This window comes from Lithobates pipiens, unplaced genomic scaffold (assembly GCF_037356315.1).
Source record: "Lithobates pipiens isolate NorthernLeopardFrog02 unplaced genomic scaffold, aLitPip1_a1.2 Scaffold_27, whole genome shotgun sequence".
Lineage (NCBI taxonomy): Eukaryota > Metazoa > Chordata > Amphibia > Anura > Ranidae > Lithobates > Lithobates pipiens.
Window position 1 is genome coordinate 168,472,216 of NW_027507788.1, and position 144,179 is coordinate 168,616,394.

The 144,179-nt window shown below is 44.6% G+C and overlaps 1 protein-coding gene and 1 long non-coding RNA gene across 2 annotated transcripts; one reads left to right on the forward strand and one right to left on the reverse strand.

Moving 5' to 3' along the window:
* Positions 1–2,267: 2,267 nt before the first annotated feature.
* ADAMTS8 (ADAM metallopeptidase with thrombospondin type 1 motif 8) lies at positions 2,268–60,754 on the forward strand. Its single transcript, XM_077457872.1, has 9 exons — positions 2,268–3,525; positions 18,410–18,646; positions 20,839–20,971; positions 26,399–26,566; positions 34,609–34,907; positions 38,761–38,944; positions 39,724–39,896; positions 45,028–45,203; positions 51,499–60,754. Exons 1-9 carry the CDS (start codon positions 2,752–2,754, stop codon positions 52,232–52,234), a joined length of 2,880 nt encoding a protein of 959 aa, XP_077313998.1. The 5' UTR covers positions 2,268–2,751; the 3' UTR covers positions 52,235–60,754.
* Positions 44,791–46,831, reverse strand: LOC143934334 (uncharacterized). Its single transcript, XR_013263248.1, has 2 exons — positions 46,661–46,831; positions 44,791–45,246 (listed from the first exon to the last, which is right to left on the reverse strand). It is a non-coding gene; the product is annotated as an uncharacterized LOC143934334 (long non-coding RNA).
* Positions 60,755–144,179: the final 83,425 nt, after the last annotated feature.

Sequence of the window (144,179 nt, forward strand, 5' to 3'; positions counted from 1 at the left end):
TCAGCAGCTGCAGTATTTGTAGCTGCTGGCTTTAAAAAAAAAAAAAAAAACGCGGAGTCCCGGCGAACTCCCGCTTTAAGCCCCATTCCCCTTGTGCTAAAATGTTAATGCACATTTTTTTGCACTTAAAATGGATAGCAATGAAACAAAAAAAAAATACCAGTTTTTTTTTAAGTAGTTGACCATGGCATGTGAAGCCAGCCTAATGTTAAAATCTTGTGACCACCAACAGAAGATAAGGCTGAGTGAATATTGCAGGTTGTTCTGAGATTCTGCAGAGCACCTTGAAAGCAGTGCTGGGAAAGGTCTTTTAGCACCCAAGGTGAAAAGGGTCAAAGTGTGAGTCCCCCATTCCCCCCACCCTCACTTACACTATATTGTCAAAAGTATTGGGACCATAAAAGAAAATGCAGTGCTCAAGTGTACAATCAATTAGTACAAAAATGTTTAACCATTATGCCGCGTACACACGAGCGGAATGTCCGACAGAAAAAATCAGACGGAAGCTTTTCATAATATATTCCGATCGTGTGTATGCCTCATCTGACTTTTTTTATGAACATTCTGACGGACCTAGAAATAGAACATGTTTTAAATATTTCCGACGGAACCAATTGCTATCGGGAAAACCACTCATCTGTATGCTGATCCGAAGGACCAAAAATTACGCATGCTTTGAAGCAAGTACGAGACGGAAGCTATTGGTTGCTGTCTATTGAACTTCCTTTTTCTAGTCCCGTTGTACGTGTTGTACGTCACCGCGTTCTTAACTATCGGACTTTGGTGTGATCGCATGTACGCAAGACAGTTTCAGAGGAACTCCGTCGGAACCTTTGGAGTTTATTCCAACGGGGAAACCAGTCGTGTGTAGTACGCGGCATTAGTGTTATGTGAAAAGGATTGTTATCCCTGTAAAAAGGAAAAACAAATGTCCAGTCCACCAACGTAAGGAGACAAATATTTTAAAAAGTCTTAAGATATAAGAACACAAAATCCTCATAAACCTTGATGTATGTAGAAAATCAGCTGATTCCATCACTGGAACCACACTAAGAACACGATGAAGAAGGGGTGTTTACAGAAAGGTATAGGAGTGTGTCTATGGAAATGTTTGACCTTTCTTCCAGAAACATATTTGTGAGACCAGGCTCCTTGGGTGCTAAAAGTCACATGGGTGTAAAGGCAGGCATCCCAATACTGTTGACAATATAGTGTATGTGCTGTAAACTACTTCAGCAAAGGTCTCAGGTCCTGCCTTTTTTGCCTTTTTTGCAGACTTTGCATTCTCTTGCTGAAGCATCCAAGGCAGCTGCCTCTTCTGCCTACCCCTCGGTCCAGCGCTGCTTGGACCTGTGAATAGCCACTACAATTAACAAATAGGCAAAACCTGTAAAGCTAGTATAGTATAGTATAGAAAGTCGTGTGTGTATATTCACATCATTCTCTGCCTTCAAGGAGCTCACAATCTTAGGCTGATGTACACTAACAGGCAGCATGAACTGGCTGAATTACGGTGTCCCCTGTGTGTTCAACAGAAGCAGATCTTGCTGGTAAACCATCATTAGATCAGCACTTACGACCAACGGCTGCAGCACTGGTTAGTGTATCCTGAAGGGGGGGAGCCCCCACTGTCAGAATGCAATAACGTGGGGGGGGGGGGAATCCCTGAAACACATTGCTTATGAACATTCAAGAACTTTATGACCTACTGGTCAAATTTGAAAAAACTCCCAGAGCCCCCGCCAATTTCGACAGGAGACAGTTACCTACCAGTATGTATTTAGAGTTTGAGAGTAAACCCACGCAAGCACAGGGGGAACATGCAAACAGCAGACAGTGTCCTGGCTGGGATTGGAGTCGAAGACTACAGGAAGACATGATAAATACAAAATTCAGCAGTGATTGCAAGAGATCCCTGTCATGGCCAAGATGTAAGAAGTCAAGCACAAAGATGTCAAAGAAAATCATTGGGGGGGGGTTAATTCTTCAACCCCAAACTGGTATTGTTTTTGCAGCTGATATTGGAGTGGCCCTTTAATTAAAGCAATCCTGCAAAAGTGTGGGAGGATGTAGCCAGCAAAGTAATCCTGATAAGTGCAAGGTGCCAACTTAATCTTGCTCCAACAGGCCAGGGAAAGGGTTAAATCACTCAATGATCCTTTTTTTGTATTCATGCCTCTCCTCCTTCTCCTGTACAAGGAGGCGAGGAGGGAGGGACAAGAGTAACTAAAGATCAAAAATAAACCTCTCGGGGGGTGGAGGGAGCTGTGTGTGTATATATACTGGGATCTTTCCCAACCAGCTCTGGTGCTTCAACTATTTCTGGGAATAGAAGGAGAGCAAAGGGGGCTGAAAGATCCCACACAGACAATCACACACCTCTACTGCTGCTGCTGCTGCTCACGGGAAGAGAACCTGTCATCCATCACTTTCCTTCATTCCACCTTGGGACACATCTTTCTGGATGACACCTCCAAATGACCTCACCTGACGTTGCCGGTCACACTGTCACACTTCAGTTGCGTTGAATTGACTATTCTGCAAAAAAAAAGTTCCAGTAAATGATTAACACATGTGGAACTTTTAGAGGGAAACTGGCACATTTTCAGCTTGTGTAGAGTCCAGTTACATCATCATTTATTTATTGCATAATACCCAAGTAATGGCATTTTTTGTTTTGCAGTTAGCCGACTAAATAGGAGCTGCTACACACACCTGTTCACTTATTATACCATTTAGAAAAGTAGCACAATGGCTCCAAGACACCTCTGGGGCTCTTGGATGGTGCTTTGGTTAATGGGTACCCAAGCTTTCCCTAGGGGAGAGGTGACGGTGCCAGAATTATCTCCAGGTGTGGATGGGAAGGTGACACTAAGGCTAGTTGCTCTGGGTGGAGTGATGGAATTTCAGCTGTTCCCTGACCATGCTTTCCTGGCACCTGGGGTCCATATCACACACTTGGGCAGGGACGGTGCTGGTGAGGAGGACACTGCTGGACTGAGAAACTGTTTTTACTCCAGCCAGAAGCAACTGGCAGCTTTTAGCCTATGCAGAGGAGTTCGGGGGGTTTTCCATAATGGTGAAGACAGGTATGTGGTCCAGCCTCTACAGAGGCTGGAAGGGTGGGGGGCATTAGGTCAGCACATTGTATTCAAAGTGGGCAAGGCTGAGAATGTGGGCAGCAGGGCTGGAGAGAACAAAGAAGAAATGATCAGTCAAAGCAGGGAAGATAAAGACTATATCAGAGGACATAGGGAACAAACAGCAGGGATGTTAGGGAAGAAGAGGAAGACTAAAGATGTCAAATGGGGCAGACCTGGCTCTTCATCCACTGACTGGAGAAACTCCATACAAGAGGTGAAGAAACATTTGGTTCTTGACAGGAGCATCTCTGAAAGACCCATTAGCCATGCTGGCACCACTCCTCGAAACCGCCAGAGGAGGTTTGTGTCGTCTGAGCGTTTCGTGGAAATTCTTCTTGTGGCAGACACATCAATGGTCCAGTTCTACGGGGAAGACCTACAGGTAAAATGTAAAATTTGTTATGCCTCACTACTTTTATTTGAGTCCCCTGTTTGGATGCTTTCTGTAGCTTACAGATGCTGAAAATAGTTTCAGAGATTGTTAATGTGTGTTAAACATAACAGTGATCTTCTCTTATATGCTCCCTTTTAATCTGTTAAATATGGCATTAAAAGCATTTGGTTATATCTGTTCCATAATTGCAAAAAAAAAAAAAAAAAAAAAAAACAATAACACCCGTTGATCTTGCTATAAATATAGTGAACTTACTGTGCTCTCAGCTGCACTCTTATCAGATACATTGTTCCCAGCAATCACTGAGAACTAAAGAACCCCCCCCCCCCCCTCTTATTTTATGAAGTAGAGGAGAGAAGGAGGTGTTCTGTAGTACTGTCCTAGGGTGACAATGCTACTCCTCTATAGACAGAGTATGGTAATCAATAATTGTCACCCTGAGACAAGAAGGGGGAGATTTACTAAAATCGGTGCACACAGAATCTGGTGCAGCTGTGCATAGCAACCAATCGGCTTCCAGGTTTTATTGTCAAAACTGAAAAGTTGTTCCTGGGTTTCGATACACTGTAATAAAAATCTGGACTTGAGACTCATGGTAAGACGTCAGTCACATAGAAAAGGTCTGCAGCAGGGAACGGCACTGCCATATACAAACTCAGCATGTTGGATGAGCGCTCAGCTCTGCAGGTGCATGAAGGTTTATTAATCTATGGGGGGGGGGGGGGATTATATATTGTCCAGAGTGGGCAGATTCCTTATTTTATTTTTCTGTTGGTGATGAAATCCCAACCTCACTCATTTTTGGCAGCAGTTTTGCTTCCACTCCCACTCTGCAAATTGTATCCTAAAATGCAGCAGAAGTTTTGCAGACTTGAAAACTCGAACTCTCTAGCTTCTCAGTTTTGGGTAGGATGACCAAGAAGGCAGGGAAAATCTAAAACAGGGATACAGACAGCAGTAAAAAACTGACAGATGTTTTAGGCTTCCGTTACTCCGCTTATAAAAAACTTTTTTATTTCTGTCTGTGTTACTGTTCTAACCCCCCCCCCCCCATCCAAAACTTAAGAACAAAGTTTTGGCTAGACTTATGCCCCGTACACATGGTCGGATTTTCAGACAGAAAATGTTCGATGGGAGCCTTTTGTCAGAAATTCCGAGCGTGTGTAGGCTCCATCGGACAGTTTCCATTGGAATTTCCGTCACACAAAATTTGAGATCTGGTTCTCACATTTTCTGAAAACAAAATCCGTTTGCGCACATTCCGATTGTGTGTACACAATTCCGATGCACAAAGTGCTGCACATGCTCGGAATCAAGCAGAAGAGCAGCACTGGCTATTGAATTTCATTTTTCTTGGCTCGTCGTACGTGTTGTACGTCACCGCGTTCTTGACGTTCGGAATTTCTGACCACCTTTGTGTGACCGTCTGTATGCAAGACGAGTTTGACCCAACATCCGTCAGAAAACATGGGATTTTGTTGTCGGAAAGTCCGATCATGTGTATACAGCATAACACTTTAAGGAACCAGAGATAACTAGAGAAAAAACCTTGTTGGCTTCTTTGGGTTAATGAACATTTGTGGAGTGTTTGGTTTAAACATCTAAGCAGTGTACATTTCTGTAGACAACTGAAATTCTGAGAAAATTATTACCGGTAATCTCAGGGCTGAACACGACGGATGCAAGTCCCTTATCTGCAAGCAGAGAGTTCAAAGCAATGGAAAAAAAATAGGGATAATTTTAAATTTCAGAGGAAACAAAAGTGTTTATTCCACATAGCAACAATCCTCTGCTATTTTTTTGTAAAGTATGTTGAAAATATGACATCTGCATTCTAATTGGATGCTGCAAGCAACATTGGTGCTTTCCTACCTTCTATTATCTGATATCTGGAATAGGGATAAGACAGTCCAGGTGAATCAAGAGGTATGGGGGTAGCTGTGTACGGTGTGCTGCTGTCCAATGTAGGGAGGCTTTTCCCACATTGATCCCATTCCCAGAAACATGAATGACCAGTACTACCAAAATGACGCATTATGCTGATACATGAAATGTGGGTAGAAAAAAACGAAATACATAATTGGAAGGGTTGTCACCAGCAGCCAATTCGCTGTTCCTTTTTTTTTGTAAATTGAAACAAAAGTCTGATGGTTGCTATGGGCAACAACTCCATCGTTGAGCTCATCTTCCTTCCTCCAGGCTTCATGAGTCAGATCCATAGTGAGTAGCACATTACACTGGCAGGAGATCAACAGACACAACACGCACCCACTCACAAGAATCACAATTAGAATATAATTTATTTATTTATGGTACTTATATAGCGCAGTCAATTTTAGGCAGTGCTTTACATATACATTGTACATTGACATCAGTCCCTACCCTCAATGAGCTTACAACCTAAGGTCCCTCCCTAACACACATTCATACATATACTAGGGCCAATTTAGACAGGATCTAATTAACCTACCAGCATGTCTTTAGAGTGTGGGAGGAAACCAGAGTACCCGGAGGAAACCCATGCAGGCACAGGGAGAACATGCAAACTCCAGGTAGATGGTCGGGATTTGAACCAGTGCCCCTTTTTGCTGCTAGGTGAAAGTGCTAAACACTACACCACTACAATATAGAGTTTATCAGGGTAAGGACTAGGCTGGGGAGAATTTTTTACTCCCTGTGATTGTACTATTGACATAGACGTGCGCACAGGGTGTGCCGGTTATGGCCGGGCTCACCCTAATCAGCCCGTGCGGTGCTGATTACCCCTGCTTCCCATCTCCCCCTTGCAGTGCTAACAGATTCCCTCCTCTCCTCTCAGGAGTGGGGAAGGGGCTGGTAAATATATAATTAACCAGCCTTCCTTTTCTGAATGAACACAGTGAGTGATCTATACTGATCGCTCCTGTCTCCATTCTTAACTGAAGCATGGTACTATGTTTGCTGCAGACTACAGAGAAAGGGACTGGGGAATCTATGTACTTAGTTTCTTTCTCTGTCTCAAAAGTGAGACATTGGGGATCTGTTTAGACCCTTGATATTTCACCAAAGCCCCATAATTTCTGCTGGAGGAGGGGTACAGGGTAAGGTGAGAAACTGAAAATAGAGGACTGAAAAAAAAGCCCCATAATTTGGCTTGTACAAAATTAATAAACAATAGTATTGTAAAAAATTTAAAAATAATAAAAAAATTAAAAAAAAAACAACTAACACCGATCTTTGCTCTACTGACACTGTCCACTCCTCTGCTGATATACGCACATATGTGTTTGTGCTCTGGGGTGTACACATCCGTGACTATGGAGATATCTTGTGCCATTGTTCTTTACCATTCAGACATTGATCTGAGCGGGACCTGCAGTCAGTGACCCATGGTGAGCATTACGTAGCTACCTGTTCCCTATTGTAATTACAGCGTGTAGCAGAGAAAAGGTTCCTCTCTGGCACTAAAATATTGTGTGACCCAAAACCCCAAGAAGGCTGATACTAGACCATATGAAAAGGTGTATCATAATAAACGATGTCCTTTACAAATACTGTATACACTTTGCATTATACATCTTTAGCCCATTATGAAAGAGTCTCTTGTTTGTGTTTGACCAACACGCCAAAATTTCCCATATATATATATATATATATATATATATATATATATATATATATATATATATATATATATATACACTGCTTATTACATACAGTTTGTACTAATACTATACTATATAGTTTGCATACAGTTTGTTCTAATACTATACTATACTAACATGGACAATGCATGGTTGTGTTGTATTGATGTGAAGGTGGATGGCTGCTACTTATCACATTGTGCCTGAATCTCCACTGCCTTCACAGACTGAAACCTCTTGGATATAAAGCAATGCTGAGGATCAAATGCCTCCATCTGGAAATGTGTACCTTTTACTAGAACCAGAGGTTTCTCATCAGTAATATACAGTAGAAGGATGCAAGCTTTATATCTCCCACTCATTAACTCATACTGCAAAAATTTAAATTTTCTAATGCAGCCTTTCTCAAGTAGGGTTCCTCCACAGATTGCTAGGGGTTCCTTGAGCAATGAGCAATTTGTGCCTGCTAGATCAATAACGACTGACATTTAAGATCTTTTTAGCTATCTGTAAGGGTTTCATACTGAGTAAGTGACTTTCTTCCCACTGATCACCAGTGTATTGTGCCCTTGCCCTATCGGTCAGCAATTTAAGAGCATCATTCTTCCACTGATCGCCAATCTAAGGGGGGCCCTTCTCCACTGACCCCCAGAGTAGGAGAGGATTTCACTGACCACCTATGTAAGGGGCACTCTATTGACCAGCAATGTAAGCATTTCTCCACTTACAACCAATGGGAGCAAACACTACCATTTTCATTGTCTGCATTTTTTATCTGGTCATTATTATTATCTGTTTCTTTTCATTTTTATTAAGGAACATAATGTTGTTCTATAGCTCAGAACTATGTATAAGATATGCTAAGTACGCCACATTTATTATCTTTTTACTTATTCTTTTATCTACATCTTACTGTTAACGCTAATGTTTCCTGAGCTGTTGATATAAAAATTATAAGAAGCGGTTCCCTGAGACCTGAAAATTCGTTTAAGGGGTTCCTTGTGGTTAACATGGTTAAAAAAAAAAGGCTACCCTAAAGTCTAGCTTGTTTCATTCTAACTGTTGCCTGACCATCTGCAGCTTTGTGGCAATTGGCATCTGCCTGTGTTCTGGCTGCAGAGCAATCTATAGGGAAGGATTTCGGACACCTGTAACACATTGCGCAGCAGCCTGACAGTGGGGGAAACATTAGTTGCTTGTAACTCCCTCGGGCTTGCCAGGGCTTGTGCTGTTTTCATTTCTTGTGGTTAGAGCAGATAGTCTGTGGTTGATGATGCGTCTCAAATGGCAGTTAGGAAGGAAACAACACTTCCTTATTTTTACAGAAGGTTAATCCCTTACCATATGAGCAGTGTGGACGCAGCTATGTCATTTAAAGCACCTCATGCACACACCTATGTGCATGCTTGCCTCTGTCCTGCCTATTTTAATCAATATGAAAAAGATTGCAGCTATATACATCAAGTTTTATTTAATATTTAAATCCTATGAAAATCCAACCCGATGTTACTTTTTGCTTTATTGGCCACCCGCCCATTTTTATTCCACAATTCAAACAACTTTTTATTGAAATATCAAATGAAAAAAAAAATATTTATGAAAACCTATTCCATTAAGATTGTATCAGAAATTACAAAGGAAGGAAGGAAAAATCCTGGACGGCCACACACTGCTGAAGGCATCTTTATTGAAAGATTAAAATCCAAAAACAGTCATATTTTAGGCATAGAAGACAGGGAAGAACAGCTAACGCATTTCACATCACAAACAGATGCTTAGTCATAGCTGAATAAACAAAGTCTGATCTTATGCATATATGGAGCTAATGAAAAATAGACAGCCAATCAAATACAAAGCAATGTTGGAAGAAACCTCCACATAAAATCAGACCTTTTTAAAGCCCAAAATGAATTGCACCTGAAGGGGAGAAGCAAAGAGCTAATTAATACAATGAATTCACAATTCACAATGAATTCAAATAAATTAATAAAAAAAAAAAAAATATATATATATATATATATATATATATATACATACATACATATATATATATATATACACATATATATATATTTTTATAAAAGCTAAATGCAACTTCCCCACGTGGTGCAATCAAAGGCTAAAAAAAAACCCGGAAATAATAAAGAAAAATGTATAATAGACTATAATACAAATACAGGTACAGATGTAAAAAGTCACAGAACGACTATAAACAAAATCAAAGTAATCATCATAAGGACCTGCAAAATATTTGATATCAATCGTTATCGTTTGGAATATTATCTTATCTTATATGATTGTAAATGAAAATCATGACAGATTTGACTAATGATGATAACATTTAGCAGTCATAATGAATGGAAGGGTTGCGTAAGGGAAAGTCAAGCTTTGGAGATAAGACCTAGATGATGCTGGATGTTCTCTGGCCAGGAAATTAGGAAGTTTTTATTGGGCTTGCTGCAACTTCTAAAGAACATTATGAGAAGCTCACAGTGTGCAGTGAAATCAGAGTAAGCTATTTCAGTATTGGAGAGGAGCATGTACAATGGTACAAGACTGAAGGGAAGGCTGGAGTTCAGCTTTAAGGCTAAGCTTGTTAAAATGAATCAGAATAACACCTCTAGATATTTATTACCTCTGAAATGTCAGAAATGCACTCAGATTTGTAAAGGGACAGGTTCACTTTAATGTAACCAAGGACAGTGATTCCTGTCCCTTGTAGATCTGAAGCCTGTGAGGCTATATGTTGGCTAAGGCATGACCTTCTGATAGACTACTTGTCTCTTATTAGGGAGGGGGATCATTCTTGTTTCCCCAAATGTTAATGTTAAACAGACAGTACATTAAAGGGAGTTCCACCCAAAAATGGACCTTCTGCTTTAAGTGCAGGTGACCCCCCTGGCATGCCACATTTGGCATGCAATTTTTTTAGGGGAAGGGCAGGTACCCTGTTTTTACAGGCACCCAGCTCCCACTCCCTCCCCTGGCTCTGCGGCGTCGGAAGGAAGTTCACCTTTCCCCCCTCCCTCCCTGCAATCTTCTAGAAAATTTCACAGGTCCCAGAAGATTGCCCGGCCATTCACAGGGCGGCTCACGCATGGGCAATGCGCGTCCGGATGTGAAGACACAGCCGGGCGCCCAAAGTTAGAATGCCGGCGCCTCGGAAGGAAGGAGAGAGGAGCAGGGCTTTGTGCAACCACATTGCTGGACCCTGGGACAGGTAAGTGTCTGATTATTAAAAGTCAGCAGCTACACTTTTTGTAGCTGCTGACTTTTAAATGGGTGGAACTCCGCTTTAAGGATAGAAAATTATATGGATATGGATCATGGAAGAGAATTTCTATTTCCTTTCATTTGTTATTATTATTATTATAAATATTATTATAATATTAAAGCATATCTATGGTAAAAATAACATCTTATATTCATTTCCACATTGTAATACATTTTTTTCTAGCCTACTACTATTAGGATTTGTTCACACTTGACTAAATTTGTAACGCTTAACAAACTCTCCTATAGCGTTAGTATGGGGGTTAAACTGCCATTTTACAAGCGGTAATGACGACTTACAAATGCTCCTCAAATGCCCTATGAGCAGTTTTGAAGTGTTTGGTGAGCGTTAAACCACTCCACAAATGCTTATTCTATTACAGGAGATAAACAAATCTTAAAAAAGCATTTGCAATGCGTTACAAAAGACTTGAATGACTTCAAACACCTCCTGACTTGACATGAGGCTTCAATTTTGAAGGGACGCCATGCTAACGCTTCATGTTTTCATAGTGTGAACAGCACAATGTGCTGTCCATTGTATTATTTGCATAGGCATTTGAGGGGCGTTTCCCAAATGCCTGTTTTTAATGCCATTGTGATCTTAGCTTTCTGAATGATCTTGAAAATGGTAAACTTACTTTGTGAAGACCCCCACACATTTATATCCTTGAATTCCGTGACACGTATTCACTATGCCCTGTGAGTAAGCACCACTATGTGACACATTTTACAGATCCTGCCCTCTGAACCACAGCAGTGCTGAGAGACAGAGCCGGAATAGGAATCACATTTTGCAGGCAGCAAGGTACCATGGGACATGTAGTTCTTATATATGGAACGTAAACAGCAGAGCAGAAGCTGAAGAGCATGCAGTGATTCCAGGAAGTTGTGGAAAGATATGATCTGCAGACAGGCAGAACTCACAACAGAAAAGGAGATTTTTCATGCAAACTTATATTGGATAGTCAATAATAACTATTGTTTGTATTGCATTGCTGATGTTATACAATAAAAGTTAATGCTATGAACATAGATTTTCTTTAAGTACCAGACAAGATTGGTTGCTGTGGCAGCAATGTTATCTGTGTTCCTGTTATGAATCCAGTACTTGCTCCCTGCAGCTAGGGTTGCCACCTTTTCTTCAAATCAAACCCAAACACTTTAGCGGCACATAGCAATTTAGCATTTTTTTTATAGTATAAACTATACATATATCTTGCTATTAAATAACATTTCTAGTCACATGGCGTTAATAACAAGAGCCCCCCTTTGCAGCAGAGTTCCCTTTCACTGTAAGGGGGAACTCCACAGACTCTGATGTAAAGGAGAACTCTGGGGACTCTAAGGGATGCTCTGAGAACCCTGATTTAAGGGGTCGGGGGAACATTGAGCACTCTGATGTATGGAGAGGGCTCTGCTGTAAGAGGGAACACTGCGGCTTCTGGTGTAAAGAGGAAATCTGATGTAAGGGGTGCTCTGAGAACCCTGATTTACCTTAGTGTACTCACTAAGAAGCAAGAGGGATAAGGGGGGAAACTTCAGTCACAGACAGGGATGGATGGTGAGCTCACTCACCCCTTGGCAGTCAGCACCTCTCATTCAGATGTATTTGAGGCTGCTAGACTTCCAATTTCTGGCCCCCACGTTCCTTTTCTGAGACACAGGACTGGGGATTGGAGTGTGGGCAGACACAGAGGGGTAGGGGTGGGAGAAAGAGGTGCAGTTCGAGCCCTGTCTCCTCTCCCGTCTGTGTGGTTTTGGGGGGGGGGGGTGCACATTGTTAGTGCTGACTTTGGGCAGTGTGAAAGACAGTGTAACAGACACCTCTAGCTTAGCTAACTGCAGCCAGCAAACCTGCTGGGAAGCCATAGTCCAGTCTGAATAATGTGTCCGGGTTTCAGGCAGTCTGAAACCCGGACACATGATTCCAAACCCGAACTGTCCGGGTGAATCCCGGACAGGTGGCAACCCTACCTGCAGCACCGAGGGCATTGACAGCTCCTAGCATCTAGACACCTTGTGGAGTGACCCCACTAGCACACCAGTCTTGGAGAGATATATTCCCCTAAGCCAGTGATGGTGAACCTCGGCACCCCAGATGTTTTGGAACTACATTTCCCATGATGCTTATGCACTCTGGAGTGTAGTGGAGCATCATGGGAAATGTAGTTCCAAAACATCTGGGGTGCCAAGGTTTGCCATCACTGCCCTAAGCCTTATGAAAAAACACCAATATGATCTGTCTTTATTATGTAGTCCTAGAATTCTAATCTAAAATAGGTATGAAATCATGTCCCCAGTTGAACTGTATATTACTGTTTGGTATCCATCTTTGTTTCATACATCTGCTTTTTTTTTTTTTAATGTAGTCCAATGGCTTCCGATAATCTACAGACTTAAGCCTCATACACACGATTGGATTTTCCGACGGGAAATCTGTGATGACAGGCTGTTGGTGTAAAATCCAACCATTTTTACGCTCCATTGGACAATTGTTGTCGGATTTTCCGCAGACAAATGTTGGATGGCAGGCTATAAAATTTTCTGCAGACAAATGTCTGTTGTCAGATTTTCCAAGCGTGTGTATACAAGTCCCTCGGACAAAAGTCCAAAGTACAAACACGCATGCTCGGAAGCAAGGACAAGCTGGAAGCGGTCGGTCTTGTAAATTGGTGTCCCTTGTCAATTTGACATTGTATTTTTTAAAATGTAACTGCCTACTCCAGGGGGCTGGCCACCTGTAATGGACCACGCTGAAGTTAGAAGCCGATTGGCTACCATGCACACCTACACCAGATTCTGAGTTCTCCAGTTTTAGCAATTCTCCCCATGTGTCTCCCAGTGCACACCAGCAGTAGTGTGATCAGTGCAGCTCTCTGGTGTGAAAAAGCCCTTATATTTCTAGAGGTGGAAAACATTATAAAGCTAAAAGGAATGAATAGATTTCATGTAGGTGAATAAGGGATATCAACAGCTGGACACCTGGGAGATGTGTAGATAACAGTCATTACTAGTATTACATTGATGTACAATAGTAGAGGTTTTCAAGCTGTACGGGAGAGCTCCGCCACCAGTGCAGATTTTGCTGTGAAACTTTCCATCCCATTGCTGTGTCCTGTGTAATATAAATACAAGTAATGTGTAATTAACATCATAGCACTATGTGGCCTCTAAAAAAAAGATTTGTCATCGTAGATCACTCCACAAAATTGGCGTTCAAAAGTGTTCTTTAATCCCAGGACAAAGACTCCAGTGAACTGTTCCGACATCCTTTATGCCCTTCCAACCCCTACCTGGGCGACTATAGTTTCAGAGTCAGACCGTTCCCAGACAAAGTGCTCCGACCACCCCACAACGTCTCTTTCTTTCTACAAGACCCTCCCTCTCTCTTCCTATTACAGCTCTGTGGGAATTTCTATAGAAAAGCCAGCGGGTGGCAAGATGGGTCACAGCTTCCTGTTAGTTAACTCTCATAGTGCTGTGTTGGATTTAGGATAATAATTACTTTAATATAGCTGAAAGGGGTCACTTACCTGCAGGGGAGGACTGGACAGGGGGTTTGGAGAGCATTTGCAGTATAATTAATATGTCAAACACTGGGAACTTTTTTGGGGGAGTACTATCAATAATGAAAGCCTTATTACAACTAATACCTAAATTAGAGATATACTTCCCACCTTAAACTATAAAATGAATACAGTATACAGTATGTTTGGATGGTGGCCCTGATCAAATTTCTTTGTGAGTCTGAGACTTTCTTCTTACTCTGCGGAATACCGAAAGCTGAAAATTAAGTCAGTGGTGGAAGAGTGCAAAACTTTAAAATGTGTTGCCATCAGTAGTTGTGTGCCTGTTCACACCTCCATGTTTTGTGGCAATTTTGGTCCCCAAAGCAGGAAAAAATTGCTGCTGTTTTATACTTTCTAAGTCATGCTCAAGGTCATTATGCGGATCCATTCAGTTGCGTTCAAAATGAATGGCACTGAAACACACTGCACTGTGCTTGGTGCACAAATATGTTTGCAGTAATCCAAGCTTTTTACCACACATTACCACATTAATGCTGTGGTGTAAACAAGCCCTAAAGGAAAGGGAATGATTAAGAACATTTGTGATGATGGCATGGTGTTTTATTTAGCAGTCCATATTATTTTCCAGAGCAGCAGTCAATGTTTGTTTTTAGTATTTCATCGTTAACAATTCATCCATTACATACAATAATCTTTTTTTATCATGTATACTGTATGTAAAAAGGTGTGTTACAATAAAATATGGTCTTTAAGATAACCCCCACCTTTCACGATGGTAGCCAGTTCCCAGTCTGCCCCTGCGCACACAATGTGCCACATCATGGTCCATTACAGGTGGCCAGCCCAGACATTTCCATTAATGTGGAAAATTAAAACAGTTTTGATAACAGAAGTAAAATCTGATTACAGGAACTTGGTAAGGAGTGTCGTGCTTTTCCATTGAGGTCATTATTCAGAGGATGGCTGGCAATCATTCAGAGTCCAGCTATTCCGGGAGAGATTACACCAATTATCGCGCTGTGAGCGTAATAGCCCGGCCATAGCGATAAGACAAGGACAAAACACAGCATTTTCACACATATGTCAGACAGAATCTCATCATTCTGCAACTAGGTGGGACATGAGAAGACTAGAATTATAATTCTTTGATGCACCATACAGACATTCACTTGTCTTTCTTTCATATATTGGATCACATTAACACTGACTTTTCCAATTACTGATTTACCCGAGGGCAGTTCAGAACTCCACCCATGGGCATTAGTCCGGCCGTACATATGACACTGACTCATTCTGAAGTACTGCGGAAGACGCACCCTGATTGAAGGATAACTTTGTAAGAGGAATGTGCAGGTTGGACCAATTATACGTTTTCCATTGTTTCATGTGGTCCTTGAAAGTGTCAGCCTTTTGGTGGATGCAGAAGTGCTAAATTCACCCTTTGTCCCCCCCCCCCACATTTATTTATTTTTAATCTTAATAGTTATCTTTTTTTGCAGGGAGCTTTAGTCCAGTTTCATGACATCATGGGTCCTCTAGTGGGCAGTCCTGAATGATGAAAACACATTATGTGGTGCTATTCCCTGCAGCATTCCCCTATAAGCTTAGGGCAGCTTGATGACATACCTCCAGAGGATCGTTTCTTGATGCCCTGCACTTACAGGAATTGGGTTGAATGGATGGGTGTCATTCACCCCGATAGAAAATTGGTGTTGGATCCCAGAGCCATAGTAAGCCAGCAGGCTCAAAAGGGCATAAATAGATTTCAAATAAAATGCAGTAGATGAAATAAAACCACCTGAAAGACCCTCATCTTTTGGAAACTCTAGCAGTGACATCTCTGTACTTGCATTCAACGGTCTCCACACCTCCTTTGGTCATTACCAAGCATCCCACACTCACTGATACATCTTATTACTATACAGAGGGTAACAGGAGGAGTGAGAACACCACATGGGAGTCAAGGAACACAATGAGGAATTACGGCAGGTAGATATCTGTGCTGGAGTTCTCAAAGGCATAAAACGCCACAGGGTGACTCAGCAAGTTCCACCCTTTTGGGAAGACTAAACTTTTAAAGGGTTGCAAAATATAACAGTCTACAATCTGAAGTAAAACACAAACAACCTACGAAGTATAGGAAAGAATGAAATAGTTTGGATGTAGGTCAACAATTTTGGCCATCTCATTTGCTTTTGTCTAGACATCTGATTGGAACAAAGTGTGATTATTTCACTGTAATTCTGAGTCATTTTAAGAAACCATGACAACCAGTAAAAATACACTGAGCATAACAGTTACTGTTAATATCTTGAGATGTTTTTGCTCTAACACATTTACTAACGTGTGTACCACAGCTGTGGCCATGATTAGTTAGCTTACTATCTGCATTTTATATAATTTGCAGCAATAAAGGGATACACCCAGAGCACAGGTCATCAATGATAAATGGAATAATATTTTTATCCCTGGGTAAACTTTCTGCAGTAATATTGTTCCTGCGTGTGATGGCTCGGAAAGCATCACTTTTGAAGAACAAATCTTAGAAATGAATCACAGTCCTACTATTCCTTATAACTGTCATAAATTAGCTCAGCGTGTGCAGAGCAATTCCAGATACACCCAGCCTGGGTCCAATAATATATATTTTCAGCTTATATATTTTATATATAATATATTATAATGTAATATATAATATTTCATATAATATATATATATATATATATATATATTTCAGCTAGCTTTATTTTTTATTTTTAAAGTTAGTCAAACATACTTATATCTAAAATATGTTAAAAAAAATCATTGGTACCGGGGGGAAAGTTCACCTGCAGCATCTTACAAACCCCATTCCAGCAGTTCTAATGAATGTCAGGAAAATACCTCGGCATTTATATATATGTATATTTGCATCAAAACTAAAGAAGTTGCTTAGATAATTTGAGAAATATCCAGCTGAATGTGACTAACTACAACCAGATATACCTGGATAAATAAGAACTTTCATGCCGCATACACATGATCGAAATTCTCGTCGGAAAAAGCTCTGATGGTTTTCCCGATGGAATTTCCGCTCAAGCTGTCTTGCCTACACAGGGTCACACCAAATTACGATTGTTTAGAACACGGTGACGTACAACACGTAAGACGGGACTAGACAAAGGAAGTTCAATAGCCAGTAGCCAATAGCTTCCGTCTCGTAGTTGAATCTGAGCATGCGTGATTTTTAGGCGTGTCGGAATTGCATACACACGATCGGAATTTCCGATAGAAAGTTTTTCCGTCGGGAAAATTGAGAACATGCTATCAATTTTTGGCTGGTGGAAATTCGGACAGTTAAATTCCGATGGAGCATACACACTGTCGCATTTTCCTATGAATAGCTCTCATCTGTCTTTTTCTGGCCGGAATTCTGATCGTGTGTACGTGGCATCACAGACAGTCCTGCAGAACTCTTGCATGACATTCATAGAGAGTGATGTTCATTATTTTGGACACCACATGAAGAAAGCTGAAAATATAGTACGGTAACTTGATTTTACTAAATATAAGCGGCATCTCTGATAAAAAAGAGACCTGAGGCAATCCTGCTATTACATCTCTGTAAGATATGGGTGATTCTTTGCAAAAAAGGTCTGACCTCATCAGTTTCATACATAGGGTGTTACACCGTTATATGGGCCTCCCTCAAAATCATTGAGGGGTTTCCAGTGAAGGGTACTGCCGCGGCATACAAAGACATTTTCACTTCCAACCTTGTGGTAATGGTTTTGGGAACTCCCATTACTGTTCCAGTATGACCGCCCCCTCTGCACAAAGCCACCTCCATAATTACATGGTTTTGCTGGTTTGGTGAGGAAGAGCTAAAGTGGTATGCATAGAACCCTGACCTCAAACAAAAAAACACCTTTGAAATCAGTGCCTAATAATGAGCGAATATTAATATCAGGCCTCACAAATACTCTTTTGGCTAAATTGGCAGCGTTTTTTACGTACATAAATCAACATTTTGTGGAACTACTTCCTTTAAAAGTGAAGGTAGTTATAGCTACAAAGGTGGGTTACCTCCAAATAGTTTGTGAATGGAAGCCCGATAAACTCATATAGGTGTGATGGTCAGGTGTTCACAAGTGCATGAACCAAAAATAACATCCAATCAGAATCTCTCTTTCATTTTCTCCTTTTAAAAGGAGAGAATCTTCTGGCCAACAAGGAGTTCCTTAAAGCTCACTGTATATGAATGTTTATTATTAGATAAACATAACTGTGTTTCCCATGTCTGACTTATGAAATGAGGGTTCTTTGGCTAAAATAATACTAAGCATCACATGGTGAAGGCTGAGCTGTTTTATTTTATGTATAGATGTCATCTATCTGCACTGTACTTGCATCTGTAAATGACAATGATAAACCAAACTGCAATAAATGAATGTTCCTTTCTAGCTCCATCTCCTGACATTGATGTCTGTGGCCTCTCGCATCTACAAGCACCCCAGCCTGAGGAACTCTGTGAACTTAGTTGTAGTAAACGTTCTGGTAGTGGATGGAGATTCGGGTCCAGAAGTGTCTGACAATGGTGGTCTGACATTACGGAATTTCTGCAGGTGGCAGCAGAAGTATAATCCATCGAGTGATCGCCATCCAGAGCACTACGATACCGCCATTCTCATTACGCGGCAGGTATGTGACCCTTAGCAATGACACTTCCTAAATATTGAGCTTCCAATATACAACACGTCAGGCTCAGAATATCACTTACATCTATTCCCAAACTGACTGCTGTAGTCTAGCCACAGACTCAGGAATATGATACGCTGTACAGGAAAACCTCACAGGCAAAGCATTTCACTTCTAGCCTGCACTGCTAATCTGGGATTCCACACAGATTATTATTTTATTCATTATTATTGTTTAGCTAGAGAGATGTATCTATGTTAGACTCAAGTAAAATATTCTGCCTGTTTTGTGCACACTATCAGCTTGCTATATTCACCTGATTCACCTAGAGTCCATTCACACAGGGGCAACACGACTTCCAGCGTGACTTTGGGAGGCAACTTGGACACGACTTGAGTATGAATCACAGCGCGACTTGGGGCAACCAAGGCAACTTGAAGTTGCCTCCAGGACAGGGGACTTTGCCAGTGGCCAATCACATAATAATCAGATCTATGGGAGGGAGGGGTTTGCCTAGAAAACTATTTTTAATTCCTGGAAAGTTGCTTCAGTTAAGACAGGGGATCCGACTTGGAGACAACTTCCATTGAAATCAATGGGTACAAGTCGCCTATTAGTCAGATTGAAGTAGTAGAGGAACCTTTTCTGAAGTCGGAGCGAGTTCAGTAGTGTGCATTAAGACGGCTCTCATTCACTTACATTGAATTTATCATGTCGCACGACTTGAGGCGACTAGGGGCAGCTTCAAGTCGGATCCAAAGTCGCCCCTGTGTAAATTTTTGTCTTGGCAAAGTTAACCTATGTTTAAAGTGTAACTACACCCTTGCTGCAGTCACCCACATAATGTAGGGCCTCTAGCCCTTCTCCCCCGCTAGTCTTATTCCTGTTACAATCTGATTGTACAACCTCCATTGGAGCGACCAATAAACCAATACCAGTACAGCCTCGTACACACGATGAGAATATAGGAGGAATGATAGTCCATTTTTTATTTTTTATTTTTTTGCATGCTAGTCTAATATTGAAAATTAAGAGGTTACTAAAGTTACGAAAAATCTCATATGACAGAGTACAACTTCGGAAGTGATGTAATGTCTTATATTGTATTGTAATGTATTCTTTTATTTCCAAGCATGCGTGCTCTTGGTCTTCTGATTTTTTTGGATGAATACTGTACTGATTAAATGAAAATCGTTAGTTCTGGTATTGCACGAGAAAAATGTACGTGTTTGTCCCTTTGGATAATTTTGCATGAACTGTCGTCATTGGCTCTCGTAATATCGATCAGATTATTGTACAGTTGCTTCAAAATCTGTATTTTGTGTCAGATTTTTTGATTGTGTGTATTAGGCATGATGGTCTGTCTGATTTGGATATAAATTGACTTGTCTGCGCCCCTGCAAATGCTCTATACTCTCATTTATTGCTATGAATAGTTAGACCAGGATACCCCTCTTAATTACAATGTGTTTACACTGAAGGTAGGTCAGCAAACAGCCCAGATGGACCCGTAATAAACAGTGTAAAGGATACCAAAGTGAGACAAATCCTGCACGCTTCAATAATATACATTTTCCAAGAAAATATTTAAAAAGCTGCTGGGCACAGACTGTGTGTACCCCCTATTATAGTATGGGGTCCTCAGTGCTTGTGAAATACAGAAATAACAAGTGCCACTCTCTAAATATAAATCACAATACACTCAAGTGCAAAAATTAATGAAAATAATGTGTGCTAAACAATTACTTTCATCTAGTGTAAAGGCCCTTGTTAAATTGTTGGTCACTGTAGTGACCACTCACACTGTCATTCATTGGCAGGAAGAGTTCCCTCTGTACAATGGTTATTATTGGCAGGGAGTAAACCCCTTAACTGACAGAAGATTAGCAGTTTCAGTGGTTATTTACATCAAAGGTGACAGGAGTAATGTCTGTTCCTGGGTGTGTCAAGCAAAGAGACCCAGGGCACATGTCCCAGTTGCCTGGACCTAACATTGCCCACATGGTGACCACGTTTTTTAGACTTCTTAGGATTCAAGACCCCTGAGGAATCTTGAGTACATTTTTTTCTCATAGATTGCAAGTACTTTTTTTTTTTACTTTTTTTATCCCATTATTAATATACTGAGTTATATTTACTGTGAATTTAATTTAATGAGATTTTACTGTAAAGATCACTGTTCAATTTTTTGTCAGGACTTTTGTGGACATGAGAGCTGTGACACGCTGGGAGTAGCTGACATCGGGACGGTGTGTGACCCCAGCAAGAGTTGTTCTGTGATTGAAGATGACGGACTACAGGCGGCCTACACCCTGGCCCATGAACTTGGTAAATGTCCTTTTCTACCATTCAATCACTGGTCTCACCTGGAAGATTAGCTATCAGGTCTAATGAGACTCAACAGATTTTTCATTTCAACACTTTCCTAAAATTGTAGCTTTTGTTACGACTTTGGGGCTTATCTTTCTCTAAAATGCAGTGTGAAGCATGTGAACCAGTAATATTTCTGGTATTTGCTAATAAGGTAAAAAAATAGCTGAGGCTCAGGTGTCTTCTGTAACAAATACTTGGGGCCTTGGAGATAAAATCTGCAGTTGCCAGCATAAAATAATGAAGAAGCCCCTTCTTTGCTATTGAAAGAAAGTAAATAAAACTAGAGAAAACCCACACATGCAAACTCCATGCAGAAAGTGTCCCAGGGTGGGCAGCAAACCCCTGGATGCTGAAGACTAGAGCATTGCACATTATTTGGTTAGCACAATCCAATGTTGTACAACGGAGACAGCACTACCAAATTACAATATACCAGGTGCTTTAAATCAGAGTCAATGGCATGGTATTTTGGACAGCTATTTTATCTAATGCCGAGTACACATAACCGTTTTTTATGTCAGAATAAACTCTGACGGTTTTTTTCCGACGGAGTTCTGATGGAGTTCCACTGAAACGGACTTGCCTACACACGATCACACCAAAGTCCGATCGTTTAGAACGTGGTGACGTACAACACATATGACGGGACTAGAAAAAGGAAGTTCAATAGCCAGTAGCCAATAGCTGCCCTTGCGTTGTTTTTGGTCTGTCGGAACAGCATACAGACGAATGGTTTTCCCGATAGAAATTGATTCCGTCGGAAAGATTTAAAACATGTTCTATTTCTAGGTCCGTCAGAATTTTTGAAAAAAAAAAAAAAGTCAGCTGAAGCCCACACACGATTGGAATATCTGATGAAATGATTATGTCTGACTTCCGGAAAGTCCGTCCGTATGTACACGGGATAAGAGAAAATCCCAAAACATGGACTGTTGGGGGTATTTGAGGACAGGGCTGAGAACCACTGTCCTCCACTATCCAAAAGTGAGAAAAAGTTTTGACTTCAGATACACTTTAAATATTTTTTATATGTCATTCAACCACATTAAAAACCTATTAAAATACATGTCATTACATTTGTTGCCAGATACCATACAGCTAAATGTCTTTACCATTCTGGATAAAATCTACAATTCTTGTAAAAATGTAAAAAGTATGCCTGGAATTTATACAAGACACATTGCCGACATGATATGACCGAGCTCTACCAAGTGTTTCTGCAGGAAAGGAACTGTTCTGCTCCTTTCTGTAATTCAGTAAAAGCACACTATTTAACCCTGTTCTGCTAGCCATACACTCACGGTAAATGTGAAAGCTAGGAGGTGGACCGCCTTTGCTTTGTGCTATAAACACGCTGGATATTGAGAAAAAAGAAATCTATCTGCACTACAGGATAAATGCTGCAAAGATTTATTAGGTGATCTGATGCAAAGCAGACCACCTGATCAATACCCTTTAATGCATTTCACCCATAATTAACTTATTCATAGAGTTGAGGTGATCTGCCTTGCATGGGATTGCTTTAAGATACTGGTGACTTTTATCCCGTAGCATGACTACTTATCTTTTACTTCCTTTTTTTTTGGAGAATAAACCACTTGCTGAGTTGGCACCCATGGATGCAAAGGTGCAAGCATGATATCTGTAGCAGAACATCTTTTTTTATATTATGGGGGCACACTCAATCGCTCAGCAGCTCCTAATCACATAGCAATGATCAGATGTTGTTATAATCACTGTGCCAATCATTACAGTGATAGCATCACTATAACTGATTACCTAGGCAAGCTGATATGTTGTAGTTCTGGGTCCCTTCTCAGTGCTCCCCAAGTTTGGTGTCCCTGTCACTTATGGTTTGGGAGCAGTGCCATGTCAAGCTGACTAGAATTGCCATAGACGCCAATGAGCACTGAAATCTGAAAATTGGTCTGGCCAGGAAGGGGGTGAAAGTAGCCTGTATTAAAGTGGTTAAGGGAAACCCTATGACAGAATTAAGAAAAGCCATACTAGGCCCTTTGCGTCTGGTATAGATTTTAAGGGTAACTCCACGACAAAATGTAAAACCCCCCAAAAAAAGGCATGGAGTCCCCCCCCAAAATCCTTACCAGGCCCTTTGGGTCTGGTATCGATTTTAATGTGAACTCCAGGGCAAATTTTTTTTTTTAAATGGCATGGGGTCCCCCCCAAAATCCATACCAAGCCCTTATCCGAGCACACAGCCAGGCAGGCCAGGAATAGTGGGTGAACGAGCACCCCCCCCTCCTGAACCATACCAGGCCGCTTGCCCTCAACATGTTGTTGGGGACAGGGGCTTCTTCCCAACAACCCTGAGCTTATTGCAACATGGAATCCCTTTTTAACAAGGGGGCCCCAAGATCCCGCCCCCCCCTATGTGAATGTAGGATGTACCCGATACCCATTCACCAAACAAAGTGTCGAAAAGTAATAACCACAGGAAACAGTTTTGTTTTTGTTTTAAAACTTTTTTTTTTAATTGATACATGTCCCCCAGGGCAGTACACAGGTCCCCATACACTTTTTATGGCAATAACTTGCATATAGGCCTTTAAAATGATTTTTCATGTCCGTGTCCCATAGACTTTAATAGGGTTCGCATGTTCGCTAGAACTTTTTCACTGTTTGAGATGTTCTGGTGCGAACCGAACATAGGAGTGTTCGGCCCATACCTACCTGGGACTCATATCTTCTCTCCATTCCAGGGATGCAGACTGCTTGTCTCATTGGCATTCGAAAATTCATTGTGTGTCAGATGCTTGTTATCCCTGTGTTGATTGGTGGTTCCATCCTCTGACCCCTACATCACCACAGGATACAGTAGTGATGTGGGAGTTGAGAGAGGGAACTGAAATGCACAGCAAGGGACTTGCGCTCGGCACCTTTAAATGCCAAAGAGACTGACGTTCACAGCAGTGCTGGAACAGGGACACAATAAGAGACCTAGGCCACCTAAGAGGTGAGTATACTACCTCATTTATTGCAGGGACCTGCTGTTTTGATTAGTATAGAAACCTGTCAGGATCTTTTTATTTCATATTTAAAAAGGAGCCCCTTTATAACAGTTGGTCTGATTTTATTTCACTGCACTTTGCCCTATTTCAACATGAAATTATTGCTCCATTTTGTAAGTTTGATATGCTGAGCTATAAAAAGAAATAAGGGCGAAAAGTGAAGAGCAGAAAAATGGCTGCATTATAATTAATGGAAAGGTTCTACCTATAAAAGTGATTCATATTCCAGTTCCTGTCCAGTGAAAAGAATGGACAGCACTGTGTTTAAGGTGACATAAACTACCAATTTTAAAATTTCAGTGAAATACCAAACTGTAACCCATTAAAAAAAATGACTGTGTCATTTTTAAATTTGGCAGAATATGCAGATATGAGCAGAGAGATTGCCCAGAGCTGCTTTATAATTATAGGGTATTTTTGGAATATGTCCTAAGCTATTTTTCCCAGAAAAAAATACCAGCAAGATATGAGTGATGCCATTCTACAACTTGCAGTGAAGCTCCATCTTATGCTGCGTACACACGATCAGAATTCTCATCGGAAAAAGCTCTGATGGTTTTCCCGACGGAATTCCGACGGAATTCGGCTCAAGCTGTCTTGCCTACACGCGGTCACATCAAATTCCGATCATTTATAACGCGGTGACGTACAACACATACGACGTGACTAGAAAAAGGAAGTTCAATAGCCAGTAGCCAATAGCTTCTGTCTCGTAGTTGAATATGAGCATGTGTGATTTTTGGCGTGTTGGAATTGCATACACACGATCGGAATTACCGATAGAAAGTTTTTCCGTTGGGAAAATTGAGAACATGCTATCAATTTTTGGCTGGCAGAAATTCGGACAGCTAAATTCCAATGGAGCATACACACGGTCGCATTTTCAGATGAAAAGCTCTCATCTGTCTTTTTCTGTCCGGAATTCTGATCGTGTGCACACGGCATTAGGGTGCTATAGCAACAAAAATATAATATATTGCAGCTTGCCAGTTCTATGATGTGGTGACTGCATTTCCTTTTTTTATCAGGTTGTATTTTCTCAAAAGTATAACTGAAGGCAAAACATTTTTTTTAAATTTTGCACAGAGTGGGGAAGTCAGTTTTTTTGTGAAGGACATGTTGGGCTGCCCGCTCAGAGTTGCAGACAAGAGTACACATAACAATATTGAGGAGGAGAGAGCTGGGAGGAGGTGCAAGCTGTACACAGGGCTTAACACGGGATTTCTCTCTGATCAGACTGTACAGGGCTTGATTATAAACCCCTATCTCATCCCCACACTGCTCCTGTCCTGGCAGCAAAAATTATGGAGTAGAGGCCAGAACATAATCAAACCCTGCAAAGTCTGATCTGAGTATGTTCTGTGTTATCTCCAGTATACAGACAGGTGGGAGAGGAGCTGGACTGGAGAGTATATAGAGCACAGCCCACACCTCCTCCAGCTTTCTCCTCCTCTTTGTGTGTCGCTACTCCTGTTTATGAGAGGGATGCAGTAGGATAAGAGGTTTTGTGATAGGAGGGGGATTTGGATGAGGGAGGAGGAACAGAATTTGTGCTAGGAGGAACGATTTAGGAGAGAGGGAGTTGGAGGGATTAATAATCTACAGACCATTTAATTCTGCCCTACGAACTACATTTAGGGTGTGCAGTGCAGTAATATGTGCAAAAATTCCGTGTTTTTCCACACCGCACAAAAATTCCCTGCCATTTGAGCAAGTGGCATTAATTCATAATGGAGCCCCCATGCATCTAGCAAATATGCGTATGTTGGCACCCGCTAAAACGCATGGTTCCGCAGTAACATGTGTTTTGGTGCAGTGCATTTAAAAAAAAATCCTGCCAGCACCTCTTTTGTATGTTACACGTACATACAGCAGCCCATCAAAAAATGTGATGCATGGGAACGTACAAAAAAGCGAGCACGCTCAGACACACCCCCTGGTGTGAACGAGCCCCCCAGGATTGTACGCAATTTTAAAGGGTGCCCTGACTGAAGAAAGGTTGAAAAACACTGCTCTACAGAGAACAGTGAGCAAGTCACATCACTCTCTGTACCAGAGGAGCTTACACTCTAATGTCCCCACCACAGTATCATTATACATTCATTATATATTTATACCACAGTATCGTTTTACATTTATATAGCTCTGACAGTTTCCAAACTGCTGTACAGAGAGCACTGATCCATTCGCATGAATCTCTGTATCCGAGAAGCTTACACTCCTACTTTGTTGGCAAGATAATTACAATATTACCATTACATGTGGTTTTATTTCCTAAAGTGTAACTTTAAAGCCTGTGATAGAATATCATTTCAGATGATTTACAGCTCTGATAAATCACTTCTCTCTCCAGCTCATGTCCTCAGTATTCCGCATGACAACTCCAACAATTGCAGGAAGGTTTTTGGCGATCAGGACAGACACCACTTGATGGCTCCCCTCTTTCTGCAGCTAAACAAGTCCATGCCATGGTCACCATGCAGTGCCATGCACCTTACAGATTTCTTTGAGAGCGGCCATGGTAAGAAGTGACGGAAGAAAGACGATTATCTGCTGTGGTAAAATAGGGAAGATCCTTATACATTCTTCTAATGAAAATCTCTACTTTAAAGTTGATTTTAAAGTTGATTTCACCAATCTATAAGCCTTTCAGAGGAAGCATCTGATTTGGGAAAGTCTAAAGCTAGGCACACCTCCTAATTGTATAAGATATACATGTTGCATATGCCACATCCACTATTAATACTAGCACAAAAAACACAGACCATTCATTTCATGCATCCAGGTTTAGACACTTACATTGATCGACATAAAAAAAATTGGGGGGGAAAAATACACTTTTTGGAATTTTAATGCAAAAAAACACAATACATAACCCATTTTTTTATAAAATATAAAATATGATGTTATGGCAAGTAAATAGATACCAAACATGTCACGCTTTAAAAATGTGCACGCCCACGCAACAGCAACAAACCTACATTTTACTATGCCTAGGCCACGCTTTAAAAGCCTTTATAATTTACCACTTTAGATTTACAGAGGAAATCTAGTGCTTAGATTACTGCCCATCACCTGACATTCGCGGCCATACCTCACATGTGTTGGGCAATTGCTGTTTGCGTATGTGCAGGACAAACACATTGGTTCACCCTTGCATGCTAGTGCGGGGGAGGGGGGCAGTTTTTTTTTATTATTATAAATTCATTTTATTTTTACACTGCTGCTTGATTTTTTTTTTTATCACTTTTATCGCTGTCACTAGAAACGTAAACATACCTTGTGACAGCAATAGGCACGTAACAGGTACTCTTTATGGAGGGATCTGGGGTCAAAAAGACCCGCAAATCCCCCCCCCCCCCGCACTAAAAAGCATTCAAAAACACAGAGATCAGTATTTTGTAATGCATCTCGTTATTTGAAAATGGTGATGAAAACATCCGGGTAAGCCAGAAGTCATGTCATGTCATTGTTTCCGTGTTAGAATTATGGACAGGCTATCCAAGCCGATCCCGGCTATGTTGGGCTGTCTGGACAGCCGGCGGAAGTGCCGGCTGGTCTCTCGGATCTCCTGGTAGGACAGGAAAGCCTGAGAGTGCTGCGGAAAGGGGAGTGAGGGAGGGATGTCACTTCCCACTGCTTGTAATAGCAATCAAGCAGCTAGTTAGACAGTACAGCTGGTCCTTCTGCTCAGTAGGTGCCTAGGCCCCCTTTTGAACTGATGGGGCCCAGTGCGTCTGTGACAATATGACTGTTTGCTCTGGAAAACACAAACACTTTTTGCTACTTGTCTGTTTGTATAAGACAGATCTTGAAAGGATAAAACTTCTATATAACACTGGTTAAACCATACACCAGCATACATTGGTCCTTCTGATACAGACGTGCAAAGTTTTAGAAGAGGGTTGTAGTCGTCTTCTGCAAGATTTAAACTACACAATTCTTGGGCAGCTGCCAGCAAGATTTGGAATTTGCAGGTAATTTATGAGACAGTAATGTTAGAGTAGAATGTTCCGCAAACCTGTCCTTCATGAGTGACAGCGAAAGAAAAAGCTACAGAAAAGAATTTTGTGTTCCTCTGTCAGATCATCCAACACGCCGTAATGTTATATGGCTTCACGCCTGTGTACAGAGGTGAAAGACAGTGGTGTATAGAGATGGAAGACTATTAATGCATAGCTCCCAACTGTCCCTGACTTCAAGGGACTGTCCCTGATTTGGAACAAAGTCCCTCTGTCCCTCTTTCCTCCTCATTTGTCACATATTTTGGGACATTTTTGAACCTTTCAAAAAGTTCCCAGTGCTAAATCTTTCATCCAATTTCTAAATTGCTGCATTTGTAAATGTTAAAAGCCAATGTAAAGGAATAATAAATTTAAGGGGGTGTGGCAAGGGGTGTGTCCTATGCCTACATACTTTTGCTAATAGGTGTCCTTCGTTCCCATCTCAAAAAGTTGGGAGGTTTGTTAATAGGATGTTATCCTGTGTTACACTAGTTAACCACACACCATAAAATCTGATTAAGGAACAATCAGCCCCCAAAATATCACAAAGGTAAGACACGGGACCACAGAGGGTACAGCATGAGACAGGAGGTCAGGGGTCAGCTCTAGCGATGCCCACACACTAGTTTTGGCTGAAAACCAATTTATCTTTTTCCCCATACAAAAAATATGCTAACACAGACCCAGACCAAACCTAGGTATCCTTTTGGTTGCTAAAAGCATCATACTAAAATACAAAAAAAAACAGAGAATTCCATTGTAGATGTGCAATGCTTGGACCCCTCCTCCTAATAATAAGCTTACATGAACTGTGCACCAACAATTAAACTCCTGTTTTTCGGTATTTTACTATTTTGCTGGAAGTCAATTCATATATGAGTAAAACCCAATAAAGCAGATGAATACGTTCCAGCACCATATACTTCAGTGCAGCACAACATCTGTGTGTCCTGGAGGGCTTAAATGTACATGTGCTAGCAAGGTCCTTTGGTGCAAACAACACCGCAGTATACTGTTTAATGTGGTGTGGTAACATACATAAATGCACATTTTATCGCATGTCACCACAATGCACAAGTTTGAATAGAATACAGGGACTACTATTCACACGTATGTATTCTTAAAGAACAAAACAATGGACAAAATGCCATGATATGCTGTAGGAACTCGCGAGAGAAGAGGAATGAATTGCTTGTAAAATCCACAGTCAGACTAAAGCAGGCACGGTGACATCAGGATCATAACATTATCACATAAATCAAAGCACTGACTGCTGCCAACAGTACATAGTATAGATAATGTGGTTCCAGGGGCACGCTCTGATGAAGGGCCTGTGGCCCTTGAACTGCATTAGCCTATTATTATTATTTTTATTATACACGTTTTATATAGCGCCAACAGTTTACGCAGAGATTTACAATGTATAGGGGAGGGGACAACACAATTACAGTACAGTTCAATACAAAAGGTACAGGAGGGCCTTGCTCGTAGAGATTACATTCTAAAGGGAGGGGGTGGTGGTACAAATGGTAATAGTTGCAGAGAATGATTGGATGGGGGTGGCTATTAGTCACACTATTATACCATTGGCTTTGGTCACTTTTGATTTATGTAAAGATATTATAACCTTGGCCTGATTATGCCTGTTTTAGCTTGACTGTGAATTTTACAAGCAATTTGTTCTTTTACTCTTGTGAGTACCTTTTTATGAGTATTTTATAATTAACAAGTACATATTTTTATGAGGACATTTAGTCCATTTTTTTGTTCTCCATTTATAGCAGACCTCCCTTTCTGTGATGTGAGCTGCCTATTCTCTGTAAGGTTTGGACACTAAATGATGGTCTAGTCTGGTTACATTTGCAAAGCCTCTAGCAGCTGTTGCTAGCGCTGTGGAAATAATTTTTTTTGTTTTGTTTTTCTGTATTCATTCATGCAGCATGAAAATACATTTCAAGTAGAAATACATTTTTTTTTTTTGTGGGATTGGTTCACATCCATGTGCTGCAGTTTGACATAAAAGGGACATTTAATGGGATCATTCACACCTACATGTGTGCACTATCACACATACTGCGATAAACACCAATCAGCCCTATTGTCTCTTCTCTTATATGGCAAGTAATGCATTGCTCTGTGTCTGCATTTCTCCAGTGCCAGAGTGAGAAGTATAGATCATACAGTGTCTATATGGTGTAAGGAGTAGATTGGGATCATATGGTGTAAGCAGGAGACTGGGTCGAACGACATCCGCGTGGTGTGAGGAGATATTTTTGGGTGGACAGTGTCTGTTTGATATGAGAGGGAGATTAGGGTCTATAGTGTCTGTATGGTGTAGAAAAAGTTTGGGGTGTACAATGTTTGTATAGTGTGAGGAGGAGATTGGGGTGTATGATGTCTGTATGGTACGAGGAAGAGATTGGGGTGTATGGTGTCTGTATGGTGTAAGGATAAGATTGGAGTGTACATTGTTTGTATATTATGAGGAGGAGATTGGGATGTATGGTGTCTGTATAGTGTGAAGAAAAGATTGGGCTGTATGGTGTCTGTATGATGTGAGGAGGAGATTGGGATGTATGGTGTCTGTATAGTGTGAAGAAAAGATTGGGGTGTATGGTGTCTGTATGATGTGAGGAGGAGAGTGGGGTGTACAGTGTCTGTATGGTGTAAAAAAGAGATTGTGGTGTACAGTGTTTGTATAGTGTGAGGAGGAGATTGGGGTGTATGGTGTCTGTATGGTGCGAGGAAGAGATTGGGGTTTTGGTGTCTCTGAAGTGTAAGGAAGAGATTGGGGTATACATTGTTTGTATATTGTGAGAAAGAGATTGGGGTGTATGGTGTCTGTATGATGTGAGAAAGAGATTGGGGTGTATGGTGTCTGTATGATGTGAGGAGGAGATTGGGATGTATGGTGTCTGTATGGTGTGAGAAAGAGATTGGGGTGTATGGTGTCTGTATGATGTGAGGAGGAGATTTGGATGTATGGTGTCTGTATGATGTGAGGAGGAGATTGGGGTGTATGGTGTCTGTATGGTGTAAAAAAGAAATTGGGGTGTACAGTGTTTGTATAGTGCGAGGAGGAGATTGAAGTGTATGGTGTCTGTATGGTGTCTGTATGGTGTAAGGAAGAGATTGGGGTGTACATTGTATGTTGTGAGGAGGAGATTGGGATGTATGGTGTCTGTATGGTGTGAGGAGGACATTGGGGTGTATGGTGTCTGTATGATGTGAGGAGATTGGGGTGTATGCTGTCTGTATGATGTGAGGAGGAGATTGGGGTGTACAGTGTCTGTATGGAATGAGGAGGAGATTGGGTCTTATGCCCCGTACACACGAGCGGACTTTTCGACATCCAAACTCCGACGGACTGAGTCCGGCGGACTATCCGATCGTGTGTGGGCTGCAACGGACTTTAGCGAAGCTAAAGTCTGACGGACTTTAGAAATGAAGCATGCTTTAAATTTTCCCGACGGAACTCCGCCGGACCCGGTCCCCTTTGAAAAATCCGCTCGTGTGTGTGCTACTCCGACGGACTAAAACCGACGCTAGGGCAGCTATTGGCTACTGTCTATGAACTTCCTACGTCGAATCCAGTCGTACGTCATCACGTTCGACTCCGTCGGAGTTTGGTGTGATGGTGTGTGGTCAAGTCCGTTCGGTCGAAAAGTCCGCCAGAACTCCGTCGGAACTCCAGCGGAACTCCGGCGGAACTCCTTTGGAGGTCTGTCAGACTTAATTCCTCTCGTGTGTACGGGGCATTATGGTATCTGTATGGAATAGGGAGGATATTGAAGTATATGGTGTCTGTATGGAATGAATTAGGAAATTGGATTATCTGGTGTCTGTATGGAATGAATTAGGAGATTGGATTATCTGGTGTCTGTATGGAATGAATTAGGAGATTGGATTATCTGGTGTCTGTATGGAATAAGGAGCATATCGAGGTATATGGTGCCTGCATGTAGTAAGGAGGAGATTAAGGTATTACAATGTCTTTATGGTATTGACACCACAAAAGTCACCTTTCTCAAGTTTCCTTCGATTTATATTCGAGTTGTTGATTTAGATAAGGTGCAGGTGGTTTCTGTTTCCAGCAGAGGTGTTTAATGAATGCATTGGGGCTTTGTGCAAGAACAGAAATTGGACCCCACATCAGAATCACTCTTATATCAGGAGTCTCCCCTTACATCAGAGCCTCCCCTACACCAGCCTTCTCTTATATCAGAGTTCTCTGTACATTAGAGTGCTCCCTTATATCAGAGTCACATCTTACATCAGGGTCCCCCCTTACATAAGCCTCCCCTCACCTCAGAGTCCCATCTTACATCAGATTCCCCTATAACATGAGAAGTCTCCCCTTACATCAGTCTGCTCCTACATCAGGAATCTCCCCTTACACCAGAGTTCCCTCTTATATCAGGAGTCTCCTCCTACATCAGGAGTCTCCTCCTACATCAGAGTCCACTACACCACATGTTCACTAGGGAAAAACGGTCCCTCAATGCTAGGTAATAAGCATCTTTCTGTATCAGTTCACATAAAAAAAATCCCCCGTGCAAACTCTCAGATACATTGTGTAAAACGTACTGTATTGCACAATATTCTCATCTGTGGATGGTCAATTATAGAGTCACACAGTACTCTCCCCTATTAACATTCCTATTGGTGAAGTCACGATATTAAGCGTCTGCTGGTTTCTTGCACTCTTTAAAGAATGACATATTGATCTTATTCCAAATAAGATCATCTCCTGCTTAGTTCCCCCATCTACTGAACCTTATGCCCTAATTTCAGACTCATAAAAGTGTCTCAAAGGTAAATTTCACAGCTGTAATCAATTCATTATCAATTGCAAAATCTTCAGTAAATGCCAACATTCTACTATATAGATAAACCAGGTGCAATTCTTTGGATATAAAGAGTTTCAAAACAAAAGGAAGAGATCTCTAGCTCTCAATAAGGCTGGATTCACACCTATGTTTTAGTGCTTTTTGCAGATTTGCACTACAGTCCATTCAACATTGTTTCCTATGGAACAGGTTCTGTTGTGCAAATCTGCAAAATGCAAAAAGCACTAAAAATGCATAGGTGTGAATCCAGCCTAAAGGACTTTCCCCTACATTTAGTCCTTGTAACAATGGTCACCAAACCAAACAGAGAGAGTGAATCTTCCTGGGGTGACACAGCAATAAATACCTGATGGGGGGCCTTTTCCCACTGCTTCCAAAGCATAAAAAAGAAAATTGGCTTTAGACACTGTACAATTTCATAGTTAGTTAGGTTGAATAAAGACACCAGTCCATCCAGTTCAACCTGAGTGAGGCCGCGTACACACGGGTGGATTGTCTGCCCAACTAAGTTCGGCAGGCAATCCGACAGACAGTCCGTTCAAAATTTGCATGAACGGACTTGACCACACACGATGAGCAGACAGTCCGCTGAAAGCGTGCGTGATGACGTGTACAGCACGTACGACGGGACTAGAAAAACGACGTCCTATACACTGCAATGCAACCTTCGGCCGTGTAAACCCTTTCTGAGCATGCGCCATACTTGGTCCATCCAACTTGCCTACACACGAGCGGACTGTCCGCTGAAACCAAGTTTGGACGGACAAAACCAAGTTTGAACGGACTGTCTTACGGAAATTCCGTAACCCTTTGTTCGTCAGACTGTCCGCTGAAGCCCACACACGAGCGGATTGTCCGCTGAAACACTGTTCAGCGGACTAAGTTGGACAGACAATCCGCCCGTGTGTACGCGGCCTTAGTGTCTACAATTGTCCCTATCCCTGTACATTGCACACTCACATCGGTCCCTACCCTCAAGGAGCCCACAATCCAAGGTCCCCATTCATATACTAAGGCCAATTTTGGACAGAAGCCAATTAACCTACCTGCATGTCTTTGGATTGTGGGAGGAAACTGGAGTACCCGGAGGAAACCCATGCAGGCACAGAGAGAACATGCAAACTCCAGGCAGGTAGTGTCATGGTTGGGATTTGAACCAGTGACCCTTCTTACTGCTAGGTGAAAGTGCTAACCACTACACTACTGTGCTGCCCAAATTTAAAACTGAACTAAAGTTCCCTATACCAATCCCCCCTCTAGGAATGTGGCTACTGCAAGCTCTCATGCAGGTGCCATCATCTTTGCTTGGTCCTCTTCCAGGTTCAGTGTCTTCAGCCTTCTTGATTGACCATCATGTGATGATGTAACTCCTCATGAATGGGTGTTACATCATCTCAGGACCAAGGCACGTTGAGATTGTATATGCATCAGGCACATAATTTGTCTTCTACACAAAGTTCCACTTTAAAAAAATTATCCCAGGAGCAGATTTAAAGGTAGGATAAACTGCAAATTTAAAGCCCCAGAAACTGACAAAATGTTTCTTTATTGTAAATTGTATGAAAATTCGAACTACTGAATTCTAAAATTCTGGTACAGCTGCAATGTTTCCTGAAACAATTACTGCTGACCTTTTCCATAGAGATGATCTTTAATATTGAATAAAAACAGAGAAGGAAGAGGTGACTAACATGTATTTTCATCGGCAGGGGACTGTTTGTTGGATGCACCAGGCAGGATTCTGGACCTTCCCCAGGATCTTCCCGGAACATCAGCTAAATACGATTTGGACAATCAGTGTCGCCAGGTTTTTGGAAAAGAGTTCTGCCACTGTCCTAATACCAGGCCAGAAGATATCTGTGCCCAGCTCTGGTGTAAAATCCAAGAGGATCAAGCTTGCCATACCAAAAATGGCAGCCTGCCCTGGGCTGATGGGACGCCTTGTGAGGACGGCCGCGTATGCTGGGAGGGAGTCTGTCAAGAAGAAGAGGATGTTCTTAAACCAAAGGTAATTTCAAAACTGTAACCCTGGCAGTTGTTACACCTTCCAATTCATGAAACATTGCATGCAACTCCTATCATTGCCACATGATCATGAGCAATTCTATGATGTAATGAAATTATATACTTGATCACATAGTGGTCACTACACTGCAGCCAGGACCTTCTAAAATGAAATACGATGACTCAGCTTAGACTTGCATTCTGTTCTGTAGAGGCACATTAATGGGAAATGGCTAACATCTCAAAACTAAACATTAGAGCTAAACACTGGAAAATCCTCTACACTTTACTCATGATGAATCATTTCTCAGAGGAAATTGCATTCAGTAACGGCAATATAGTAATATCACAGCCAGAATGAATAATAAAATGAATAATAAAAACATTTTTTTCAATAATGTTTGAGCATGTTATAACTTCATTAATGAATAGGCCAGCCATAAATTATGTAGCTAAAGTTGCAATTCCAACTATCCTACCTAATATAAAATGGTAGTGTTCCTTTCTTTTTCTTGTTATAAAATTTTAGAATTTTATATATTCAAGTGTCAGTTCTATTACACTTAAAAAAAAAAAAAAAAAAAAAAGCTGCACATAGTTTAAGTTTTTCTCTTATTTTTGTTATGACTCCTAAGTAGATGTACACTCAAAAACTAGAATTGCATACTAGTTCACTTTTTAACCACCTCCCGCCCGCCCTATAGCCAAATGACGGCCGTAGAGCAGGCGGGTACCTTCGACTGGTCGTCCCTGGACGTCCTTGTGTTTACTTCCGCAATGCGCGCCGCCGGGGGGCGCGCATCGCGGAAGTTTTGTGAACGGCCAATCAAAGCGGCCGTTCACAGCGCGATCGCAGCTGCCAATGGGAGATGATCTCAAATGTAAACATATGAGATCATCTCCCATTGCCGTGTCTCTCCCTCCTCACACAGAGACAGCGTGTGAGGAGAGAGAGGATCCATCTGTCCCAGTGCCATCTGTCAGCCCCAGTGCCATCTGTCAGCCCCAGTGCCAGTGCCATCTGTCAGCCCAGTGCCATCTGCCAGTAGTGCCAGTGCCGCCAGTGCCACCTGCCAGCGCCAGTGCCACCTGCCAGTGCCAGTGCCAGCGCCAGTGCCACCTGCCAGCGCCATCAGTCAGCCCCAGTGCCATCAGCCCCAGTGCCGTCAGCCCCAGTGCCGCCAGTGCCACCTGCCAGTGCCAGTGCCACCTGCCAGCACCAGTGCCACCTGCCAGCGCCAGTGCCATCCGTCAGCCCCAGTGCCGCCAGTGCCGTTAGCCCCAGTGCCGCCAGTGCCGCCAGTGCCACCTGCCAGCACCAGTGCCACCTGCCAGCGCCAGTGCCATCCGTCAGCCCCAGTGCCGTCAGCCCCAGTGCCGCCAGTGCCAGTGCCGTCAGTGCCACGTGCCACCTGCCAGTGCCACCTGCCAGCACCAGTGCCACCTGCCAGCGCCAGTGCCATCCGTCAGCCCCAGTGCCGTCAGCCCCAGTGCCGTCAGCCCCAGTGCCAGTGCCACCTGCCAGTGCCACCTGCCAGTGCCATCTGCCAGCCGCAGTGCCATCTGCCAGCCCCATTTGCCAGCGCAATTAGCCAGAGCAAATAGCCAGCACCATCTGCCAGTGCCAGTGCCATCTGCCAGTGCCAGCCCCAGTGCCATCTGTGAGCGACATCTGCCAGCGACATCTGCCAGCGACATCTGTCAGCCCCATCTGTCAGCCCCATCTGTCAGCCCCATCTGCCTTCAGTGCCATCTGCCTCCAGTGCCATTTGTCAGTGCCACGTGTCGTCAGTGCCACGTGTTGTCAGTGCCACGTGGGGTCACTTTGTGGGCATTTCCATTGTCCTGGTGCTCCAGGGCCTTCAAAACTGTAATAGGTGGTTGAGAAATAAGATGTGTAATTTATGCTCCTAGAACGCCTGATGGTGCTATTTCAATATTGGGCCTCTGTATGTGGCCAGGCTGTGTAAAAGTCTCACACATTTGGTATCGTTATACTCAGGAGGAGTAGTAGAATGTATTTTGGGGTGTCATTTTTGCTATATACATGCTATGTGTTGGAAATATCTTATAAATGGACAACTTTGCGTAAAAAAAATGCGTTTTCATTTTTTTTACACATTTTCCCAAAACTTCTGGAAAAAAAATGAACCATTCAAACGACTCAATATGCCTCATAGATTATACGTTGGGGTGTTAGCTTTCCAAAATGGGGTCACTTTGTGGGCATTTCCATTGTCCTGGTGCTCCAGGGCCTTCAAAACTGTAATAGGTGGTTGAGAAATGAAATGTGTAATTTATGCTCCTAGAACGCCTGATGGTGCTATTTCAATATTGGGCCTCTGTATGTGGCCAGGCTGTGTAAAAGTCTCACACATTTGGTATCGTAATACTCAGAAGGAGTAGCAGAACGTATTTTGGGGTGTCATTTGTGGTATACACATGCCATGTGAGAGAAATAACCTATTACATTGAAAATTTTGTGAGAAAAAAAAAAAAAAATCTTCATTTTGCAAAGAATTGTGGGAAAAAGATGACAACATCAAAAAGCTCACCATGCATCTTAGTAAATACCTTGGAATGTCTACTTTCAAAAAAGGGATCATTTGGGGGGTATTTGTACTTTCCTGACTTGTTCGGGTCGCAAGAAATGACATAAGCCACCAGTAGATCAGGTGTGATCAATTTTTTATGATTCGCACCACAGCTTGTAGACTCTCTAACTTTCACAAAGACCAAATAATATCCACTAATTTGGGTTATTTTACCAAAGATATGTAGCAGTATAAATTGTGGCCAAAATTTATGAAAAAAAATTATAATTTGCAAAATTTTATCACAGAAACAAAGAAATATGCGTTTTTTTTCAAAATTAAAAAAATGAGTAATTGTCATTCAAAGTGTGAGAGCACCAAAAGCTGAAAATTGGTCTGGTCAGGAAGGGTGTTTAAATGCCGAGTAAGCAAGTGGTTAAAAAAACTTTTTTCACTCTGCAGGGCTTCAGGGACAGACCAGAAGCTGTCCAAGAAGCCCTAGAGCAGGGATATGCAATTAACGGACCTCCAGCTGTTGCAGAACTACAATTCCCATGAGGTATAGCAAGACTCTGACAGCCACAAGCATGACAGTCAGAGGCAGGATGGGACTTGTAGTTTTGCAACAGCTGGAGGTCCGCTAATTGCATATCCCTGCCCTAGAGGATGAAGGGGGAGAGGTTCAGGGATTTGAAATCTCCAGACTGCTACACTGGCTGCATGGGCACTGACAGCGCATCACCTGTGGGAGGTAAGTACAGTGAAGACCGGGGAGGTGAGGAGGGTCTAGGATATTAGTTCACCTTTTAATTTTTAATTTTTTTTGAAAAAGTGAACTCTTTAATTTTCAACATTTAGCATTCTCCAGGCACTCTTTCAATAAAATTATCTCCAGTGCTCCTGCCATGGAGGTCTACGTTCAGGCACTTTCTGTTATAGGGTGACAATGTCACTGTCTCCTATTTCCAGTCCTGTCTTATTAACCTGTTGCATAAGCCCCTGGTGGAGGCTACAAGCAGCTGTGCCAACAAACATGGTCCCGGCATGGTTACAATTGGAAAGCCTTTCCAGGGCAATGATGTACTCCAGCAACGCTGGAGCGAGTGTATGTAGACAGGAGGCAGTTGGACCAAAAATTATTTAAGCCGAATACCCAAGAGCATCAAACAAGGGACCTCTAAGACTAGGCTTGGTGCACAAATTTTAGGGTTGATCGTTGTATGTAATCATTTAAGTATAAGATTACAATGGTGTATAATTTTCAAACAATGTAAATTGTGCTTGAAATCAACTACCAATCCTTGTGTGATTTTTGTCTCCTAGGTTCCTGTGGATGGAAATTGGGGGACTTGGGGTCCCTGGGGCGAATGCTCACGGAGCTGTGGAGGAGGTGTACGTTTTTCCTATCGAGAATGTAACAATCCAGAACCTGAGAATGGTGGCAAATACTGCCAAGGCCAGAGAGCCATCTATGAATCATGCAACACCCAGGAGTGCCCCTTGCAAGGTAGGTATATTTCCATCGACCAGCTTTCTCCTGACTCAATACCCTGAAGCACAGCTAAATCCTAAACTGGTCTGTTTATATCCTGTCATAGACTGTACCTAGCTGGTGTGTGGTTTTTTTAATTCCTCAACAGTTACTTTTTTTTTGACTGTAGAAGTCCTCTTCTGGTCTCTGTGCCCACACAGTACCTGCAGATACATCTCCAATGATGTCAAAATCCCACTATGCCATGAGCTCCTTGTGGACCCCAAGCTGTTTTGGAACACTGGTATCAGCTTGTAGTCCAGAGGGCGTGCCAAACCTAGGGTGATAAAATTGTTCCTGTTTAGGTAGCAGTTCAAGGTGTTGTCGCCTCTAGGACTGGAAACTGAAAACTGGCAGGATCACCAGGTAAAAAAGTAAGAAAATTTTAAAAAGAAGAGGCAATAGTTCTGTGGCTGGAACAATGTTTACTACTATCTTATTAATTTTAGTTATACTCTTGTTTGGTGTACAATAGAAGTTCTCCATACAGTATGACTGTATCCCTGGAAAGTCCAGGAAAAGATACTACTGGAAATAATTTACCATATAAAAGTGTAGGCAAGCCAGGACCAGCATGGCTTTCCAAGCATTTAGAGTGTATCATCTAAGATCACAAGGTACAGAGTGTACGGTACAAAGTGATTTCACACTGCTGGCAGACACATTCACCTCTTCCTGCACATACCTGCATGGGTTTCAGTCCCAGTCTGGTTTTTCCTGGATTCTCTTCACCTATGTTATGTTGTGTTTTGCAGAGAAGAGTTTCCGGGAGGTGCAGTGTGAGAAGTACAATGCCTATAACTACACAGACAGACAAGGAAACCTCATTGAGTGGATTCCTAAGTACTCAGGTGTCTCCCCCCGGGACCGATGCAAGCTCATGTGTAGGGCACGTGGGGGCAGCGAATTCAACGTTTTCCAACCTAAGGTGAGATTTTGTGAACTGCACTATCATAAAGTGGGTCCGTTCTTTTCTCTTACAAACTACTAATAACTGAATGATTACATGATTCAAACCCACCATCACCTTTTTATTTTCCTCTTTTCCCTGATACCTGGCTTACAAACATGGTCATCTGTCCACAAATGATATTTGGAGAGTTAAAGTGTATCAAAAGGCAAAACATTTTTTTTAGTATTGGACGGAGTAGGAACGGGCTTGAATCTCTGTCAGCTTTTTATTGGTGTCTATATCCCTGCTGTGGAGATTTGCTTTCTCAACCAATGTTACCAGGACTGAAAGTGATGGAAATATTTAATGGCACAGTTGTCACCAGAACAGGAATAAAGGAGAAGTCTTCCAATGAGGACACCTGTTCTGGTGATAAATATCTAGAAGATTTCCCTCAGATTGGAAAGATTTCCTCTTTCTGTTGTCTACAGGACAGGAAGTGAAGGAAAGTGTCTCCAATGACAAAGATGGCAAAAAACCCAACAGGGCTTCTACCCCTTCCCTACTCTCCAGAATGAAAAAGATTTTGGTTCAGATATACTTTAAAGTCCAGTTCTACCCTAAGGGGTTCAAATGCCGCATACACATGACTGGCCTTTTTTAGACGGACTTGGTCAGGCGGACAATCCAACGGACTTTGCAGCTGAGGTCTGCCGGACTTTCAAACGAACGGACTTGCCCACACGATCACTCCAAAAGTCTGGTGGATTCGAATGTGATGATGTAGAATAAGGAAGTTCAAATACAGTAGCCAATAGCTGCCCTAGCGTCGGTTTTAGTCTATCAGACTAGCACACAGACGAAAGGATTGTCAGCTAGGAAGCCGAGTCCGGTGGACAGATTTGAAGGAAGTTTTATTTCTAGGTCCGCCGGACTTTGGGGAAGAAAAAGTCCGCTGGAGCCCACACACGATCAAATTGTCCGCCGGATTCAGTCCGCCGGACCAAGTCCGTAGAAAAGTCCGGTTGTGTGTATGTGGCATTAGGCTCCAGGGTTCTAACTTTCTTTCTTTTTCTATTGAATAAAGTAGAGAGGGATGGTGTCATCAATAGGGAGGGGGTAAAGCCCTAAGGAATGATTCTATTGTAAGGGTTATTACTGCTGCCATTAGGTATATTTGCTCTTGCTTCCTGCCCTCAAAACTAAAAGAAATGAAGTGATTGTAAATCTGTCCAATGGTGACAAAGTAACAGAAACATTTTTCCTATAGTAGAGTGGTGAAGGGTTGACACCACTTCCAGATTTTTATTTCTGTGTGTGCCTCTCTGTCTTCGTAACAACAACATTATACTTAGGCCGCGTACACACAGGCGGACTGTTCGCCCAACTTTGTCCGCTGAACAGTGTTTCAGCGGACAGTCTGCTCGTGTGTGGGCTTCAGCGGACAGTTTCAGCGGACAGTCTGACGAACAAAGTTTTTCGGAATTTCCGTAAGACTGTCCGCTGAAACTTGGTTTGAGCGGACAGTCCGCTCGTGTGTAGGCTTGTTCGACAAACTAAGTCTCGCGCATGCTCAGAAAGAATTTACACGGCGAAGGTTGCATTGCAGTGTATTGGACGTCGAATTTCTCGTCCCGTCGTACGCGCCGTTCACGTCATCGCGCAAGTTTTCAGCGGACTGTTCGTTCGTCGTGTGTGGTCAAGTCCGTTCATGCTAATTTTGAACGGACTGTTTGTCAAACTGTTTGACGAACCTAGTTGGGCGGACAGTCCGCCCGTGTGTACGCGGCCTTAGGGTTTTTGTCTGCATCAGACAAAAAAAAGGAGGTTATTATCTGCATTCTGCATCTTTTATCAAAATAATCCCTAGTGATCCTGCTACAAAGGACCTTATACAGGCACTACCAGTTAGGAGGTGATAGCTGTCTCACAACTGTGCTCTTGTGTTGTCTCCCTACGGTCACATATGAGCTTGCAATGGAGACATCGAGTGGCCATTTCAACGTGCATGCTGTCATTATCAGGAACCATGCCAGGGCAATGATGTGCAGTCAACGCTGGAGCAAGACCATGTAAACATGAAGTGTCTGAAAGAGGATGGAGGACATCAGCTGCACTGAAATAAGAAAAAAGGTAAACACAAAAACTTTAAAGCTGGGTTCACATTTCTACGCTGCAAGAACGCACACAATACCACAATGTGCAAAATCACAAGTGGTCCACTTTAGGGTGCGGCAGTGCCCTTTATTGTTAATGGTGCCCCGATGCACCTTGCCAACAGACGTGCTTTGTAGCAAACCCCAAGGCATAGTAATGCACTACTGTGATTTGAAGTGCGCTACATTCCAAAAAAAAAAGAAACGTTTGCAGCTTTATGGTGCTTTAGGCAGCCCATTCATATAAGGCTTCATGCACACGAGACGCAGATGCAAACTCTGCTGGACACATGTTTTTAAAAGCTGAAACCGGTGATTAGAAACACCCGTTTTGCCGTGATTTTTACAGCGATTTAGTGACGTTTTACCGCATTTGCGTCTAGAAGTGTTTAGTTAAGCTAACATCATAGACCCTCCCCAGCTCAAAAAACAGTATTATTAACTATTTCAGCAATTTTGTGAGACCAGAGTGAGTAGCAGCAGTTGTGAGAGCAGCAGTGTACTTGTATTTATCTTGTCACTAGCCACGGCACCTGCCACAAGTTGTGGATTGTCCACTTGGCACGTGACATGCCACATCACCTGCCACATCACTTGCCACGTCACCTGCCACAAGTTGTGGATTGTCCACTTGCCACGTCACCTGCCACAATTTGTGGATTGTCCACTTGCCACGTCACTTGCCACGTCACCTGCCACAAGTTGTGGATTGTCAACTTGCCACGTCACCTGCCACAAGTTGTGGATTGTCAACTTGCCACGTCACCTGCCACAAGTTGTGGATTGTCCACTTGCCATGTCACCTGCCAGGTCACTTGCCACGTCACCTGCCACAAGTTGTGGATTGTCCACTTGCCACGTCACTTGCCACTTCACCTGCTACGTCACTTGCCACAAGTTGTGGATTGTCCACTTGCCACGTCACTTGCCACCTGCCATGTCACTTGCAACAAGTTGTGGATTGTCCACTTGCAATTGCAATTGTTTAACATTTTTTAATGTTTTTTCATCATTTGCAATCATTTTTGAGATTTTTAATGTAAAAAAAATAGGTCACCTTTAAAAACGCTTATAAATGAAAACGTGGCAAAATGCATTAGCAGCGTTTTGTCCCACATTTTACCGAGTTTTGGGTCTGAAAGGTGGAAACTTTTGCGTCTGAACCCATTTTTTTGCTTTTGGAAAAACGAGGTTAAACGCAACTGCATAAAAATGGCAAAAAACGAGACTGTGTACATGGACACATAGGATAACATTGAATGAGTTCAGGGGCAGTTGAAAAAAGTGTCCAACTGCCTCTGAACACGCGTTTAACAGCGGCTCATGTGCATGAAGCCTAAATATGCTGCTCTGACACAATTGGGTTGATTTACTAATAGAATGTGCACTTTGCAAGAGCAGTTTCTCCAGAACTTAGTAAATGAGGGAAAGGTCTGCTGACTTCCATTATCCAATCATGTGCAAGCAAAATTTATTGATTTATTTTCCTTGCATGTGATTGGTTATTCGTTGCAAAGTAAAGCTTCATCTCATTAATTAAGCTCTGGTGCAACTACACTTACAAAGTGCACAGTCTATTTGCCTTCAGTAAATCAACCCAGAGTCCTGTTAAAGTGCAAAACAACTCACATCAACGCACTTGTGTTAATGCACCCAGCCCAAGGGTCTGTTCACACTTGTCAGTTTCCCTGAAGAATTTTAGCAGCATGAAAAAAGTAGTTTTTTCCTGTTCACTGCAGTTTAGTGTGCAGAGTAAAAAGATAACTAATTAATAGTGTTTGTTTTTTAACTTCACAATTGGGACTTTGGACTTTGGAAAGTGGTTTGATACAGAGGATACAACTACAGTTTTTATTTCAGGCTGAGTGCCATTTTTTAAATATTACCTTACAGAAAATTATTTTACAATCAATTAAATGCTAAATTTCAGACCCCATGCAGGTGTAGTATGGTGGCTGCAAAACAGTCAGAGCTCAGCAATTTTCTACCCTAACATCTGGAAAACATTTACACAGCTCTCACATTAAAACTCTGCTGAATGTCAAGCTCAGAATGTCTTATTCAGTTATCCAGATTACTGCACATAGCCGTCTATTACATCAGCCTAGATGTGTGTATGTGTTAGGAAAAGCTCACTATACAGACTGTTGGAATCGTCCCAACCTGAATGTAACTGCCAGTTATTAAGTGCATATAGGTTAGACAGTGCTAAAGCCAAAACTTTGTTTTTTTTATCATTTGGAAGGAGAAAGGGAGGATTATAACCCGTATCAGTATTTTTATTGCCATCTGTCCCCTATTGAGGAGATTTTTGTTCACTTCCTGTCCCCATAGCCACAACAGGAAGTGAGACCAAATCTCTCCAAAGTGAAGGAAGTACCTGGTTGTACCAGGGTCACCAGAACTAGTGTTCCTATTGCAATATTTTCTCTTTATTCCTTTTCTGTCAACCAAAACTGTGGGACTTTCTTTCACTTTAATTGATAATGGTAAACAGGACAAATAGAGATGGTGAATCTCCCTAAAAGGGGCACAGACAGCAATAAAAAGCTAACAGGTACTCGATTTCCTCTCCACTCTCAGTATCTATTGTATCTATTGAACCAGCTGATGTCGTCCGTCATTCAGTACATGTGTGCGGGGCTTTTCACTCTGTAGAGCTCAGTGAGGAGAGCTCTGAGGCTCTCTTGGTGTCAGGGAAAATTGTTAGAAGTGATTCATGCTGATAGCACAGGAATGAAGCATCAGACAGAAATGACACTTAGCGCTCTTAATTGAGGCAAGCACATTCTATTGAGGGATATGCTTTGACCATATTTCATGTCAGAGGTTTACAACCACTTTAATTCTGCTTTAACACAGCAAGCTGTAGAAGACTAAAAATCTGAGCCAAATCTTCCTTTTGTCCTGCCAGGAACTCTATCTGTACACAGTGTACACTACAGATGAAATATACACAGACTGCTCATCTGCCTGTTTATAAGCTTCATGACCATCTCCTTCTCTGCTAGGTGATAGATGGCACCCTGTGTGGTCCAGAAAGCCTATCGGTCTGCGTACAGGGTCAATGCATTAAAGCCGGGTGTGATCATGTATTGCATTCCTCGAAGAAGCTGGACAAATGTGCAGTGTGTGGAGGGGATGGATCGAGCTGCAGGAAAATATCTGGATCGCTCAACAAGTCCAAGTAAGAACTTCTGGGTGGGATCTGCATGGAGGGTCAGGAATTGCTGTGAATTCATACAAAATAGAAACATATCAAGTCATTTTGCCATGCTAAAACACAGATATTCTTTAGCCGTATCAATTTCTGAATCTGATTTATTAACAGGACGAGTACGGGGACATATATTGTATTCTGGTAGCGGAATTACATTATCTATCAACTATCTATTATCTACTATCTATCAGTCCATCCCCACATGCCAGGGTGCTAGGAGTAACCCTAGACCTTGAACTCTCCTTTCAGGCCCACATCCAATCTCTGTCCAAATCATGCCGTCATGCAACATTTCCAGAATACGCCCCTTTTTAACCAATGACATCACCAAACTTCTTATTCTCTCCCTGGTTATCTCTCGCTTCAACTACTATAACTCCCTTCTCATTGGATTACCTTTACATAGACCATCCCCCCTTCTGTTCATAATGAATGCTGCTGCAAGACTCATCCACCTTACCAGCCATTAGGTGTCCTCCACCCCTCTCTGCCAATCCCTCCAGTGGCTTCCACTCACCCAACGAATAAAATTCAAAGTACTAACAATAATTTACAAAGCTGTCCATAACTCTTCCCCCAGCTACATCACTGACATAGTCCCAAAATACCAACCAAGCCTCTCTCTTTGGTTCTCCCAAGACCTCCTGCTCTCTAGCTCCCTTGTCACCTCCTCCCATGCCCGCCTCCAGGATTTCTCCAGAGCTTCTCCCATCCTTTGAAACTCCCTACCCCAACCTGTCCGACTGTCCCCTAATCTATCCATCTTTAGACGATCCCTGAAAACCCTTCTCTTTAAAGAAGCCTACCTTGCTTCTAACTAATACACTGTTTTGCTTCCTCCATCAGCTCATCAAACACAGCTATTACCTTTTGTACCAATTGACCCTCCCTCTTAGATTGTAAGCTCTAACGAGCAGGGCCTTCTCATTCCTTTTGTGCCAAATTGTATTGTAACTGTAATGTCTGCCTTCATTTTGTTAAGCATTTCGCAAACTATATTAATTCTGTATAATAATAATAATAAAAATAACAATATATTTAATAATATATTACTGAATGCAAAGTTTCATTAATATATGTCTTTAATATCTTCCTGGAGCTTTAAAGGTTGTGTAACATTGTTTCTATAGCAGTTACATAGATTCTTCCATCAATTTTAACATCTGTGTAGCAAATGAAATTATAAAGGTGAACACTGCTTGTTTTGCAACAAGGCACCACATGTTAAAACTGCAGGAGGGGAAAGTGCCTAAGGAGCACATGACAACCGTTCAGATACTCATATCATGTTTACAGTGTCAGGATGTTAATTAGAATTGTACTCCAGGCACAGAAACTTTAACTAAAATATATTCCTCAATAGGCACAAAAGATATAAATACACTCTTGTGTTCCCCAGATTCCTTTGCAAACCCAATTATTACCTTGTAAAAGAAGCGGTGAAATCATTACTGTGCTGTACATAGTCTGTGCAAAGTGCAAAAGGGGGCAGAGACAAGACCAGCAATCCCACACAAGGAGAGAGGGCATCAATCACTAGTCTTTATTACCGGAAGCTCCTGCACAAAGACAAACTTTCAGGCTGGATTACTGCACAGATCTGGAAGAAATACACAAAGTGTGCCATGAATAATGTGAGAATATATACACCTCTTATATTTAGGTAATGTGTGTGCTAGGTGTTAGTGTAGATTTTTAGTGTAGGTAAATTTATTTTAGCTCAGGGCTAAGTCTGAGCTGTGAATCTGGGTCAGGGTTAGTGAGTCATGGCTGATTGTCTCATCCTAGCAGCCTCTCAGGTGCCTCCCCCTGTTTTTTGGGACATTGGAGGATGTCCTGGACATAGTGAGTGGAGACTAGGAGGATTGGCTTGGAATATTTATGAGGACTTCCGCCAATCCCCAATAAAGGGCTGGCAGGCCACCTCATAAATAGACATGAGTCATGCCAGAAGAGGCAGCTGGGTGGAGGATGGAGCTTTAAGGAGGCTGTTGGTGGCCCTTAAGGGTGACCCCTAGTCTGGGGAGGGGTGGCCTCAAGCCAGGGTTTGGGGGCTTGGCTGGATCCTACCAAATACGCATGGAGGAAGCCTTCCTGGAGGCATGAGAACAAGGACAGAAGACAGCAGGAACAGGTCAGCACTAGGGGCCTCAGGTTCCTGCCTGTAATGGGCCAACGCTTAAAATATGACTGAGAGCCTGTCAGATCATCTCAGTGATCCAGTTGAGTTCTGGAGGAAGAGGTGGAACTGTATATAGAGACTGTATATAGGAAGAGTTGTCCTGAAGTTCGTTGTTAAAGTCAATGGGCATCCCATAACCTCCCACCCCTATGCAAGTTATTACCCTCAGTAAATAACAAACACAAAGTCACAGACTGTTCTCTGACTCTGGAGTGCTCGTGAAGATTCTGTGTGCTTTGCTGTCTAGGGTGGGGATTCTGTTTCATCTGCGGTCCTTAACAACTTCAGCCCCGGAGGATTTTACCCCCTTCCTTACCAGAGCACTTTTTGCAATTCTGAATTTCGTCGCTTTAACTGACAATTGCGCAGTCATGCGACATTGCACCCAAACAAAATTGACGTCCTTTTTTTTCCACAAATAGAGCTTTATTTTAGTGGTATTTAGTGGTAAAATAAATACCTCTGCAGTATTTATGTTTTGCGCTATAAACAAAAGAAGAGTGACACTTTTGGAAAAAACACAGTCTTTTTTACTTTTTGCTATAATAAATATCCCATTTAAAAAAAAAAAACATATTTTTGGTAAAAAAATCTCAATAATCATACATTGATTGTTTGTGCAAAAGTTATAGCATCTACAAAATAGGGGATAGATTTATGGCATTTTTTTTTTTTTTTACTAGTAATGGCAGTGATCTGTGATTTTTTTCGTGACTGCGACATTATGGTGGACACATCGGACACTTTTGACACATTTTTGGGACCATTCACATTTACACAGCGATCGGTGCTATAAAATTGCACTGATCACTGTGTGTAATGTGACTGACTGGGAAGGGTTTAACACTAGGAGGCACTGCAGGGGTTAATTATGTTCCCTGGGAGTGATTCTAACTGTGGGGGGAGGGGAGGGGACTCACAAGGGGAGGAGACCGATCGGTGCTTCTCTGTACTGAGAACACACCATCGGCCTCCTCTCCACTGACAGGACGTGGATCTGTGTGTTTACATACACAGATCCACAGTCCTGCTGTGTTCCCGAGCAATCGCGGGTGCCCGGCGGACATCGTGGCCACCGGGCACGTGCACCAGGTCCCGAGCAACGCCGCGCGCGAGCCCCCTAGACGGCCGGGAATGGATAGGAGATCCCATCTGCGGTGTCATATTACAATACGCCGGTGCTGAAGTGGTTAAAGTGCTTGTAAACCCGGGTAACAAAAAAAAACCTTGCAAGCCAAAGGCATTACGAATTACTTACCTGAGAACGAAGCCCCTGCAGCCATCCTTGTCTCCCCCTCCAGCCGGTGACATCTCTCGCAGAGGTTACTTCCGGGTATCGCGGCTCCAACCAATCACAGCGTCACTCCCTCATGCACGCGGGAGCCACCGGGAACACGTACGGGCCATTGCTTCAGTTGGCTTAAGTGCGCATGTGCCAATGACATCGGCACATGCAAATACAGGGATGTCTCCTAAACCATGCAGGTTTAGGAGATATCCAGTGCAGCTATAAGTAAGCCTAATTATAGGCTTGCCTATAGTTTAAAGTGGTTGTAAAGGGTTTACAAACAATTTAAGGGGGGTGCGCTACACTGGAATTCAGCTATTAGCACACCAGTCACTGGCTGTCATGGACTACTTTATATCATAGATACAGCTGAATGCTTCCATCTTGTCTCAGATCTTTTTCTCATTGTTGTGGGGCTCCTGTACAGTCATTTTTTGCCATCATCTCAATAATTATTCTGGAGAGAAATCTCTTCTGAACTTTGCTTAGGAGAAGTTATTTGTAACTTGTACATCCATTCTAATTTCCACTATCTGCTTAATGTATCCTTCATAGCACTTTAGAATTATGTTAGAATTTTAGTGAAATAGAGAATTAAATAATTGCTGTTTTTTTTTGTGTTTAACACACAACAATTCAGGCTAGGTGTACAAGGGTGTCTTGGGATTTTAAGGACCTTAGCAACACTCTGCATGGTGATACATTAGGTGGTACATTTTGTACAGTGACAAGCTCTAATATGCTGGAGGCATTCTGTGTTCCTGAATGAGGAATTGTCAGTTTTTCCTTAGCCTGCTAACTTCTGGTCCAACAGAATGACCAGTTCTACAAAAGCCTACATAAACCTGCTATATACTCACTGATATAATATGTAGACTTAATGACCAAGAAAGATATTGATGCACTCACATCTGCAAGCTATTTCCTTCTCTTGGTTTCACTTAAATTGACAGCAGAATGTAGGAGCAGGGTTCAGACGCTGCATATAACATATTATGAGTTAAAGCTGCGTCTCTACCCAGTATAAGCCTCATTAGATGCAAGTATGATACTTCTAGAAGAGCATAACCTCTCATCTGCAGCTTTTCCAAGAACGCCCAAGCCCCCCCAGACTTGAATTACAGACATTAGCAGTGTTGGAGATCTCAGTGTTAATCCAGTTATATATATTTACCAATAAATATTTAATCATAGATTTTATCAGTTCAAAAAAAAAATCTTAAACTTAAGAATTGATAATTAAACACAACAAAATTTTGGTATTTGGTGACATGTGATTGGATTTTCTGCCTCGACAAATTATAATTCAATTGAAAATCACTATTTTGCATTCTATCATTAAAAATTATTGTTTATTGGTATTAGGCATGTGGTCAGTGTAAAGATTGCACTAAATACTCAGGTTTCCCAGTGCCTGTGCTGCCTAACTCTGCTCTGATCACTAGAACTGTACTGGGGTGAGGAGATCTTTAGTAGTGGGGGGAGTCTGATCTAGGGAGATTTTGGCTCGAGGCGAAAGGTAATATATGTTGTACCATCTCTACTGATTTGTGTGTTATGCATTACGGACCCCAACCCCTGCATTCTGTGCATTACACACTCCTGCCCCTGTTATGCCACGTACACACAACTGGTTTTTCCGTCAGAATAAACTCTAATGCCGTGTACACACGATCGGAATTCTCATTGGAAAAAGCTCTGATGGTTTTCCCAACGGAATTCCGACGGAATTCGGCTCAAGCTGTCTTTCCTACACACAGTCACATCAAATTCTGATCATTTATAACGTGGTGACGTACAACACATGACGTGACTAGAAAAAGGAAGTTCAATAGTCAGTAGCCAATAGCTTCTGTCTCGTAGTTGAATCTGAGCATGCGTGATTTTTGGCGTGTCGGAATTGCATACACACGATCGGAATTACAGATAGAAAGTTTTTCCATCGGGAAAATTGAGAACATGCTATCAATTTTTGGCTGGCGGAAATTTGGACAGCTAAATTCCGATGGAGCATACACACGGTCGCATTTTCCGATGAAAAGCTCTCATCGGTCTTTTTCTGGCCGGAATTCCGACGTGGCATAACATTTTTTCCGAAGGAAATCCGCTGAAACTTGCCTACACACGATCACACCAAAGTCCGATTGTTTAGAATGTGGTGACGTACAACACATACGACGGGACTAGAAAAAGGCAGGTCAATAGTCAGTAGCCAATAGCTGCCCTTGCGTCATTTTTGGTCTGTCAGAACAGCATATAGACAAGCGGTTTTCCCGATAGGAATTGATTCCGTCGGAAAGATTTAAAACATGTTCTATTTCTAGATCCGTCAGAATTTTCGAAAAAAAAAAAGTCAGCTGAAGCCCACACACAATCGGAATATCCGATGAAATAATTCCGTCTGACTTTTTCTGCCGGAAAGTCAGACCGTGTGTACACGGCATCAGACTCTTGCTTGTGGCATAGTAATTAAAGAATATGTTTCTAGGTACCAGGACAGTGCCAAATGTTACCATGTACACAGCAAGTAGACTTGAGTTTTATGCCCCTTCCATTGATAGCTTAATTTTGCCATACACATAATTTTCTTGAAAGCAGCCTAATTATTTTTTCCAAAGCTCCCAAGATTGAACTACCCCAAAGAAAACAAATATCAATGGCCCTGGTATTGAGGGTAAAAAATTGCAATAGGGTCACGTTAAGGCTGTTGTAGTAGTAAACAGTACTGTGATAGGCATACATAGAGACCATTGTCTGGAATGTATTAATAAATACTTCTTATCTTGACCCAGGTATGGATATTCAGATATTGTCACCATTCCAGCTGGAGCCACAAATATTGACGTGAAGCAGCGCAGTCACCGTGGCATCGTATATGATGGGATCTACCTGGCAATCAAGAGAGCTGATGGGAGCTATCTTCTGAATGGGGATTTATTAGTTTCCTCAATTGAACAGGATGTCCATTTAAGAGGAACAGTTTTATTATACAGTGGATCCAACACCACCCTAGAGAGGCTTCAGAGCTTCCATCCTCTCCCTGAGCCTCTGACAATACAAATCCTTCGAGTAGCTAGTGAGAACGTCCCACCCAAAATCAAATACACATTTTTTGTGCCTAAGAACTTGCCGTATGGACGACAAAAAGCCAAGGATAAGGTATCTCATCACTCACTCAGACCTCTACTAACTGCTCAGTGGTTTTTTGGAGACTGGTCTCCATGCTCCAAGAGTTGTGGTTCTGGGTGGAAGAGAAGAACAGTGGAATGTCGAAACATGGATGGAGGGGCCTCAGATCAATGTCCACAAGAGCTCAGACCTGAGGACATTCGGGCTTGTGGGGACTTACCCTGCCCCATGTGGAGAGCAAACGGCTGGTCACATTGCTCTCAAAGCTGCGGAGAAGGAATGAGGATGCAGAGGATATCCTGCGTGGACTATACAGGAAAAGAGACAGAAGATGATAAATGTGACCCAAAGAAACTTCCTGCAGCGTCTGTGACTCCTTGTAAACTAGAGGAATGCTGAGGACCTTTCAGGGTGGATAAAATCCTGGCAGCTACAAACATTAGCCCCATTGCTGCTGGTAGAGATGGATGACTTGGATCAATCGAGATAAAAGACTTTGATGTGTGATCTAAAGCTGTGCTCTTTGTGAAACTGTAATACAGGGTCTGCCAGCAGCAATGAGAGCAACTGTGCACTATATGACAAGAGCGGATATTGCTCTGCCTTAAAGACTAACTACAGAACGGAGACGCGTTTCGTGTTTCAGGATAGAAATCTACCTCACTAGAGAATATGTAACCTTTTGTATCAGCTCCATGTTCTATGTCTTTCAACACCTTTTCCAGGAAAGCTCAGAAGAGTTAGCTATTGCTCTTCATGTACTTTCTTCTGCAAGAAGGTCATACTTTGTGTTGTAGCATGTTGAAACCATGTTGCATAATTATTTCAGTGTACTTTTCCTCCAGGCTAGTGCCATAGAAGGGAAATGTGTTTTGTAAACTTGCTGTTTCATCATACACCATGAACTTTCATATAAGCATTTATTTATCCCAAACATGTTGGGCATTGTTTGAGTTATGGAATAGTACCAGAATGGATGTAAATGCTGTTTTCTGGTTATACACATATACTCTATGGCCAAATGTATGTGGATGCCCTTCCAAATGAGTTCAGGATACATTTTGCACAATTTTGTGCTTTTAGCCTTGTGACAACAGATTTGGAAGGCATTTAACCTTGAGACAACAGTTTGGAGGAAAGCATTTTTCTGTTCCAGCATAACTGTGCCCCCATGCACACGGTTTCACTAGTTTGGTGTGAAGGAACTTCAGTGATCTGCACAGAGCCTGATCTCAACCCTACTGGACAGCTTTGGGGTGAACTAGAATGCAGATTGTGAGCCAAGTCTTCACATCCAACATCAGTACCTGACTTCACAAATGCACGTTTTGATGGATGGGCACAATTTCCTCCATACACACTATAAAATCTCGTGAAATGACTTCTCAGAAGACTGGGGAATGTTTATTCTGCAAAGGGGCAATCTCTTTATACATGTCCAGGATTTTGGGAAGTGCTGCCCAACAAGATAATAAACAGTGGATGTTATGGTTGGGGTACATGGACTTTTGGCCATATAGTGTATTTCTGGGCAAACCTAAATAATGCCTATATACAGACTGCAGCAACAACGGCATTAAAAAAAAACATCCATGCAACACATAAAGTTTGACAGTAAAATGCTTATGCTGTACAGGATGCTTTGCCACTTGCTAACACCAAAAGTTCTACTAAAGGTGCCATTGTCATTTTATATAATCAACAAATCCTAAATCTTTTGCTTCTCGCATTGCTTCTGGTAACATTGCAGTCTCCTTGTTTCTGTGCTGTACAGCCTCTCTCTGATGCCCCATTATGTGTGTGTCTGCACTGAGCTAAAAGAGAGGATGGTGCTGGAACCAGGGACCATACTATATTGTTACCAGCACAGTTCAAAGGATATGGATATCAGAAAATATAGAACCATAGCACAAAGAAGTTGGGAAGTAACATATCTGGTTTTGCTACTTGGCTCACTTTTAGAATTTCCAGAAAATCTCATTATGTCAGTCTTGATATGATAAGCTTCAAATCATTCAAATTTCTTTGCATTAAAGCTTAACTCCAGGAATGCTATCACTTTAAGCTGCCCCAGGCCCACCTTAAAGTGGAACTTCAGGTCATAAATAAAAATGGACAAACAGGCAGGATTTTTAATGCAGAAGAGACACGCTTTGTCGCTTCTGCATTAAAATGACCTATGCGCCTGTCCACCCCTGCTGAAGCCGATTGAACTCATGCATGGGAGAGATGTGACTTCCGCCCAGCCAATGAAAGTGTCTGGCATTCGATACCCAGAATCCTGATGCTCGAAGATGTCAGTGGCCAGAGGGGAGCTTCAGGACATTGCATCACTGGAGCCAAGGTTCCACTTTAAGCTGTCCCAAACTATTAACTTTACTAATACATGCGGCCACTAGCAACACTGTATAAACCATATGAAGCATGAGGTACCTAGTAGTGTTCAGTTTTTAGCAGCTGAACATGGACTTCCCATCCTGTTCCCGCAACAAAATCAAGTTGGGCTGAACACTGCTCAGCCATTCACAGGAAGCCTTGTATTTTATTAATGAAAACAAGGCTTCTGAATGTCTGGGGTGGAGATAGGGACATCATCTGCCCACCTCTCTACCTCAGAGGAAACCTTGTATTCATAAAAATACTTTCTTTGAATGGCTGAGCACTGCTCAGCCCACCTCAGTTTTGTTCCAGAAAAGGGACAGAAAGTCATAATTCTTCTGCCCGAACACAGTGCCATATATTATATGTATCCGATGCTACATATAGTTTATACAGCGCCAGCAGCGGCTACATATATTAGTAAAGAAAATAGTTATATTTAAAGTGATTGCAAAGCTGGAGTTAAGTATCCTGTTCACAAGCGCTAGGCCGCGTACACACGGGCGGATTGTCTGCCCAACTAAGTTCGTCAGACAATCCGACAGACAGTCCGTCCAACATTTGAATGAACGGACTTGACCACACACGATGAACAGACAGTCCGCTGAAAGCTTGCGCGATGATGTGTACAGCACGTACGACGGGACTAGAAAAACGACGTCCAATACACTGCAATGCAACCTTCGGCCGTGTAAATCCTTTCTGAGCATGCGCCATACTTAGTCCATCCAACTTGCCTACACACGAGCGGACTGTCCGCTGAAACCAAGTTTGGACGGACAAAACCAAGTTTGGACGGACAAAATTACGGAAATTCCGAAAGACTTAGTCCATCAGACTGTCCGCTGAAAAAGTCAGCTGAAGCCCACACACGAGCGGATTGTCCGCTGAAACACGGTTCAGCGGACTAAGTTGGGCAGACAATCCGCCCGTGTGTACGCGGCCTTAGACAACCAACATGCCAGTAAACGACAGTGCTTTGTAGTCTTAGTTTGCTTTCAATAGTTGTCCTACTAATAGCAAGTTAAATTCATAAATTATTATATGATAATGATTAAGTTTAACTTTCTATTAGCTGTACAACTCTGACTGCAAAAAAATACTAACTAGTGCATAAAACAGGTGTACCTCCAATGCATGCACTTCAGGCCTCAGATCAGCCTAGTAAGCTGTCAATTACAGCCAATGGCAGCAGGTGCCAGGAGAAACGGCATTGTGTGCTATGGGTTGCCGATGCCTGCTCTATACCTTCTGTATCTTCTGGCAGACCAAGGGTGGGGAAAATTTAGGTTTCTGCTAGCTGGGGGGTAAGAAAAATAGATGTTTTCTTATGAGTTGCAAGGCCAAGCCACAAACCTCCACCTGTTCATGTTATTATTTGATATTCCTGCAAGCCATTTTATTGTTAAATGGTCCATGTGGGATGTTTGCCTGTGACTCCTGAGGCCAGCAGAGAGAAGACAAGAGCAGCTGCTTCATATACAAAACGACTGTTTCTTGTTGAAGCTGTTTTTTTCTCTCTTCATTCTTACTCAATCTGTAGCCTCTCCTAAGAGCTCTTCCAATTCCCTGGCATTTATATCCACTGATATTTATTGTGACTTTTAAGCAGGTCAAATTCAAGGAAAACAGCATCATAGAAATAACAGCTTGGCAAGAATTTTTATCATTATTCATCTGCAATCTGGCACGAAAAAGATGACAACAAAATTGATTTCTGCCCCCAGCTCCTGGATTATATGTGGTATTTCCAATACTTTTGCCACATTGAATATAGGACTGTTTTAGCTGGCTGAGAGTACAGATCACTTGAATGGGCCCCAGCCATTTTTGTAAAAAAAGAAAAGGGGGGGGGATTTAATCTTTACTTTTACATTGCATCTCATGAGGATGCCTGACTAACATATGGAATTTTGGGAAACATCACAATCAATAGACCTAAAAAAAAATTGCATTGTTTTAGATACGTGAACAGGACTGAAAATAGCTAAGGTTTAATTATTTATACTGGACATTTTTTTTTATGTTTTGGGCAACATCACAACCATTAGACCTAAAGACTTTGGCATCATTGTAGCTTTATGAGCAGGACTGAGAATAGATAATATTCAAATATAATACTAGATATATTTTAAAATATGACCAAGCATATTTAAAGTGCATCTGAAGCCACATCTTTTTTTTCTGTTTGAGTTTTGGATAGTGAATAAGGATTAGAACATTTTACTGCTGTTGGAGACTGTTGAAGAAAATCCTTCACAAAGGTTGTCCCAAAGAAACAGGAAATAAGGGGGATCTCTCCAACAGCAACACAGACAAAAGTAGACATGCTTTTTTTTTTTAGCTTAAATGGGGGAAATAATAGAACATCTTTCAGAATTTTATTGTGGTCTGTTTTCCCTGTTGCAGATTTTGCAAGGTGTTTTGTAAATGGACGAAGGGAGATCCTATCATTCATCCACCCTATCTTTACACTCGTCTAGTTACAGAATGCCTTGCATTCTGTAACTAGATAAGGGGAGATGAAAAGAAGGGGGGTGAATGATGACTAATCTGGCATCACCAAAGAGTTAATTTTTATAATAACTGGCAGCCAGAAGGACATATGGACTACTTAATTACAGGTAAGTTATTTGTTGGGTGCTGTATCTCCAAAAAGTTTAGTGTTTTTTTTTTTGTATTGGAGGTTAGCTTTAAGGTCACACAAGTAGCTCAAACTAAAAAAATATATAATTAAAAGGGATCTCTTGGCCTTATGGAGCACCAGAGGTCTTTTGCCCCCCTACACACGGTCGATAATTCAGACGGAAAAGGTCCGATCGGATCATATTGTCAGAAAATCGAATTGTGTGACTTTTTCCAATCGTTTGTAGAAAATTCCGATCGGACAAAGTGCCACGCATGCTCAGATCAAAGTACGAGAGAAAAGCTATTGGCTACTAGCCTGAACGTAGTCCCGTCGGAATGAACGAATGTCATCACTTTCCGAACTAGTGGATTTTCCGACAACTTTGTCCAACCGTGTGTATGCAACACCAGCTTCGGAATAAATCCGTCTGAAAAAATCAGACAAATTTTGTGGTCGGAATGTCCGACCGTGTGTACGGGGGCTTTGAAGTATGAGCTTTTTTACAGTCTCACAACACTCTGTTACTTGCAGGGTGCCCTCTCCTGGTGGGCCAATTCATATTTGCCCCCTTTTTAACACTGGGTGGATCATGTCTTACCCTGGAGACACCACTGATAATGTGTTCACCCGCGAGCCTTATCGGTATGTTGGTCTGATAGATGGTCAATCCACTAAGGGTGCCCTGAGCAGAAGCAGTGCTTTCTTTTCATATTTCTCATAATGTGTTTACTTTCCACAGGAGAACATTGGGCAGACAATTTGATTGGCGGCAGATGGCTTCTCAGCGCAGCTCCCTTACAGTACCTCACATTTAAAGGCTGCTGTTGTGAATTTACTGGGAACACTAAAATAGATTTGTTGTGCAAGAATCTTGATCTCTTCTTTGCCAAGTATGCGTTACAGTTACAGTGTGACCCTTGCTGTGCTGTATCGTAAGACATATCACTTTGTCACAAATCAAATTGTTTGCTCTTTAAAAAAAACAGATGACACAATTTGCTTTGAATAATGTTGTAATTAATTGTATCTAGAGTACAAAGGAAGCATTTTCCTTCAGGAAGACGGTTTGTGCCGTATACAGCTTATGCATTTATCATTATAAGAATTTAAAAAAAATTGAATTAATCTATAGAATGGGGCATTAAGTATGGCACCCCAGTGTCCTTGTGCTTTAGCTGACAGCATTTTAGGTCCTACACTACCTTTACAGATACAACAGATCTTTCTTCTGGTGCAATGGTTAATATTAGATAAGTGTTCTTGGGGTGGTTCCTCTGTTCCTATGGACAACAGCTGTAAAACATGTGGCACTTCTGTGCAAATTTCCAAACAGGCTGCCAAATATGGGAATACACGTGTAAGGCGGTGTGGCCAGAGCAGATGTACTGACACTAGGGGTCAGGCTATAGGAATTGCTCATTACAAAGCCTTCACATTCAGGCACCTTATAAATGGGTGTTGTTTTTCCCCAATTTCCAGTAAACCCTTATCAGATGGCTCTAGTGTTTTCCAGACACCCACTTAGATTTTCTAGTGTCAGAAAGGCACTGGGATTTTTTTTTTCAGGCATCTTTAACATGAAAATAACATGCAAATCAGTAACTACTATACATTCACTTCTAAGGGAAGGACAATCAGAGGTGATGACAGGGAGCCTTTGTCTCAGGGGGTAAACAAAGCCAACTAGCCTAGGTACAGGTTTCTGCATTCTGAAGAATGTATAGCTTGCAAACTGTGCCATGGTGCCTCATTGACTGCTGAGCACAATTTCTTTTGTGGCTGTCAACATCTGGTCACATGACACCTCAAAGGCAGAATGGAAATGGTGCTGGATGACTTTCCCCTGCCAGGTGCTGTAAAAGCAAGTCTAAACGAAATGCAGATAGCTTTACAACACCCACCGTGTGTCACCGACTTTGGATCCTGCTCTAATAGTTTACTGAATAGTGAAGAATCAAAACTTGGGGCCACCAGCCAAACAAATCTTATCCAATCTATTCTCCACAGTCCATTACTGCTGGATCTTCAGTTATACATTTTACAGAAAAAGAAGAGAGGGGACAGCTGTGAAAAAAAATGTAAATATTTTACTAAAAGATAAAAGTCTTAAAATGCACTTAAAGGACAAGTTTGGGGTCATTAAAAAAACAACATACTCATCAGTGTGAAGCCCCAGAACTGAGTGATCACATGACCGCTGATCACTCAGTTCGCTCTGAGCAGAGAGCGGTGACTGTGTTGTTGGACTTCGCTGATCCGCTGATTCTGGGTCACAGGAGAACTCAAGTGCACTTTTGTGACCCACAAGAGAAGTATGACCAAAAAACCTTTGGCCATACTTCTCTTTTAACAGTTACCAGAAACTCACATTTGTGGAAAAGAGGTGATATATTGCCTCTTCAACATGAAGTTGATGGGAAGGGAACGCTGCAACTAATTTAATAAGCCTAGGATAGACACAACTTAGACACTTCCACCTATTGCTTGTGAGTCCTAGGCCAGCCATTAACGACGACCAGTGCTTAGTGTACTCACTGGAATGTAGAAATTTACACCAATAACTTATTCAAAAACTCTATGTAAAAACCTGTGTATACCCAGCCACAATCTGTTATTATAATAGCTCTACATCCTCCTTTATATCTACCGAAACTATGTAGTAAATGCTCTACATCAGTGGTCATCAACTTCTGTCCTCAGGGCCCACTAACAGGCCAGATTTTATGTATTATCTCGGGGAGATGCAGACTAGAATACTGCAATCTCTGAGCAGCAAATGATATCACATGTGATGTATTTCAGTTATCTTGCAAACCTGGCCTGTTAGTGGGCCCTCAGGACAGGGTTGATGACCGCTGCTCTACATAAACAATCAAACTCATTTGTAATCAGTCAGGATGGCACACCATGACAAAGTTATTGGTAGGTCTAAAGGAAATTGTACAATCAGATTGCACGGTGAATGACCAGCCTAAAAGGAGATGTACAGCCAAAGCTTGTTCTGCTGTACTTCTATGGATTACAGGAGTGCATTTTCTTCTGCACTCCTATGACCAGTTTTCAGCTGACAGCGGGCTTAAGCCCGCTGTCGGCTGCTGTTACAGAGCCGGTCCAGGTTGGGAAAGATTGCGACCATATGGTCGGGATCCACCCAGGAGCCTGCACAGGCACCTGGCTCAGCCTCTCAGTGACCTGCAGAGAGCCTGAGACAGCAGCCCCGCCCCCTCCACAGCACACTGCTTCAGTGATCGCAGAGCAGATAGCTGGTGACTGACAGCCAGAAGCTTTCTGCTCACAGAGAACTGAGCAATCAGCAGTGCATGATCACTCAGCTCTCACTAGAGTGCAGGCAGGGGAACGATGCTGCATCCACATGGTAGGTAAAATTTCTAAAAAAAAACAACCCAAACTTTGTGTGACATTCCTCTGAAATGTTTCTGAGATATTTGGCTTCTCAGCTATGAAGAAAGCCAGGAAATTTCCAAATGCTAAGCAGATATTAAGTGTACTGATGACAGGTGCCCATATTTTTATGACAAAGAAAACGTGAGCAGCCCATTTTCTGCAGTAGTAGATGTGTGATGACGACTTTCAACTTGTTGGAGCAAATTTGTTCTAGAAAAGCTAAGGAGGCAGCTCAGGGAAAACTTGAGCTCTACCAATAAAGTATTTGGATCTGATAATCAGCTCTGCATCAAAGATGCAGTTTTATCTGCCAATAAATGTGATACATCTTAATCCCACTGGCTGCCTTTCTTCTGATAGTAAAGTCTGAGTTACTCAGTGGTCACCACTGAATGATGAGGTGATATAGAAGTCTAGAATGTATTCATCCTCCAAGTGTCTGTAACAATGCTATTTGTTTTAGATAATGTAACATATTTCAATAAAACTCTAATTTTGTAGAAAAATCTATGGCTGCTGCAGCATGTTCATTTTTATCACTTAACCACTTCTGCTCTAGAACAATTTTTTTATTTTTTTTCACACATGTACAATCTTTGGCTGTAAAGTTACTTAAAATCTCCAGAACATTATACAGTATCTCACAAAAGTGAGTACACCCCTCACATTTTTGTAAATATTTTATTATATCGTATTCTTTGTTGCCAGTGGTTTAGACATTAATGGCTGTGTGTTGAGTTATTTTGAGGGGACAGAAAATGTACACTGTTATACAAGCTGTACACTCACTACTTTACATTATACTGTACAATGTAAACAACTCACTTAGTTTACATTGTAGCAAAGTGTAATTTCTTCAGTGTTGTCACATGAAAAGATACAATAAAATATTTACAAAAATGCGAGGGGGTGTACTCACTTTTGTGAGATACTGTATATACAGTTGTGCTCAAAAGTTTGCATACCCTGACCCTTGTGAAATGTTGGCTTTAATATTGAAAATATGACTGATCATGCAAAAAAACTTTTATTAAAAGAGGATTTTCAACCAAAAATGGAACTTCCACTGATCGGATTCGTACCCCCCCCCCCCCGGTGTCACATTTGGCACCTTTCAGGGGTAGGGGGGAGCAGATCCCTGTCTAATCGAGGTATTTTCTCCCACTTCCGGGCATAGATCACTGCAGACTGCATGGTGATCTACACCATGTCTGGCCCTTCTTCCATCCGCCCCCCCCCCCCCCCCCCACTGTCTTCTGGGAGACACACAGGTCCCAGAAGATAGCAGGGATCAGTGAGGACGTACAGCAGGGAACCAGGCTGTGAAGCCGCAAGGCTTCACTTTCTAATTCCCTTACCGATGATGGCGGCACCTCCACCCGAGAGCCGAGGGACAGATCGGCTTCGGGTGAGGACATCGCCCTGGACAGGTAAGTGTCCATATTTCAAAAGTCAGCAGCTGCAGTATTTGTAGCTGCTGATTTAAAAAAAAAAATTGGCGGAACTCAGCTTTAAGGATAGCAATAAAATGAAGCCATTTATTATTATATTGTTTTTTGGATCCTTTTTAAATCATAATGATAACAGAAATCACCAAAATGGCCCAGATGAAAATTTTACATACCCTGGAATGTTTGGCCTTGGTACAGACACAGAAGGTGGTACACACAGGTTAAAAGGGCAATTAAAGGTTAATTTCCCACATTTGTGGTTTTTTTAAATTTAGTGTCTGTGTAGAAATAGTCAATGAGTTTGTTAGGTCTCACATGAATGCACTAGGTAGGCTAGACACTGAGCCATGAGGAGGTAGAAAAGAACAGTCAAAAGACCTATGTAACAAGGTAATGAAACTTTACAAAAATGGAAAAGGCTATGAAGAAATATCCAAAGCCTTGAATATGCCAGTCAGTACTGTTCAATCAGTTAATAAGAAGTGGAAAATTTGGGGATCTCTTGATACCAAGCCAAGATCAGTTAGATCGAGAAAGATTCCAGCCACAACTGTCACAGGAACTGTTTGAGATAGAAAGAAAACCCCATAGGGGAAACACAGGCTGCTCTGGAACAGTTTTTAACACTGCAGCCCCTGTTTATTTTATGATAATTACAAAAAAAAAGTTTAGTGATTTTAAACTTTCATGGCCCTGATACTCACTCTGACCAGCCACTCCCTCTCAGGGGAGGATGCCATTTGTATAGATGAGTAGGCTTTCCAGAGCTTGAGGGAGAAACTTTTAGCTATTTTTTGGGGGTGTTTCAATCCCCCTTCTGACCATAGCCTGATGCAAAAAGCAGGGGTACTACCAGAAGAAATTGCATCCACTGCTTGAGCAATAGTCCACAGCCACAGCCGCTGCTATTAATGCTCAGCCTGATGCAAATAGTAAATGTGTCAAATAGGAAATGCCTGTATAACCCAAACGGCTTTCATGTTCTTTTTTGCTCTTATGTCTCTCTGACAATTTTGCAGCCAGCATAAATGGAATTATTATTTTTTTTTAAAAACATACTCCCGTGTTGGAGAACTCCAACGCCGCGCTAAGCCCCATCCCCACTGTCGCATTGTGTCCCCCTCCTTTCTTTTTAGAAAAAAAGAGTTTTCCCACGCAAGCACGGGACTCCAATCCGACGGGATGGCATGGAGGAGACCTGGAAGCCGCCGCCGTGTAGGGAGAGTGAAAGAAAATCGCTTTTAGTTCTCCCTTATACTTAGCCTCTTGAAGAAGTGAAGAGTTCAGCTCAGGTGGGGGTGTCTGAAGGAAGCAAAACACCCCAAACTTACCGGAGGTCTGCCTGCTAGCTGGAGGAAAAAAGTCTGCTGCTTCTGTGACACAGTGTAGTCTCTGAGCAAAGCATGAGAAGGTACGTGCTCCATTGAGCCCCCAGTGGTGCCACTTCGGCATGACAACATTTACTTTAAAGGAGACATTTCATAGAAAATTTAAAAATTCCTTATAAAAACTCCACTAACCTTTCCCACCGCAGGGTTTTCTGTGATAAAACAAACAGATCCAATCTTCACCCTTCACGGTGGGTTCCGTTAACAAACCTTCAGGAACCGGGGACCCTCGGGGAACCCACAATCCTGGACCAGTAAAAAGCACCCCGCCAGTAAAACTTTATGGACTTAATACCAAAAGTACTGGATCCCGGGGTCCAGCTCTCTAAAAAGAGAAGCGTTACAGGCAAAACCTTGTTTCTTCGGATACAAAGCCCGGGTACCATTGAATTCGGCCTAAAAGACACTTTGAATGGATCCGGCTACATTATTATTATTATTATTAATAATAATAATAATAATGATTTATATAATGCCAACAGTTTACGCAGTGCTTTACAATGTATAGGGCTACATAGCTAGCCCCAGCAAGTATTGCTCCATAGGAGCTCAGCACAGCACATCTTCACTCGTGACCAACACCTTAGACACTGGCAAAAAAACTGAGATACTCCCAGTAGTGGGAGGGGTTATATAGAGAGGCAACTTCCTGTTTAGGGTGTGCCAGTGTTCAGCACCTGAAGGTGGAGTATAACCCACATAGTAATTACTATGGCTCTGTGTCCCGTGATGTACGATTAAAGAAATGTAGTTCCACAACAGCTGGAGGGCCCCAGGTTGCCTACCCCTGCTGTAGATAGAACACTACATTAGCTCCAAGCATATCTCCCCCCAGAGGCCAGGCATACTGCCTACAAGTCATTAAAGTAGCACTCTCTGTGGATATGGTATGTTTCTACTTTCCCTGACACATGAATTCCATAGCATTTGAGCTATGAATTGTGAGCATGTTCTAGACTCCACCAGCCCTCTCATGTCACCCTGGACACTGTGTTCTTTAGTTCCCACTCTCTTTTTACACCCACAGGAAAGCTACTGAAGTACTGTTCTGGTTAGCCTTGCATAACGTGACTACTGACCAGGTCACTAGACCAGCCTTTTTCAACCAGGGTGCCTCAAGGATTCTTCAGGGGTGCCTTGGCGAAATGGCTAAAAATGTATCAAACATTGTGTGCAAGCCAATAGGTGGATGAAACCCGCCTTTTAGTTACACAAAGCCACAGGTTTTCATTATGCAGCATTACGACTTTCTAGACACTGGCATCCTAACAACCCATGATGTCATCAGTTGATAAGGAGAATGTTTGTTTCTTTGTTTGACCCTCCTCTTCCTCTCTGCCTCAGCACCGGAGTCACTTTAGCTTACTGGTGGAGAGAAATTGAGGGAGAAGAGAAACAATGGAGAACTAGTCAGTACCAGTGTGCAAAAGTGTATTTGCTTTGGAAGAAAAAATCAGCTTTCACGTTGGGTGTCCTTCAAGTGGATGTTGCTGCTTTGTGTAAAACTATTAGTATAGTGTTTTACATTTTAGAATGGGATGCCTCAAGACTCTCCATAAATTTAAAGGGTGCCTTGACTGAAAAAAGGTTGAGAAACACTGATCTAGACAAACCCTGTACTATAGCAGGCTCCAAAATCATAGTTGCCAAAATGTAAAAACATTTTTTAGGAACACCTTTTTTTCCGTGTCCAGAAAGCCACCGTAGACGGAGAATATACTTTAATTATGGGTGGGGTGTTCATTTAATTTGGCTGTGGTTCTACGAGAAGTATATAATTAATGTATTGATTTATTTGTTGTATATATATATATATATATATACACACACAACAAATATAGATGCTGTGTATATATATATATATATATATATATATATATATATATATATATATATATATATATACAGCATCTCACAAAAGTGAGTACACCCCTCACATTTTTGTAAATATTTTCTTCTATCTTTTCATGTGACGACACATGAAGTTACACTTTGCTACAGTGTAAAGTAGTAAGTGTGCAGCTTGTATAACAGTATAAATTTGCTGTCCCCTCAAAATAACTGAACACACAGCCATTAATGTCTAAACCGCTGGCAACAAAAGTGAGTACATGTCATGGGACTTGTTTATGTTACAAGTTCTCAGCTGTGAATGGGGAGCAGGTGTGTTGAATTTGGTGTTATCGCTCTCACTCTTTCATACTGGTCACGGGAAGTTCAACATGGCACACTCTGAAAAAAAGAATTGTTGCTCTACATAAAGTGCTTTAACAGGACATGTTCCACTCATAACAGGCCTCACCATGGTCCACCAAAGAAGTTGAGTGCACATGCTCAGCATCATATCCAGCGCTTTCTTTGGGAAATAGAGGTATGAGTGCTGCCGCATTGCTGCAAAGCTTGAAGGGGTGGGGGTCAGCATGTCACCCTTCACAGATCAAATTGGTCTGCATGGCTGTCATCACAGCAGGAAGCCTCTTCTAAAGATGATGCACGAGAAAGTCTGCAAACAGTTTGCTGAAGACAAGCAGACTAAGGACATGGATTACTGGAACCATGTCCTGTGGTCTGATGAGACCATGATAAACTTATTTGGTTCAGATGGTGTTCAGAAGCGTGTGTGATGGCAACCAGGTGAGGAGTACAAAGACATGTGCCTACAGTCAAGCACGGTGGTGGTCTGGGGCTGCATGAGTGCTGCCGGCACTGGGGAGCTACAGTTCATTGAGGGAACCATGAATGCCAACATGAACTGTGACATACTGAAGCAGAGCATGAACACCTTCCTTTGGAGACTGGGCTGCAGTCCAGTATTCCAACATGATAACGACCCCAAACACACCTTCAAGATGATTACTGCCTTGCTAAAGAAGCTGAAGGTAAAGGTGATGGACTGGCCAAGTATGTCTCCAGACCTATTGAGCATCTGTTGGGCATCCTCGAACGGAATGTGGAGGAGCGCCAGGTCTTTAACATCCACCAACTCTGTGATGTCATCATGGAGGAGAGGAAGAGGACTCCAGTGCAATCTGTGAAGCTCTGGTGAACTCCATGCCCAAGAGGGTTAAGGCAGTGCTGGAAAATAAAGGTAGCCACACAAAATATTGACACTTTGGTCCCAATTTGGACATTTTCAATTAGGGGTGTACTCACTTTTGTTGCCAGATGTTTAGACATTAATGGCTGTGTGTAGAATTATTTTTAGGGGACAGCTAATTTACACTTATACAAGCTGTACACTCACTACTTTACATTGTAGCAAAGTGTAATTTCCTCAGTGTTGTCACATGAAAAGATATAATGAAATATTTACAAAAATGTGAGGGGTGTACTCACTTTTTTGAGATATTGTATATATATATATACTTTTCAGTCAAGTACTCACCGATACCAATTATTGATACCTTTGTGTGATTTGAGCCCATACAAAATGAATGGGCTTAAATCGCACTGCAAAGAATTGCATGTGATTTAAACAGGAATGCGGTTCAATTCTTGTCTGAATTAAATGTGATTTTGCCCACCGCTCCTGTGTGTGTGAATCCAGTATAGAAAAGGAAGCATCATGTAGTACAACAATGGGCAGTTTATTAAAAATGTTATAACAACTCATACTAAAAAGTACATATCTCGCCAAATCCAAATCTGCATAGTGTCCCGTTCCACCGATGATAGAAAACTACGGCCGCTGTAGGTGTTCACAGGGCTGGAGGAGAAGTTCCAGAACCCCTGTGGATATAGGGGCAGAAGTGATACCAGCTTGGGGGCAGACCACCTATATATCTCATCTAGACATGTGAGAACCTCCAGTGGCCGTGGTTTTCTGTAGTTAGTTAGAACCTGTCCAGGATCTCCCCAGTGTGTCTGCCTCATGAACACCGAATGCAGTGTTCAGATTAGTTCCTATAGGAGGTGGTGCCTCATGTTGAGTGATCTTTCCGGTGTTGGCTCTGCATTTCTACGTCCTCAGTTCTCCAGGTCCCTCACTGGGCATGCTCAAGGGACCACTGCTGGACTCCCCCATCAGGACCGGGGACAAGTCCATGCCAGGAGAACACATCATGTAAGCAACACCTGCAAAGGAGCCTGCTTCTGGTACCCCGTGTCATGAACCAGATTTCAAGGCATTAGCTGCTGCCTTTGCAGACTCTCTGCCTACCCTGCCTGTGGGACTAACACCATAATAGTCGGGTCAGACATCAGATTTGCTACTGTAACTGAGCCAGTTGACATTTTGCTACCTGCCACCATAGGAGTCGCAAAGTTACCGCGGGACTCACTGGTTCCTTATCTGCCACAGCAACTTGCTGCCCAACCTTCTCCGAGTAAGTACCTGCAGGAATGAGGGAGCTGTGTGAGGCACCATCAAGCATCTCCAAACTCCTTGACTTCAGTCCCTGTGCCTTGGACTCCTTCCTCCCACCTGGGTCAGTACCTCCTTATACCCGCATCACCAAATTGGACACAAGCACCTAGCTACAGGAAGTTTGGGTCTCTTCCCCGACCATGCTGTCAAGGATACTGAGTGCTGGTATTCTGTGAAACAGGCGTGACCATAAATGTGGACTTTCACAGAGAACACTAGGCACAAGAATGATATAAATAATGCGATTTACTAAAGATAAAGTGAATAAAACAATAATATAAGCATATATATACTCCCAGCTATCAGCATCAGGTGATGACTAATTTGTATGGGTTGCTGGCTGCTGAGAGACACCCACTGGTGGATACCGGAACTACAACCTACAGATTTGGGTGCCACAGTGCCACCAGCAGATGAACCCATTTCTGACAGTTCCTCCCTCAAAGGCGCAGCCTATGGACACTCTAACCACCCATAGCTGAACAAGTCTATAAATTACATAAATGATACAATAATTATTTATGTGTCTCACTGTCTGGGCCTGATGACTGACTGGGTACACCACCGCTGGGGTTAAGCAACTGGCTGGTTATCCTGTTGGCCAGATTCTCAGAGAGATATGACACCTGGACCTTTGAGGGAACAGGTACCCCAACGCTTCCCCAATCAGCAGGTACCCCAACGTGACCAATGGCTTCCCTGTGCAGCCACTTCTGGTCCTTTTTGGACAACCCCCAGTTTGGTTTGCACAAGAAAACTGCGAACAGGCAAAAAGTTCTAGCGAACATTCAAACCTTATTAATGTCTATGGGACACGAAAATTAAAAATCAAAAGTACTAATTTTAAAGGCTCATATGCAAGTTATTGCCATAAAAAGTATATAGGGACCCGGGTACTGCTCTAGGGGACACGTATCAATGCAAAAAAAAGTTTTTTTTAAAACAATTGTTTTTTCAGGAGCAGTAATTTTAATAATGATTAAAGTGAAACAATAAAAATGATATATTCCTTTAAATATCATGCCGGGGGTGGGGTGTCTGCCTGTAAACTGTAAAGTGGCGCATCTGTGCGATGTGTAGAACAGTGCCACAGCAATAATGAAATTTCTAAAGCAAAAAATGTAACTTAAACTTGCTTGCGGCTGTAATGTATTGCCAGCTCCAGGCAATATACATGAAAAATAAAGGAAGCCCCCCCCCCCCAGCCCATACCAGGCCCTTTGGGTCTGGTATGTATATTAAGGGGAACTCCATACCAAAATGAAAAAAAAAATTGGTGTGGAGTCCCCCCCAAAATCCATACCAGACCCCTATCTGATCATGCAGCCTAGAGGTCAGGATGGGGGGGGGGGGGGGACGAGCGAGCGTCTGAACCATACCAGGCCACATGCCCTCAACATGGGGGTTGAGTGCTTTTAGGGTAGGAGTGCTCTGTGCCCACCCATCCCAATGCACCTTGTCCCCATGTTGATGGGGGACAAGAACCTCTTCCCAACAACCCTGGCCATTTTTTGTCGGGGTCTGCGGGTGGGGGTTTATCGGATTCTGGAAGTAATCTGAAAAGTGAGATTAATCCCAGAAGCAGGTAAACAGGAACAGGGGTCACAGGGAGCTGCAGATCAGACAGCAAAGACACAGTGCTGCTGAGGTGTTTAAATAAGGAAGTCTGTTGCCAATCACTGAAATCAACCTGCACTAAGTTAACCCTTAGGTGGCAGATCCATAAAAATAACAGCTGTCAAAGCCAAAAGACAGCAGTCGCCGGGAGGCCTCCTGTCGAGGCAGAGCTTTTTAATTTTTTCTATTTTTCGGGTCCGTCAAGCGGCATGATTGAAGATGGATGGACATCACGGGACACTTTTTTTTAAATAAAGGAATTGTCTGTTCTGGTTTTTACTTTTTGACACTTTTCAATGAACCCGATACCCATTCACGTAGTGGGGGGGGGGGGGGTGGGATCTGGAGGACCCCTTGTTAAAGGGGGCTTCCAGGCACAATTCACGGAGGTCAAGCGCCAGCTGCGAGTTCGCCATTTGCCATATGCAATGTTGTTTCCAGCTCGACTCCGGGTGACCCGTGAGGGCAAGACCCATTTCTTTGAAGATCCTGCTGCGGCCTCGTCATGGTTGGAATGGGATGCGGTGCAAGGCCCTGCTTGACAGCTGACCACTACAGCCCCCGAGTAGTGCCTACCTATCCACCTTGGCTACCGTGAGTGATCCCTGCCCTCTCCTGTTCCCTCTACTATACCCCCCCTCTTTTTTTTCTCTTTTGACCCTATGGATTGCCTCCATTTTTGCTGCTATCACCCCCTGCATGGGAGAACGCTGTGTTGATTGCCCTCTGCGGTGACCGCCGCTGGACTCTCTCTGTGCCCTGAATTCACAGTTTCTGCCTCCCCTCCTTTGTCAGACTCCCGTGCACCCTTCATTGTTTTCTCTGAGATGAACACCGGTGTGATGGCGCAGATTGTGAGGGGGGCCATGTTCTGGGACGTGCCACCCCTGCCCCTGTCTCGCTCCATTTTTTCACTCTCCCCTCTCTCCCTTCCCTCCCTATTTTTACTGATGCACACGGAGGTAACCATGTACTGCTTGAACTCCTTGTCTCCCCTATTGGGCCCATTTTTTCCACATGCCTGGGTTCCCCCCCCCCCCTTTTTTTTTTTCTTTTTCTTTCTCCTGTCAGCCCCACGCGTTATGCTTCTACCTGGTCTCTCAGACGACCTGCTGACTCTTGCTCTGAAACGTACACCCACTGCAACCTGCTGCACTGTCTGCTCTGCAGTCTGTTATAATTGCGCCCATGTTTGTGTTGTTTCCCTGGCCAGCAGTTACTACCGCGGCTGCGGCGAGTGACAGTTTTTTTGTTTTGCCCCGCTGGTCCAGAGTAGGCATTGTTATGACTGTTTTACTGGTTCTATGTGTTTTATATTGTGTTATTTACAGCTGTAACTTTATTGCAAATGTGTTCTTGTATTTGTTGCTGCCAGCCATGGAGGATCCGGAGGTTGCCCAGGCGCCCTGCATGCCCGAACTTTCTGGGCCGGGGGCCTACACTAGTTTAATCTGTGCCGACATGTTCCATGGCTGCGCTTAAATTTGTAACCTGGAATGTCAGGGGCCTTGGCGCTAAACCCAAGAGATTAGCCGTCCTTACTCACCTCAAACGCCTGAAAGTGGACATCTCGATCCTCGTCGAGACTCACCTTACAGGCCAGTCCCAAAGGGCGCTTAGAAAACCTTGGGTCGGCTGGATGTACAGCGCCCCTCACACTTCCCATTCCCGAGGTGTAGCCATTTTAATTGCTAAAACTGTGCAGTTCCAGTTACATGACCTATGCTCAGACCCTCACGGTAGATTCCTATTTTTACATGCCACTGTGAGCGGCCTGACGTTGCTTATTATGGCGTTTTACATACCACCACCTTTCCAGTTTCAGGCCCTGCACGAAGGTCTTAATTTTATGACCAAATTCCCTACAGTCCCGGTAATCTGGATAGGTGATTTCAACATGACCATCAACCCCAGTCTCGACCGACTTGGCGCACCTGACCACACGTCTTCCCCCCCTCATACCACTAGATTCGGCAGATTTGCAGCTGAACTGGCCATGACAGACTCCTGGAGACATAAGCATCCAACAACACAGGCCTTTTCTTGCTTCACCCCCGCCCGCCGAGCTATGTCTCGTATAGACATGGCCCTGCTCTCTCCCTCCCTGCTTCCCGAATTATTGGAGGTCGGCTTTGACGCCAGGGTGCTGTCGGACCACTCTCCATACTGGTTGACGCTGAGACTGCCTGCGACTGTCCCCCCCCGTGTGTGGAGACTGAACCCCTTCTGGCTTACGGTTATCCCAGATCTGGAGGACTTACAGAGGGAACTAGTTTTTTTTCTCCGCTCAAACGCGGGATCTGCGTCCCCTGGGTCAATATGGGAGTCATTTAAGCTTCATGCTAGGCTGCTCCTGATCACCCGTATTAACAGGTACAAGGCTAATTCTAGACAGGCACTGACACAGGCTGAGGAGCGCCTACAATCCCTTGAGCAACTGTTTGTGACGGACCCTTCCCTGGAACATGCCACCCAGCTCCGCCTCCAGTCCCGACTGACTGATCACCTTCATTATGAGAAAGCGAAGCAGGGCCTTTTCTTTAGTAGACAGCGTGTGTTTGAACACGGCGAGCGGGCGGGCAAACTGCTAGCTTATATGGCCCGGCTTGACCATAGCCCTCCGGTGGTGGTTCAGCTCCGTGGCGCCGCCGACGACTTGATCTCTGACCCTGACCTGATTTTACGTGAGTTTAGAATGTTCTACTCCAATCTATATACCTCCACAACCAGACACACACACGCTGACCTCACCCAATTCCTTCACTCCATAGATTTCCCCTCTATCAGCCCAGAGCAGAGAACCCTCCTGGAAGCCCCCATCTCCCCTGACTGTATTGCCGAGGCACTTGCCTCCCTCCCATCCTCCAAGGCGCCTGGCTCGGACGGGCTGCCCCTGGAATTTTATTCTCATTTTCAAGACACGCTAATCCCAGAACTGCACACGTTATACACCCATATGTTCGACACAATGTCCCTTCCCGCCTCCATGGGGGAGGCCCTTGTTGTCCTCATACCCAAGCCCGGTAAGGACCCCTACTACCCAGAGTCGTACCGCCCGATTTCCCTCCTACAGCTGGATGTAAAAATCCTGGCTAAAATTCTGGCCCTGCGACTCAATAAAGTTGTCCTCAGCCTTATACATCCAGATCAAACGGGGTTCATGCCTAATAAAAATACTGCCTTCAATCTCCGCAGACTCTTTATGAATCTGCAGGCCACCCACGATAACATCGGTTCCCGGGTAGTCGTGAGTCTGGATGCCGCGAAGGCGTTTGACTCCGTTGAATGGAGTTACCTATGGGAATGCCTGACTAACTTTGGCTTTGGCCCTAATTTTATTAAGTGGATTCAGCTTTTATATAGCGCTCCCACTGCCCGGATCCAGGTTAATGGCAGGATCTCGGATCCTTTCCCTCTGTCTAGGGGTACTCGCCAGGGTTGCCCGTTGTCCCCTCTCCTGTATGCCCTCGCGGTTGAGCCGCTGGCCATTGCCATTCGTGCTCACCCGCAAATTAAGGGCCTGCGTTCGGGCCTTTTGACAGAAACCCTCAGTTTATACGCTGACGATATGTTATTTTACCTCGAAGACTCGGGTCCCTCTTTGCAAGCAGCCCTGCGATTGATAGAGCAGTTTGGGGAATACTCTGGATTACGTATCAACTGGTCCAAGTCCCAGATCCTCCCTTTAGACTTAGGTGCCCCGTCCGCTGATCAGGCGGCAATGCCCTTGGTCAGGGCAAGTCAGGTGAAATATTTGGGAGTGCAATGTTCACGATTGCTGACTGACTACACCCTTTTAAATGTGGAACCCTTATTCACCCTGCTCAAGCAAAAAACCCAGATTTGGTCCCGTCTCCCCCTTGGGGTGATGGGCCGTGTAAACTTGGTCAAAATGATTCTCCTCCCCAAGCTGCTCTATGTGTTTTGGCATGCTCCCCTGCGCATCCCTCTCAGAACCTTCAAATCCTTGGAGGCCATCTTAAACACGTTTGTTTGGGGTTCGTCTCGACACAAGCTCTCATGGAGTGTTCTGAAATGTCCTACCCACCTGGGCGGCACCGCCCTACCAGACCTGCACTATTATTATCTGGCCGCTCAACTGTCCCATTTCTACTATTTCAATCAGACTGACAAAGATCGCTATGCCTCACTGGTATGCTCCCCACACTACACTCTGGTCGTACACCCGCTCCGTCTCCTTATGCGTGGCTCCGGGGGACCTTCCGTCCCGATGAGAGACATGTTGTCCCACCACTGTTTGATTTGGCAACAGGCCACGTCCATTACTGGGGCCCCTAGGTTTCACTCCCACACCCCCCTTTGGGACAATCCCCTACTTCCCGAACTCTCTACGATCCCCGACCGCTCTGTGTGGCTAGCCGGGGGCGTTATCTTTCTGTCCCAGGTTATTACCAATGGCTCTGTCAGACCCTTCCAGGCCCTCAGAACTGACTTCAACCTCCCTAATAGAATGTTTTTTAGGTATCTTCAACTCCGCCATGCCCTTAGCTCTCAGTTTGGCTCCCATATCCCCAGGCTTGAAACACCTCCGATAGCAACAGCCGTGCTAGGTGATGACCCTAAGAAACTGATTTCTTTTTTTTACACCAACCTGCTCACGCCTGGGGCGACTGCCCGCGCCTACCGACTTAAGGCTAGATGGGAGGCCGACGTGGGGGCTATCGAAGACACGGACTGGGAAACTGCACTTGACACCCCTAAGCTGGTCTCCCCGAAACTTTCTGACAGACTTACACACCTCTACATGCTACATAGGTCATACCTAACCCCTGGGCGGCTGTCCAAGTTCAGACCTGGCTATGATCCAGCATGTCCTAAATGTGGTGATCCTCAGGCCACGTTCTACCATCTCCTTTGGTCCTGTCCTGAGTTGCAGGTTTACTGGAAGCAAATTGTTGACTTCCTTCATGACCAAATGGGCTCCCCTCTGACGCTATGCCCCCGCCAATGTTTGCTGGGGATTCTCCTCGTATCCGAGGAGGCAAGGATCCCGACTGTTTTTCTACAGGAGACCCTATACCTAGCCAGACTGCAGATAGCCCGCACCTGGTTGCGCTCTGCGCCCCCCACCGCCCGACAATGGAAGGCGGCTGTTAATGCCACTCTCCCCTATAAAAAACTGCTGTATATGCATAGAGGCTGCCCGAGCAAGTTTGCTAAGCTGTGGGATAAATGGATGGGGGATTCAGATACATGTACCGACTAGTGTAGTCTGTGGTCTGTACGCCTCTTTACACCTATCCGGGTTCGGCCCGGCGAGTCCGGCTGTCACCGTGGTTGTAGTTGGGCTCCCCGCCCCCATAATAATGATTTTCTGCTCCTCTCTGCAAATTACTTTGAGTAGAATGTATTATGGCTCGGCATATGATTCCCAACCTCTGAGCTCCTCTTTTCCCCCCATATCTGAACACACTATATTGCCCCTTGTTTTTTTTTTATGTAACGTGCAATCTGTAAACAAAGAACCCCCCCCCCCCTTGTGTTTTTCAGCCTGTGGTATTGTTAGCAGCTGTTTTATATCCGTATATTTGGTGCATGTTGCACCCCATATGTGTTACTGTTATCCTATGTATTTTGTATGCTCAATAAACGTTCTTTTTTTTCAAAAAAAAGGGGGCTTCCAGGTTCCTATAAGCCCCCACCCACAGACCCCGACAACCACTTGCCAGGGTTGTCGGGAAGAGGCTCTTGTCCCCATAAACCCCAAAGCACCCTCCCCATGTTGAGGGCAAGCGACCTGGAATGGTTCAGGAGGGGGGCCGCTGGCTTGTCCCCCCTTTCCTGGCCTGCAAGGCTGCTTGCTCAGATAAGGGTCTGGTATGGATTGTGGGGGGGCCCTTTGCCAATTTTTTTTTACATTTTGGCATGAAGTTCCCCTTAAAATCTATGCCAGACCAAAAGGGCCTGGTATGGATTTTGGGGGGCCCACACTGTTTTTTGGGGGTTTTTTTGGCATGGAGTTCTCCTTAAAATCTATACCAGATCCAAAGGGCCTGGTATGGACATTGGGGGAGACCCCATGCCATTTTTCTTAATTCTGTCATAGGGTTCCCCTTAACCACTTCAATACACAGTATTATATACTCACCATATACCCTGCACTGTATTATATATACTACACTGACTGCACTAAATGCTCTGCAATGTATTTGTCAGGTCACATGAGTCCAGGTGACAGATGTACCCCATTGGGGTCTGGAGTGTCCCGCAAGGTAGTGGACCCTACAGCTGACTGCTGCAGATGGAGCGCTATGTGATACAGGAGAGCAGGTACTCTGTAGTACCAACACGGATGACACTGGCAGCTAGAGCATGAGATTTCCCAGGGCATGGAACCTAAGAGCCAGCAGTTGTTCACCAGAGGCCCCTATTGGTGGGGTGGATTTAGCTAAACTGATGGCACTATATACTCTCCACTGTATTATATATACTACACTGACTACACTATATACTCTGAACTGTATTATATATACTATACGGACTGCACTATATACTCTGAATTGTATTATGTATACTATACGGACTGCACTATATACTCTGAATTGTATTATGTATACTATACGGACTGCACTATATATGCTGAACTGTATTATATATAATATTCGGACTGCACAATACACTCTGAATTATATTATATATGCTATACAGACTGCAATATATACTCTGAACTGTATTATACAGTATCTCACAAAAGTAAGTACACTCCTCACAATTTTGTAATCATTTAATTCTATATTTTCATGTGACAACACTGAAGAAATTACACTTTGCTACAATGTAAAGTAGTAAGTGTACAACTTGTATAACAGTGTAAATTTGCTGTCCCCTCAAAATAACTCAACACACAGCCATTAATGTCTAAACCGCTGGCAACAAAAGTGAGTACACCCCTAAGTGAAAATGTCCAAATTGGGCCCAATTAGCCATTTTCCCTCCCAAGTGTCATGTGATTTGTTAGTGTTACAAGGTCTCAGTTGTAAATGGGGAGCAGGTGTGTTAAATTTGATGTTATCGCTCTCACTCTCTCATACTGGTCACTGGAAGTTCAACATGGCACCTAATGGCAAAGAACTCTCTGAGGATCAGGAAAAAAAAAAGAATTGTTGCTCTACAAAAAGATGGCCTAGGCTATAAGAAGATTGCCAAGACCCTGAAACTGAGCTGCCGCCCGGTGGCCAAGACCATACAGCGGTTTAACAGGACAGGTTCCACTCAGGACAGACCTCATCATGGTCGACCAAAGAAGTTGAGTGCTCATGCTCAGCTTTATATCCAGAGGTTGTCTTTGGGAAATAGATGTATGAGTGCTGCCAGCATTGCTGCAGAGGTTGAAGGGGTGGGGGGTCAGCCTGTCAGTGCTTAGACCATACACTGCACGCTGCATCAAATTGGTCTGCATGGCTGTGGTCCCAGAAGGAAGCCTCTTCTAAAGATGATGCATGATAAAGCCCACAAACAGTTTGCTCAAGACAAGCAGACTAAGGACATGGATTACTGGAACCATGTCCCGTGATCTGATGAGACCAAGACATAAAACTGACTCTCACAGTGACACTGACAGCAATGTGCAGCAGCACAGATGATGATGACACCTCACCAACATGTCCCCTCCTGAGTCACAGTGACAGTCTCTCTCCAAGCCAAGTACTCCCTCCAGTCCACTCCAGTCTAAACAGCACTGACGGTCCCGATCCCAGCCTGTCTTGCTCCCATATCGCAGATCTGCACACAAGACTCTGGCCGCTCTGCTTGGCTCCATTGCACCATGACATCACACAACATGCTCAAGCACTGCCTCCGCCAGAGCCGCTTGACCACGCTGTTGCAGGCACTCGGATGGTCTCAGCCGGCTCCGGACTAAGCCATAAGTGTCACAGCCATATTTTTTACTGGCAACCTTTAACATTTAAACTTTCCAAGCAAAACCATTAGACTTCTCATGAACAGGAACAGCCATAGATGGATCGAAATTCAGCCAGTCCCTGCTGAACGAGCTGAATTTGATCCATCTATGGCCAGCTTTACACTCTATACAGAGAAAACTACAACCCCAACACGACCGACCAGTGGACATGATCATAATAGAATTCTATTACACTATATACTACACTCCATCATGATGGACCATAGGACACGATCATAAAACAATTAAGTTACTCTCTATACATAGAACACTGCACCCCAACATGACCGACCATTGCCAATGATCTTATTAAAACTCTATTATATTCTATATATATAGAACGCTACAACCCCAACACAACCAACCACCGGGCATGATTGTAATACGATTCTATTACACACTATGCATAGAACATTACACCCCAACATGACCAACCACTGGACATAATCATTACACAATTCTTTTACATTCCGCACATAGAACACTACACCCCCAATATGACTGACCACCGGAGACACTCATAATACAATTCTATTGCTCTAAAATAGTATCTACATTTTATTGCTTGAAAAATACGCATTTTCTCACAATTATTTGACGTTTATTTCTGAGAAAATAGTTATGACGCACGTAATGATAATACTTACTGCCAAATAAATTATAAAAACAGTTTTGAAAAGAACCTGAGATCTGTAAAGTCGAGCTATATTTCTCAAGGGATTTTGTTAAGAGTCAGACTGAGAGAGGTATGTATAAACTGCTTTAGGATCCACAATTCAGGACAGATAATGCCATCACATGTACTAAAATGTAAGTATTACATATACTCTACTGAGATTTATATCCCAGTGAAATGCAGTAACGTGTATATATCACTTTTGGAATTCTGGGAGAGACATATATAGGTATATTGGAGAAAGCAGTGCAGGTGTATCTGAGGGATTACTGGACAGAAGCAGTACTTACAACATATCATCAATCTCCAGGCAGATACATATAAATGACACACATTAAAGCAGCTTGTTTTTTTTTAATGCTTCTTCAAATTTATTTTTTAAATGTAGGCACTGTAAGTGACCTAGCTTCAGCCTTGTGCAGTTCCTGTACAACAGAACTCAGACTGGGACAGACAAAAGCAGCACAAGGCGTCAATCACTTGTGCTGCAGTGGACTAATCATGCTGATAGAATAGACCAGATTGGCCAAGAGATAAGCTTATTAGTCAACAGTAATGAAGTGGGTGGGGTACAAGAACTAAGGCTGACCATACACAATGTGAATTTCTTTCCCATAACTACGGTTTGCAGGAAAGAAATTTGCACAATACCTGCATTAACATAGATAGTGCTGACAGGGGAATCAGCAATTGTCTTCTACCGGCAGGGGCAGCGGAGGAAGCCATCACCCACTGACAGTGGTTATCGTTAGCGGCTATAGCAGCTGCTAGCGATAATGCCGCAGGCTGGCTGTACCCAAGTTGATCGATTGATCAACTTGGTACATTCAGCCTGCCCATTAACAGTTCAAATCATGGCCAGTTCAACAGGAACCAGCGAGATTCGAACCATGTATGGCCAACCTAAAGCCGCGTACACACGATCAAACAATCCGGTGGAAATGTCTGTGTGTGGGCTCTGGTGGACTTTTTTTACCCAAAAGTCCGGCGGACTAAGAAAGTAGTTTTACCATACTTTTACATTTTTTTCACAGGTGAATGGGTAGGGGTACATTGTACCCCATACTCATTCACATAGGGTGGGGGGCCGGTATCCAGGGGCCCCCTTATTAAAGGGGGCTCACGGATTCCAATAAGCCCCCCGCCCACAGACCCCACAACCAACTGCCAGGGCTGTCGGGAAGAGGCCCTTGTCCTCATCAACGTGGGAGCAAGGTGCTTTGGGGTGGGGGGGGCGCGCAGACCCCCCCCTTCCCCAAAGCACCCCCCATGTTGAGGGCACACGGCCTGGTATGGTTCAGGAGGGGGGGTGCTTGCTCGTCCCCACCCCCTTTCCTGGCCGGCCGGGTAGCGTGCTCGGATAAGGGTTTGATATTGACCTGGGGGGACCCTCACACCGTTTTTTCGGCGTAGGGATTCCCCTTTAAGTCCATACCAGGTGACTACATGGAGTCGTGCTGAAAATGAACGGACTTTCCTCCGTGTGTGTGGGCGAGTCCGTTCATTTCAAAAGTACGCCGGATAGTCCGGCGGCACGGCGGATAGTCCGGCGGACCTAGTCCGTCGCAAAAGTACCATGTGTGAGCAGGTAGCTCGTTCGGAAAGTCCGGCGGACAGTCCGGCGGTTTGTCCGCCAGACTAAGTCCACCGGATAGTCTGATACGTGTGTACGCGGCATTAGTGTTACTGAACTGCAACAGAGAACAATCAAGTATCCTGCCTAGCCAGATGGAGCTGTGCTGTGTGGCAGAGATGTGTGATGCCGCGTACACATGGCCGGACTTTCCGGCAGAAAAGGTCAGTTGGAATAATTTCATTGGATATTCCAATCGTGTGTGGGCTTCATCTGTCTTTTTTTCAAAAATTCAGATGGACCTAGAAATAGAACATGTTTTAAATCTTTCCTTAATGCTCGGGACTGGATGAATAGAAATACATATCCTTTAGCAGGTGGACCAGCTTTTATGTATTTCACCTTCCGATTTAAATGATTTGCTCAATAAGAAAATATAATTATACATTTAAAAAGAACTAAAAAAAGAACTAGTCACTAGAGTGCTTAGAGATACATGCAATCATCCCGTCATTAAGTGTCCAGCAGAATCCTATCCTGTAATACCAAATTCCAATAAATTATCACTTGCAGCATCTACAACATTTTTTTTACAAAAGTCAGGGAGTCATACTGCTAATAGGGATGGGCGAACAGGCCGAACGTTGGTTGATCAGATGTTCAGGCGAACACCGAACAATATGCAGTGTTCAGGGCAAATTTGAAAGCCACCGAAACACCATTAAAGTCTATGAGACACTAACATGAAAAATCTAAAGTACTCGTTTTAAAGGCTTATATGCAAGTTATTGTCATAAAAAGTGTTTGGGGACTTGGGTCCTGCCCCAGGGGACATGTATTTATGTTCATTTTTTTAAATGGCTGTTTTTTCTGGAGCAGTGATTTTTTTTTAATGCTTAAAGTGAAACAATAAAAATGAAATATTCCTTTAAATATCATGCCTGTGGGATGCCTATAGTATGGAAACAGTGAATTACTGCTCTATACGAAAATTTAAATGCCTAAAATAATAAAAAACAGCCGCTAAAAAGTGAGATACACACAAAAATTAGACAAACAAAAGTGTAGCCGCGCTAAATAGAGGAGAAAATTAATCCCCCAATTATTAATAAACTAAACCAAATTATAATAACTCAGAAGGTTATATATAACTAATAATTACATCAATAAATCAATCCATAAGTGAATAAATATTTAAATTCATCAAAAAATGTATTGTAAAAAAATCAAAAAGGGGGAGAGTCTAAATTAGAATCACCCTCCTAAATATCCTATCCTGAAAAAAGTGTCCTAAAAAAGAATAAAATAACGTTCCGTGATAAATCCACCACCATATCCAGGATGTGACACCAGATAAAATGCACGCTTATCAACTAGCAAGCTATATGAGCTTGTAACTTGCAACCTGGTCTGGCCCTCTTTCTAGAGGGGAACCAAATTTCTCCAATCCCAGATTTGTATCCTAGATGGGCAATAATCTCCGGAGGACCCACCAGATGAAACTGACAACTCAGACCAGGAGGCTCCAAAGGACATTGATACAAACCCAAAAAGAACAAGGGGACTCACCATAGTGTAATACCATCTAGACCAGTGTTTCTCAACTCCAGTCCACAAGGCACCCCAACAGGCCATGTTTTCGGGATTTCCCTCAGATGAAATGGCTGTGGTAATTACTAAGGCAGTGAAACGGGTCAAATCACCTGTGCAAAATATTGGAAAGCCTGACAACACGACCTGTTGGGGCGCCTTGAGGACTGGAGTTGAGAAATACTGGTCTAGACCATGTTTATTAAAGTAAAAACATATAGATGAATTACAAATATAGGAAGACTAACAGCAAATAGCCGGCCAGCTGTACATGGATGCCCATCCACTAAGACTTGGTATACGGTGACGTCAGCACGTCAACTCTTCCCGACGCACGTTTCATCAACACAATGACATTGAGACAGCCTGGGACAAGTCCTTTATTAAAAGATGAAAAAAATTTAAGTGTCCAGCGATATTCATTCATCTTCTATCATGGCGCCGATGAGCCAAAAAAGAAAAAAAAAAACGCTATCAGCTATATAACAATCACCATCACCAATGGGAAGCGTCACTCAGCAGGAGCCTCCAATGGAGGCAGAGGTGTTGCATTTTTTTTCTTTTTTCGGCACATCAGATAGTGGATGAATGGACACCGCTGGACATTTTTATTTTTTTATCTTTCAATAAAGGACTTGTCCCAAGCTGTCTCTTGTCTTTTTTACCATTTTTGACACTTTTTTTGTGAAATGGTAGGAGTACAATGTACCCCATTACCAATTCACATGGGGGGGCTGGGATCTGGGAGTCCCCTTGTTAAAGGGGGCTTCCAGATTCTGATAAGCCCCCACCCACATACCCCCACAACCACCGGGCAAGGGTTGTGGGGATGAGACCCTTGTCCCCATCAACATGGGGACAAGGTGCTTCGGGGTCTGACCCCAAAGCACCCTCCCCATGTTGAGGGCATGTGGTCTGGTACAGTTCAGGAGGGGGGGCGCTCTCTTGTTCCCTCTCTTTTTCCTAAGGCCTGCCAGGTTGTGTGCTCGGATAAGGGTCTGGTTGGTCTGATATGGATTTTGGGGGGACACCTACATCATTTTTTTTAATTTGCCGCAGGTTTCCCCTTAATTTCCATACCAGACCTGAAGAGCCTAGTATGGATTTTGGGGGGACCCCCATGCAATTTTTTTTCTAATTTTTGGTTCAGGGTTCCACTTAATATTCATACCAGACCCAAAGGGCCTGTTAATGGACTGGGGGGGGGGACCCCATGCCATTTTTCTAAATGAGTTTTATCTATATTGCCGAGACCCGACAATTCATTACAGCCTCGATTCGTTTTAAATGACAATTTTTCCTTCAGAAATTTCATTTTACTGCGGTACTGTTCTAAACAAAGGAAAAATGTGTCACTTTACAGGCATACCATAGACACACCCCAGGCATGATATTTAAAAGAATGTTTCATTTTTATTGTTTCACTTTAAAAAAAAAAAAATCACTGCTCCCAAAAAAACAGATGTTTTTAAAACTTTTTTTTGCATTGATACATGTCACCTGGGGCAGGACCTGGGTCCCCGAATACTTTTTATGACAATAACTTGCATATAAGCCTTTAAAATTAGCACTTTTGATTTTTCATGTTCTTGTCCTATAGACTTTAATGGTGTTAATGTGTTCTTCCGATTTTTTTTGCCTGTTTGGATGTTTTCAAGGAAGACATTCTAGCAATCTGGCTGACAGTATAAGATCTGTGCGCAGAGTTCCCATTAAAAGGGACATCTGCTGATTATAGGCATTAAGACAGCATTGTTTGTAAAAAAAAAAGTTTAATTAATTGCTACATCCTGCCCTGTAACACCGTGATCTTGCTTCACATGCAACAGGTTTCTGCTACAGAAAATCTGTGCTAAGGGAAATATGGATTTCATTAAAAAGCCAGTTGCCTGGCTGTCTCTCACTTCAGTTCTTTAACCACTTGGGATCCGCGCTATTGCAAAATGACGGCAACAGCGCGGACCCACATTTCCGGGACTACGTCTATTGACGTGGTCCCGGTTACGAGCGGCCTGCGCGCCCCCTGAGGGGCGCGCGCTCTGTGATCGGCGAGTCCGTGAGACTCGCCTGATCACCGATCCGTGTAAGGGGTCGATCCCGACCCCTTATCACGTGATCAGCTGTCAGCCAATGACAGCTGATCATGTGATAAAACGGAGCCGGTAATCGGCTAGTATTCCTCCTCGCGCTGACAGCGCGAGGAGAAAAAAAAAAAGCCGATCGCCGGCGGCCGTGTTCGGGACATCAGTCCCGATCACGGCCAGCAATTCAAACGGACACCTGCCCCCTGCCAGTGCCCACCTGCCACCCGCAGTGCCATCCTGAAATAAAGTAAGTGCCCCCCTGTCAGTGCCACCCAGCAGTGCCCATAGTGCCCACAGTGCCACCCAGCAGTGCCCACAGTGCCACCCAGCAGTGCCCACAGTGCCACCCACAGTGCCACCCAGCAGTACCACCCACAGTGCCACCCAAAATCTGCCTCAAAGGTGCTGCACCCCAGTGCCGCCCATCAGTGCCCAGCAGTGCCGCCCATCAGTGCCCAGCAGTGCCGCCCATCAGTGCCCAGCAGTGCCACCTATCAGTGCCACCTATCAGTGCCCATCAGTCCCATCTATCTGTGGTACCTATCAGTGCCCATCCGTGCCACCCATCCGTGCCACTTATCCGTGCCACCCATCCGTGCCATCTTATCTGTGCCCATCTTTGCCCATCAGTGCCGCCTTATCTGTGCCCATCGGTGCCGCCTTATCTGTGCCTATTAGTGCCGCCTTAACTATGCCTATCAGTGCCCACCAGTGCAGCCTATCAGTGCCCACCAATGCAGCCCATCAGTGCCCACCAATGCAGCCCATCAGTGCCCACCAATGCAGCCTATCAGTGCCGCCTAATCAGCGCACTTCAATGAAGGAGAAAAATGACCCGTTTGCAAAATTTTATAACAAACTATTAAAACATGATTTTTTTTTTTTTTTTTTGCATCTTTTTTTGTTTGTTTAGCAAAAAATAAAACTCCGAGCTGTAACTAAATACCACCAAAAGAAAGCTCTATTTGTGGGAAAAAAATGATAAAAATTTCATTTGGGTACAGTGTTGTATGACCGCGCAATTGTCACTCAAAGTGCATCAGCGCTGAAAGCTGAAAATTGGTCTGGGACTGAGGGGGGTTTAAGTGCCCAGTAAGCAAGTGGTTAACATGCTCACCTAGAACAAGCAGGCAGCAAGCAATGTATGTGTAAAATCAGATTCTGATTTGCATACCTGTTTCAGACATATAACTCAGAAAGTACTAAAGCCACTGGAACAGCTTTATAGTCAGGAAACTAGCAGTTTCAGAGTAAGATGCAGCCCCTTTGGCAGCCTATAACTTATAGCTGTGGCCAAAAAATTTGAGAATAACACAAATAATTATTTTCACAAAGTCTGCTTCTTCAGTATTTTTAGTTCTTTTGTCAGATGCTACTATAATATACTGAAGTATAATTATAAGCATTTCATAAGTGTCAAAGGCTTTTATTGACAATTACATTAAAGTAGATGTAAACCCTCACATGTACCCAGTGAACATCCTCAGATGATACACAGGGATGAAAAAAATCTCCCTACATAAGTTTTGCATGCATATCTGCTGTCTTCAGCTTTATATATTCTTTAGAAAGTTCAGACCATGTTAGGAGATTTTCTCTTCCTGTTCAGCACTGCAGAGAAGCCTGGGCATACAGCCAAGACAGCTGATTGGAGAAAAGGGCACACACCCCCTCTACTCATAGGTAGAGATGTTCAGAACTGTTCATAGTTCTGCTCTCTGCTACTCTATAGCATCCTCCCCAACACAAAACTCAGGCTGCTTTTATTTCAGTTGACAGAGAACTTGTCAGAAGTTATCAGTCTGATAACAGAAGAACAGAGCAGGAGAAAGCCACAGGACCTAGGGCTTTGAAGAGAGACAAGAAAACACTGCAGATATATGTGCCTGGCTCAAAATTTAATGAATTGGGTTTACAGCCATGTTAAGTTTATACAGAGTCAATATTTGCAGTATTGGCCCTTCGTTTTCAAGACCTCTGCAATTCTCCCTGGCATGCTGTCAATGAACTTCTGGGCCACATCCTGACTGATGGCAGCCCATTCTTGCATAATCAATGCTTGGAATTTGTCAAAATTGGTGGAGGTTTTTTGGATTGAGAACTGACTACAAGTTCTCAATTGAATCTCAATGGGAATAAGGTCTGGGGAGTTTCCTGGCCATGGAGCCCGAATGTTGATATTTTGTTTCCCAAACAACTTAGTTATCACTTTTGCCTTATGGCAAGGAGCTCTATCATGCTGGAAAAGGCATTGTTGATCACCAAACTGTTTTTGAATGATTGGGAGAAATTGCTCTCAGAGGATGTTTTTGTATCTTTCTTTATTCATGGCAAAATGAATTTTTTTTTCTTCGGCAAAATTGTGAGTAAGCCCACTCCCTTGGATGAGAAGCAATACCACACATGAATGGTCTCAGGATGCTTTACTGTTGACATGTCACCTTTTCTTCTCTGGACAAGGTTTTTTCTGGATGCCCCAAACAATCGGAAAGGGGATTGATCAGAGAAAATGACTTTACCCTAGTCTTTAGCAGTCCACTCCCTGCACCTTTTGCAGATTATCAGTCTGTCCCTCATGTTTTTCCTGGAGAGAAGTGGCTTCTTGGCTGCCCTTGTTGACACCATGCCATCCTCCAGAAGTCTTCACACTGTGCGTACCGATGTATTCACACCAGCCTACTGCCATTCCTGAGCCATTTCTGCACTGGTGGTGCCCCGATTCCACAGCTGAATCAACTCTAGGAGACGGTCCTGGCACTTGCTAGACTTTCTTGGGTGCACTGAAGCCTTCTTCACAAATGCAGTGTAAATGTTTTTTTTTTAAGGGATTAAGTTCACTTTCATGGCAAAGAGGGACTTTTCAATTAATTGCAATGAATTTGACCACTCTTCATAACATTCTGGAGTATATGCAAATGTTCATCATTAAAACTGAGGCAGCAGACTTTGTGAAAATGAATATTTGTGTCATTCTCAAAACTGACAAAGGTAATTTCCTACTACAGAGAGGAAAAAAAAGTAATTAATGTTAAAGGGGTTGTAAAGGTACATTTTTTTTTCACCTTAATGCATTATATGCCACATGGTTCCTCTATGGCAGTGGTCTCCAACCTGTGGCCCAGGGGCCAGATGCTGTCCTTTGCTTGCCTTTATCTGGCCCTTGGGGTGCTATTCCTCCCACTGATACAGGGCATCATTCCTCTAAGTGATATCAACAACAGGGCATAATTCCTGCCACTTGCACCAAGGATGAGGCATTGCGGCTTCACCGCTACCAACAATGGGGCACTATTGCTTCACCTAATACCAACAATGAGACACTACTTCCTCCACTGATAGCAACAATGGGGCACAATTCCTTCCACTGATACCAGTGATGGAGTACTGTTTACTCCCATTGACGCCAGGGCGTTTTCTACTTAAGCTGGCCACAGTATACCCCTCCCCAAAGTCTAAAACACAGTAAACTGGCCTTTTGTTTCGAAAGTTTGGGAACCCCTGCTCTATGGTTTCCTGAGTCACTGGGGTAGCGATCCGGTTGAATGCTGACAGCCCATGTAATGTGTGAGGCCATCTAGGGCCAGGCACAGTGGCATCACTAGGGTTAATGTCACCAGTGTTAATTTCGTCAATCAAGCTGTTTTCGTCAAAGATTTTGTCAGTGGCAGTTCTACAGTAACAAAAACTAAATGAAAAGTACAGTACATTTTCATCCACTGAAGAAAACTATGACCAAAATCCGATCTGTTTTCATTAACGAACGAAAACGAGACAAAAATGGCAAGGAGGGAACTTTACCCTTGTGAACTAACTTCTGTTTTTTATGGAGCTCCGCCTACTTCTGCAATCTGCTCCCAGCAAGCACCGTGCCACTGTGACGAGAGTGCCAGTGCCAGAGAGTGTGAGAGCAGCGCTGTGTGGCTGTGCATTACAGGCCTCCCAACTCCAAGTCCAGAGACTCCCGACTCCTCCTGACGCTGCACCAGGCGCCCAGAGCAGACTGTGTGAGTGTATAGTGTACACTGTATGATTGACTCATAGTCATTGACTGTACAGTAATTGTGGTACATTACAGCAGGCCTGAGGCCTCCTGTCAGACCACTGTCTGTCCAAAGCACACTGTGCAACAGTGCAAATGTGCATTACAGGCCTCCTCTGAGCACTGGCAGTGGCATCCAGGGCACTGTCGATTACAGGCCATCCCTCAGACCACCATCCAGTACTGTACAGCATTTATTCATCCAGAGAGCACTGTGCATACAGGCTTCTGTGTTGCTATGGCTATTAATCACTTTAGCAATAATATAGAGTTAGATTTTTAAGAGCATATGTTTGCAGAGGCTCTTCACCTCCATTGATATGTAAATAAACCAGTTGGATTGGTTTTGGAGCTGATACAGGAAGTTGGTGGGGGGGGGGGGGAGGGGCTTGGGATATTTTGAAAGAAACATGTGTTCGGACAACAGATGTGTTTGGAAGGACAATGAGGAAAGACATGGTTACTAGAAGCTAGAGAGTTTTGGAGAACTTTTGAGTTGGACTGAGCAAGGAACCATGAAGTACATTACATCTTAAACCCTAAGTTGAGTAACTGTTTAGTTTACTTAATGAGTACATATTGTACATGCTTATATTTGTAGGCATTTTTTTGTAAGCTATGAGTTGTGTTGTATTGTGCATCCTACAGTTGTATGTGCAGTTTTTCCTGTTTAGTAAAGCATTGAAACACTACAGAAGTCTCAGCTTCATTGGTTTTATCGCAAGACCTTTAAGAGATAGACACAAAGTAAAACATCTTCCTGCTGACCGTCTGTCCAAGTCCAAAGTATACCGGAAATGTCGGCTTCTGTGGCCGTCAGTGGTAGAAAGAGAAGAGAAGATCTATGGATGTATTTTACATTTGATGTTAAGGACAACAAGACCTGCAAACCATGTGGAGCAACCCTCGCTGGTAAAAATACAACAAACTTGAGGCGCCATTTGCGGACAACTCATCCTGAAATTCATACAAAGGTAAGCACAGCAGCAATTAACTCCACTTTTGTTGACAACAGTCAAATGTACGTTGCAGGGATTTTTTTTAAATTAACTTTCATGCAGTCATATTTCATACCTTTTGTTATTCTGAAGTAATAGCTGTTGTGCACCTTAGTCACTGAATTTTAATGGGAGCAAGTGATTTGATTTCATAATATCTATCATCTGCTGCTTTCCCCAAACTGAAGTATCTCAGCAAAGGATGTGGTCAGTGGTGACTGGGAGGGGCTGGGGCACTGTCAATTTTGACACGACAGCACAGGCACCTAAAGGCCTAAGGCCGGTGTTCTGTCAAAAAGTGTCCGGCCATCGAATAATGTCCACCCCATACTGCGCAGACGCATCGCTTGTGCAGTACGGAGGAGAAGGCGACTCCAAAAGTCTCTGTCCACTTGGATGGTGAGGCTTGAACCTAGACTCACTGCACAGGCGCCATTTATCTTTGGAGATGTGCGGCTTCTCCTTGTCCTCCGTACTGCGCAAACGCGCAGTACAGAGCGGACACTACTTGGTACATCACCGGCCCTGGGAAGGGCTATACATGCAGTGTATTATAGAGAGACAACTTGCAGCAGGCTATGAGGGGTGAGAGAGAACGTAAAATCAGAATAACTTTAATTTTTCCCCCTATTTCAACTCCACAGGCACAGAAAACCTCAAATGATGGTCCAAGTCAAGCAAGTGCACAACCACAGCAAACTATTTGCACTGCTCTTTTAGGTGCTTCAAAATACAAAATTTACTCTAAGGAACAACATGCCAGGGAGGAAGCCATAGCAAGATGAATTGGGCGCACCGGAATTACCAGTCAGAATGATTGAAGATGAGGACTTTGTTATCAAGATGGAGACAGTAGATAGGAAACTGACTATTCCAAAGAAAACTAAAATAAATATGATTGACAAACACTATGAACATGAAAAACAAAATTTCAAAAAGAGACTGGCTGCTGCTCGGAGAGTATCTTTTTGCACTGATTTGTTGACCAAAAAAGGACTCTCAACTTCATTCCTTGCCATAAGTGGATGCTACTTTTGTGTTGAACAATATAAACCTGAACACATATTGTTGGCCCTTGAACACGTAGCCCACTCATACACTGCACAGTCAATCAAATCATGTGTGGACAAATGCTTGCAAGAGTGGGACATACCAAAGAGGAAGATTCTTACAGTGATAACAGACAATGGGAGCAATATGGTGGCTGCATTTAAACAAACCACAGCAAACCACAGCAGTAGTAGAAGAACCACCCAGCTCTAGTGAGGAAGACTCCCCCATGACGGAAAGTGACTCTGAGGCTGAGACCGAAGTTTATGATCTGTGATGAGCCATTTTTATTATTCTTTTACATGGTGACATGGTTAACACCAGTCAATTATCACATGGATATGAGATTATTGATATGGTGACGCTATCTGCTCTACTCTATGGGTGCACATTTGTTATTTTTCCACTTTATTTGTAGTCTTGTGTAAAAGTATTCCCATAAGATGTTAAGTGTTAAAATAATATTATGGAACAGAAACCTATGCTATACGTTATGCTTATTTGGCTGTGTGTTCCACTTGTTAGGTACCAACAGATCGACATGGACCAGACACCAGGTGTGGTGCATACCTTGCAACTTGTGTTCCACATGGTGCAGAAGGAGGCAATTGTGAAGAGAATACTGAATAAAGCAAGATCAATAGTGAACCCTTTTCCTCAAGTCTTCAATTATAGCACAGAAGCTATTGGAGCATTGTGTCATTATTTTATAATCGAAAAACAAACTTTATTGAAAGGAGCAGGAGACAGGGTAAAAAGCAGACATAGCAAACATACCTACTGTACAACAAGTAACATGGGCCAACCTGGCCAAAGCAGTATTGCATACATGAGTACATTGGATTAGCTGTGCTGTATAAGGATAGATACTCATCATAGGTAAAGTCATTATAAAGCCAAATGGGAAGGGGAAGCAAACAGAGAAAAAAATAAAAATAAAAATAAAAAAAAGGGGAGAAAAAGAGAGGGGGGGGGGAACATAATAAGAGGAGGCCCAAGGAGTGGAAGAAACACAGAAAGGGAGAAGCAGAGGGGGGAGGGGGGGGGGCAAGGGATCAATATAGCAGCAAATCAGGTACATGTCTCCCCATCTCCCAACCATCTACCCCAGATCTGCTCATATTTAAGTGGACATCCTCTATGTGAATAGATCAATTTCTTATACGGAAGGGTATCGTTAATCTCTTTCAGGCCAAGCAGGCACATCTTTGGGTCAAGGCTAGCAGTAGAGACCATCTGATCATGGAGAAAGCGAATCACCTGTATCCAGTATGTTTGGATAACCGGACAGGACCATATGAGGTGATAAAAGGAGCCCAGGGTGTGGTCGCATAAGCAGCATCCTGGATTATACATTGGTTTGAACCGTGCTATCCTCTGGGGAGTCAAGTATGTCCTATGTATGATGTACAACTGTGTAAGGCGGTCCGACAGCCCGGGGGAAACTCTTTTCACATCTCCCAAGACTTCATCCCACTCCTCATCCTCAATTATTCCAACATCCACCTCCCATCTGGTCTTAGCAGCATAAGCCAATGTCACGGTGCCTGGGAGACAGATGGTGGAGTAGAGGGTGGAAATCAACTTGGTTGGCTCATCACCTGTGATTATGTCAACTATAGGAGGGACTGTCAGGGTTGGGTTGGAGCCGGCGAATTGAGTCTGTAAAGCATGCCGGAGCTGTAAGTACCTGAAAAGGAGATGGTTAGGGAGTGAGAATTCTTCCTTTAGCGTTTGAAATGATTTGAGCCCAGTGTTAGTCATAATTTGGTGCATGTACAGGATCCCATAACGTATCCAAGCCGCGGGGTCTGGAATGGACAACAGTTCGGGCAAATGAGTGTTGAACCAGAGAGGAGTATAGGAATGGACCTGCGGGGTCCCAATTTTTTTTAGGGCTGTCCGCCATATCCTTCGGTAGTGTGTTAGCATGTCTACTTTGTGATGGGGGGAACGTCCTGACAATGGGGCCCGAATGGCTGACTGAAGTGGGGTATGGGCTGGGTCGTCAGGGCGTTGACAAAGTAATGTCTGGTATCTTGGTAGCTCGCTCTTGTCAAAATGATAAAAATGGGACAATTGGGAGGCAAGATAATAATCCTGGAAATCTGGAAGAGCAGCCCCTCCCAATGTCATTGGATTCTTCAGAATTTTCCAAGACAATTTGTGTCTGCTGTGACTCCATACGAATGAATTAAGAATTGATTCAATTGTTTTGAAAAACTTTTGTGGTATATACAGGGGTGCATGAATGAATGAAATGAATGAAATACTTGTATAGTGCACAATGCGAACTGAAGCGCCTCTAGGCATGCCACACCAAATAAAGTATCTTAGGTAGAAGTATCATTTTGACCAGACTGATGCATCCCATAACACCCAGAGGTAGTCTGGCCCAGGTTTGTGTCTTGTTCTTGATCAAGGTGTACAGGGGTTCGATGTTTAGGGGTACGTAGTCTGTCAGTGATCTAGTGACCTGCACTCCTAGATACTTGATCACAGAGACTCTAGGGAGATTCAGAGGAGGGGACGTGGGTACAGGGGGGAAATGATCAAGTGGGAGGATCTGGGATTTAGACCAGTTGATACTCAGACCCGAGTGACTACCAATACAGTCCATGGTGTGAAGGGCTGCAAGAAGGGAGGGACCCGAGTCAGCTAAGTATAGGAGTGTATTGTCGGCATACATCCCGATCTTTTCCCCCAGAGGCCACGGATTCTGGTGTCTGCGCGAACCATAATAGCAAGTGGTTCCACAGCCAACGCATATAGCATGGGAGAGAGGGGGCAGCCTTGTCGGGTCCCTCTCTCCAGCGGGAACTGGTCAGAGAGCCAGCCCTTCACAAACACCTTGGCCCTTGGGGATTGATACAGGAGTTGGACCCATCAAATAAAGTTGGGGCCAAGTCCAAATCCCGAAAGGCACTTCCACAGGTAGTTCCACTCCACGGAGTCGAAGGCCTTGGCAGCATCTAGAGCCACCACGACCCGCGAGCCGACTTCATCATGGGATCACTGGATGTTCATGAGTAAGCGGCGGATATTCATGGCAGTGTTTTTTTCCTGGCATAAAGCCAGTCTGGTCCGGGTGGATCAGTGAAAGGATGACCTGGTTAAGGCGGGAGGCAAGAATCTTAGCCAGTATTTTAATGTCGACCTGTAGTAGGGAGATAGGTTTATATGATTCCAGATAGTTTGGGTCCTTCCCGGGCTAGGGAATTACTACTATTTGAGCTTCTCTCATAGAGGGGGGTAGGATTCCCACGTCAAATATGGATTCATATAGGTTATGGAGTTTAGGGGTCAAAATGAGTAGGTGGCATAAAATTCAAGCAGTAGACCGTCCAGTCCTGGTGCTTTAGAGGTGGCCAAAGAGGAGATAGTCCCGGAAATATCCTCCTCAGTAATGGGGGCCTCTAAGAGCTCACGTTGGGCGTCTGTCAGTTTGGGAAATGTAATTCTCGCTATGTAGTCTCTGGTGTCTTGGGGAGTATGAGTGACCCGGGTGGTGTAGAGTGCGCGATAAAATCTCGCAAATTCCTCCGCCACTTGTTGTGGATCAGTAATATCATTCCCCTGGATGTCTTTCAGTGATACCACAACTAGGGGACGGGAATAGAAGTGGGCAAGGTAAGCAAGTAGTTTGCCAGATCTTTCTCTATACTCAAATATCCTTTGCCTACAGAAAAAGATGCGCTGTTTGGCCTTCTCCGTATGCAGTTGGGAGACCTGTCGTAGCTGAATCTTAAGATTAGCTGTGTCGTGTGATGGGTCTCGATGAAGCGCCTCCTCCAGTCTTTGTAGGTGTTCTGTAGCCTGTTGGTCAACAAGTTTTGACGACCACTTAAGTCTGTTAATACGCGTGGTGAGCAGGGAGCGGGCGTAAAGCTTAAATGTCTCCCACACTATGTCGTGCGTAGCGGAGTCCCTGTTAACTGTAAAATAGTGTTGCAACTCAGGGGTTACATCGTAATCCAGTAGGGGGCGTGATCCGAGAGGATTCTCTGAGCGAAGCCCACATCTCCCAGTTTGGGTGTCGAAGTCTGTGAAATGAGGATGAAGTCGATCCGTGACATTGTGTTATGGCTAGCTAAGAAGCACGAATATGCTTTAGCATGCGGATACCTGTGGTGCCAAGTATCCACAAGAGCAAAGTCGGTCAATATACGATGTAGTCTAGTATGGGCTGGCGGGTCAGTAGGGGAGTCCGGTGTGCCCATTTGGTCCAGAGCGGGAGTGAGGGTCATATTAAAGTCCCCCATCCACACTGCCGGCTAGGGATGAGCTTCGTGTTCGAGTCGAACGCATGTTCGACTCGAACATCGGTCGTTCGTGCGTTCGCCGAATTCCGAACGTTTGGGCCGTTCGCGGCAAAATTCGTGTGGCCCACAATGCACTGCGATGGCGCAATGCATTGCTGTCTCACGATTGGCCAAGCATGCACTGTGACCCCGCATGCTTGGCCAATCGCAGCGCCAGTAGCGGGAAGAGCAATGGTTGGTCACAGGCATCCTGCCTGTGGCCAATCATAGCTCAGACAGTGTAGTGCACGCCCCACACTATATAAAGCTGCCTTTCAGGCGGCCTCGTATAGTGTTTGTTAGCATCTGAAGCAGTGGGTGTTCTGTGTACCTTCAACACAGTTACACACCAATCGTTTTTGGCTGATTTACTATTTTGCTCTTGTGTAGTGGTTACTGTCTGTGCCCTGACCGCAGTATACACCACTATATTCACCTCACCTATATAGCTAGTGATCTAGCTTTAATAATAGAGCTTGCAGTCAGTAGTGTTAGTGCGTGCTGTCTGCGTGCTCTGTACCCAGTACATACCACTATATACACCTACATAGCTGTTCTCTATTTGAGCCCGATTGTCATTTGCTGGAGTTATTGGAAGTTGTGTGTGCCTCCAGCACAGCACAGTATACAGCTGTATATGCCCCTTTAACTCTGCTGTTTTCTTGTTATTGTCTGCGTGCCCTGACCGCAGTATACACCGTGATATTCACCTCACCTATATAGCTAGTGGTCCATCTTTAACAATAGAGCTTGCAGTCAGCAGTGTCACTCAGGAGATAGTGCGTGCTGTGTGCCTGCTCTGTACCCAGTACATACCGCTATTATCCACCTACATAGCTGTTCTCTATTTGGGCCCGATTGACATCTGCTGGAGTTATTGGAAGTTGTGTGTGCCTCCAGCACAGCACAGTATACAGCTGTATATACCCCTTTAACTCTGCTGTTTTCTTGTTATTGTCTGCGTGCCCTGACCGCAGTATACACCGTGATATTCACCTCACCTATATAGCTAGTGGTCCATCTTTAACAATAGAGCTTGCAGTCAGCAGTGTCACTCAGGAGATAGTGCGTGCTGTGTGCCTGCTCTGTACCCAGTACATACCGCTATTATCCACCTACATAGCTGTTCTCTATTTGGGCCCGATTGACATCTGCTGGAGTTATTGGAAGTTGTGTGTGCCTCCAGCACAGCACAGTATACAGCTGTATATACCCCTTTAACTCTGCTGTTTTCTTGTTATTGTCTGCGTGCCCTGACCGCAGTATACACCGTGATATTCACCTCACCTATATAGCTAGTGGTCCATCTTTAACAATAGAGCTTGCAGTCAGCAGTGTCACTCAGGAGATAGTGCGTGCTGTGTGCCTGCTCTGTACCCAGTACATACCGCTATTATCCACCTACATAGCTGTTCTGTATTTGGGCCCGATTGGCATCTGCTGGAGTTATTGGAAGTTGTGTGTGCTTCCAGCACAGCACAGTATACATCTGTATATACCCCTTTAACTCTGCTGTTCTATAAAAAAGGCATCTGCAGGAGTTAGTGGTTGTTGTGTGCCTCCAGCACAATATAAACTACCCAACTACTGTTTTACCCAACTCCCTTCAGGCCATTACCATGTCTGGAAGGCCAGCAAGGAGAGGCAGACAGGCGCGAGCCGATAAAAGAGGGCAAGCAGGCTCTGTGTCTAGAGACAACAGTGCTGGTCGGGGACGCGGTGCATTGTCATCAGCACGTGGCCATGGGACATGCTTGTCCTTCTTTTCTGCAGCTGGACATGTTGAACCGCAACATGCCAACGACTTGGTAGAGTGGATGACCAAGCCCTCTTCATCCTCCTCATCCTCTCTCACCCAGTCTCAGGGTAGTAGAAAAGCAGCTGCCAACACATCGTCGTCCCTCCTCTCAATGTCATCATCAGTGACTCCTTCCCTAGACCCACCACGTCCTCCTGAGGAGTCTCCTGAACTCTTTGAGCACAGTGTTGGGTACATGCTCCAGGAGGATGCCCAGTGTTTGGTGGGCTCTGATGATGACACTCAGCTAGAGGAAGGCAGTAGCGTGAGCACAGAGAGAGGGGATGCTCAAGAAGGACAGCAATCTGGCAGTAATGTTCCACAAGCTGCAGCATACTGCCAGGTTTGCTACAGCGATGAAGAGGGAGGGGATGATGAGGGCACTGACTCCACATGGGTGCCTGGAAGGAGGGAGGAGGAGGAGGAGGAGGAGGAGGATGAGGCACATGTCCAACGAGGCAGGATGCCCTCCGGGGGCCAGCTTAGGGGCAGCACACCGACTGAATCACACCGCAGAGCTCCGCCTGCGCAGAGCGCTTCCTCTGCGCAGAGCGCTTCCTCTGCGCGTTATTCTAAAAGTTCTTTGGTGTGGGCCTTTTTTGAGACGAGTGCATCAGATCGCACCGCTGCTATTTGCAACATATGTCTCAAGCGTATCTCACGTGGCCAAAACATCAGCCGCTTGGGCACCACATGCTTGACCAGACATATGTTGACCTGCCATGCAGCTCGTTGGCAAGCATACCTCAAAGATCCACACCAAAGAACAAAGCGGACCTCTCCTTGCTCCTCATCAGCTGGCATCTCCAACCCCACTAGACCTTCAGTCCTCTCTGAAACCTGCTCTGAGAGGAATGAAGGTGTAGAATTAGGTGTGTCACAGCCAAGTGCTTCCGGGAACTCTGCTAGTGGTACATCCACGTCCGATTATAGCAGACAAATGTCCCTGCCCCAGCTGCTGGACCGGCGGAAGAAATTTACTCCCAGCCATCCACATGCCCAGCGGTTGAATGCTAGCTTGGCTAAATTGCTAGCACTTCAACTGCTGCCTTTTCAGTTGGTAGATTCGGCCCCCTTCCGTGAGTTTGTACAATGTGCGGTTCCTCAGTGGCAGGTCCCCAAACACCACTTTTTCTCACGGAAGGCAATTCCGGCTCTCTACCGGCATGTGGAAGGCAATGTCCTTGCCTCGCTGGACAGGGCGGTCAGCGGTAAGGTGCATATTACCGCTGACTCATGGTCCAGCAGGCATGGACAGGGACGTTACCTGTCTTTCACGGCCCATTGGGTCACTCTTCTGGCTGCTGGGAAGGATGCAGGACAAGGTGCAGTAGTATTGGAGGTTGTTCCGCCACCACGCCTCCAAAATGCTACTATTGGTTGTGACACACCTCTCTCCTCCACCCCCTCCTCTTCTTCTTCCTCCACGGCCTCTTCCAGTGCTCTGTCCTCAGAACCAGCGGTGCTCCGTAGGCGTTGCAGGGGCTACGCAAGTACGCAGGCAAAACGATGCCATGCCGTGCTTGCGCTGGTTTGTTTGGGGGACAGGAGCCACACTGGGGCGGATGTTTTGTCAGCTCTGCAGGGGCAGGCCGAGAGGTGGTTGACGCCACGCCAGCTTAAGCCAGGAATGGTGGTTTGCGACAATGGCACCAACCTCCTCTCCGCCCTCCGACAGGGACAACTGACCCATGTGCCCTGTGTAGCTCACGTCCTTAACCTGGTGGTGCAGCGGTTCTTGGGCAGGTACCCCGGCTTACAGGATGTCCTGAAACAGGCCAGGAGAGTCTGTGTGCATTTCCGCCGATCATTTAACCACTTGCCGACCGCCGCACGCCGATGTACGTCGGCAGAATGGCACGGGCAGGCATAAGCACATACATGTACGTGATTTGCCTCCCGCGGGTCGGGGGCCCGATCGGGCCCCCGCCCGGTGCCTGCGGCGGTCGGTTTTCGTTCGGGAGCGATCCCGGACGAGGGGACGGCCATTCATTCATGGCCACCCCCTCGCGATCGCTCCCGACGAATGGAAATCCCCGGTGACATCACTTCCTCTCCTGTAATGTAAACACAGGAGAGGAAGTGATGTATTCTCTCCTCCGTGTCGGTATTTTTCGTTCCGACACGGAGGAGAGCGGATCAGTGAGTTGCACCAACACATCCCACACACAGTAGAACATGCCAGGCACACTCACACCCCCCCTTTACCCCCCGATCACCCCCCCAATTACCCCTGCCCCCCAGTCACAGTGACACCAATGTCATTTTTTTTTTATTTTTTATTTTTTTTGCATTGGTGTCATTTGTGACTGTAATAACTGTTAGGGCAGTTAGGGTTAGCCCCCTTTAGTTCTAATGTACCCCCCTAACCCCCCCAATAAAGGTTTAACCCCGTGATCACCCCCCGTCGCCAGTGTCACTAAGGCTGGGTTCACATTGCAGCGGTTTATGAGAACGAATGTGATTCGCACCGCACTGCAGTGCAAATCACATCCGATCTCTGTGCGATTCGAGTTCAGCCATTCGCCGCACCCGCCGCACCCGCCACACCCGCCGCACCCGCCGCAAATTCGCACGGGACCCTTTTTTTGGCCCGCAGCAGAATCGGATCGCATGGGTGTTCACACCATGCGATCCGAGTTTGCAGATCGCACTGCGATATGCGAACTGATCTGGGGGTGTCAGTAACATTTCACTGACACTCCCAGCAGTTCGCATAGGGCAGTGTGAACTGCCGCCGGGAGGCATGCGATGCGGGAACCCGCCGCGGATTCGCGGCGTTTCCGCATCGCTCCAGTGTGAACCCAGCCTAATAAGCGATCATTTTTCTGATCGCCGTATTAGTGTCACAGGTGACGCTAGTTAGGCAGGTAGGTATTTAGGTTCGCCGCAGCTTTTTATAGCGCTAGGGACCCCCATATACTACCGCATAAAGCCCCCTGATTGCCCCCTAGTTAACCCTTTCACCAGTGATCACCATATAACTGTTACAGGTGACGCTGGTTGGTTAGTTATTTTTTTATAGTTTCAGGGCACCCGCCATTTATTACCTAATAAAGGTTTAACCCCCTGATCACCCGGCAGGTGTCATTTGTGACTAATAACTGTTAGGGCAGTTAGGGTTAGCCCCCTTTAGTTCTAAGGTACCCCCCTAACCCCCCCAATAAAGGTTTAACCCCGTGATCACCCCCCGTCGCCAGTGTCACTAAGGCTGGGTTCACATTGCAGCGGTTTATGAGAACGGATGTGATTCGCACCGCACTGCAGTGCAAATCACATCCGATCTCTGTGCGATTCGAGTTCAGCTATACAGATAGTATGGCTGAATTCGTGTCGCACCCGCCGCACCCGCCGCAAACTCGCACGGGACCCTTTTTTTGGTCCGCAGCAGAATCGGATCGCATGGGTGTTCACACCATGCGATCCAAGTTTGCAGATCACACTGCGATATGCGAACTGATCTGGGGGTGTCATTAACATTTCACTGACACTCCCAGCAGTTCGCATAGGGCAGTGTGAACTGCCGCCGGGAGGCATGCGATGCGGGAACCCGCCGCGCATTCGTGGCGTTCCCGCATCGCTCCAGTGTGAACCCAGCCTAATAAGCGATCGTTTTTCTGATCGCTGTATTAGTGTCACAGGTGACGCTAGTTAGGCAGGTAGGTATTTAGGTTCGCCGCAGCTTTTTATAGCGCCAGGGACCCCCATATACTACCGCATAAAGCCCCCTGATTGCCCCCTAGTTAACCCTTTCACCAGTGATCACCATATAACTGTTACAGGTGACGCTGGTTGGTTAGTTATTTTTTTATAGTTTCAGGGCACCCGCCATTTATTACCTAGTCTCACTAGTGTACCCCTAAATTTAGGGGTGTCTACTTTCTAAAATGGGGTCATTTGGGGGGGGGGGTTTGTGCCATCTTGGCATTTTATGGCCTTCAAAACTGTAACGCCCTTAGAAAGCCTGAAGGCGGTGCTTGGTTTTTGGGGCCCCGTACGCGGCTAGGCTCCCAAAAAGTCCCACATATGTGGTATCCCCGTACTCAGGAGAAGCAGCAGAATTTATTTTGGGGTGTCATTTCACATATGCCCATGGCATGTGTGAGCAATATATCATTTAGTGACAACTTTGTGAAAAAAAAAAAAAGTTTGTAATTTTCCCGCAACTTGTGGCAAAATATAAAATATTCCATGGACTCAACATGCCTCTCAGCAAATAGCTTGGGGTGTCTACTTTCTAAAATGGGGTCATTTGTGGGGGTTTTGTGCCATCTTGGCATTTTATGGCCTTCAAAACTGTAATAGGTAGTGAGAAGTGAACTCAAAAAATTACGCCCTTAGAAAGCCTGAAGGCGGTGCTTGGTTTTCGGGGCCCCGTACGCGGCTAGGCTCCCAAAAAGTCCCACATATGTGGTATCCCCGTACTCAGGAGAAGCAGCAGAATTTATTTTGGGGTGTCATTTCACATATGCCCATGGCATGCATGAGCAATATATCATTTAGTGACAACTTTGTGAAAAAAAAAAAAAAAAAAAAAAAGTTTGTAATTTTCCCGCAACTTGTGGCAAAATATAAAATATTCCATGGACTCAACATGCCTCTCAGCAAATAGCTTGGGGTGTCTACTTTCTAAAATGGGGTCATTTGTGGGGGTTTTGTGCCATCTTGGCATTTTATGGCCTTCAAAACTGTAATAGGTAGTGAGGCGTGAAATCAAAAATTTACGCCCTTAGAAAGCCTGAAGGCGGTGCTTGGTTTTCGGGGCCCTGTACGCGGCTAGGCTCCCAAAAAGTCCCACATATGTGGTATCCCCGTACTCAGGAGAAGCAGCAGAATTTATTTTGGGGTGTCATTTCACATACGCCCATAGCATGTGTGAGCAATATATCATTTAGTGACAACTTTGTGTAAAAAAAAAAAAAAAATTTTTTTTTTGTCATTATTCAATCGCTTGAGGCAAAAAAATAAAATATTCAATGGGCTCAACATGCCTCTTATCAATTTCCTTAGGGGGTCTACTTTCCAAAATGGGGTCATTTGGGGGGGTTTTGTACTGCCCTGTCATTTTAGCACCTCAAGAAATGAGATAGGCAGTCGTAAACTAAAAGCTGCGTAAATTCCAGAAAACGTACCTTAGTTTGTAGATGTGACAACTTTTGCGCAAACCAATAAATATACAATTATTGACTTTTTTTTTACCAAAGACATGTGGCTGAATACATTTTGGCCTAAATGTATGACTAAAATTGAGTTTATTGGATTTTTCTAATAACAAAAAGTAGAAAATATCATTTTTTTTCAAAATTTGCGGTCTTTTTACGTTTATATCGCAAAAAATAAAAATCGCAGAGGCAATCAAATACCATCAAAAGAAAGCTCTATTTGTGGGAAGAAAAGGACGCAAATTTTGTTTGGGTACAACATTGCATGACCGCGCAATTACCAGTTAAAGCAGCGCAGTGCCAAAGTGTAAAAAGACCTCTGGTCATTTACCAGCAAAATGGTCCGGTCTGAAAGTGGTTAATGCCTGTGCTCGGCTGGCTGAGCTCCAAAAGGAGTTGAACCTGCCCAAGAACCGCCTTATATGTGACATGCCCACCAGATGGAACTCAACATTGGCCATGCTGCAGCGGCTGCACACGCAGCAGAGGGCCATCAATGAGTACCTGTGCGACTACGGCACCAGGACAGGGTCAGGAGAGCTTGGTTTTTTCTCACCACGCCAGTGGGGCATGATCAGGGATGCATGCACTGTCCTGTCACCGTTTGAGGAGGCCACAAGGATGGTGAGCAGTGACAGTGCATGCATCAGTGACACTATACCTCTTGTCCACCTCTTGGAGCATACGCTGCGTGGAATAATGGACAGGGCACTTGAGGCAGAACAGAGGCAGGAAGAGGAGGACTTCCTTGCCTCTCAAGGCCCCCTTTATCCAGACAGTGTTCCTGCTGTGCCACCCATCACACAGGAAGAGGGTGAGGAGGAGGAAGAGGAGGAGGAGGATGATTGTGTCAGCATGGAGGTGGAGGCTGGCACTCAGCATCAGCAGCAGCAGTCTTATAGGGATGATTTACAGTCCCAAGAAACACGTGGACTTGTACGTGGCTGGGAGGAGGTAGCTGCGGATCATGTTGTCCTTAGTGACCCAGAGGACTCCGGACCGAATGCCTCAGCTAACCTACGCTGCATGGCCTCCCTGATCCTGCAAAGCCTGCGGAAGGATCCTCGTATTCTTCGGATCAAGGAGAGGGACCATTACTGGCTGGCCACTCTCCTTGATCCACGGTACAAGGGTAAGGTTGCCGACCTTATCTTGCCATCGCAGAGGGAGCAGAGGATGAGACATCTCCGGGAGGCCTTGCAGAAAGCTCTGTGCAACGCGTTCCCAGAGACTGGGAGGTTACAAACTCCTGGTCCTGGACAACGTGTTGCTGAGGCATCAGTCAGAAGGAGCGGTGGAGAAGGTGGCCGTCTGACTGATGCGTTCAGACAATTTTTTAGTCCGCAGCCCCAAGGTATGATTGGTTCCAGCACCCATCGCCAGCGTCTAATTTACATGGTGCAGGAATACCTAGGGGCAAGGTCAGACTTGGACACCTTTCCCACTGAAAATCCTCTGGCTTACTGGGTCTTGAGGATGGATCACTGGCCAGAGCTTGCACAGTATGCAATTGAGCTCCTGGCCTGTCCTGCATCCAGCGTTCTTTCGGAACGCACCTTCAGTGCTGCTGGTGGCTTCGTTACCGATCACAGGGTGCGCCTGTCCACCGAATCAGTTGATCGACTGACCTTCATCAAGATGAATCAGTCTTGGATCACCCACAGCTACCAAGCACCTGAAGCTGATGTAACCGAATAATTTTTTTTGAAATACCACATCCCTTCAAGACTGCCTATGCTGATGCTGAGTGACTGTCCTGTTATGTTGATTGTCTATCCTCTTCCTCCTCCGCTGATATGTTGGAAGAACATTTTTGGTTCTGGGTGATGCCAGCAGCCCAATTTTTCTGCCCCTGTTTAACAGGGGTGTTTAAGTACAATTTTTGATGCAATGCTTTGCAGCAGGGCTAATTCCTGCAAAAAAACTAGAGTGTATGGCAGAGGTTGCAGTGTGATGGCACCAGTGCCTAAGGCCCAATTTTTCTGCCCCTGTTTAACAGGGGCGTTTAAGTACAATTTTTGATGCAATGCTTTGCAGCAGGGCTAATTCCTGCAATAAAACTAGAGTGTATGGCAGAGGTTGCAGTGTGATGGCACCAGTGCCTAAGGCCCAATTTTTCTGCCCCTGTTTAACAGGGGCGTTTAAGTACAATTTTTGATGCAATGCTTTGCAGCAGGGCTAATTCCTGCAATAAAACTAGAGTGTATGGCAGAGGTTGCAGTGTGATGGCACCAGTGCCTAAGGCCCAATTTTTCTGCCCCTGTTTAACAGGGGCGTTTAAGTACAATTTTTGATGCAATGCTTTGCAGCAGGGCTAATTCCTGCAATAAAACTAGAGTGTATGGCAGAGGTTGCAGTGTGATGGCACCAGTGCCTAAGGCCCAATTTTTCTGCCCCTGTTTAACAGGGACATGTAATTACAATTCTTGATATAATATTTCACAGGAGGGCCCCTTCCTGTGCCCACCCAGAGTAACTGTGAGGACTTATAGTGTTGTGGCACCAGCACCACAACCACCAAAGGTCAATTTTTCTACCACTGTTCAACAATGGCATGTAATTACAATTCTTGATATAATCGTTCACAGCAGGGCGCTCCAGCGGCCACCAAGAGTCACTTTGAGGGCTTACAATGTTGTTGCAAAACCAACACCTTGTTCCGCCATTTCTGCAGAGCATATAGGGCAGGCCCCTACTTTCAAACATCCAATTTACAAACATCTCCTACTTGCAAACGGAAGGAGACAACAGCAAGTGAGTTGAAAAAAGATGGACGACAAAACAAATTATACAGGGGTGATAACCCTTCCCTATGTTTTCCAAAAAGCTTAAAGATATTTTTTTTGACTGGAGCTACACTTTAAAAATGTACCGCTTGAAAATGACAAACAGATTCAACTTAACACAACAAACCTACACAGTCCCTGTCTTGTTTGCACCGCCTGTATACTGCTGTTCTGAGTATATAGGGCCTGGGGGCCACACGCATTTCCTTTTTTTAATATGGGTACGGGGTTCCCCTTAATATGCGTACAAGACCCAAATAGGCTGGTAATGGGCAGGGAGGGCTACCCATGCCATTTTTCTGAATGATTTTCAACCATATTACAGGAACCAGATATAACATTAAAACCGCAAGCAGTTTTAAATGGTGTTATTTCCGTTTAATGTCATTTTGTGCAGGGACTGTTCTAAACACGGGAAACACGTGGCACTTCACAGGCATACTATAGACACCCCCCAGGCACCATATTTAAAGGAATATTTCACTTTTTTTTTTCACTTTAATCGTCATTAAAATCAGTGCTCCCGCCAAAACGGTAGTTTTTAAAACTTTTTTTTGCAGTGACCCATGTCCCCTGAGGCAGGAGGCAGATCGCCAAACCCTTTTTAGCACACTATCTTGCATATTAGCCGTTAAAATTAGCACTTTCCAATTCGAACGTTCGAGTCCCATAGACTTCAATGGGGTTCTAACGTTCGTGCCGAACGCGGGGGTCGTTCGCAAGTTCTGGTGCGAACCGAACCGGGGGGTGTTCGGCTCATCCCTACTGCCGGCACCGAGGGGTATTGTGCCATAAATGCGAGGCCCTCCTTAATTACAACTGAATTATAGGGAGGGGGGACATAGCAGGCTAGTATCAAAATAGGGGATCCGTTAATGGTGGCGTGTAGATGCCGATCCATCAGGAGCAGCACTAGGTCAAACGGCACCCTTTTAGTAATTAGGACCGAGTCCCCCCTGGAGTATGAGGTGTGCCCAACCTATCCACTGCTTTTTGAGAGAGGATTGAAGATGGCCAGTAACATGGGTCTCAACAAGCGCGATTATGTCAGCACGCTGGGACTTAAGGAATGCCAGGGCGGCAGTGCGTTTTATCTTATTCTGTGTTTTATCTTATTCTGCATGCCTCTGACATTCCACGTAAGGAACTTTAGAGAGCTCATTGCGGATGCAGGGTGCATACAATAAACCATAGGTGTACTAGAGTCAGCAGAGCAGTCACGGCTAAGTCAGTTTGCATAAAACACAATAGCAGCCCATACCAATAGTGCATGTATAACTTTAACATAGTACCTTCAGCATAAACAAACGTTTCCAAACATAGTGGTGTAAGAAAAATAAAAACCACAACATTCTGCCCCCCCCAACCAGTCCAGCGCCATAACCGGGTACCAACGGGGGACATCCAATGCTTAGGACCCATTGGAGGCATGGAACTTAATCGCAGGGGGGCATAGATACCCATGGTAACAAAGAAAAAAACAAAAGGGGAAAAAAAAAAAAAGAGTCAAACAAACGGGGGAGGAAAAAGTACACAAAAATCCAAAAAATCCTAGGGGGGCGACGTCTTCTCTGAAAAGGGCTTGGGGAGTAGGAGCCAAAAAGGTGTAACACCATCATGGTTGAGCAGGGGGGAGCTCTGCCCGCCATAGGGATGGTGGGTAAAGTATAGTAGAAAATTTATGGATGTCGTTTAGCCTACGGTCTTCCCCAGGCACTCCTCAGGTATAGGGGAGGCAGGCATCACAGGTCGGTGAGGTCGCCTGGAGGCGATAATCATGCTGTGAGATCCAGTACTAGGTGTAAAGGAATTTCCGGGTTTGCCCCCTGCTCCTGCAAAGGGCCTTTATTTGTAATGTGCCCATCAACGACTTAATCAGCAAATCGGCAGGAGAAAGAGAAAAAAGGGGTCATCCATAGCTTATAGGTAGGGTAACATGTCAGTCTCGGTGTTCCCTCTGGTCAATCCAGGTGGATGCCAATGCAGGGTCTTCAAAAAAGTGGGCTCGGCCCTCATGTTCCACACGAAGCTTCGCAGGATATAACATTGCGTATTTGAGGTGTAGAACCCGGAGGCTTCGCTTAACATCCTGAAACCTGGATCGCTGCCGTTGTACCTCGCTGGAGAAGTCTGGGAATACTGCCACGTGTGTATTGGTATGAGGAATATTACCCCTTTCTCTAGTCAGGCGGAGGATTTTGTCACGATCCCTGAAATGAAGAAATTTCGCTATCAAGGTGCGCGGTTGGGCCCCCTGGGGAGGGGGATGGGCAGGAATTTAATGAGCTCTCTCCACCGCGAACATCACCGAAAATGCCTCTCTTCCGAAGGTGGAGGTCAGGAGATTTTCAAGGAAACCCGCTGGATCGCTGCCCTCAGCTGTCTCAGGGAGGCCGATAAAGCGGGATTGTATCTCCGGAGACGGTTTTCCATGTCGTCCTGCTTCGCGCTAATCTGTTGCAGCTGGCGGCGCACCTCATCGGTGGTGTGTTTCAGGGGGTGTATGAAGTCTTCAGCTCTACTGATGCGGGTCTCCGTCTCCGCCACGCGGTCCCGGAGGGTGGAGAGGTCTTGCCGGATGAGGGACACATCAATTTTGACCTCCTCAATTTTGGAGGTGAGCGTGCTCTGGCATAGGGCGATAGCATCAAGGACTTGGTTAGTGGCCGACGCAGAGTTGTCTGCGTCAGAGGGAGCGCCAGCGCCATCTTTGACCCGGTGTTCCTCTTCATGGTGGTGGTACCTGGCAAGCTTGTCAGCGGCCTCGGCAGACTTTTTAGGTGGGGACATGGTCCGGAAGTGGTCTGGGGTGTTCCAAGATGGCCGCTGTGTATTAGGCCAACTTCTTAAATCTCCCCGCCCACAACGACTGTACAGTGCCGCAATTAGGGTTATGGACCGTGCTCAAAAAGATCAGCGGCTGCAGCAGAAGAGAACCGGGGACAGGGCGGTCAGGGGGTCGCAGATTACCGGGCACAGGACCGCAGCGGGTGTAGCAAGATGGCCACTACTCCTAGGCCCAGGCCGGCCCCACAGGCTATCCCACCGGCTGCTGCAGGGCAGAGGGGCACCTCACAGGTGGCAGGAAGCAAGCTGGCGGCCACAGCAGATAGATGCAAATATTCTGGCAGTCAGAGAGGTCTTTAGGGGCTGCCTCGGGTGTAGCAAGTTGGCCACCATCACAGGGACCAGGCCGGAGCCGCGGACTGTCCCACCGACCGCTATCGTGAAAATAGGCCCCACACCCACGGCCGGGGGTGCTGCGGGGCGGTTCTGGAGTGGCTTAGAGGGCTGGGTAGGCCCGAGAGAGCCACCGCCGGGTGGAGCAAGATGGCCGCCGCTCCGGCGCCTAGGCCGAAGCCGCAGACTTTCCTACAGGCAGTCCCCGGCAGGGAGATCCTACCAGAGCAGCTCTGTGCAGCGTCCGAACGGGTAGATGGCTGCAGGGGTAGTGCGAGGGAGAAGGCAGGGTCGTCCAGGTACAGTACCGATGCAGGATGTTGCAGGATGGAGGTTACAGGAGTGTGGACGAGCGGAGTTCCTACTCCATTGCACCTCAGGCCACGCCCCCATCCTTATTATTTTAAATTACTGTCTCACACACTGGTTAAGTACATTCAACATGATCACAAGACTCCTCAAACTGAGTCAGTCTGCCAAATCGCAAACAACATGGTCTGGGACAGCTTGCTTCCTTGTAAATGGCAAAAACTCCCATCACTGCCTGACCTACTGCTGTCTTTTTCAGAACATATTAAAAGCCTCCAGAGTGACACCATGTCCATGTCACTGTCTGTCCCTGCCCTCTTTTAACTGCTCAGCCATCTTGAGGAGATTAAACAGAACACTAGCTACCAAGACCTTGCCACAATTGCACAGAGAATGAAAGGGAGTCTCAACCAGCGTTTTGCTTCATTACGTTCTCTCTCACCCCCAACTGACTAAATGTTCTCTCCACTTGCAGCAGCTCCTAGTTTTGTCAACCCTACCATGTGTGAAACCCTTGTTGATGTGGCGGATGAGAATATTCAGGAACTGGTTAAAAATGCAGAGAGGTATCCCACAAGAAAATCCACATTGCCACACACACACACAATATAAGGAATTGTCTGAAGAAGATGATGCGGTGGAAATATCGCAGGAACTGGAAGAAGCACTGCCACTGGCATCCACATCTAAGCAGACAATCTTTTGGTTTCTTCCTAAATTCAGCAGAAGACCCAAGCAGAGGATCTCCCCAAACAGCATTGAGCAGCAGATCAGAAAATATAAGGAAGATGTACCTAGTTGCCATCAGTGAGGACACTGCAATCGATTTTGGCTGTCAAAGAGTGACACTTTTTATCACCAGCTAAAACTTTTTGCATTAGACCTGCTGGCTATGCCAGCTTCTAAAGCCTTTGCAGAGAGGGTATTCAGTGTTAGGCCGCGTACACACGGGCGGACTGTTCGCCCAACCTTGTCCGCTGAACAGTGTTTGGGCGGACAGTCCGCTCGTGTGTGGGGCTTCAGCGGACAGTTTCAGCGGACAGTTGGACGAACAAGGTCTTACGGAAATTCCGAAAAACTGTCCGCTGAAACAAGGTTTCAGCGGACTGTTCGCTCGTGTGTAGGCTTGTTCGGCCAACTAAGTCTCGCGCATGCTCAGAAAGGATTTCCACGTCGGAAGGTTGCATTGCAGTGTATTGGACGTCGTATTTTTCGTCCCGTCGTACGTGCCGTTCACGTCATCGCGCACGGTTTCAGCAAACTGTTCGTCCGTCGTGTGTGGCCATGTCCGTCCATGCTAAGTTTGAGCGGACTGTTTGCCGAAACTGTTGGACGGACAAAGTTGGGCGAACAGTCCGCGCGTGTGTACGCGGCCTTACAGGTGGCCTCTCTAGAGGCCGGCGGAATAGAGCAAGAGTTATGTTGGCACAAAGTACTTTCCTTAAAGTGGTTAAGACGATATTAAAAGACTATGCCAGCCCCTCTATTAGAGGCTGGCATAGCACACTTTGTAATGGCGCGTACACACAATCAGACTATCCGGCGGACTTAGTCTGGCGGACAAACCGCCAGAAAGTCTGCCGGACTTTCCGAACGAGCGGACCTGCCCACACACAACCAGACTTTTCCGGTGGGCTAGGTCCGCCATACTTTTGAAATCAACGGACTTGCCCACACATGGAGGAAAGTCTGTTCATTTTGAACGAGGCACCAGGTAGACGGGACTAGCGCAGGAGGTCAATGTCACCGCCTCTATGGGCGAGATTGAGATGTCGCTGGCCCCGTCACCTGGTATGGACTTAAAGGGGAAGCCTTACGCCAAAAAAATGGCATGGGGTCCCCCCCAAAGTCCATATCAGACCCTTATCCGAGCATGCAGCCTGGCCGGTCAGGAAAGGGGGTGGGGACGAGCGAGCACCCCCCTCCTGAGCTGTACCAGGCTGCGTGCCCTCAACATGGGGGGGTGCTTTTGGGAAGGGGGGGGCCGTGTAGCCCCCCACCCAAAGCACCTTGTCCCCATGTTGATGAGGACAACGGCCTCTTCCTGACAACCCTGGCCGTTGGTTGTCGGGGTCTGTGGGCGGGGGGCTCATCGGAATCTGGGAGCCCCCTTTCATAAGGGGGCCCCCAGATACCGGCCCCCACCCTATGTGAATGAGTATTGGGGTAAAATGTACCCCTACCCATTCACCTGGTGAAAAAAATTTAAATAAAACACAACAAAAGGTTTCAAAAGAATTTATTGCACAGCTCCGGGGGTCTTCTTCCATCTTGGGGGTCTTCCCGCCGGACTCCTCCACTATCTTCTGCTAGCTCTTTTACTAGCGGAGGAGCCCGGCTTTATTTTCGTCGCCACCCGGGGGTCTTCTTCCGACTTCGGGGGTCTTGTCCCCCTCTTCGGTTCTTCTTGCCGGGCCTCCACTTTCTTCCTTTAGCTCTTTTACTTGCGGTGGCCCGGGCTTCTGTCACCGCCGCCTCTTCTTCCGACTTCGGGGGTCTTGTCCCTCTCTTCGGTTCTTCTTGCCGGGCCTCCGCTCCTTCTTCCAGCTCTTTTACTAGCGGTGGCCCGGTCTTCTGTCACCGCCGCGGCCACCTTCTCTTCTTCTTGTTCTTGGTCTTCTTCTTCCTTGAGATGTTGACTCGACACTCTTTCTGGCCACAATGACAGGTACGTGGTGTGCGGCGACTTCTATAGGGACAATGGGCAGGGTCACCGGATGATGTCCCTGCCCCTTATGATGTCACAGTCCCAGCATCCTCTGGGGTTAACCGGATAGTTTGATCATGTGTAGGTGGCATAAGTTGTAATTAGTGTAAATACTGAATATCAGCTGTCTTCAGGCCGGTCACATCACTCGCAGTTGCTTTCCAGCTCTGATAGATGTCTTCTGTGGGAAGGGCCGTGATCTCCCTCTGCCTTCAGAGAGAGATCAAGTGACCGCTCGTCTCCTCCACAGAAGCCACCTATTGGAACTGGAAAGGGGCCGAGAGTCATGTGACCGGCCTGAAGACAGCTGAAATGTGTTATTTACACTGCTCATTTTTAAATACAACTTACACAGTTTGCTATGCCAGCCTCTAATAGAGGGGCTGGCAGTGAGAAATGTAATATTTTATTATTACAATAATAGTGGTGGGGAGGGCAGGGCCGTGCTGGAGACAGACAGAGAGGGCGCTGACAGGGAGGAAGGTGAGGGGGGGAAAGAGGAGAGCAGATAGCAGGCAGTCTAACACAGAGGGAGGCAATTTGACCAGGGTGATCAGAGCGGATCTGCCCTGGTTATCATGATCTGTTTAGAGAGGACATACAGGAAGTGGTAGGTTTAGTTTTTTTTTACAGTTTAGAGGGTAGTTTAGGGGGTGGCAGATTACATAGCGCAAGTGCTGTGCTGTATAATCTGCTTTAAGGGACCAGAATCTACTTTTTTTCTTTTTGGTGTTAACAAACGTTTTAGAGTGGATCAAAACAAATAGAAGTGTTTTATTCTTCAGGTATTTCTCTTTCTAACATAAGAAGCATACCTAATACTTGTGGGTTGTGCTTATTGCAATAAAATGGAAAGGGGTTGGGACTTTGTGTGAGGCCTAAGACAATTACATCAAATTGCCTCCATCCCTGTTGACACTGAAGAAAGAGGTTGGGACTTTGAGTGAAGCATGCAAATAATGGAAGCAAAAATGAGCTGTATTGGTTTAATAATGTTAAATTTTATGAATATTACACACATATATATATATAAAAGGCACAGTGGTTCATGATTCATAATCAATCTCAGTTAAATAATTTCTATTGACATATTCCACATAGGGAAGTTAATCAAATATGGTAATAAAACAATAGGCAGCAAGTATATAGAACTGCATTAATTGAACATGATTGTGTCATCTGAAGCTCAACGCGTTTTGTGGCTACATTGCCATTCATCAGGAGATGATGTGGATTAGATATCTAAAAAAGAGAGATATTAAACCAAACAATGAGTCAGGCTTGCGTAAGAAGGGGGGAAGGAAAAGAAAGAACCATCCACCCATACTTACAGGCTGAATGATGATGAGAAGTGTGGCAGTGAATACTGGGGTGGCTGAGGACATTGTCTGGCACGGGAGAAAGCGTGAAAACGTGGGTGTAACTAATAGGGTGGTCCTCGCCACACAATCAATGATAGTGTGTGTTTAATCACCTATATCATCTGTAGATAAACATAAATTTCAATATATTTGTGTTTTTATTGGATTGATGGTGGGTAATAGACCCTGTGTTCAGTCAGTGAATGTTATGTTGGTTGAATTTGTGATTATACAGAAACTTGGGTGTGTAATGATAAAACTGTGTTACAAGTGATGTGAATGCTCCAACATTGTAGGAGCTGCCATGTGTTAGTTAAAAAACTGTGAAACATTACAAAAAGTGAGATGGAAAAGAAAGGGTGGAAAGAATTGTACTGTAAGCCCTTGTACACACGGTCGGAGATTCTGACAACCAAATCCGTCTGAGTTATTCTGACTGATTAATTCCGGAAGAGGTCTGGAAGTAATGCTGCATACACACGGTCGGACCAAGTTGTCGGAAAATCCGATTGTACGTAACGTGATGACGTTATTTCGTTATGACGGGACTACGTTCAGGCTAGTAGCCAATAGCTTTGGTCTAGGAATTTGATCTGAGCATGCATGGCACTTTGTCCGTCTGAGTAGGCTACACATGATCGGAGTATGTCCGATCGGAGCATTTTGTCTGAAAATTTTACCGACAAGTTGGAAAAGTTGGTCCGTCGGATATTCCGATGGAAACAGTCCGATGCAGACTGCACACAGTCGGAATATCGGACAAAACGGTCCGATAGGAAAGCTTCCGACGGAATCTCCGACCGTGTGTACAAGGGCTAAGAGTTACCTTAGTATGTTGAATGAAAGCAGTTCTATACACTCTGCCTATTGTTTTATTACTATATTAGATTAAAGTCCCTATGTGCAATATGTCAATACGAGTTATTAACTGAGCTTGATTATGAATCATGAACCACTGTGTCTTGTATGTATATATTTATTTAATATTTATTCAATTTAAAGTGGGAGTCCGCCGGGAGTTCCGTCGTTTTTTTTTTTAAAAGGCAGCAGCTACAAATACTGCAGCTGCTGACTTTTAAAATAAGGACACTTACCCGCCCAGCGCGCCCGCGATGTCGGCACCCGAAGCCGATCTCTCGATCGTCTCTCGGGTGCTCCCGCCGCCATCTTGGGTATGGGAATCAGGAAGTGGAGCCTTTCGGCTTAATTTCCCGATTCCCTACTGCACATGCGCGAGTCGCGCTGCACAATAAGGATGGTCCCGCTGTCTCTGGGATCCGTGTGTTTCCCAGCAGGCAGCGGGGGACTTTCGGAAAGGGGCGTAGATTCTGCAGAATCTACGCCCCTTTCCGCAGATAGCTATGCCGGAAGTGGGTGCAGATACCTGTACTGTACAGGTACCTGCACCCCCCTGAAAGGTGCCAATTGTGGCGCTGGAGGGGGGGAGGATTCCAATGAGCGGAAGGTCCACTTTAGGGTGGACCTCCGCTTTAACATTATCAAACCAATACAGCTCATTTTTGCTTCCTAATTTGCATGCTTCACTCAAAGTCCCAAGCTCTTTCTTTAGTGTCAACAGGGATGGAGGCAATTAAACGTAATTGTCTTAGGCCTCACACAAAGTCCCAACCCCTTTCCATTCTGGAGAAGTTGTTCTCTGAGCCTGAGGATGTTTTTGTACCATTTATTCATGGCTGTATTCTTAGGCAAAATTGTGAATGAGCCCACCACTTCCTTGGCTGAGAAGAAACCGCACACAAGAATGGTCTCCGGATGCTTTACTGTTGGCATGATACAGAACTGCTCACGCTCCCCCTTTTTTTTCTGGACAAGACTTTTTCCAGATGCCCCAAACAATCAGAAAGGGGATTTATCAGAGAAAATGACTTTCCCCCAGTCCTCAGCAGTTCAATCCCTGTACCTTTTACAGAATATCAGTCTGTCCCTGATGTTTTTTCTGGAGTGAGATAGTGGCCTGGCCTGTGGCCTCTTTGCTGACCTTGACAGTTGACACCAGGTGAGGCCAGGCAATCTGCTGAAATGTTTTGTTGTATTCTGTAATGTTGTTAGAGTTTGAATTTCTTGAACTATTAAGTTCATGTAAATTATTGTGCAGTTTTATTTTTTTTGGTATTTTTACACTACCCTTTTACCAAAAAAGCAATATTCTTGACGAAACGGTTTTACTTAAATAAAAACGTTATATACTGACCAAATCTGTGTCTGTAGTGCATGATCAAATCAAACCTAACCAATAATAACAACAACATATTCGATTTTTCACTCCAGCAGCAGTATATAATGAGTTTGAAAATTGTAGAGAAATGCTTAAATAAAGCATTACAATTTAACTACACTCATTATATTTTAGATAACTAAAATGAGTTTTAGTTGACTAAAATGTACTGGAGATTTAGTCGACTAAATACGACTAAAGCTAAAACACTTGCAGAAGACTAAAATGGGACTAAAACTAAAACACCACTTTAGTCCTAAGACTAAGACTAAAACTAAATTGAAATTTGCTGCCAAAATTAACAATGGGTGTCACCTGGTGCGGTAAAACATGGTATCATCCCCCTCTCCCAATATCTTTTTTCCCCATTTAACAGGCTAGTTTCAGGCCAACAGCGCACAGTCAGGGTGCGCACCCCAAGCCAGCTTCTGTAAATGATGCTGTTGGTGCTGGCGCACTTATCTGTTTGTAAAGACATGCGCTAGAGGATACTACACATTACCGCTCACCATTTGGTTGCTAGAGATTACTACACATTACTGCTCATTGATTGGTTTCTAGAGGTTACTGCTCGTCGATTGGTTGCTAGAGGTTACTACACATTACTGCTCACTATTTGGTTGCTAGTGGTACTGCTCACTGATTTCAGTTCATTGATTGGTTGCTAGAGGTTACCACACATACACATTACCACTCACTGATTAATTGCTAGAGGTTACTACAAATTACCGCTCACCATTCGGTTGCTAGAGGTTACTACACATTACACATGCAAGCTGCTCGGTCCTGCCGCTGCTTTATTAATCCCCACTCGCCCCCCTGCTGCTGACAGAACAGTGGCATTCCCAAGGTATGGTGGATATGACATGTGCCATGGGTGCCATATGAAGGGGGCGCTCGCAGGGGCGGATTCGGGGGGGAGGTAATGGGGCAATTATTCCCCCGAGAAAACATGACAGACTCGCCTGGGTAACCAGAGCCGCAGTCGGGACAACTCACAGTCATTCTCGGCATGAATTACTGCCCAGACACATAGGGACTGCATTCTCTGCCCCCTGTAACTCCCCCAGCAGTTTTTCAGCCTCTCTCCTGAGTCCTGCAGGCTGCTGCTTGAGTGGGCAGGATGGGAATGTGCCTGTACCCCGAGATAGCACCCGTCTGGAAGAGGGAGATGTGAGCAGATGAGCAGAGGGAGCCAAGTGAATGTTCCTGGAGGTGAGCTCTGCAGTGCTAGCAGTACATTGTGGATTAGTTTACAGGCACCTCTATGCTGAGTCTGCTGAGTTACTGCAGTTTAGCATAGAGGTGCTGCCAGCTGACAAATGAGAATCAGGATTGCATCTACTTTTCATGAACTCATTAAAGCATTGTGACTGCCCCCTTGTGTATGAACTCCCGACCTCCCCCCAGCGTGTGCAGATCTGACCCCCCAGTGTGTGCCGTTCTGACCCCCCCCCAGTGTATGCCATTCTGACCCCCCCAGCGTGTGCCGTTCTGACCCCCTCTGGTGACACATAATACTTTGCTCTACTGATCCCTGTACACTGTCCTCCATTCTTTTGACAGGGGTGCAGTTTCAGTACTTGCCATAGGTGCCACTCTGTGTGTCTTTGATTTCTGTGCTTGTGCTCCTAACCGGAGAAGGTGGGGCAAGTGGGGGAACACAGAGAGCCAGCTCTGCCTCACTCCCTGTCACAGACTCACAGCCGCTCCAGTCCTGACAGAGAGAGAAGCAGGCTCTCTAGAACATGCAGGCACAGCTGTGCCTTTCCCATATCACAATGTGGCCCCTGACCCAAGGTTGATCGGCTGCACCCGCTACAGAAAATATTTATGGGACTTGGTATCACCTATCTAGTGGGTGTCACCCGGGTGCGGGTCATACCCCTATAGTGACGCCACTGGCCAGGAAGAGTCTATTTAAGATCCGGGCTCCTGAGTTTGGCATGCATTTAGCGTGTCGATAGTATAGAGACAGGTTGTTCGTCTGCCAGGGACAGTATTATTAGCAGACAAAGGTTCCAGAGGAGTAGGGAAAGCATAGGGATCCATCACTTTTCCTGGAATCCTTCCGACTTGGCTTTGGACCAGCCAGACTGCATTCCGCCCTACAAGAGAGATGATGTCAGCTCGGCTGAAACTTGCTCCTTGCCCCGCTACATGCTGTTGCCATTCCTGAGTGTTCCCGTTTGGGCTTCCTTCCACCAGGTTTGTTGTGACTGGTTTACTTTGAATACAAATTTTTTCATTTGCATCTGGACTGAGTGTGTGTTATTGCTGCCGCACCACGCTGCACCCACTAAGATTTGGAGGCAGTTGACAGAATATATCACGTCTCGCAGCGGGTGCAGAAGTAGCAGGAGGCACCATCATGGCCCTGTTAGGATCTGCCCTGGCCCTAGTGCCTAAGTTTAATGGTTCCAATATGCCCCTGGTGGAGTAAGAGGAGAGACTAGACCACCCGCCATGCCTGTATCAGGTTCCTGCCTGGTTGATCGCAGAGCTAGCCATTAACTCTTTGGAGGATGACACCCATTAAGTGCTGATGGCTATGCCAGAAGAGGATTGGGCTTGACTGTAAATCATGACACACCTAGAGGGTCTGTTCAGAGAAAACATGACAGTCCCGAAACTGAGGTGCAAAGAAGATGGGAGCCTCACACATTTTGCAGTGGTGCTCCAGCACCTCTGGAAATGACTGGGAAAGAAGGAGGCACGTGGTTGTGCAGAAATCACTTTTCAGGCCAAATACTGAGGGGTCAGTTTGTGGTAGAACTGAAAGCAGGAACAGTCAGGTGGGCCCTGCAGGAGCGAATTCCAACCCGCCACCTTTCCACAACATTTGTAAGGCTGACCCCTGTGCTTGTAGGAGCAGTCAGGCTGTATAAAGCCTGCTCTCCTCTGCCTCCTCCTCTCGTGGACGTTGGCTCTCGTGTCAGCGCCATTTCCGGGCGACGCTGACATCACTTCCGGGTCTTGGATCGAGAGGAGGATGCTCTACGGTTCTGGCACTCATAGACGGGGGTGTTTTGGCCCCCGCCGTCTCCGCTCGTTGGCAGCGATCTTGGCCACCCTCTTCTTCCGATGTTCTGCCGGAGGGGGGGGTTCGCCCCTCGGCAGCTACTGTCTCTGCAGCGGAGCCGCTTCTCCCACCAGCCTCCTTCTCCCGCTGTCTCTGCCGGAGGGGAGGGGGGTGGGAGGTTTTTGGCCGCAGGCTTCACCCGGGGGAAGAGGGGGGTTCGCCCGCGGCTCCAGTGTCCACGGGGGAGCCCTTCTCCCACCCGCCTCCTGTTCAGTGCAGTCCGAGGGCAGGGGGGTTTCTGCCACCCGCCCCCCGTCTCCGGTCGTTGGATTCGGCCGCCCGCTGCTCCCGGCGGGTCTCTGCCTGTCTGTTTGTGTCGGGCACCCGCCCGTTTCTGCCGGTGGTCCGCGGGGGGGGTTTTGCCGGCCTGCCGGCTCTGCTTGTGCATTGGATGTGGTCGTCTGCCCCTTCTCCCGGTGGTTGCCAGGTGAGGGGGTGGTTTGCCCACCTGGCAGCTCCACTTGTTTGCCAGGTGCGGCCTCCCCCGCTTCTTGCAGTGGTTCGCTGGGCGGGGGGGGTTGGCCGCCTGGCGGCTCCTCTGCCTGCAGTGAGCTGCTGTGTCTGGGTGTCAGTGATTAGGTGAGGTCGGGAGTTCATACAGGAATAGCTGTTGATGGTGAAGTAGTGGTGCATTTTTCTGTAGGGGGTGGGGGGGGGGGGGTCCCAGGTAGGTACGGTTCTCATGCTATTTAAGTTTTTTTTTTCTTCATGCAATTTACGGTTTCTCATGCAATTTACGTTCTTGTGCAATTTATGTTCTCATGCTATTTACAGTTTTCTCATGCTATTTATGGTTTTCTCATGCGATTTACGTTCTCATGCGATCTACGATTTATTACGCAATTTGCGGTTTTAACAAATTAGGGTTGCTTACGCAATTTACGGTTCTCAAGCAATTTGTGTTTCTCATGCAGTTGAGGTTTCTCGTGTGATTTACGGTTTTTCGTGCGATTTACGGTTTCTCATGCTGTTTAGGGTTTTGTCTTGCAATTTTCAGTTTCTTATGCAATTTACGGTTTCTCATGCAATTTACGGTTCTCATGCATGTGTGGTTTCCCACACAATTTTCGGTTTCACCGTGGGTTTTTTCGGTTTCTCATGCAATTTACGGTTTTTCATGGAAGTTTACGTTTCTCATGCTATTTTCGTTTTTCTCCTGTTATTTTCGGTTCTCATGCAATTTTTGGTTCTCATGCAGTTACGGTTTCTCATGCAGTTACGGTTTCTCGTGCGATTTATGGTTTCATGCAATTTACGGTTCTTACGCGATTTAGAGTTTTCTGCAAATGACGGTTTCTTTCGCAGGTCACAGTTTCTGCAATTTACGGGTTTTCTTGCAATTTTGCATTTGCTCATGCATTTTGCGTTTCTCTGGCGGTTGACGTTCTTACACGTTTTATGGTTCTTATTGTTTTCATGGAATTTATGGTTCTCTGGTTTTATATTTTCTGATGCAATTTACGTATCTGATGCAATTTACGTGTCTGATGCAATTTACGTGTCTGATGCAATTTACGTGTCTCAGGCAACTTTTATGTTTCTTTCGTTTACCATGTTTCTTATGTTTTTCCCCATGTTTCTTACGTTTTCTCCACGTTTCTTAGGCTGCGTACACACGGGCGGACTGTCTGACGGACTTGGTCCGCTGAAACGTGTTTCAGCGGACAATCCGCTCGTGTGTGGGCTTCAGCGGACTTTTTCAGCGGACAGTCTGGCGGACTAAGTATTTCGGAATTTCCGTAATATTGTCCGTCCAAACTTGGTTTCAGCGGACAGTCCGCTCGTGAGTAGGCTAGTTCGACGGACTAAGTATGGCGCATGCTCAGAAAGGATTTACACGGCCGAAGGTTGCATTGCAGTGTATTGGACGTCGTATTTCTAGTCCCGTCGTACGTGCCGTACACGTCATCGCACAAGCTTTCAGCGGACTGTCTGTTCGTCGTGTGTGGTCAAGTCCGTTCATTCTAAAGTAGGACGGACTGTCTGTCGGATTGTCTGACGGACTTAGTTGGACGGATAGTCCGCCCGTGTGTTACGTTACGTTATCTTTTTTCCCCATGTTTCTGACATATTCCTTTGTGTTGCGCGTTTCATGTTATTGCCCTTCGTTCGCTGTATTTCCGTTAGCTGGTACTTAAATCCAGGATCTGTCATGTCTACAGGTCCATACGAGCTGAGGTTTCATGGTTGATTGAATGTCGTCCCACAATCTTCTCGCCTGTAGTCCATACATCAAAAGTGTACATTCACCATTACACCTTTTACTACTACCCACCACGGTCTGTGGGTACCTTAGCCCTGAGTGTTTGTTTTAAATTTCCTGTCTTGGTGCTGCAGGTTGCTCGGGCTCACTGCTGCATTCATTAGGGTGGGTTGGCATCAGGTTCACATTCATGCGCTGTTGGTTCTGTCATTTCGGCACCCACATCTTTATGCTTATTAGGTCCCACATCCTCATACTTATCAGGTACCAGGGGGATTGTTGTGTCATGGGCGGGTTATTTTATTAGGTTTTCTGGTTGTTTTACACAGCTGGGTTGTCCATGTTCTTCCACCGCGGGTTACCCATCACGCCTATGGGTTTAACAGATTGAGGTGATCGTTTTTAATTGGCTTGTTCGGTGGCAAGTCTCCTCATCTGTTCTTACACCACTCACATTTTGTTCAAACTCACGTTTCTCAGGTAGTTAATTTCTAATGTGGTTAGTTCTTATGCAGATATGTTTTTCATGCAATTTACGTTTCTCATACAATGTTACGTTTCCCACGCTATGTAACGTTTTTCTCGCTAGGTTACATTTCTCTCGCTATGTTACGGTTCTCATGCTATGTTACGGTTCTCACGATATGTTGCGGTTCTCACGATATGTTGCGGTTCTCATGCAAATGTTACGTTTCTCATGCACTGTTTCGTTTCTCATGCACTGTTTCGTTTCTCATGCACTGTTTCGTTTCTCATGCACTGTTTCATTTCTCATGCACTGTTTCATTTCTCATGCACTGTTACGTTTCCCACGCTATGTTACGTTTCTTTCCCTATGTTACGTTCCTCACGCTATGTTACGTTTATCACGCTATGTTACGTTTCTCATGCAAATGTTACATTTCTCATGCACTGTTTTGTTTCTCATGCAATGTTTTGTTTCTCTCGTTTTCTAGTTTTCTGTCATTTTTCCAGGTTTCTCGTGTCCCCAAGGTTTTTTCTCTTGTGCCCCCAGGGTTTCTCTTGGGCCCCCAGGTTTTTTTTTGTGGTTTCATCGTTTCATGTTCTCATGCAACCTGCGTTTCTTATGCGGGTTGTGTTTTCTTGCAGCCTCGGTTCTTATGCTGCTCACGCTTCTCGTTCAGTCACGTTTCCTTCTTGCAGGTTACATTCTTGTCACTGGTTTCTTTGTCTGCCCACGGTTCTCTCGTTAGTTGGTTCGTTTTTTTTCCTAGCTGCGTCCGGCCAGGAGTTGCGCAATGGTATGGAGCTATTGGTTAGTCAGCCTGTTGCAGCTCCGCAGCTTCTACTGGGTCAGGGGCTTTACTGGATCCGGGACCCTCTCGGGGCCCGGACCGGTATCAGTAGGCTCGGGTCTCGGAAACAGGTACCAGCGTTGCACTCTCGTCAGTTCCAGTTTCGTGGTGGATTGGTTTTCCATTTGGCTGACGCAGCAGCCTTGATCTTTAGGTTTTGTTTTGAATACTAGGAAGGCTCATGACACTGCTTGGCTTGTTTTCCAGGCTTTCCGGTCTAGGTTTCCAGTCCTAATGGTTAACATCCAGTTCCTATTTTCTTTTTGTTTGTTTTTTTGCCTCTTCCAGCTCGTATCAGCCCACAAGCACTTTCAGGGTGTATCGAGTTGAGTCTCAGCATTTCATGTTGGATGACCCATCAGGTTCTTTTATGTTCTGCATTTTCGATTGAAGCTGTTCTCAAAGTGCCTGGCAGAGTAGACCCCCTGATGTGCTCGGCTGACTTCCCATTATGGGTCTTATTACGTGTTGTTTCTGACATACTCTCAGGTCTCCTTTTGCGTTGGTTGCCAGCTTGGGGCTCAAGGCTGTGCTAGCTGGCTTTTGTGGTTCTTCTGGCCAGGGGAGTGGTGCTTTGGGACCAGGGTCTCGCTTACTTTAGCCAATGAACTAGTTGGCACCCCGGCCTTCTCTGTTACATCTGCATGTTCTCGAGACACAGCATTCGGGGGCGGCAATGTTTACAGGTTTTGGGGGCCTGGCAAGATATGGTGCTCGGGGTTGGTTTATGCCAGCTTGGTTAGTTGTTACATTTGTCAAACCCTGAAATGGTCCTCTACTGCCTTTCCGGGCGCTCCCCTTTCTACAGAGAAGTACATACTTCGTTGCCACCACCCCAGGTTAGACGTTAATTCACTGTGTAATCTGGTTGTCAAACTTTCATCCTACTGTGTTATTTTTTGCCCCCTTTTAGGCATACTGACCATGTGACCCCAGCACACTTCAGGTCTATGTTCTTTGTTGTTCTTTGTTCCTTTCCATTCTATCCACAGATTGACCCCGAGTACAATTGTAAGGCTGACCGCAGGTCAGCCTGTGCTTGTAGGAGGAGTCAGGCTGTATAAAGCCTGCCCTCCTCTGCCTCCTCCTCTCATGAACGCTGGCTCTCGTGTCCCACCCACCCATTCCCTTTTTTTTTTTTATTTCATTTATTACATTTCTTACTTGGGTATGCCCCCTTTTAGGCATACTGACCACTTGACCCTGGCACACTTCAGGTCTATGTTCTTTGTTGCTCTTTGTTCCTTTCCATTCTATCCCCAGATTGACTCTGAGTACAATGTGGTGGACACAGTTGTACAGGAACAGGAAGATGAGGTAGCAGTGACCAAAAAGTATGATCCGCAGCATATGAAGAAGAGGCCTTGGTCCTCTCACCGCTGTCCACCATACAGACAACACTAAAGGAACTCCCCTTGGACGTGACTTCCCTGAAATAACAGGTGTCTGCGCTTCGACCCCTCCCACCAAGGGCAAGAATCCACTACTTAGGGACCCAGAGGAAGACCTTAATTGCTGGTGGTGTGGTTGCTATGGGCATGTGAGCAAGAACTGTGGCAGGCCTGAAATTAAAAGCACATGTAGGCCACAATTAAACTAGTGGCTCCTGGGGCAGAGGGAAAACCCCTGGGACCACACGGTCCCAGCCAACCACACTCTATGGTTGCCCCAAGCCCAGAAGTGCTAGCCACTGTCAATGGACTGGAGGTCCCATGGCTAATCAACACAGGGTCTTAAGTTAATCAGTTCAGGACACAAGACCAACTGGACCCTCCTGGCTATCCCTTAAAGGGAATAACTTGTCTATCCTGATGGAAAGTGTCACCTGGGTGAACATCCAGATCAACAAAGTGGTGGATTGGGTAGGAATGGTAGAAGGGTAGGAGTGGTAGTGATGCATGGCCCAGTCAACTTTTCAGTACTCATTATTTTGGGCATGAACGTGTTAAAAGACCTGCTTGTTGGCCAAGTTTGAATACTCTGGCTGGCGGGCCGTCAGGGCTGGCTCAGCCCTTCCTCCTCTGAGCTGGCCGCTCAGCTGTCGGCTAATTGCCAGCTCTCTTCTCTCTCCACAGTTACCAGCTGTTCCCGATGATGCTCGTCTGGCCTGCCTATTTAAAGTCTTCCAGCTCATTTCCCCTTTGCCTTCACGTTTGGTCACATCACATCTCCTGCTGTTGTTTCAAGACTGGCTTGCTAACATCCCTCCTGGCTTCCATCCTGCTTGCAGTTGCTCTCCTTGACGTCTGGACTGGCTAATTACCCAATCTGGTTTATGAACTTTGGACTGGCTGACTACCTGATCTGGCTACTGGACTCTGGCTATGCTTGACTATGCTTTTTCCTATTTACCTTTTTATTTTTATTAATAAACAAGTGTGATTTGATTGTACTTCTGTCTCTGTCTATTTCATGGTTCCTGACAGTACGTGAAGGCCATGAATTCAGAAGATACAGTCAATCCACTTGTTGGTAATATTTTTTCCAGATTGGATGAGCAAGATCACCGCATGGATCAGCTTGCCTTGGCGTTACAAACGCTCCTGAATCGCACGGCTCACCTGGAATCCCCCATGGTGGCTGCTCTGATACAACTTGAGTCGCATGCCGACCCTGCTGCTGCGCCAGTCTCTGTGCAGGCACCCGCCTCAAGTATTACCTCTATAAGAGGTATGTCTGGTTCTGCTCTGCTTCCCCAGTGATTTGGGGCGATCCAGTTCAATGCAGAGGGTTTCTCAATCAGGTTGAGATATGCTTCGAAATGCTGCCCCAGGCATTTCCCACAGACAGAAGCAAAGTAGGTTTTGTGATACCTTTGCTTTCTGAGAGAGCCTTGGCCTGGGCTAACCCTCTATGGGAGACGCAAAAACCTGTTGTCTTGAGTTACCCTCAGTTTGTGGTCTCCTTTAAAAGGGTTTTTGAAGTTCCCGCACGCTCTGCTTCTGCTGCCAAGTGCCTCATGTCCATCAAACAGAGTACGAGAACTGTTGCCGACTACGCCATTGAATTCCATACTCTGGCAGCAGAGGTTGCTTGGAAAAATGAGGCCCTCGTGGCTGCTTTTTCTCATGGTCTCTCGGATTCCATCAAGGATGAGATAGCAGCCCGAGATATACCTACTGAGCTGGAGAGCTTGATCTCGTTTGCCATCCTCATTTACTCCAGAGAGAGACTTTCTCTTAAGGAGCGCTTGCAGAAGCCTCCTGTACATTTGCCTCCGAGCTTTGTAGTCCCACCCATGCACCCCTCACCTCCCATGCCTCCTGGTACAGAGTTGGTCAGTGAAGATGAACCCATGCACCTGGGCTTCACGCGTCTCTCTGCGGATGAGAGAGCCTTTAGGAGGAGGGAGAGATTGTGCCTTTATTGTGGCCAGGCAGGTCACTTTTTGAAGTCTTGTCCTACCCGTCCAGGGAACACCCAAACCTTGAGGTCCTGTCATGGACAGACCTTAGGTGGCGTTGTTTCGTCCCCAGTTATCCAGAAGGATAAGCCCCTGGTTTTGGTAACCCTTTCTTGGGCGGAGTCGTCCATCGAGATACAGGCTCTAATCGACTCTGGGGCTGCAGGCTTGTTCATTGATGCTGCATTTGTTTCACAGCACTCGCTTCCGCTGCAGCTGCGTGACACTCCACTTACCATTGAGGCTCTTGATGGCAGACCTTTACAGCCTGTCCATGTGACTCATGAGACAGTTCCATTGTCCATGGCCGTAGGGGCTCTTCACCATGAGATAATCCAATTCCAAGTTATTTCCTCACCCAGATTTCCGCTGGTTATTGGTTATCCTTGGTTACAGAGGCACATCCCCTCTTTTGATTGGCTCCGTGCTGAAGTTCTCTCCTGGTCACCACAATGCAGTGAGACATGCTTCCTGAAGGTATCCAAGGTCCTGTGCACCGCTTCACTCCCCTCCCTGCTGGAGTACTGTGATTTAGGCGATGTCTTTGATAAAGGTCAAGCCGGTAGTTTGCCTCCACACCGCCCTTATGATTGCGCAATTGACCTTCAACCTGGTGCCATACCTCCTCGTGGCCGGGTTTACCCTTTGTCGGTCTTGGAGGATAAGGCCATGGAGGAGTATGTTGCTGACACACTTTCTCAAGGTTTCATCCACAAATCCTCGTCTCCTGCTGGTACTGGTTTCTTCTTTGTGAAAAAGAAGAGCGGTGAACTGAGACCTTGTATAGATTATAGGGGTCTCAAACGTGTCACGATTAAGAATGCCTACCCGATTCCATTGATTACGAAGTTATTTGACCGCCTCAAGGGAGCAACGGTTTTCACGAAGCTTGACCTGAGAGGGGCATACAATCTCATGCGCATTAAGGAGGGCGACAAGTGGAAGACTGCTTTAATACCGGAACGAACAGGCCATTATGAATATCTGGTAATGCCTTTTGCCCTTTGTAACACCCCGGCAGTTTTCCAGGAATTTATTAAAGATGTCCTCCGAGATTTGTTGCAGTTGTGTGTGGTGGTTTATCTTGATGATATCCTCATATTTTCCAAGTCCCTGGAGAGCCACCACACAGATGCTGTCGTGTACTTCAGAAACTAAGAGAGAACAATCTCTATTGTAAACTGGAGAAGTGCGAGTTCCATTATGAACAGGTTACATTCCTGGGCTATGTCATTTCCACTGCTGGTTTTTCGATGGACCCAGAGAAACTTTCGGCAGTCCTACAGTGGCCTCGACCCGTGGGTTTACATCCTTTGCAGCGTTTCCTGGGCTTTGCCAATTACTATCGGAAGTTTATTCGTAACTTCTCGTCTCTGGTCGAGCCTCTGACTGATATGACCAGAAAGGACGGTAACCCACAGAGTTGGTCTCCGGAGTTCATTAAGGCCTTTGAGACTCTCAAGGCTGCCTTTGTTTCTGCTCCTGTGTTGGCACATCCTGATCCTACGTTGCCTTTTATCCTAGAAGTTGATGTTTCTAAGGATGGAGTTGGCGCCCTTCTGTTTCAGCGTCCTTACTCTGAGAGCGCTATGCATCCGTGTGGCTACTTTTCCAAGAAATTGTCACCTGCTGAGTGCAATTATGAGATTGGTGACAGAGAGCTGTTGGCGATCATTTTAGCCCTGAAAGAATGGAGACATCTCCTTGAAGGTACCACTGTGCCAATTCTTATTCTTACTGACCATAAGAATCTTACATTCTTGTCTGAGGCTAAGCTACTCTCTCCCAGAAGGGCACGATGGGCTCTTTTCTTGTCGAGCTTTAACCACTTCAATACAGGGCACTTTCACCCCCTTCCTTCCCAGCCCAATTTTCAGCTTTCAGCGCTCTAGCGCTTTCAGTGACAATTGCGCGGTCATGCTACACTGTACCCAAATGAAATTGTTATCATTTTGTTCGCACAAATAGAGCTTTATTTTGGTGTTATTTATTCACGACTCCGTTTTTTTTTTTTTGCGATATAAGCGCAAAAAAAGCGGAAATTTGGGAAAAAAACAATATTTTCTTTTTTCTATTTGAAAAGAAATCCAATAAAATCAAAATTTGTCATAAATTTAAGCCAAAATGTATTCTGCTACATGTTTTTGGTAAAAAAAATTCCGTTAAGTGTATAATAATTGGTTTGTGTGATCACGGACATATGTACGCAAATGATCATGTACATATGTGTGCAGGTGATCACGTACATATGTGTGCAGATAATCATTGGGACATGTGATTTTAGTGGGACATATGTGGGGGACATGTTTTTATTATTAGGGACATGTGTTTTTATTATTTGGGGACATGTATGTTTTGGGGACATGTGTGTTTTGGGGACATATGTGGGGACTGTGTTTTCACTGTGTGGTGTGTTGTGTGTTTACACTACACTGATGATCAGTGAGTAAAAAGCTGTGAAAAGCAGCCCATACTCACTGATCATCAGCCGGCTGCAGCGTTCTGCTCTCCTCTTCTCAGCGGTGACTTCCGTGTGAGGAGAGGAGAGCCGATTGCCTAGCAACCGGCTGTTTGTTTACATCACATGACGGCCGTGATTGGACACGGCCGTCATGTGATCAGGAGGGCCAATCACAGAGCCCTCCTGCCGATCTGAGATGTGCCGTGTCCGGGTGACACGAGCACATCGGGATCGCGCCGCTGCGCGGGCGCGCGCGCGCGCGATCCCGCTGCTCCTGAATGACGTTCCTGAACGTCCTATCAGGAGCAGGCGGCTCCCACCCGGCCGTATATATACATTGGCCGGGTGGGAAGTGGTTAATTACATTGTCTCATTCTTACCCGGTACTAAGAATGTAAGGGCTGATGCCTTGTCATGACAATTTTCCTCCACTTCCAAGTCGGAGTTTGTTCCGGTTCCTATGATTCCTCCTGATCGTATCTTAGCTACGGTTCGCACCAGTCTTACTTCTCCTTTGGGTGACAAAATTCTTGCTGCTCAGGTCCATGCTCCTCCTGATAAACCTTGTCACCGCTGCTTTGTCCCAGAGAGTCTCCGTACTGCAGTGCTCCAGACTTATCATTCTCCCAAGGCAGCTGGCCATCCTGGGAAGAATCAACTCATTTGGGCCATCTCCCAACAATTCTGGTGGCCTAGTCTGATGTTACTGCTTTCGTAGCTGCCTGTCCCATGTGTGCCCAGAGTAAGACTCCACGACACCTTCCAGTGGGCCTCCTACAACCCATACCCAATGGAGAGAGGCCCTGGACTCACCTGTCTATGGATTTGATTGTGGAATTGCCCAACTCCCAAGGCAACACTGTTATCCTTATGGTGGTTGACCTGTTCTCAAAGATGTGTATTCCACTTCAGAAGTTGCCCACATCTAAGGAACTGGCTTCCATTTTTGCCCGGGAGATCTTTAGTTTACATGGGCTACCCAAAGTGATTGTCTCGGATAGGGGCAGGCAGTTGGTCTCCCGGTTCTGGCAAGCCTTTTCTGCAAAGTTGGGAATCCAGCTTGTGTTCTCTTCTGCGTATCACCCGCAGTCTAATGGGGCCGCAGAACGAGCCAATCAGTCCTTGGAGCAATTCCTACATTGCTATATTTCTGACCATCATAACAACTGGTCTGACCTATTACCTTGGGCAGAGTTTGCTCACAACAGTGCCTGGAATTCTGCCTCCCGATTGTCTCCATTTATGGCGAATTATAGTTTCCAACCTTCCATGTTGCCTGACTCGTTTGTTCCACAGAGTATTCCTGCATTAGAGGAGCATCTCCGTGGTCTTCGTTCTTGGGTACAAGTCCAGGAGGCTTTGCGTCATGCTAATGATAGGTACAGACTCCATGCTGACTGCAGACGCCTGCCAGCGCCTTCCTATCAGGTTGGGGACAGGGTCTGGCTGTCATCTCGCAACCTCTGGCTTTGTGTTCTCTCACTGAAGTTAGCACCTCAGTTTATTGGGCCTTTCCGTATCCTTCACAGGATTAACCCAGTAGCTTACGCGTTGGAACTTCCTCCAAGTATGCGCATCTCAAATGTGTTTCATGTCTCCTTATTGAAACCGTTGGTCTGTAACCGATTTACCACCTCAGTGCCACGTCCTCACCCTATTCAGGTTGAGAACCATGAGGAGTATGAGGTACAATCCATTGTTGACTCCCGTAGGTTCCGTGGGCGCATACAGTACCTGATGCATTGGAAGGGGTACGGTCCAGAGGAATGCTCCTGGGTTTCATCCTCTGACGTACATGCCCCTGTCCTCCTCTGACCAGAGCACCTTCTTCAACTTATTTACTGTGTCCCCCATGGCTTCTCGCAAACTGCAAACAGGACTTCTTCTGGCTTTCTTTCAACAAAGGCTTTCTTATTGCCACTCTTCCATAAATTCCAGATTTGTGGAGTGCACAACTAATAGTTGTCCTGTGGACAGATTCTCCCACTTGAGCTGTGGATCTCTGCAGCTCCTCCAGAGTTACCATGGGCCTCTTGGCTGCTTCTCTGATGAATGCTCTCCTTGCCTGGCCTGTCAGTTAAGGTAGATGGCCATGTCTTTCCATTTTCCGATGATAGAATGAACAGTGCTCGTGAGATTTTCAAAGTTTAGGATATTTTTTTTATAACCTAACCCTGCTCTAAATGTCTCCACAACTTTAACCCTGACCTGCCTGGTGTGTTCCTTGGCCTTCGCGATGCTGTTTGTTCACTAAGGTTCTTTCACAAATCTCTGAGGGCTTCACAGAACAGCTGTATTTATGACGAGATTAAATTACACACATTAGGTGACTTCTTAGGCTTGGTTCACACCTATGCATTTTTAGTGCTTTTTGCATTTTGCAGATTTGCACTGCAGTCCATTTAACATGGTTTCCTATGGAACACGTTATGTAGTGCAAATCTGCAAAAAGCACTAAAAATGCATAGGTGTGAATCCAACCTTAGGCAATTGGCTCCACTAGATTTTAATTAGGGGTATCAGAGTAAAGGGGGCTGAATACAAATGCATGCCACACTTTTCAGATATTTATTTATAAAAAAAAGTTTAAAAACCATTTATCATTTTGCTCCCACTTCACAATTATGTGACACTTTGGAGGTTATTTACTAAAGGAAAATCCACTTTGCACTGAAAGTGCACTTGGAAGTAAAGTCACTGTAGATCCGAGGGGGACATGCAAGGAAAATAAAAAAAACAGCATTTTGGCTTGCACATGATTGGATGATAAAATCAGCAGAGCTTCCTCTCATTTCAGATCTACCCCTCAGATTTAGAGCGACTGCACTTTCAAGTGCACTTGCAGTTCAAAGTGGATTTGCCTTTGGTAAATAACCCCCTTTGTGTTGGTCTATCACATAAAATCCCAATAAAATACATTTACGTTTTTGGTTGTAACATGACAAAATGTGGAAAATTCCATCTCAAGAGTTACAAAACGCCCAACAAGCAAAATCCCATTCATTTCAATGGCACCTGTTCACATCTGAGCATTCTGTTGCCTGAAGCAAAATGCCTGAATCTCAAAAAAGTACATGAGCTTCTTTTTTGGCAGATTACAGGTGTTTTACTGTTTTTACATTGGTGGCCTTTTAACCTTGAAAACGCCTGTACAAAAAAATAAAAACACCCAGAAAAACTCCTGAAAACGATACACTCAGGTGTGAATGCAGCCTCAGGGATTTCGTTGATATTGCTTGCTTTGTGCACCTAACCTAGTGTGTCAGAGGGGCTGAAGTTCTTAAGGAGGTTAAGGCAAAATAGAAAGGACTTTTCCTAACCCTATGGGTGTAGTGCTACACTAGTTATTCACATGCCTCTTTCCATCACATATCCCAAAAATTAGTGAATAATTCTTTATATCAGGACAGTGGGCGGAGCCATAAAAAATAATTATTTTGTGGCCCATTAGCCAGAAGCACATTCAGAACCAGAATCCAATGGTGTATAATACAATTATAGCCTAATATTATAGAGCCGTGTATTCCAAACTGAATTTGGCTGTTTCAGGTTTTTGACCATATAGAGATGATGTCAGCAGTTTGGAAGTATGTTTACAAATGTTGGATACAGCAATTGGCCCATAAGAACAGATCTCCCCTACTGAATACTGAACATTCTATTTATTTACAAATTCTATTTTAACTTGTCACATGTTGCTTATTACGGTAAATGACTACTACAAGCAGTCTAGGCTGACATGTCAGAATAGAACTAGAGTAGGAGACGCTGTGTGAAATTGTTGTGAGTATGCCAAGTGTTAAATAAAAGGGTGCGCTTTGCATAGCACATTCCCTGGACGAGGGCACTTTGCATACAGCTCAGCAGAACTGATCAAGTTCACCTTCATATCTCTTTATACAGGTAGAGCTCAGAGGACATGTGTACACTGCTGTACATATCCTAGTGTGCCAAGCCTAATAATACCAACACACTCTGAGCCGGACTATATGAGGAAGTGAAAGTTTTCTGATAAGCCCCTGCCACTGACATGTTGTTACTACACCTCTATGTTAATCTCAAGTGCCTGGACTATTAGTGTTCTTTAATAACGTCAAATATCAGCATTCCCTGGGCCCAGGCTGCAACCAATGTAAAAATATTTAAACGTGTAAAAGTGAAATCCAATGCTCTTTAACATTCAGTAGTGAGCTGATGATGCTTCTTGGTCTTTTTGCTAATATCAAGTGTAGTATCTATTCTCATCAGTGTCCAGTAGGGGTGCTCCATAGTCAATCTAACTTTATGGATGAGAGGGCTGTTTGTACAGTGCTCCTGATGGTATGATGGGGGTCCTAACTGATGGGCAAGGAAACCAAATATAGCATGCACCACATAAGGCGTCCTTCCCCGCCTGGAAGTTTCCAAGGAGCCCAGTGCCCCCTGATTTGAGCAGTGCTGCCTTGTCTGGACTGGGGCTGGAAAGACAGAGAACCTGCGGCATCATCTGCCCCCCCCCCCCCCCCCAGGAGTGGCACCTTGGGCATGCTCTCAGTATCACTGTGGGACCTTACTAAGAGGACATGCACTAGGCCACAACATCTCTTGTTTTTTCTGCACTATACCCCATGGGCTAGGCCTCTGACCGAGATCAGGGCAGTTTTTGTTACTAGGCAATTTTTTGCCATATTTCGTTATTTTTGATCTTCATATGTATCACCAGCACTTATATGTTTGTTTGCTTTTCCCTCTGGATAGAGGCTCTGGGTCCATGAGCCTACCATGAAATCTAGGGGGAGGATGTGTAGCTATTAAGTTCCTTCCTCCCCTGCCTTTGATGGTGGTGGTCTCTCTCTCTTTGGGAGAGCCCCTCACCTTGTACTCATTGGTCGGCTTTGGCTGACCATAAGGAGAATGGTCCGCCAAGCTTTTTAGCTAGGTGGACTCTTTACCTCTGTCAGCAGCCTTGTGCCCCAGGGGAGGTCTTTTGGGGGTGGACAAGAGACACACCTTGAAGTGCAGTGTTTTGGTCCACTTAATAGTGTTTTGTTTTTGTGCACCAACCGCAGGTTTGAAAAAAAACTATTACTGTTCTATAATAATGTTAAAGATCAGCATTCCCTAGGTCAAAGTTGTAACCAAGTTACAGACAGACCATTACAAAACTATGATTAGGCTTGACTATAATAATATTTAAAGTGTATGTCTGATCAATACAACTTCCCAAGTTTTGTCTCTTGAAAAACTCTACATGCACAGAAAAATTCCTTGTAGTTCTGCCAGAGCTCTAACTTTCTGTAGTGATCTGACAATGTTACCTTTGCTGCACTTAAATCCCATGCAGCGTTATGGAGATGAGCAAAGGGGTTATAGTGATGAGATAAAGATGATGGAAAATATAAAAAGGCACCCTTTGGTCTACTTATTGGTCATGACAAAAAAATGTTTTAATAAAGCTGACATAGCTAACTTTGTATGGGAACCAGTAATTAGATTGAGTGGGATGAGTTAAAGTGCCTTGCAAAAGCTTTCATCCCCCTTGGCTTTTTACCTATTTTGTTACATTGCAGTTTTTAGTTCAATTTCTTTTTTTAATCTGAATTATATGTGATGGATCAGTACACAATAAAAACGGATAATTGGCATGTGTGTATGTATTGTCTTAGATTTATATACAGTCTTCTATCTAGAGTTACATTGGAAAAAAATTCTATCTGGATTATAATATCATCATATTTACTCACTTTTGTCACAAACCAAGGTGACTGTGTAGAACCTGCCAGCCCAGTGTCCAGACACCCTATACAAACTGTCTGTACCTATCATTAGCATGTCGCAAAGCCTCCTGGACTTGTGCTCAAGTGGAACGAAGACCACAGAGATGCTCCTCTAACGCAGGAATACTCTGCGAAACAAAACAGTCAGGCAACATAGTTAAATAGTTGCATAGTAGGTGAGGTAAAAAAAAAACACAAGTCCATCAAGTCCAACCTATGTGTGTGATTATATGTCAGTATTACATTGTATATCCTTGTATGTTGCGGTCGTTCAGGTGCTTATCTAATAGTTTCTTGAAACTATTGATGCACCCCACTGAGACCACTGCCTGTGGAAGGGAATTCCACATCCTTGCTGCTCTTACAGTAAAGAACCCTATACGTATGTAGCCATGCTTTGTTAATTTATGCATTGCAGTAGGTTATAAGTAAGAGTTTGGCTCCCTCTAGTGTCCTTTCTATTTAATGCTATTAAGACTTTTGTTTGGTCATAAAGCCACGTTCCAAGGCAATTGTGGGAGATATAGTGAATGAGGAAGTGACTCATGTATTAAAACTCAGTCTGTGAACTACCTACTAACAATGCCAGGTCACAGAACAGTCGCAGGGGTAGTGACATAAAAGGAGCAGCGCAGCCATTTTTCCAGCTTCTTGGGACGCCATTTAAAACCTGCCTACAGTGAGGTCTATGTGTGTGACCGGGAGGCTGCGGCCGGTAAGGCACGGAGCAGAATCGTTTGGCCTCTGAGGAGTTCCAGAGCACAGTCAGCTAGACCAGCGTGCTGATGGACCGGAGCGGTGCGGTGTGACGGTGCCAGCTTGGACCGGACTAAGACATTAGGAAAAGAGCCTCACAAGCATCTGGGCCATTGTGGTGAGCGGGCATTTGCCCAGATCAATATAGTGTACTGTTGCCGTGTTATTTAGTTACAGACTGCTGCTTGTAGTCCCACAGGAGTGTTCTCATTCATTCATAGCCTGCATACAGTGGAGTTTCAGGGTTGTTTTCCCTGTTTTATAAAGTTAATGCTGCATCACATCCAGGGCCGGTGCACCCACTAGGCGAATTAGGCAGCCGCCTAGGGTGCAATGCCACCTAGGGATGCAGCTGACCTTTGCCTCCCCCTTTCTTCCTTCTTGTCCCACCCTCAAGCTCCTGGCAGAGTCGCTGATGGGTGACAGCAAGGAGTTCAGTGCGGCGGGCGGGTGGTAGCATTGCGGTGTGGCGTACAGCTTCTCCCCTCTCCCTCCCATGGGCTTTCACAATGCTGGAGGAAGAGGGATGTCTGTGTAACAAGGCATCTACAGTCTCTGACCATCTCCTGTACTATGTCTGCAGTCTCTGACCATCTCATGTACTATGTCTGCAGTCTCTGACTCTCTCCTATACTATGTCTGCAGTCTCTGACCCTCTCCTGTACTATGTCGGCAGTCTCTGACCATCTCCTGTACTATGTCTACAGTCTCTGACCATCTCCGGTACTATGTCAGCAGCCTCTGACCATCTTCTGTACTATGTCTGCCGTCTCTGACCCTCTCCTGTACTATGTCTGCCGTCTCTGATCCTCTCCCGTACTATGTCTGCCGTTTCTGACCCTCTGCTGTACTATGTCTGCAGTCTCTGACCCTCTCCTGTACTATGTCTGCAGTCTCTGACCATCTCCTGTACTATGTCTGCAGTCTCTGACCATCTCCTGTACTATGTCAGCAGCCTCTGACCATCTCCTGTACTATGTCTGCAGTCTCTGATCATCTCCTGTACCATGTCTGCAATCTCTGACCATCTCCTGTACTATGTCAGCAGCCTCTGATCCTCTCCTGTAGTATGTCTGCAGTCTCTGACAATCTCCTGTAGTATGTCTGTAGTCTCTGACCATCTCCTGTAGTACGTCTGCCATCTCTGACCATCTCCTGTAGTATGTCAGCAGTCTCTGATCCTCTCCTGTAGTATGTCTGCAGTCTCTGACCCTCTCCTGTAGTATATCTGCAGTCTCTGACCTTCTCCTGTACTATGTCTGCAGTCTCTGACCCTCTCCTGTACTATGTCTGCAGTCTCTGACCAACTCCTGTACCATGGCTGCAGTCTCTGACCATCTCCTGTAGTATGTCTGCAGTCCCAGACCATCTCCTGTAGTATGTCTGCAGTCTCTGACCATTTTCTGTAGTATGTCTGCAGTCTCTGACCATCTCCTGTAGTATGTCTGCAGTCTCTGACCATCTCCTGTACCTTGTCTGCAGTCTTTGACCCTCTCCTGTGGTACGATTTGCAGTCTGTAACCCTCTCTTGTAGTATTTCTGCAATAAAGGGGGGCTACAGGTATGTTGGGTGGTGAGGGAAGAGGGCTGTGGGTGCAGTGGGTGGTAAAGCAAAAAGGCTGCAGGCACAGTAGATGATGAGGAAAGGGGCCCCAGATGCAGTGGGTGGTGATGGAAGGAATGCCTAGGCACAAGTGATGGTTAAGGCGGGGCCGTAATGAAAATTTTAATGTATCATACAGGGCAAGGGGCTTCATAATCCAGAGCCCACCAAAACTTCAGCACCAGGCTTATGATGCTCGTAATCCAGGCTGAATGGTCGCAAGGGTCGCACTTGCAATTGGCCCTGGTGTTCACAGTGAAATAATTTAAAAGTGCACTGACAGATTGTCACACAATACACACTGGGATCTGTGATCAAAGAGAGTGTTGTGGCGTGCAAGTAGCTGGTCTTGCCTAGGGTGCAAAATAGTCTAGCATCGGCACTGTTCACATCCACTGCTAAGGAGAAAATATACAAGTGCCTTCTGCTTTGCAAGTACACTATTATCAGAGGATCATTTTTTCCTATAGCCTTGCTGTGTACTTGTTTCTCTGTTGGATTTACAAATACTGCAGCTAGCTGAAGATCAAGAGGACAAGGACATCTATCATCTTCTACAAAATACCACAGTTCACTTTGCATTTGAGACATTGCATTACAACCTAGGGGGAGCCCTTGAGTATAGGATATATACATATATCTAATGCATTGTACCATTGGATGTTCATAACTTTTGCTGCGGTTCTGGTGTGTGCGTTGAGGTTTCAGGGGAAAGGTGTTCAGTACCAATTTCGATAATATTGAGCACTTGTCCTACTGCACACCTGTTTGCATATACCCCCTATGGTAATCATTGAATCCTCAGTTTATGCATATATTGACTGTTATCTATTGTCATCCTTTATATCTGAATTGTCACAGTGTTTATTGTGCTAACTATCATCTTAGTAAATTTCCCAAGCGGTTCATTGACAATTTGTGTGAGACTCCATCAGTTATTATGGTTGGTGAAGAGTGACGGGTCCCAAAGCTATGGTAAATATATTGCACAGTGAATTATCACTGTAATCTTTGTTCAGTTATACTGTGTGTGTGGCTCTCATTGATAACATTACCATCCTCCTAGAAAATTGAACCTGAGGTGTCAGAGGTGAGAGAGGACCTGCAGAGTTCGGGTAGCCAGTGGGGTTTAGAGGCAGCCCCTACGGGGGTACCGCTACACGTAGTTTAAGGTTAAACCTAATTTCTTCTAATTGTATTGAGTGGTCACGAGTCTTGTTAAACTCCCTTCCACAAAAAGTTTTATCCTTATTGTGGAGTCACCAGTATGGTATTTGTATATTGAAATCATATCCCCTCTCAAGCGTCTCTTCTCCAGAGAGAATAAGTTCAGTGCTTGCAACCTTTCCTCATAACTATTATCCTCCAGACCCTTTATTAGCTTTGTTGCCCTTCTTTGTACTTGCTCCATTTCCAGTACAGCCTTCCTGAGGACTGGTGCTCAGATCTGGACAGCATACTCTAGGTGTAGCTGGACCAGAGTCTTGTAGAGCAGGAGAATTATTGTTTTATCTCTGGAATTAATCCCCTTTTTAATGCATGCCAATATTCTATTTGCTTTGTTAGCAGCAGCTTGGCATTGCATGCCATTGCTGAGCCTATCTACTAGGACCCCCAGGTCCTTTTCCATCCTAGATTCCCCCAGAGGTTCTCCCCCCAGTGTATAGATTGCATTCATATTTTTGCCACGAATGTATTATGTATGTTAAATTTTTCTACATTGAACCTCATTTGCCATGTAGTTTCCCACCCCATTCGTTTGTTCAGATCTTTTTACAAGGTTTCCACATCCTGCGGAGAAATTATTGCCCTACTTAGCTTAGTATCGTCCACAAATACAGAGATTGAACTGTTTACCCCATCCTCCAGGTCATTTATGAACAAATTAAACAGGATTGGTCCCAGCACAGAACCCTGGGGGACCCCACTACCCACCCCTGACCATTCCGAGTACTCCCTATTTATCACCACCCTCTGAACTCGCCCTTGTAGCCAGTTTTCAATCCATGTACTTACCTTATAATCCATGCCAACGGATCTTATTTTATACAGTAAATGTTTATGGGGAACTGTGTCAAATGCTTTTGCAAAATCTAGATACACCACGTCTACGGGCCTTCCTTTATCTAGATGGCAACTCTCCTCCTCATAGAAGGTTAATAGATTGGTTTGGCAAGAACGATTCTTCATGAATCCCTGCTGATTACTGATAATGATACCGTTCTCATTACTAAAATCTTGTATATTGTCCCTTATCATTCCCTCCCAAGAGTTTACATACTATTGATGTTAGGCTAAGTGGTCTGCAATTCCCAGGAATGTATTTTTGGCCTTTTTTAAATACTGGTGCTACATTGGATTTTCTCCAATCAGCTGGTACCATTCCAGTCAGTACCATGGAAGGTTGGAAACCATAATTCGCCATTAATTGGGACAACCGGGAAGCAGAATTCAAGACACTGATGTGAGAAATCTCTGCCCACGGTAATAGATCTGACCAGCTGTTATGATGTTCAGAAATATAACAACGTAGGAATTGCTCCAAGGACTGGTTGACTCATTCTGCAGCCCCGTTAGACTACGGGTGATACGCAGAGGAGAAAGCAAGCTAAACTCTCAACTGTGCACAAAAGGCTCACCACAGGACACAAACTGATTACCCCTGTCTGAGACAATCACCTTGGGTAGTGCATGTAAGTGAAAGATCTCCCAAGCAAAAATGGAAGCCAGTTCCTTAGAAGTGGGCAACTTCTTTAGTGGTATTCAATGACACATCCTTGAGAACCGGTTAACCACTATAAGGATAACTGTGTTGCACTGGGAGTTGGGTAACTCCACAATGAAATCCATAGACAGGTGGGTCCAGGGCCTCTCTTTATTGGGTATGGGTTGTAGGAGGCCTACTCGAAGGTGTTGCGAAGTCTTACTCTGAGCACACAAGGAACAGGCAGCATACGAAGGTGGCTACATCAGCATGTAGACTAGGCCACCAGAATTGTTGGGAAATGGCCCAAAAGAGTTGATTCTTCCCAGGGTGGCCAGCTGTCTTGGGAGAATGGTAAGTCTGGACAAGTGTATTTACTTTATCTTCTAAATTCATGGCCTTCGCCTACTGTCAGAAACCATGAAATCAGACCGAGACAGTACAGGTAAATCACACTTGTTTAATAATAAAAATAAATAGAACAAACATAGTCAAAACATAGCCAGAGTGCAGGAACTGGAATGGATAGTCAGACAAGCCAAACGTCAGGGAGTCGGAGATGAGCCTAGTAAAACAGCAAGCAGGATCTGGAGCCAGAAGGGATGTCAGCCAAGCAAGTCTTTAAGCAGGAACGCAAGAGAGCTTCTCTGTGATATTGACTAAGGTAAAGGCAGAGATCCTCTGGGCTGGACGGCTTAAGTAGGCAGGGCTGACGAGCAGGATATCATCAACAGCAACAGCTGAGCAGCCAGCTCAGAGAAGGAAGAGCTGAGCCCAGCCCTGACGCGGGGAAGCTCCCGTGCGGTGGCGTGTGCACGTTCGCTAGCTGCCGATGATGGAGTGACGTATGGGTATGTCGTTTTCCGCACCCCTGCTATTCTGCTGACGTATATCCGCATGAGCCAGTCAGCAGGTGGTTAAAGTATATGCACAGCCAGAATGTGTTTTTTTTTGTTTTGCTTTTTAGGATAGAGTAGAAAAAGATTACTATGCCTGGCAGTGAATTTTTTGCTGTCCGTGTCCATTGGGGAAATTTCCTTAACATTCTGTCCTGTAGGTGCAACAGGATATAAAAAAAAATCACCCCAAAGTGAGGGGATTCTCCTTTTAGACAATCATAATTGGTATCCCCATAAAAAGATTGTGTATATTTGGAAACTTCTGCGCTCTATGGGAAATAGAAAAGTAACTAATGGAAAAAAGCTGCAATCACTAAATGAGTTGTCTCTCACCACTAAAAAAATGAAATAAAGGATGTGATGCGCTGATTTCCAACCATACAATGATCGCGATAGGCCACAGGTATGCGATTATCAAATAAAGTGCAACTGTGCATAAATGAATCAAGTGATGCTTCTGTGCATATATAACAGTAATAGCTAGTGCATAAAACCATAAGGTGACTCTATGTGAAAACAAACGCAGATTTGTCATATAGACCAAAATACATATATGAAGTGTGTAAACTTAATTACAAAATGTATATAGTGAAGCAAAGACAAATTCTGGGTATACGTTAAAGTGATAACTGGTGCAAAGACCATAAAGTGACTGTATGTGCAAAAAAACGCAAGTTTGTCATACAAACCAAAAAAATTTTTTTAAAAAGTGAATGTTACTTATCAAAAAGTGTATAAAATGGAGCACAAACAGGTAAAGAAAGAAAAATATAAAATATTCAATTCAAGTGACCAGCGTGATTGAAGGTAAATGTCCCATACACAGTCAGATCATGCAATCCAGTGAATACACTAAGTAAAACGTGCAGCGTGCTGGGCAATTAATCCATCCGTGATGATCCGTGCAAAAAAGCAAATATTATGCAATTACCTCACTGCTGTGAGTGAACAGCAATATAGATGATGAACACCAGGATGATTGCAAAAAACGGCTGTGTAACACAATCTTTAGGAGACTTCTCTCACTTCCTCGTGAATGGCAGGTAAACTCAAAAAAATAGATTAAGAGGGACCGCCATAGTGTAGTATTTAAAACATAGAAGTTTTATTAAACAGGTTTAAAAACTACTCACAAACGAAGCTGATATCAACACATCTGACAGACAGCATTAAAGTAAGACCGGATATGGACGTCACTTCCGGGTTCCTACGCGTTACGTCTTGGAGACTTCAACTGGGAACAGTTGAAGTCTCCAAGACGTAACGCGTAGGAACCCGGAAGTGACGTCCATATCCGGTCTTACTTTAATGCTGTCTGTCAGATGTGTTTATATCAGCTTCGTTTGTGAGTAGTTTTTAAACCTGTTTAATAAAACTTCTATGTTTTAAATACCTGCCATTCACGAGGAAGTGAGAGAAGTCTCCTAAAGATTGTGTTACACAGCCGTTTTTTGCAATCATCCTGGTGTTCATCATCTATATTGCTGTTCACTCACAGCAGTGAGGTAATTGCATAATATTTGCTTTTTTGCACGGATCATCACGGATGGATTAATTGCCCAGCACGCTGCACGTTTTACTTAGTGTATTCACTGGATTGCATGATCTGACTGTGTATGGGACATTTACCTTCAATCACGCTGGTCACTTGAATTGAATATTTTATATTTTTCTTTCTTTACCTGTTTGTGCTCCATTTTATACACTTTTTGATAAGTAACATTCACTTTTTAAAAAAAATTTTTTTGGTTTGTATGACAAACTTGCGTTTTTTTGCACATACAGTCACTTTATGGTCTTTGCACCAGTTATCACTTTAACGTATACCCAGAATTTGTCTTTGCTTCACTATATACATTTTGTAATTAAGTTTACACACTTCATATATGTATTTTGGTCTATATGACAAATCTGCGTTTGTTTGCACATAGAGTCACCTTATGGTTTTATGCACTAGCTATTACTGTTATATATGCACAGAAGCATCACTTGATTAATTTATGCACAGTTGCACTTTATTTGATAATCGCATACCTGTGGCCTATCGCGATCATTGTATGGTTGGAAATCAGCGCATCACATCCTTTATTTCATTCCCATAAAAAGATTTCCACACTATTCCTGTTCTGGCAACAACAGTAGAGTTTGTGGTCTCCCATTACTTTCTGTTTAGAAGACAGATAGACTAGAAAAGGTAAATTTCCCAATTGAGCACACAGAAAGGAATAAACCTTCCCCATTCCACACACCTTAACACATCCCAAAGAGTTGTATTCTAGTATCCTGAAAATACACTCATTTTACAAAACACATCCTATGTTTTATATAGAAAGAAAATTCATTCAAGAGCCACAGCATTATGTATTTTGTAAGTAATGCATATATAAACAGGACAGTTGGTCAGTGGCCAATGGCCACTCCACAAGATAGACCTACTAACACAATCTATAGAAGACCAATCTGGCATGTTTGGATTGTGCAATGCTCCTTAGCAGCTCACAAACATGCACATAGCTGTGTTCCTCCGCAGTTGACTTTTGAACATATAAATAATTACACTGAGGGGAGCTTAGAACAAGAGATGAGCTCATGAGAGATGAAGTCCAGCATTAGTGAAGAAGGCTTGGCTCTGCCAACTCTCCCAAAGCAGTGAAAATGCTGTAAGACAAAGTGGGTGCTATTTGTACATAGAGCCGGATCTCATCCTCTAAGCTCCTGTGAGGCCAGAGCTGGAATGACACTTGGCTAAAATAGGATGAATTCTGTCCTGGGGTGACTGCCTGTTAAATACCAACAGCCTGCTTCTCGCAACTAACCCAGTGCAACTTGGCACCCAAACAAATGTTAAGGAGATGACTTCATTCCAGTATTTCTCTATCTGCCAGAGGCTTAAACTGTTAACTGTTCTCTTGCTGTAGACCTGTACTGCTTGATTTGATTGGCCATTATAAACCTCTGATTGACAGCTTCAGCTTCCGACTGTGGTTAATCAGACTTTGAGGAACAGCACGTTCTATAGAGTTTTAATTGCAATATATACATTTTTTCTTGTCTTTTTAGATGTTTCCTTACATTAGGTCCAAGAAATGTGTATAGGACCCCAGTTTTGCAAAGCATTAACCACTAAGACATGGAGCTTCCTGTCCAACTGTTGCTTTTCCCTCAATTTGAGGCCCTGTAGCTTTGGTCACCAGGAAAAGCAGAGAGGATGCATCTTCACAATGGTGATACAGAGAGCAATAAAACTGGACAGGGGACTCTAATCTTTCTCCAGTCCATCCAAAACTAAACCAAAAAAAGTTTTAGCCTTGCATACACTTTAATTGTTAAGTATAATTTAAAGAGCTTAAATAAAAGTATCTATATTGTCCCAATAAAAGTGGTAGTAAATTTTACCACTAATACCTACAGGTATGCCTATATTAGCGCTTACCAGTACAGTTTTTGTAAATATTTTATTATATATCTTTTCATGTGACAACCCTGAAGAAATTACACTTTGGTACAGTGTAAAGTAATGAGTGTACAGCTTGTATAAGTACAGTGTACATTTGCTGTCCCCTCAAAATAACTCAACACTAGGGATGAGCCGAACACCCCCCCCCCCCCCGGTTCGGTTCGCACCAGAACTTTCGAACGGACCAAAAATTAGTGCGAACTTTAGAACCCCATTGAAGTCTATGGGACTCGAACGTTCGAAATAAAAAGTGCTAATTTTAATTACTAATATACAAGATATTGTCCTAAAAAGGGTTTGGGGACCTGGCTCCTTTCCCCGGGGACATGGGTCAATGCCAAAATTGATTTTAAAAACTGCATTTTTTTGGGAGCACTGATTTTAATGACGATTAAAGTGAAAAAAAAAAATAAGTGAAATATTCCTTTAAATATCATGCCTGGGGGGTGTCTATAGTATGCCTGTGAAGTGGCACGTGTTTCCCGTGTTTAGAACAGTCCCTGCACAAAATGCAATTTAACGGAAAAAAAGTAATTTAAAACTGCTTGCGGTTTTAATGTAATATCTGGTTCCGGCAATATGGATGAAAATCATTGAGAAAAATGGCATGGGTAGCCCCCCTGCCCATTACCAGCCCCTTTGGGTCTTGTACAGCTATTAAGGGGAACCCCGTACCCATATTAAAAAAAGGAAAGGCGTGGGGCCCCCAGGCCCTATATACTCCCAGGCGGAAATGCACACAGACTTTCCTGGCCTACTTCAGGACATCCTGTAAGCCCTGGTACCTGCCCAAGAACCGCTGCACCACCAGGTTAAGGATGTGAGCCACACAGGGCACATGGGTCAGTTGTCCCTGTCGCGGGGCGGAGAGAAGGTTGGTGCCATTGTCGCAAACCACCATTCCTGGCTTAAGCTGGCGTGGCGTCAACCACCTCTCGGCCTGCCCCTGCAGAGTTGACAAAGTATCTGCCCCAATGTGGCTCCTGCGCCAAAAAAAACCAGCGCAAGCACGGCATGGCATCTTTTTGCCTGCATACTTGCATAGCCCCTTGAACGCCTACGGAGCACCGCTGGTTCTGAGGACAGAGCCCTGGAAGAGGCCATGGAGGAAGAAGAAGAGGAGGGGGTGGAGGAGACAGATGTGTCACAACCAGAAGTAGCATTTTGGAGGCGTGGTGGTGGAACAACCTCCAACACTACTGCACCTTATCCTGCATCCTTCCCAGCTGCCAGAAGAGTGACCCAATGGGCCGTGAAAGATAGGTAACGTCCCTGTCCATGCCTGCTGGACCATGAGTCAGCAGTAATATGCACCTCACCGCTGACCGCCCTGTCCAGTGAGACAAGGACATTGCCTTCCACATGCCGAAAGAGAGCTGGAATCGCCTTCCATGAGAAAAAGTGGCGTTTGGGGACCTGCCACTGAGGAACCACACATTGCACAAACTCACGGAAGGGGCTGAGTCTACCAACTGAAAAGGCAGCAGTTGAAGTGCTAGTAATTTAGCCAAGCTAGCATTCAGCCACTGGGCATGTGGATGGCTGGGAGTGAACTTCTTTCGACGGTCAAGCAGCTGGGGCAGGGAAATTTGCCTGCTACAATCGGACGTGGGTGTACTGCTAGCAGGGTGCCCACAAGCACTTGGCTGTGACACACCTAATTCTACACCTTCATTCCTCTCAGTGCAGGTTTCAGAGAGGACTGAAGGTCTAGTGGGGTTGGAGATCCCAGCTGATGAGGAGCAAGGAGAGGTCCGCTTTGTTCTTTGGTGTGGGTCTTTAAGGTACGCTTGCAAACGAGCTGCATGGCAGGTCAACATATGTCTGATCAAGCATGTGGTGCCAAAGCGGCTAAGGTTTTGGCCATGCGAGATACGCTTGAGACATATGTTGCAAATAGCAGCGGTGCAATCTGATGCACTCGTCTCAAAAAAGGCCCACACCAAAGAACTTTTGGAATAACGCGCAGAGGCAGCGCCCTGCAAAGGCGGAGCACTGCGGTGTGATTCAGTCGGTGTGCTGCCCCTAAGCTGGCCCCCGGAGGGCATCCTGCCTCATTGGAGATGTGCCTCCTCCTCCTCCTCTCTCCTATCAGGCACCCATGTGGAGTCAGTGACCTCATCATCCCCTCCCTCTTCATCACTGGAGCAAACCTGGCAGTATGCTGCAGCTGGTGGAACATGACTGCCAGATTGCTGTCCTTCTTGAGCATCCCCTCTTTCTGCGCTCACGCTACTGCCTTCCTCTAGCTGAGTTTCATCATCAGAGCCTTCAAAACACTGGGCATCCTCCTGCAGCATGTACCCAACACTGTGCTCAAACAGTTCTGGGGACTCCTCTAGGGAAGGAGTGACTGATGATGACATTGAGACGAGGGAAGAGGATACATTGGCACCTGCTTTGCTAGTACCCTGAGCCTAGGTGAGAGAGGATGAGGAGGATGAAGAGGGCTTGGTCATCCACTCTACCAAGTCTTCGGCATGATGCGGCTCAACACGTCCAGCTGCCGAAAATAAGGACAAGCGTGTCCCATAGCCACGTGCTGATGACGATTTACCGCATCCACGACCAGCACTGTTGTCTCTAGACACAGAGCCTGCTTGCCCTCTTTTATTGGCTCATGACTGTCTGCCTCTTCTTGTTGGCCTTCCAGACATAGTAATGGCCTGCAGGGAGATGGGAAAACCAGCAATTGGGTAGTGTATATTTTGCTGGAGGCACACAACACCCACTAACTACTGCAGATGCCTGTATGAGAGAATGTTGGAATCAGACAGGAATTATTATTATACATCTACACCGCTGTTTGTACAGCCGAACTCAGCCATGTTGATGTTTGCATGACACATGTTTAGAATGTGTAGAGGAATGTGGCAGAATCTGCATATCAAAGGAGTTACCTTCAGCCCAAATGGTGCACACAAGCTTCAAAGAGATTGATGACAAAGACGGCCCAGGGCACATCAGATGGGACTGGCCACAAAGCCAAATATGGCAGAACTGGTAGCCTGGGGGAGGAGACGCCCCAGAGATGCTGATTGGTCTATGGGAAAGAGTAGGATGGGCTATGGGGTGTGGTATGGCTGAGGTATGTTTGACAAAAAGGGTTGTGATCTGAGCTCTGCCTCTGTCCCTTTTTATTCCATCATGAGGTGTGGCTGCGAAGGTCAGATAAGTATGGCGTATATTATACTTTGATTGTATGCTATGTATTATTGTAACTCCTATTAATACCTTATGCACGCTGTATTATTTCCTTGGGAAATAAATGAGATTTAATTGACCTTAAACGTGTATTGATTTCATTGCCAAGGGTGATAGCATTGTGGTATTAACAATAACATGTGCTTGGCGTAATTGATAGATTAGCTGAACTATAGGGACTAGACAAAGGAATACATAACTGATAATAATAAGAATAAAGTGAATTGATCAGTTACTTCATTTGGCACCCCAGAAGGCGTGTAAAACATATTTTTACACAGAATCCACAAAAATCTAAGGTATTTTTGTTTGAGTCCCTGTAAGCACAGATGCTCAAAGCCACCCAGAACTGGAAGTCATCTTTACTGTGGACAAGATTAGCGCTGGCTCGCGAATTCTGAAACCACGCTTGGATGAGCAGGAAAATTCTGTGAGATATTTCACTGGTATAAACGCACGCGTAAAACCTGGTGAGAATTGTGACTGATATA

Bases quoted from the DNA above. Each gene is read 5' to 3' on its own strand.
- ADAMTS8 (XM_077457872.1), top strand. From the start codon at position 2,752: ATGGCTCCAAGACACCTCTGGGGCTCTTGGATGGTGCTTTGGTTAATG. The intron at 38,945-39,723 runs GTAGGTATATTT...TGTGTTTTGCAG, and splicing joins CCAGGAGTGCCCCTTGCAAG to AGAAGAGTTTCCGGGAGGTG. The intron at 39,897-45,027 runs GTGAGATTTTGT...CTTCTCTGCTAG, and splicing joins TCAACGTTTTCCAACCTAAG to GTGATAGATGGCACCCTGTG.